Source organism: Ptychodera flava, assembly GCF_041260155.1.
Source record: "Ptychodera flava strain L36383 chromosome 23 unlocalized genomic scaffold, AS_Pfla_20210202 Scaffold_24__1_contigs__length_23054250_pilon, whole genome shotgun sequence".
Classification (NCBI taxonomy): Eukaryota; Metazoa; Hemichordata; class Enteropneusta; family Ptychoderidae; genus Ptychodera; species Ptychodera flava.
In genome coordinates, this window is record NW_027248278.1 from 13513203 (window position 1) to 13657381 (window position 144179).

A 144179-nucleotide genomic window follows, 5' to 3' on the forward strand; every position below is an offset into this window, starting at 1 on the left:
GCCACTTTTTTATAATCTTTTACATATTTCATTTATTTTTTGTGTATTTTGTACGGATATAGGCGAAATAATAATAAGATGGAGATGAGTCGCTATTGTTGACCTTTGACCCCACTTGTTGTATGTTGGACAATATCTTAAAATGTCCAAAATAGCACGTCCATGCGTTTCGTATTACTCTTGCAACATTGCTCATCACTGTTACAGGCGCCAAGTACAGGTCGGTTTTCTTATCATTCATCTTCATAGAAATCCGTCTTTATATACAAATTATAATTGACTGAGTTTTAGCAAATGATAAGATTGTTGTGGTATATGATAATTGCTGGCATGTATCTATCGATAACATAAAGATTCTCTTTATTAAATTACAAGTGTGTATGGAAACAAAGATGTTTAGCTTTTTATATTTCGTTTAATGTGTGGAAGTATATAAGGCCGATATTTATACATACTGATCTATCACAAACATACTATTTATGCCATATATTGATTTGTCAAAATTGTGAAGTGCCGCGCGTAAATGTGTCGGTTTTAACTAAATTATGTATAGGGTTACAATTATAAATAACAATTATAAAAGGTCTATATTGCCAAACGCACTTGTTTTCTCAAACGGGAAATTTATGTGTGATTTATGGGTAACTGGCTGAACACCGTTTATTCTCAATTAGCTGATACATTGCTACTATATTAATCTATTGTTCGATGGCAAAGCATGGACTTTGTCGTCATGTACCATAGGTAGAGGTGACTGTCAAGATATGGGCTGGGCAGTTGATTACAGTTGTGCTAAGGAATTTATCAATACTTTAAGATATACGGTTTGGCCAACCAAATATTTTATCCATTTAACAACGTGTATTTTCATGTTTACTTCCTTTTTGAAAATAAATGATTGAAAACCCATATAATTAGTCCATCCATACATCTGTCTGTCTATATGGAGCCATTTCTTAGACATGTCCGTACCAACTGGTCTCGAACTTGGTATAAGGACAACAATCTATATCAAAGATATGCAGGTCGTCTCACTTTGTCATCATTGACAAATAAAATATTGCTTCAAGGAGGCGACTGTTTTGCACAGACCCCGACTGATTGTATTCAAAGTTGGCAGAAAGAGAGCAACGTGACTTATATAATCATGCATTTCAATTTGTTGTGCGACAACTTTAACTATTGGCGATTGGTTTGGTTTTAATATATGTTGGTCAGAAAACACTAAAATATTAATTTGAATAAAAAGTCGCAAAAGGACAAAGTACCGTGACGTAAAGATGCACATCAATTTTACTGGTGATATAATTAAATATAGCAGCCTGGCGGCCATATTGTTTATGTTTGTGTTTGGTAATCGTCCTTCAAGACCCAGTACTCGCACACGAAAGGAGGGATTGTGGACAAACTCGGAAAAAGTAAGACTACTATGGCATACAGTTGCATGTCATAGTGTTTTGGGTACAATAAAATGTGCATATCTCTTGATTATTTTCCTTAAATTTATTTTTGTCTGAGGCTAGTGCCCTGACATGGCTGGACAGTTCAAATATTTGTTATGCTTGTACCTAAAGAAATGTGAATTGAGGTTTCTGTTTTAATGGTAAAGGGCGATCTTTACTGTTAAGTCATCTTGTGCATAGTTAGTTATTGCCCATAATGTTTCACAGCATGAAGGGCAGCAACAAAAGTTCTCCAGTCTCTTCGGTTTTGGGCAAGGTGATGGACAAGAGTAGCTCTACGTTGGACCTCTGAGGGAAAACAAAAACGAGGAAGACCAAAGAACACATGGAGGAGAACTGTAGAGAATGAACTGAAGATGCTAGGCCACACTTGGGGGATAGTCCAACATCTTGCCCTCATCTTGTGCATATTCAGGGTTTTAGCGCGTTTAGTCTCAAAAACTAGCGGCAAGCCAACATTAGTGAACGCTGTTCAGCCTTGTTTTGAGAAAAGTATCTATGGCTGCTATTTGTCACGAAGATACTATATATTCAATATATTAAGAAATTTCCATAAATTATCATACCTCTTTTTACTGTCATATGCGCCTTCACTGCAGCCTTGTTAGAAGTGATAGAATACGTCACTGTTTCATTCAACAGGATCTCGTTGCTGCAGCTAAGAAAGGCGATGTTCAGACGATCAAATCGCTTATAGCTGACGGATGTGATGTCAATCGGGAAGGAAATTTTCCATGGGTAAGTGTCACCATATCACATATACAATAGCTAACCAAATACTTGTACATTGCTCTGATGTAATTATTCGCACTGAAACTCCCTTTGATAATAATAATAACTCTCCGATAACTGATTGAGAAAAATACAATTTTCTGAAAACTGTTTCTGTGTAAAGTAGAGATGCATTGTTTAATTATTTTATGGAGATCATGATGGACAAAGTTAAATATCACTTTCCGAAATTTAATGTTTGTTAAGTCAAGAATCAAATGCCAATTTATTCAAAATTTTAAGCTACTCAAAATTTAAAACCATGGTGCACAAAATGAACATAAATTCACCAGTGCCGAGCAACAATGACACTCAGATGTCATTATGTAATTGTTATTAATTTCTATGACCTTTTGACCTCACTATTCTTCACTCAAACTCTATTAACAATTTAAAAAGTTAGACATGCTGTACCCTTTGCTTTTCTCAAGGGCATCCAATACACGTTCATGTACATTGCTCGCCAAAACAATTTATTTACTTCAATATTTTTTGAAACTTTATGTTGTTATCTAAAAGTACGATTTAGTTTTTTGCGTCTATTAAGACACATGTTTAGATTTTAAAATACGTTGATCCTTTTTTAAATGAAAGCAATAGAGTCTCCAAAACTGTCTAATGTGTACGGTGTTTTCTATATATGACATTTGCAAAGCCTTCACTGTCAGAATTACTAACATTGTAGGTTATCATATACCTTTCTATAGTATGAAAAAAATCGAAAATGATTTATAATGTTGGCTATTTTCTGTTGGAGGAATGCTAATGTTGAAATATTTCAACCACCTTTATATCAATTAGGCAATGACATTTGGTGTAAAAAATAGTGTCTGTATAAAAATTATAGAACAGTGTGTTTTGTTTGTGTATTTGCATAGAGTGGCACAGACATCGTGGAAAATAAAGTTCATCAATTGAATAATAATCACTTGTACTACAATATTCTTGGTAATGTCAAAGAAATTTGGATGTTCAACTTTTTTTGAAAACAGTTCATAAATCTCGGTTCGGAGATACGTGTCCACATCTCATGAATATCTATAAAGACGTCATTTGTAAACAAATACGTACGGGCAAGCAACTTTAGCACTGAGCGACTTTAAAGCTGGCGAAGGATTATGTCCCGGTGCGCGGGTGCGAATTGATTTACATACCCTCAGTAAAATATTAAAATTGAAGAATCTTTGTTCACACTTTGTCTTCTAGAGCGATACCACAGCATTACATGGTGCTATCTGGGAAGGTCACACAGATATCGCCGAAGAGCTGATTAAAAATGGTGCAGATGTCAATGCTAAGGATTGGGTGAGTTAACAAACTTGATACGTGATTAACATCGAAGGAACACGTTAGTAATATTATCGTATAATATGAGGTTATCCCTCGATATCACCTCTTGGTGGGGTCGTATTGCTGCGAGTGCGGTTGTGGGCCGCATCATTCGACTCGTGTGATGCGGCCCACAACCGCACGAGCAGCAATACGACCCTACCAAGAGGTGATATCGAGGGATAACCTCTTTATCATATACCTATGCCCACGTTATTGAATGAATAAATCTCGTATATTAAAATATGATACGTTTCACTGTGGTTTTTCTTGATGGACTACATTTGTTTGCGTCATCTTGCTGAGGCGGATTGATATACTAGCGTCTGACGTAATCTATCAGCTGGCTCATTGACAATTATTTTACGGTTGAGCAGAGAAATGCTTGAACTCTGTCATCAAACATGTAGGATATCTACCGAATCGGTACGGTACATGCAAGTGTTGTGTTTGGTATTATTTTCCAAAACGCATTTACCATGAATTCATGATGTTTTTGAAAGTTGTGCTTTTGAATTTGCCGGTCCTCCGACATGTCCGATAGCACTTTTGCTTGTCGTCTGCGCGTCTGTGCTTATGCACGGACGGAACAGCTGGTCTGTCATCGATCTGTCAGTGCCCGTACTGTGTGATGCTCTGCTCTTTAAATTGTTCAAATTGGTAGCACTACTAGCAGGTTAATCCGATATCGACACATGTGTTTTATTTAGTTACCCCGCATTTCCCTATGCTTCAAAACCCTGCCACTTTTGGAGATCGAACATGATATCGTAGTCAAAGGCAAAATCAAAGACGGGCATGGGCACCATTGTTTGTTTTGATTAGGGCGCCACCATGTAAGTAGTCCGGTATGCAAATCAACAGGCCGTATCCGGCTTTGTTATGTAAATCAACAGGTCGTATCACTTTTTCATATGCAAATATTCAATTAAATGAAAGAAAGACGCGCTGATCATTCCTTTCATATGCAAATCAACAAGGCGTATCACTTTATTGACATGCAAATCAACATGATAAATCATGTCACTGAACTCTGTAAAGACACGATACAGGGCATAGGTATATGATAAATGCTTCAATGACGTCACATGGTGCTGTCATCGTGTTTAAACGTGACAGAAAAAGCTATGATCATCATGGAGGTTGAACGCGGGAACAAATTACGATAGATTTCTCGTTGACTTATTAATTTAAGTCTTCGTGAGCTCCTTCCAACTTTCGCTCGCTGCTGGTATCGTACGCACACCTTATAATTAACTAAAGATTATCTTCATGTCCTCAATATATTTAATACTGAATTGTCAGGAGTTTATAACCTTTGCTGAACTGCAACTACCTCTTAATTAAAGAATATCAAATGGGAAAAGGAAATATTTGACGATATCTTCATATTTTAAACCTTTGAATTTTTGAACCAGGACCTGAACGAATGGTTAATTTCAGTTTCAAAACTATGAATCATCAATTTTATCCAAGTTTAGCATGATTGCCTGTGCTCAATGATGAGTAAAAAGAGGTGACAAATTCCAAGACTAATCAATGCGGTGCATTTTCGATCGCGTTCGAACTCACTACGTACGGCATCCGGTCACCTAGACAAAATCGCTCGGCCAAATTCTCTCTCTCAAGAAGGAGTGATTTAATAACCGAGCTAAGTTGTTACAAATTTTATGACCGCAACCTCTACACACATTAAGCCCTGTACATGCAGGCGGTGGAGGGACTATCGATCGATTAATACGAAACCTAAGCTAAATATGTTTAATATACAAGTACCCAAGACATACGCAATCAATGAGGATCTAAAAGGATCAGTTTGATTTAGTCACAACTACTAAAAAAATATCGATAGTAGTGTTGACATTTGAAGATTATTGACGCCCTCACATGCCAAAACTTACAATATACGAAATGATCTTGGTTCTAATCTACGTCTCCGATCGAGGGAACAAGATTTCATATAGCTTACATCAAGTAACAGCAATACTCATAATGTCTTGACAGTCAAATCTCCTTAAGACCGCCACGGCATCAGAAGGAAAACGTCTCCCATGATTCATCAGAAACCTGGTACTGCATTAAACTAACGCCTGTCGCTTGGCATTCCAAACTGATTTTCCAAATTTTAGTAGGATGTCGACATGTCCCAATGATTTGTTAAGACAGTTATCATAGATCTTCATGGTTAAAAAGATGCTGGACGATTGTGTCGAGCAAAATAAAGTTGCGTTGTAAGAAGAGGATTTCCGTCAAAGTAATAATATACATGAAAAATAAACCGTCGTATATTTTCATACCTATTTTAAAACCCAAGTGAGCAGTGAAAATTTTACTTCTAAGAACTGTTTACAGAGTGTTTGGGTATGCCCTTTCCTAACGTCTCAGTCTTCCGTACTTCCATTCGAGAGGTCAAGGATCTCCATTACGTGATGTGTAAAGTTATAACTATCTGTTATCTTAATATTGTTTAGAATGGTGCTACACCACTACACTTTGCAGCGAGAAAGGGAGACGAGAACCTGGTGAAATTCCTACTTAAATACAAAGCGTCGCTGGACATAGAGGACAAGGCAAGTAAAAGAGATGTGAAGTTTGTGAAATCTCAAAACGGTCTTCTGATGAGGCAAGACGTTTGTGCTTTTATTGCAATATATGTTTGTCACGTCACGGATTGCATATGTTTGATTTTCTTTTGTATACTCAAGATAAGTCCATGTGACACCAAAACTTTGAACTTCCACTTGGCAACATGACTCTTTCAGTGAACCATATTTTGCCTTTCTTGATTACCGCAACTTTTTAAGCCTGTGAGACAATCGCTAGTTTAAATATTCTTCAATCATATGCACGGTTTCGAAATTACTTTTATAACACACATGGAAACACTGGGAGATTCGTCGAACACGAGTGACATTATTTAAGCAAACACCATAAAAATTCAGTTTGGGTATTCGGTTACAGTTTGTAGACCATTTGTGGATTAATTGGTAAATTAATAACACTTACTAGGTTTAATTAGCATGTATCTGCGCGTAATGAACTTACTTCTACTATCATGTGAAAAGTTATGACTTTGAAGACTACTCACTCCTTCACAGTGTGCCATAACAATATAGAGTTAATATCTTTGTTCAATGAAACAGCAGCAATCGATAAACAAGATTGCATAGCTTACAACTTTTTAAGACATATAATTCGAACATGGCTTGACAGTCATATCTGTCAACGATCGCTGCAGAGTCAGAAAAAACGAACTTCTCCCATGATTTATCAAAAGACTGGGAACGAATGCTACATTAAAGTTACGTCTGTCGTCGCTTGGCATTCCAGCTGATGTCACAAATTTCGGTAGGATGGCAACAAGTCCCAATTATTTGCAATGTCAGTTATCATAGACCATCCTTGTCGCAAATATGTTTGCCATATGGGTAAATAAAAGTCAACGGATGCCTAAAAAGTTCTTGTGGTCGAAACTGCTGTATATATTCATACCGATAAGTACCTTTCCACAAACAGGGAAGAAGTGGAAATTGCAAGAACCACTTGACGACCATTCAATTAATCTGCTCCGTTGAAAACGTCTTGATTATTGTACTTTTAGTCGAAAGACAAATGATAGCAGAAAAAGTTCTTGTATCTTCTTTTTCAGAATGTTTCTACACCACTTCACATTGCAGGCAGAAATGGTTGTAATAATTTGGTAACATTACTAGTTAAGTACAAAGCGTCGCTAGGCATAGAAGACGGGGTAAGTAATACAGATGTAAAGTTAGTGATATCTTAGAAAGGTACAGGGTGATTGCGTTTTAGTTGCAAAATCTTTTCAGAACATCGGGAACTCTAACTTACGGTGCAAATGTATCCGAAAAGCTGCAAATAATCAATAATGTGATAAAACATGAACACAGGTGGCTTCAGGCCTAGAGCTCTACGCTTGGCCCATCTCGCGGTGGATGAGGTATCTGCGTGCCACTAAGGGATATCGAGCAGTGTCTATCCATTGTTCGTACATCTAGACTTGTGTAATTATTTTGACATTCCACTTGAAAGAGTCTACTACGAAATCAAGTCCAGTTTTGTAATGTCAAATCCTTGTTTCAAGTGTCTTTGGAACATTGTCAAGAGTCTACTTGCGGCGCCTTGAAGTTAACATTGTATACGATGCTCCTCCAACTTCCCATCATCATGATGTTCAAGTTAGATAGGGGACTGGACACAAATTACAGGGGGGGGGTGGGCCGGTGTTTTTTGGGGGTGGGTCGCCATTTTTCGCGCAAGCATTTTTGAAGGGTCATAAAATTTTGTGCAAGCCTATGGGGGAGGGACACCTTTTTTCATGCATCAAAGCTGAAATTGCATGTGCACGTTATGGAATACTGAAAAAAGAAAAATACTCCTGGCACTTTCGTTTTCTGCCATTACCATTTTCGGCGCGCCCTTCGGGCGCAAATTTCAGGTATAATAAACAATGTATTGATGATCCAAGCAGCCACATTGATTTAAGTTGTCATGATTTCTACTTATTCAACACTATTGTGCATAACTGTCCCCTATAATGACTCTTTCAATAACAATTTGGGAGATTACTTATTTGACATCATTCTCCCATTGACAATACATTGGGTATAGGTCGGTGTCAAACGTTCATGTCGCTGTATGTACATTTTTTAATTTTTTGAGGACATTGACAGAATACAAACTGTTCAGAATAGTGCATAGTGTCATCAATAACAACTGGAAGCTTCAGGTCGAACAACTTTTGAATAACAATTTAGGATCAGATAACCTATGAGTTATTTGTAGTTTCCTCATAGCCTACAATGTATAGTGAATCAACATTTTGGTGAAATTCCAAAATCAAATTTCTTGCACAACCATGGACTTGAAACCACTCTAGTCTAATCATGAATATTAATACTAATAATTAGGTGTACATAAATGCATAGGTTTACCAAGTTTTGTGTTGGAAAAAAATTATTCATAGTTTCATCATAGACTGCCATGTATAGTGAATGGACATTTCAGTGAAATTCCAAAATCAAATTTCTTGCACACCCATTGACTTGAAACTACTCTAGTCTAATCATGAACATTAATACCAATAATCAAGTGTACATAAATGCACAGATTTTCCTATTTTTGTATTGGAAAAAAATTATTCATAGTTTCATCATAGACTGCCATGTATAGTAAATCGACATTTAAGTGATATGCCAAAATCAAATTTCTTGCACAACCATTGACTTGAAACCACTCTAGTCTAATCATGAACATTAGTACCAATAATCAAGTGTACATAAATGCACAGATTTACCTATTTTTGTATTGGAAAAAAATTATTCATAGGGTTTCATCATAGACTGCCATGTATAGTGAATCAACATTTCGGTGAAATTCCAAAATCTTGTAACCACTCTAGTCTAATCAAGAACATAAATATCAATAATCAAGCATACATAAATACACAGATTTGCCAAGTTTTGTATTTGAAAAAAATTATTCATAGTTTCTTCATAGACTACAATGTATAACGGATCCACATTCATGCGAAATTCCAAAAACAAAGTTATTGTACACAGATGCACGTGTTACCACCCTCTTCTAATCAAGCACAATTATGTCAATTATTCAGGGTCATATATACACAAATAGTGCATATTTTTAACTCTGAAAATTTTTTTTTACAGTTTTGTCATAGACTCCCATGTATAGTGGATCAACATTTTATGCGAAATTCCAAAAACAAAGTTATTGTACACAGATGCACATTTTACCACCCTTTCTAATCAAGCACAATTATGTCAATTATTCAGGTCCATATATGCTCAAATAGTGCAAATTTTAATTCTGAAAATTTTTTGACAGTTTTGTCATAGACTCCCATGTATAGTTTTGTCATAGACTCCCATGTATAGTGGATCAACATTTTGACAGAAATTCCAAAATCAAATATCTTGTTCACATGTGCACTTGTAAACAACCCATGCTAATCAAGTATATCTATATCAGTTATTAAACATCTGTATATGAACAGATATAGCTAGTTTTATACTGGAAAATACACGTAGTTTTCTTATAGTCGACTACATGTATAGTGAATCAACATTATCGATAAAATCTAAAAATTACATTTTTTGTACAGGCATGCACTTTTTACCTGCCACTTCAAGCAAAGTACATTTACATGAATAACACACATATGATTTGATATTTTTTGGACAACGCGTTATATCGGCCACATTTTGCCTTCCTTTCGGGAGGGCGACTTAAAAAGTATAGCAAGTCAGAAGGGGGTCTTTAACACATTGCGGGTTTTTTTTGGGGGTATTGAGTAACAGGGGAGGGTCACTTATTTTCATGCACGGATAAGGGGGAGGGTCACTAATTTTTGCGCATGAACTTTTGAAGGGTCACTATTTTTTACGCAACGGTTTTTCGAAAAACACCGGCCCACCCCCCCTGTAATTTATGTCCAGTCCCTAGGCAGGCTCCAGCAGCAGTCCAGTCATGGCAGCGCCACTAGGAACGCTGTGAGTGGCGTACAGTAGCGCACAGCATTCACAGCCTGCAGTACCCGTTCCAACAGCCTGTACACTGATTCGGTCTTCGTAGAGGGAGCCACATAACATCTGCGAAGATGCTGGCTCCCCGGAAAATACAGGGCAGCGATTCTCTATATGGACAGGGACTGCAAACACAGAAATTATGCTTCAGTAACTTTAGCCAAATCACAAGTTGGCCAACTGACAGGTTGTCGGTTTTATGCACCGATGAACATCCTGGTTACCGGATGACACCATCATAATGTATGTCACAACAACTTTGTGTTCCAATGCTTTATAGTCCCCTGGTATGTGAAAATGTTGAACTGTTCTGACAAAAATAATGACTGTAATTTGTGATAAACATAAATTTGCAATGTGAATCGAAATTCTTCAATCCTTTGCCAACAGATTGGGAAAACACCGGCGCAACACGTCAGAGAAAACATGGAGGGAAGGAGTGGCAAGTATATCGCACAACTTTTCCTAGAATACTATTATGATAACGACAAAGTATGTAAGGTTAGTATTTGTAGCTTGTTCTTGTACATGCACAAATAATGCGTCGTTTGAAATCGATATGATTTTATTAAGCAGACCATAGACCCTCGAGAAAAACGGCACAGGCAACTGCTGTTGTTTCTTTGTACGATTTCACTTGGAATATATTAAGTTTATTTACCAAGCGGTCCCAAAACCTATACTTCGTACGTACATTTAATCTCTTTAACGACCAAACTGACTTTGTGCATATGTACACTAAATTTGCTCTTGCATGGCACATTCCGAGTAATGACACAGAGATTTTTGAGGGCTTTTTAGATAAGACAGCTATTGAAATCATGAATTAGAAGGGATATATATCATATTCATTTAATTTATATTTTATCTAAGGATATCCTCGACAGCATTCACGAAAGAGACACCAAGGTTGAGTTGTACAACCACCATAAGGTAATTAAAGTATATTGCTGTATACCAAAACCTTTTGCTTTTACCACACAGTGTTCATATCTTTCAAAGCCAGACCAAGTACAATGCTGCAAAAACGTATAGATGCTGAGTATGCAGCTTTGCTAATAAAAGTTGAATGCGATCTACTTCAAAAATTATTAGGTAAATAGTGGAAAAGACATTTTAGGGATTCTTGAACCAATACATATGCGTATGTGTAAATTCGCAAAAGATAACTACTGTCGGCATCGCTGGTATAAATGACCACGGTCCCTCCACAAGGACTGTGAAATGACACAGTCACAGAAAAATGTTATGATTGTTTTTTGTAAGATATATCGTCAACAACAAGAGTTCAAAGCTCTAATGAAAGAACCAGGTGACAAACGAAATGTCACGAAGATTTGCATGGTTGGATACGGTGGTAAAGGAAAGACGACACTCTCACGTTCTTTGCAAGGGGTATGTAACAAATATCGAGGTAAAGGTAGAGATGCAGACACTCACTTAAAATCTTGATATCATATCATAACAGACATAAATCCCAAATCTTTGCCTGGTTACAACTTAAGCCCAGAAAGGGGATAGGCTATGTTGGTTTTGAATGTAGAACGCTTGGCAAAGTGATTACAAGAAATGTAAGTTGTCAGCTATAAGCATTCTTTGCCAAGAATATTACACAAGCCGAAAAAGTCCGTCGGACGGAAAATAGACTTTGTCGTTCTGTCAGCCTGTTTGTAACGCTAAAACCTTTACTTGCATCTCACATTTCGTACAGGCAGACGATGATTGAAGAAAGAATGACTCATTTTCTATAAATCCACGTTTAAAGGAATTAGACACGTGAACATAGTGGGATGAGATATTGTAGTTCCATAAAATATTTTTCCAATTGACATTATTCATTGACATTGTGTGACATGAAACAAATAAACGATATGTTGTATTACAAGTTATATAATTGGACAAATATGACCTGAATCGTGTATTTTAAACAGGTTTTTACATTCTTGAATGGTACGTCTTTTCTTGATGCAAGCTATTACAACTTTTTCAATTGTTTCCATCGTTTACAGTCGCCGACAGAGAAAGAGCTGTCGAGAGGACCGGGTGCAAACATTGCCAAAATTAACATCCCAAAGGCTGGGGAATACACGCTGTGGGACTTGGCAGGGCATCCGGAGAATTATGTGACTCATAATATGTTTCTCAGGACAGATGATACAGTCTTCATCCTGGTTATTAAAATTACAGATAAAGAGCAAGAGCAAGAAGAGCAGGTTAGTGTAAGAACACATGCCAGTGACAACGTTTACAAATTTGACATGAAAAAATGTTGCACCTATTAATTTGTGGATTCAAGACTTTGATATATGAATAAGATAAACATAAATGACCCTGCTCTTTATACCATTAGTGTTTTTATGCATTGATAAAGGTGTATACACTTTTTTTCTTCTACAGCTCAACGTATGCCTCGCTGCCATAAAATCTCTCATCTTGAAATCTATCGAAGAAAGTAAAAGCAAGCCAACTGTGATATTTGTCGCTAGTGGGGCTGATTTAGTTGAAAATCAGCGTCGACCGCTGGGTATGTAACAATAGGAGTATCTTTTAAGTAGGAATTAACAAAATAGTTATAAAAAACATTATGATAAACATATGTACTTAGATTCATACATTAATTACACATTCCCATAAATTGAGACATTCAAAGATACATATGTAGATGAGATAGATAGATAGATAGATAGATAGATAGATAGATACATAGATACATAGATACATACATACATACATACATACATACATACATACATACATACATACATACATACATACATACATACATACATACATATACATGCATACAAGTTTTTTCTCAGACTGTATATAAGGTTTTCATCGATCACAGTTTATGTACAATTATTATTATGTTGTTGTTGTTAATAAGCCCACAAACTTTTAGCAGCATGCGACATATGAACCGTCATATATAGAAATGGCCAATTCGGGATGTTTCCAGTTCGTTTTGCTAATAAATGAACTATCACTCTCAAACATAGAAAATAAGTGTATGATCTTTTTGTGTTATTCTAGTATTCTTCTTTACCTTCCGGCTATTTGTCTTCATCGTTTATCATCTATCGATGGTACTATCAAAAACTATAAAATTGTTCGACTTGTCAAAACTTGAATGTTGCAAGATATCTCAAAAGAATTATATATTATAACCATGAAGCCTTATCTTTTCTTCACATTTAGTGGAGGTTGCTTATGCAGCAATTTGTAAACGGGCCCTCGAAAGGTTTGGAAAATATCTTAACATCCTTGATGAGAACTTTATCCTCGATTTCCGCAAGCCACAGCATAAAGACATGGATAAATTAAGGGAATGCCTAAAGCTTGGAAAGGTAGGTTGACATTTATAGAATTCCTGTTCGTTAAATGAGGGATCTTTCTGATCAAGATTTAATCCTGTGCTGAGTGTGGACCTACACAGAAAACGTTTAACTTACAGCGAAAAGTATGCAAACTGTTAATACTCATTCCTCAACAAGATATTTGGAATGACATCGCGTATGGTGACTTTGATGAAAAGTATCCATGTTCGTGAACCTGCATTCAGGGTCAGCGATTTGAAACTATGTCGACATTGTTTGAATGTTTGCAATGTGCGACCTTTTGATAATTTACTTTGGTTCGCCGTACCCAAGACACAATGATGTAATGCAGTGTCAAAAAGTTGCGTATGCTGTACTCATGTTTGAATTCTCTTCGCTACCTCTTTAGCGAACTTATTGGCCTTGAAAAATAGCACTGCAAATAGTAAGTGCAGAGAGCGCATCATCAAAAAGTATCATTCAAATTTGTAGGGATCACAAAAGGCTTCTTCACTCGGAGTATGTGAACTCTGTACTACGTTTTGATTTGCTTTGATCATATCCCCCCATAGATTTGATTATCATTTATATTTTGCTCCTTAAATCAAAATTTCTGCATACGAAAACGTGTAAACACCTTGTTTCCCCTCTAACATTATATTTTACTTTTTTTCGTAAAAAATACGTGACATCAACTGCCGTATTTTAGTCACTCATTTTACACATGAAAATGGATGTTGTAATATAATCTTGCATAACATTCCTACAGATTTACCTCATAGGAAAGGCAATAGTATCGAACCCAAGAATCTTCACCTGTGTTTAGCACCATTCGATTAAAAATGTTCCTTCATCTTTTAGAATGAAAAACATATACCCAATCTCTGCAAGAAAATACTGGATGCAAAAGAGAGATGGCTAAATAGCGGCTTTCCAATAATGAAATGGGATGCATATGCGGATAAAGTTAAAGAGGTCGTTGACTTACCAGACGAGGAGACTCGCAAGAAATCTACAAGAGCCCTACACAATTTAGGCGAGGTACAGTTTTGCCATTAAATTTGTCAAAACGTCGAATTTTAACTTACGTTTTTGATCGGTTTACAAAATAATCTACTTTAGAGAGACTTTAATATAAATTGACGATACGACATTCCAGATATGAAAGTTGCTTACGATAAGAGGCCATACTTCATAATCGATTTCCTTTGGATTTACTTAAATTGTTCAAAGTATTATTATTTAAATTGCACAAATAAATCAAATATCCGTTTACATCGCTCAGAGAAAGGTCAATTGAGATGTGTGATGTTGAAGGTTACAGTCTATTTTTTCCGCAGAGAATATGGCAATGATGGTATGATTTTAAGATTGTTATGTGTATTCTTAACAATCAGATTGTGCAAATCGAGAGTACCCGACCAGACGGCAATGCTATCATCGTACTTGACCTCCAGTGGTGTTCACGGATAATTGGTTCGATGTTAGCGGCAGAAGTAGTTGTTCCGTATTCAAAGCAACTACCAAAGAAGAAAATGTACAGCAGTAGTGATCTCAAAGATGTTTTAAGAGGTTTCACTGACATCAACTTGTTGATTGATCTCTTCAAAGAGTTAGAACTTCTTTTCGAGACCAATGAAGGCACAGAAATTCGCTATATAATTCCTGGCTTGCTAGATACCAATATGCCGATAACCCAATGGAAGCCGAACGCAACGAAGACAATCTGCTATGGTAGAAGATTCCAATGTCGAGATGAGACAGATAGCTTCTCACCTGGATTATTCCCACGACTTCAAGTCCGTCTTCAGAGGCATTTCAGAGAAATGAATCGGTCTACAGCAGACATCTGGAAAAATGGTATAAAGATCTGTCACAAAGTTGAGGCTTTGGTCTACATGACAAAGGGATGGCGAGCAATTCATGTCTGCGTTAGAGCTGAGAAAGAAGGCGACATTCAAAAATGCTACAAGATGCTAGAAACGGTGACACATGATGTGTACAGTGTGATAAATGTCACATGTCCTGGTACCAATATTGAAACCCATATTCTGAGTGCGCATTCCCTGCGAAATCAAAGAGATCCTGAAAATTTCGGCTACTACCCACTGCAGAGTATCATTGAAGCAGAACAGAAGAATGGAAAAGTGTTCCATGAAAAAGAAAACAAGGCAGAGGAAATAGGTAACTTACTTTGCATCGGGTACGATTCCACTGTTATTCGGAACCTTAAGTATCACAGTGACGTCAAATGGATGCTGAGCGATACCCTGGAGAAATTTTCTGCTCAGATGGATATCAAAAGTCGGGATGGCCAAATCAGGGATGACGAAATCAACAGTGACTATGAGGCAATGGCAGATCTAATGGGCATAAACAAAGATGAGATCATAGCATGGAAAAAGAAATGTTCTTCTCTAACAAAATGTCTTTTGTCCGAGTGGTCCAGGAGATGGACAAAGCGAAAGCCAAGCGGAGCTTCGCCGACTGAAGACCAAACAATGTATGAGAGCACTTTCACCAATCTCCTTAAAATTCTGCAGGAGAAATTTTGTCCCACAGATCATACTGTAGTAATTATAAAGAAGATGTTCAGAAACCTTGGCATCTAAGGTATAGCGCTTTATCCGCCACACCAAGGACATGTATTTCATCACAATATATATTGATCAAATCATTAAAATGCAATTATTGACTGTGTTTGCAATATTAAACATATCATTCATATTGAGGCGCATATCAACATACCAAATGTAAACTTGTCTAAGGTTTTGTTGTCACATTATTGATTAATTTAAGGGGGCGCTGCACCAAACAGCGTATTTTGCTCAAAATCACCTTTTTGCAAATATTCATTCAATTACAATTAACCCAGGATTAAGATATGGTTGGGTTCATCTTTTAGCGTGTCGAGCAGTTGTAAGTTGTTTGATAACAAGTGTTAATTTATGCAAATGTATGCAAATCACCCGATTTCCTGGCTTTTCTCCTCTCCCTTCTCTGTTCTCCCAATTTCAAGATTTCCAAAGAATTTAACTTCAATCTGGCTGGGTCCAATTTTCTGAAATTTTCACATTATTTTTTTTTAAATGCTATATAAAAAACAAATATTTTGTTTGTTTGGCAATACAGTTTTTACATTTTGAATTAGACACATTTTAATTTTACTAGTAGTGTCAGTCTTTCAACTCCTGCCATTTTAGAATGAGGATAGATAATGCAAAATAAAATAGACGATTGTTTTTCTACATAAACTCTTCAAGTGAAATTTCAGAAAATAGTAAGTTCTTGACTTAATTTTTATTATTACTACCAAAAATGAGGTTTTTTACCCAAAATATACACCCCCTTCATAACTCGAGTAAATTATTGCTACCATACTAAAATTTAGATTCTTAGTTTTTTAAAAATATATAGTATGAGGGAGTTTCTTTGTCATCTTATTTGAGAAATACATCTTTGAAAAATACTGTGTTGGCAACATGTAGCACGACCTTCACTAAGTTAATGGCACGAAACAACACATTTTATTGTAATGTCTTAGAAAATGTCCCAGCATCGGCTAATTAAAAACATGGAATGTATAAAACAATTCAAGCATTTGCGATTGAATTGTTAAAGAATAAGAACTTTCATGATTTTGTTTTTCGTTATTAAACCTATGAATCCTCTTTGTTTTCCTCTTTGATTTTGTTTGTTGTCCAGTTCTTTGGTTTTACTGTATTTTCTTCTCATAACATTTACCCTATGTAGTATTTGTATCTTTCTAGCGTCTTTCATCTTCTTAAAACTCCTTTTGCATAAAACCAGTATATCAAAGGATTCGCAGACAACAAACTAGTAAGGATTATATATATTCATAGACGTAACTTACTTTATCATACAAACGACAATTATCATTATTACTCAACAAAATCGAATTTAGCATTCAAAATAGCTTTATCGTTCATCAGAATTAATAAGTTTAGATGTCTCAAAACATTACACGCGTCATTTACCTAAAACAGGTCAAACACAATAGCTATAAATATTACATGATTTGCTATCCACCCATGCAAATAAAAGTACACATTTTTTACGTTGTCAACTTTGCCCATATTTGGTGACTACATGGCTCAAATGATTTGGATGCAGTTGCCTTACACGTTAATGTGTTTTACGTGGACGCGCATACTGTGATGGAATTTCTCCATTCTTATGTACTACCTTATTCTGTTTGTCATCTTACTTTGGATACACGAGTTGCTGGCTGTACTAATTTATGTTTGGCTGTGTGCATACTCAGTTATTTGTCAGTGAGTAGTTTGATAGAGTCGTTCAAATATATGTTCAATGTTTCATTTGAAGTAATGTAATTCTTAGGCCATACCTATGGTCACTTTTTTCAGGAATACGGGTCGAGATTTTGTGTCATTCAAGCTATGCTTCGTTTTTGCATATGCCCGGGAAAGAGTGGACATTATGTGCTGTAAGTCGACGATGTTGGACGATTTATCGACCTCTGTTAAGAAATACAATGACTTTCATAAAGCGCTACTTGTGTCCTGTGTTTAATTTTTTAATTTCGTCATGGAATCAAATACACCACGGTTGGGATGGATTTCCCCGTGGCTTTGCGCTATCAATATAATCCAAATCGACATGAAGTCTCTGCTAGCCTTATCTGTGTAGACATTGATGACATTGATGTCGACTGGTTACGGCGCCTATGGCAGTATTCTCAACGCGATCTCCTGGCACTATTTGTTTTAGCTTTGATAAAGTGAGATTACCCCAACGAACCGTCATCAATCAAATGAGAACTTGAGATTGTCCTGAGTTGGTGCTTCTTGAGTTTCATCTCTCTCTCTCTCTCTGGCTTTTCGAAGTTTTAGCTGCTTACTTGTAATTATTTTATTGATACAAATGAGGCAAACATATTGCATAAAAGGTTTTTGTGCAAGGGTGTTCAGGATCTCAGCACATGTTGTTTCAATTGCAGTCCAGTTTTAATATTTACAGACAATTGTGATTAATTCAATTTAAAATGACAGAATTTTATTTTGCATAAATGGCACATTCTACACACATAACAACACTTCAAGTTTTTCTTGACATAGTTTTACATGCATGGGTAAGTTGGAGCCAAAGAAACGGTCAGGATCTTCCAATAGCCAGTAAGTAGACTATTCCCACACTTTGCTGGGAGAGGACGGACTGGTCTACCATATGGATATGGTTAAAAAAATCGGATGCAAATCTCTGTCAATAGCACTCAAAAGCATCAACTCAAGGGTACATTTTAACGTCTTGAATACCATGGCCTATGTTATCCTGTATATTCCATATGGCAAAAATGATGTGAACACATACACCGGTATGATTCCATGGAAATTCTAGCACTCAGGGTATTCAAGGAGTTAATAATTGTTGTATGATAACAAAAGCTGATATCAAAATGAAACAAACGTAACAATTTAGAACTCATCTGACTATAAATACATTAATATTTACAATTTTTTACAAAAATACCAATGGTGCGGATCAAGTAGTCTCTCACAATAATTCAGATGTGCTTCCATAAGCAGATGAGCAAAAAGACATTTTGGTGTACTATTCCTTCCAAGCTGAGATGTGAAGTGACAAATATAAATACGGTACTGGCACACTCAATCTTCCCTTGGAAAACTCATTCATTTCAGTTTATCGCAACATTTTGCTGGGACTTACTGACAAGATACCTGCTATTAAGTACGTTGGGAATTAAATTGGTTTTCACTGACTGGTATCTGTAGTTAGCCATTACGCAAGAACTATAATTAACACTGGCATGGGAGGGTATGTGGACGTTCTGATATCTAAACCTAGTCATATGTTATCTATCGTAGCGAGAGAAAGTACTTCGCTATCAGGGAACAATATCTGCCTTTAATCAGGTATTTTGTATGCATTATCAAGTGTCATACACTTTACTTCAGAAACTACCGTAAAAACCCTATCAATTCGACCAGACAAAACAAGAACAATTTTAAATTGTTGAGTTCTAAGAAAATTAACAGCATCAAAATAATTTTAGTGGTCGACTTATTAGGGATTTCAACTTTTTTGACAGTTCATAAGTGTTATGCTTACCATCTTGGATGATTGAAACATACTGGTATAGGGGCAACGTTCCTGAAGTCCCAACTTAGTCATTATGTGCTGTACATTGTATTGTTCTGTGCATTTTATGGAAAATAAAATGTTTCAAACAGCTTGTCATCATTGGTTGGTCAAATTATTAGAAATTAAGAAAGTCCCAATTTCCATTGGTGGTCAAACTGATAAGGGTAAAATAAAATTATGTTTTGAGAAAAAAATTAGGGTGGTTGCATTAATAAGGTTTTTACGGTAAGCACTTGTCAATAGGTTTAAGACCTTTTCCAATGGGTATCAGGTTCTTTGACTTCAGGTACTACAGTTCTTGCATGTGGGTAACTTAGCCACTGAGTGTCAGGTATGAACAAGCTGTATCAGTCATGTATCAGATAGTAGCCAGTTTCTAGGGTCACGAATCATGATGCTGCATTCTGTTGTCTGAATTGCCTTAGTCCCTGTAAGAAAACCTGCTTAGTTTGGTCCATCATATCATGGTAGAGTCTGAGATCGTCCTCCTTGGCTTTCATGGTACTCTGCAGAGCAGCTTTCAATGCGTCATTTTCATCAATTTGTATGGCCAACCTACAGTGGAAAAGCAGATAATATCAACATTTAATACAAACAGTTACAGCAACAATAATCAATGATGTCAAGTCTTTGCTGGCTATACCGGTACAGCTAATGACAACATGATCACTTAAATTTGTAAACTTCAGTGATTGCATTAACAAGAAAATAATCTGATGAGGTTATTATGAAAGTACCGCAAAGGATTCAAGAGGACACTGGCACAACATATCATGGAGGGCAATACGTGGTGCGAATGTCTGAGTGCATCCTTTGCAGTATTTTTGCAATAACATCATTATAATACATCCCACATTCATGACTGCAGCATTAAATTGGCAAATTGAGTATTGACCGTTTTTCATAAAATGTCAACAATATTTCTTCTGATTTATAGCGCAAGTTGGAATGCTATCTTGAATGCATTTCATAACAGCCTGCACACTTTACGTACAGAGTGCGAGACATATTCTGGCACTCGTCAGATGGATCACTCCAAACCGTTCAACAGTGATTGCACAGAGACAGCTTGCTTAATACACTGCACTGGTGGCAGGGGATGCATGGAAATGGTAAATGCTATGGAGCAAGCATCAATGTGGCTTTTTTAACTCATGCAGAATTCTATTTTTCTCAATGGGAGATGTATGATAAAATAATATATTCATAAACATAACACCAATCACACTTTTCAAAACACCATTAAGTATCAAAAATACCGTAATTTTTGCTATTTCTATCAGATTATCAGTTGATTGTTTCACAAAAGTCAAAACCTTTGAAATATTTTATCCTATATACGTTTTACTATCATGATATTTTTGAGATGTTGGTTCATTGCATGTCTAAGATATGACTCCTCATAATTTTGTTATATTTTCCTACTGTCACTCGTACACCTATATGTTTATTCATTGTAACAGCACAATCCACATCTTACCGTGTTTGTAGTTCCTCTATGTTATCCTGTGTCTGTGGAATATCACTCCTCATCAGATCTTCATCACTGAGTAAACTCTGCGACAGATCTGAACCACTCCGTACAGGTTTCATCTTCTTTCCCGGAGCTCTTGATAGATTAGCAACATCCATTCTGGCTTTTCCCAGTTGTTTTTCCAGCTGTACATTCCGCTGTTTCAGCTGGACAAGACGGCTTTGAGTCTCTGTAATATTCTGCTGAGATTCATCATTCCTGGTAAGAGAATTGAAATTTTCAGAGTCACATTGCAAAGTTCAAAGTTCACATTGCAAAGTTTAAAGGTCATATTGCATTTACGTTGCCAATACTCCATCAAAAAAATAAATAAATATCACTGAAACTTGAAAGGAATCTATTTTGTGCAAAAAACTTTGTATAGTACAGTATTATGATAGGAAGTGCAATTTGATCATAAATATCAGATATATATATATATTTTTCCTGTAAAAAGCATATCTGTGTTCATTATGGGCACTAAACACAACGCAACAGAAAGCAGTCCATCACAGAAACCTGTAAAATAAATTTCAAAGCTGCAGGACACATTTTTTTAAAGAATGATATGATTTTTGACCAAATATTGAATGTGCAAATTTTATGATAATTTTCTTATGTCCACATTAAATCAACCTCTAGAATAAAAAAAAATTATTAGCAGTTCTGAGCAAAACTGTTTGACAACAATTGACACAATATCCAATTTTCATCACCATTTTGACATATGATCATAATGTCAACCAAAAGAACCTCAAAAACACTTTGACTTGTGATAAGTAAACAACCTGTGATGTAGTCCGTTCCAAAATAATCCAACTTTCAGCGTGACAGATTCTCACCTTTGCTGTAGCACTGCCACCAATTCCATCAGTTTATCTCTCTCCACTTCAGCTACTTGACCAAATGATTTGTATTCTTGACATTGAAGTTTCAGCTCTTCCATGGCTGAGTTGTTTACGGATACATTGCTATGAATATCAAATTAGAATATCAAAACTTACAATTATAGCACATTGTAAAATGATTGTCGGACATTACTTTCTGGTTGTTTATGAACATACACACATAATATTGAAAACAATTCATAATTGGAGGTAAGACTTCCTTGATTTACATTGTAACAAATGAAACAGTATTAAAACTTTTGAAATCAAGTTCTAGATGTGGTGGTCTCTTGGACCTAAAGCTCCATAAGCTGTATGTTTTGGCTATTTTTTCAGAACTTTTGTTTTGTGATTTCCCTACACTTTCTGCATTGAATCCCTAAAGTGTAATTCAATGCTAAGTATTGAGCATGTCAACACAACCTACCGGTATATGAGTATTATCTACACTGTTATTGTTGAAAACTGTATTCAATTCCGGACTAGAATTCATTTGTTAACAATAAACAATGATCACTACACATATACAAGCTGTGTTGACAAAAAGAATACTCGAAATTTCAGCATGACAAACAGATTAGGGTCAGACACGGTAGTTGATATACAGAAGCAGAAAACTGAAAAACTTGCCACAAGTTACAGCTTATATAATGAATAGCAAAATACACCTGCCCTAACAACACACTATTTGATGCTTTAGGTCTGAAAATATAGTTTTAAGTAGCTTTCTTGCTTGAACTTTCTTAAATGCCTGAAAAATTCCGTCTGCAATCTTCCCTCAGATATACTACTTCAGCACAGTATATGTATGTACTGAAACTTACCCTGTACTTGCTGATCTGATGACTCTAGAGGGCACCCTTGGCGGCAAATCTCTATTTCCACTGCCTGGTCTGTTTGAGTTTCTTGAACTTTGTCTGAAAAACAACACAACAAAACATGCAATGAGTGAAGTGTGTAATTTACATAATTTGCTCATAAAGAAATAAAATTTGCTGGTTGTCTGCCATTAGCATTAGTTGATAAATGGTACACACAAAAAAAGTCATCCGATTATCCAAATACTAAACATGACCTGTGAAGAAATTGAAGAAACAACTTGAGAAATACCAGCAAGTAACTTCTGTTTATTAGCTAGGACAAGAGGAAAACTAAAACTGGTGGGTAAGTCACAGCCGAAAGTCAAAAATATTAAAGCAAGATGGGCCACAAAGCAGCCATATTAGATCATGTTATAGTCATATAAGAATCAAACATTGATGTGCATATGTCTATAAAATTGTACTTTTGGTACGATTGAACGAAAACACAAAATCTGCCGAGTTATGTTTGAGAAATAACTGTCTGAACTGCAATACATACCAGTATTTACACACAAATTAGCACCACATCAACATACTTGAGAATATACTGAAAGCGCCAAACACAACTTGTCCACGGAATGAAAATCTTGCACAGAAAATGCAGCACTTGATATATTTCATTATGAGAGACACAATCAGTCTGATTACCTTGACTGTGGTGGTTGCGGTGAGTGCAATGTACTATCTGATGAAGAAGGTCTTGAACTTCCAACAATGTCACCACCAGAAGATATTTCGTTGTGCGATATTGTAACTGTTGCAGGTCGATGACCCCTGGATGGAGGCCTTTCTAAAACATTTCCTACGTGAGTACGTTGATGCTGCAAAAATCAAGTGTGAACAATCTGTCAATAAAGAGTTTCTATAACACAAGCAGTCGATGTGTTTCAGTGTATTAAGCTTTTAATTTCTATAACACAAGCAGTCGATGTGTTTCAGTGTATTAAGCTTTTAATTTATCATGGATGATTTTCATTAAAATGACAAAAAGAATTGAAATATTTGTTGTTGACCACTAGATGGTGCCGCGACCAGTGATTGTAAATATGGGGTATTTCAAGTCACTCCCCTTCAAACGCTCTGTTTATTTGCAGATTATGATATCAAACGCGAATGGCTCCTGATCTTCTGTGGCAAGTCATACTGGATCAGTGATGGTGTTGGAATTACAGTCGCTATCACAATTGAATTGCTGTGTGTGTTGGGATAATATTGATAAAGTTGTCTTAAATCTTGATTTCTGATGCTCATCTATTCTTGTTCAAGGTTGTGGACCCTACACTGTACCTGGTTTATTGCACATGATGATTTGGTGCAATATACCATTGGCCATGTACATGTAAGGGACTGTGACCAAAATTACATTGATGAGACACGTAGTGGTGTCTTGACCCCTTCTCAAAGAGGTCTTTGGCTAATAGTTAGATGTAAAATGTTTAGAGTTGAATCATGCAGCTACAGGTTATTTCAAACTTTTAATTTCAAATCTAATAACACAGTACTGATAACATACATTATAAATCTGCGGCCTCTACTGAAATATCCATAAAGTATTTGACACTGTTTGCCCCATGCCACAGTACTTACATTAATCCTCATTTGATTAATTTCCTCTTCCAGCACTCTAACTTTCTGTTCTTTTTCACTGACAAGTCTCTTCAGTTGTTCCACCACACCCATGTCTTGTACATTCTTAGTTTGCAGTAGTTGTACTTCTTTCTGTTGTTTTTCCTTCACTTCTTTCTGTAATCTGGCGTTGTCTTCAATAATTTGTTTCATTTGACTTTGTTGACTCTGTAAGATCAACACAGTGATGTACACTTAGTGTCCTATGATGGATTAAGGTAGAACCCCCCTCAGGAACATATTCAGGCTCTCAAATTTAAAACTACTTTTCTAATCTAGCACTTATGGGGGCTCAGTTTAAAGCTTTTGGAGAGAGACAAACTTTTACGATCTCATTTTTTTGAAAATCCAAAATTTAATTTTTCCCCATAGAGTTAACAGAGCAATGGCATTCATTTTTGAATTACAAATATAGCAAAATGTTTGATAATTTGTCTCGCTAGTTCCAAATTTTGCACGGTGACCCCCAATTTTTATTGCTGATTTAGTAATAAAATGGTTGAAAATATCATTAAGGAAAGATTAAGCAAAAGTTTTAAGTCTTTTACTTTCGAGGTGCATACTACCTTAACCTATTGTAGAATGGTTCTTGTTAACATATAATGGAAATTCAAAATGGCCGCCATCCACATGTGTCATGTCTATGGGGGAAAATATAATTCTTGATTTTTGCAAACTAAGCTGGTGAAAATATTATTCACTCTATAACTACTCAAAAGTAGTTAAAAATGAAGACACAAACAACTGTCAAAAGGGTAGTGGCATAACGTTCATAAAAACAGCAAACTTTCCAGATGTTAACATTTATAGAAAAACAATGATAAAGAAATAAATACTTCAGAACTTACCATAAGAGCAGTAATCAATTCATTATCATGTGTACTCTTGTCTATCAATGTTGACACTTGCTGTTTCAAAGTTTTCACTTCATTGGTAAGTACTTTATTTCTGGCTTTGGACGCGTCAAACTTTTCCTTCAGTTTGCTGTAATCTTCCTCCAGTGCTTTCAGTTCATCAGCTGCTTTCTGTATTGACAACAGTTGTCATGATATGATTCACTTAGTTTGGTATAGTCATAGAGAAACAGGCTACAAATGTATGCTTGTAAATATGAATGTTTGACTTAGGTCAGTATACATGTCAGTATGCATGAAAACATACATACATACATATATACCTACATACATAAATACATACATATATACATACTAGCCCCTCGTACAGGTCTGTGTGTTCCCGGCGTTATACGGCCTCCACCACAGCCCTGCAACGGTCCATAGAGATAACTGGCGACTGCAGCTAGATTCAAAATGGCGATCTCCATTGGTAAACAACTTGTCACATACGTTGTGGTTTCAGAAAACAAGCGGTTTTGGATATTAGGAGAAGTTAATCGCATCTTTTCTGGGGTCGGTTAGGAGGTAAAGGTAGGCAGGGAAAGGATTCTGCCCCAATAGAGCAGAATTTTCGTTGCGGTCCGGATCCGGACTGCAGAGTCCCCAGTTATCTCCATGGACCATTGCAGGGCTGTGGTGGAGGCCTAGACTGAAAGATTCAGTCGTGTGCGGGCGCTCCGGCGCACTGCGACCTACGACCCTTTACCACGACTGAAGGCACACTGTTGAAATCCTGTTCTCCAACAAAATTTTGTTGGAACCAATCGTATTACAGAAACGAGTTAATTGACAGTATGTAGCGTAACAAGACCGCCCACATCGCTCACTCAGTGCGTGATCGTGATTAGCATATTCAAAACTGTCGCCAGGCTTTTGTCCCGCCTATTAGCTTATATCATGTCTCGTTTGTCAACAAACACAACGTGTTTTCTCAAACTCGAAGTACTCACGTTGACGTCTGTGGCTAGCGTTCCGATTTGATAATTATGGCCGATCCGAACAATCGCCGACTCGCATTGCCGAGGCAGTCAGTAAATGTTCTGATGTAGGCCTATATAATATTATGTTGAAAAGAGAGCAAAGAGACGCACTCAAAGAGTTTTTGCGGCGGCAGAGATGTATCCGCTATTTTACCAACAGGGCCCCACGGTATGGGAAATCTATGATTTACACGCTGGCACCCAAAGTTATGGACACACTTAAGAACCGTTCAGGATCGATGGTTCTGGGGATTTCGCCCCTGATTTCACTCATGAAAGATCAAGTGCAGAAGTGCAGCGAAATGGGTGTGAAGGCGGCTTTGATCGGTTCAGATCTCCGAAACGACGTACGTACCAAGGAACAAATTGTGCGTGGTAAATTCCAGGTTGTGTTCAGTTCACTAGAGGGGCTATCATGACGAGAGAGAGTGGCGGAGATATACTCAGTTGCGATGTCTATCAAGAGAATCTTGTTGGAATTGCCATCGACGAAGCACACTGTGTTTATTTTTTACAAAGGCAGGCTCCGCTGTGATGTCCAGACGTCAGTTCCACTGTAGAGTTGCTTCAGTTTCTCGGCGATATCGGTCATTTTCGAAAAGATCGACCTTTTCTTCGAGAGTCTACAGTCTCTCCGCAGACTGCACATTCTGCTGCGCTCAGCGCGAAAGTAAAAATGTGAAAGAGGCTCCCCACCTAACTATCCAAAATGTTTTGTGTCGAGTTTGTGTTTGATTCGTTTCAAAAATGTGTTCCTACATTCTTATCCGATTGTTTGTGTTAATGAAAATGTTTGTGTCGCCTCGGATTTTTGTAGGGAAGTTTGGATTAGTGTGTACGGTAATGTTTTGTTTGTGTAGAGTTGCTTCAGTTTCTCGATATCGGTCGTTTTCGAAAAGATCGACCTTTTTTCCGAGCTCCCCGCACAGACTGCACATTCTGCTGCGCTCAGCGCGAAAGACGCTATGGAGTATTTTTTATAGGCGTCAATTGAGCCATACAGACAATATTGTATCTACATGTAAGTTTTTTCTCCGACAAGCGGCTAGCCTATAAAGCGTTCACACACGTGTCGTTGTTTTCATCTGCCGAGTAGAGCGATTATGCAATGTCGGCGCTGCCGATGCAGTTGATCGACATTGTTGTCTGGACTACCGCGTGTTCATTATGCCCGTAAACAACCCACGTGAGCAATATTCAAATTACACTACCATGATTTACATATTTGAAAAGTCTGTGAAGTCAGTTGTGGGCGGTACTTTTTTTCTTTGAGTTTGCCGCGGCCAAGTACAGTGTGCCTTCAGTCGTGGTAAAGGGTCGTAGGTCGCAGTGCGCCGGAGCGCCCGCACACGACTGAATCTTTCAGTCTAGTGGAGGCCATATAACGCCGGGAACACACAGACCTGTACGAGGGCTAACATACATACATACATACATACATACATACATACATACATACATTTATGCATGCATGCATACATACATGCATACATACAAACATACAGTACATACATACCATACATACATACATACATACATACATACATACATACATACATACATACATACATACATACATTTATGCATGCATGCATGCATACATACATGCATACATACAAACATACAGTACATACATACCATACATACCATACATACATACATACATACATACATACATACATACATGCATACATACATACAAACATACAGTACATACATACCATACATACCATACATACATACATACATACATACATACATACATTTATGCATGCATGCATACATACATACATACATTTATGCATGCATGCATACATACATGCATACATACAAACATACAGTACATACATACCATACATACCATACATACATACATACATACATACATACATACATACATAGATACATACATAGATACATACATACATACATACATACATACATAGATACATACATAGATACATACATAGATACATACATACGTACATACATACATACATACATACATACATACATACATACATACATACATACATACATACATACATACATACATACATACATACATACATACATACATACATACATACATACATACATACATACATACATACATACATACATACATACATACATACATACATACATACAAACAAACCATATATACATACTGACAGACAAATAGACTTACATGCTGATATACAAACACAAACATACAAACACTGGACAGCCACCACCCAAATAGCTTCTTTTGCCACATGTATACATCATGCCAAATGATAGCTAAATGATGATTCTCACCTGGCTGGCCTCCCTTCTCTCCCGTTCCATGTTTCTCAGCTTACTTCTGTTTTTGTCATTGTACACAGATGATGTGGCTGATCTGGGTGAAAAGTTCTGTGTGGTTTCCATGGTCATAAACTGTTCTTCTAGACTCATTTCTGTTGTAGGTCTGGTCTGAATATGACTCAGCTGGGATTTCAAGTCGGACACCTACCATCATCATAAACCAATCAGCAGTCAGAAAAAAATACAGTAGTGTTAATGTTCTGTGCACAGATTTCTAGAATTTATGAAATCGCAAGAAGTGTTTGATTTTGTTGGCTAGCTAGGGTTTTTTTGTCTACCTCTAACAGAGTGTTTAACAGCCAGTACCTAAGGATTGGCTTGTTGGCACATATGGATATCATAATAGTTCTATTAGTTTTGACAAGGTCGGTAAATGTCACCAGAGTTCCCGGTCAGTTTATCCGTACTCCCTTTGGTGTAACATTGCAATCAGATTAGAGGATGGCAGAAATATAACCAGGGTTAACAAATCTTTTGCAAACATTCTCCAGCTTTAGTAAAAACACTGAGAGTTCATGTACGGGTGTCTATATTTCTATCAATAGATTAAATTGATATATTGCAATTGTCAATAAGTCAAGTACAATTAGAAAGAAATACAATTGTCAAAACTGATAATATTGTACACAAATCTAGATTGTCTTCATGCAGCTTTAAAAATAGATATTGAAGTACCATACTGTAATGGAACTAACATTCTCAAAAAAATATGTAAAGCTAGTCACTGATCTGTTGATTATATGCTCCATGTTCCTGTCTACTCAGTTTTATAATATTAATGCAGGCCAGCGCAGAGAGATCAAATCAGATTTTCACCAATTTGGGGATGTCACCGATATCACATTGGAATTGTCAAAGACTCACCTTATTCTGAAGGCCAATAATCTGCTGAGCCCTTCCTCTCCAATTACTTGTACCATTTAACAATGCCGGAATGTTTACATTCTCTCCTACTTCCTTCTCCAGTACTTTCTGAGCTATTTTCAAATCCTGTTTCAGTTGCTGTACCTGATTTCTGTACTCTGCCATTTTTAGGTTGCTTTGTGTGATTTTCTCTTTCAAAGCCTTCATTTCTGCTGGATCTACTGCCGGCTGATGGATGAAGAGGATGCAAAGACATAATGGGCACAAAGGATAGGAAGCGCTTTAACTGTAATTATTTTTGATGTAATGTTTGATAAATACTATTTATTTATTACACAAAATGAAATGATACTCAATTGATTAAGAAATCAACAAAAAGTTGTATTCTTATTATGAGTTCTGCTTGCTGTGGTGCATAGACAGTTTTGACCGTACAGTTTTGCTGAAAAGAAGCTGCAATTCATTGGTGTGATAAATTTTGAAGTTTGTCTACTCTACTCAGTACAGAGAAACGTTTGATCATCCATGAACATTACCCAAGACAACAAAGATTGCAATAGGCAAGTTGGCATCTAGTTCCATGTGAAAGGATTGTTAGAACCGTTGCTTGGTATTAACACTCACACATCGACTTCTGAAATATAGACGCTATGTTACATGTGCTGCATGCAAGATCTTGTATATATCTAGCCAGAAGCTGAAATGGCTGTTGCAATCTTTGGTCAACATTACTAGAGTTCTCAACAGTAATTCACGGTGGTTGTTTGACAGCCTTTGTAATGTAATGCATGGTCCAACATGCTTTATTGTCTTTGCGTAGAATAGACAAACAGCTTTCAAAATTGATCATACCAATGAACTGCAGTTTCTTTTCAGCAAAATATACTTCTCTAAAATACGGTAGTAAAATCTTGAAGAAACCTCACCTGTTCTTCCAGAGTATCTCCTAATGTGTACATCTTGGCAGCATGGCTTTTCTGTTTCCCACTTCCTTCCAGTGACAACTCTCTCTTGGCTAACATCACCTGTCATTGTCAATAACACATTGTAGTGGCTTTGAATGTGTTCTCTTAGGCATACTTAGTCTGTAGAATACTTCATCATTTTTTTTGCTTTAGAATTTTTAAAGCATATTGCCAGGTGTTTTTTTAAAATGTCCAGTTTTGATTGTAATTGCAGACATATGGCAAAAGCGGTATCATCCAAAGCGACTATTCACTTGTGTAGGTTTTTTGTCCAAGGTGTTGTACAACAGCTTGGCTTTATCAGCATCACATTTTTGCAAGTTTTTCAGAATTTCTTGTAAAAGAATATATCCTGGAAATGTATAGGTAACTGGCTCCCCTGTTAGAATTAACTATGACACTTCAAACTTCAAGTTTTTGCAGTTCTTTTTACCATAGAGTATAAAATAATTTATATATGATAAAAAATCTGCACATATGATATATACTGTACATGTTAATCTTTTTCACCTCACCTCCTTTTCAAGATCATTTACTTTTCTAAGAAGCTGTCTTGATTTATTTTTCTCACTTTCCACTTCAGCGGTCAATTCTCTGTTTTTCTTTGACAAGTCTACTATTTTACTAGCAGCAGTGTCACTGGCAACTCCTCCACCTAAAGAAAGAAAAAAGACCTAGCAGTTGAAATGTTTTCATTTGATTTCATTTGACACATTGCCTGCCTGTACCTTTTCCCACTTTGAAATTCACACAATGTACTGGTTTCAAAGTACCTCTACTCAAAGGATTTATTCAACCCTGTTACAGAATTATATGTATGACCTTTTGAATATTTGTGTTTGTATCAAGTAACAATCAAGGTAGTACTGTATGTAAAGGTAAAAAGATTTAAATTTTTGCGAAACCTTTCCTCAATGAAACTTTAAACCATACCGGTACTCTATCTATTGAGAATACAATTCAGAGGTCATTGTGCAAAGTCTGGTGCTTGAGAAACAAATTACCTAACATTACCAATAAATTCAAAACAGCTGCCATCCCTATGGTAATTCTACAAGGAAAAATAAATTTTTTGATTTTCGAAAAACCAAGACATTAAAACTGCTTCTTACTCCATGAGCTTTAAAATAAGCCCTCACAAGTGGTAGATCAGAAATGTGTTGTAAAAGTTTGAGAGTTTGAATATCTGTCCATGAGGTGCATTCTACCTTTCAAGCATTGATATGTGAGATATTCCCCCAGAAAAAATTTGGAGAGCAGAATCCAATAATATATTGATCAAAAACTGAGTGAGGTAAGAAGTTCACAAATAATTGACCTGACTGTCAACCAAACCGAGGTGGTTTGGTTTAGACCTCGTACTACTAGTAGTACAGCTAGATTACAGTCAACTTCCATGAATGTACGTGTAGGTGAGGCCATGATTTCACCATCAACTACTGTGCGTGATCTTGGTGTGATGAGACTCTTTCGGACTCATGGATGAACATATTCGTCATGTTTGTAAAGTCGCATCTAATTCACTTTGGAGGATAAGTAAGATTCGCAAATTATTAGACCAGTCTTCTACTGAAAAGTTGGTACATGCATTTGTTTCATCAAAGTTAGATTACTGTAATAGCTTATTTTATGGTGTACCTGCATACAAATTAACAAAACTTCAACACATCCAGAATTCTGCTGCTCGGTTGGTAACCAGGCGGAAGTTCAGCAGTCATATTACACCCATACTTAAGGAATTACACTGGCTTCCGATTGAACACCGTGTACGTTTTAAAATCTTGTGTCTTATTTTTAAAGTAATTCATTGTAAATCAGCGCCATCATACCTAGCAGAACTTTTAAGTATTGAATGTCCAGTTCGTAATACAAGAAACAGTGCAGGTGTTAGACTCTGTCCGTTTTCAATCAAAGATCATGGAAAGCAGCCTTCAAAAATATATGGTGACAGGGCTTTTAGCGTTTACGCACCTAAACTTTGGAATAGTCTGCCAATTGAGCTCCGGATCGTCAAGGAATTTGTTTTATTTAAGAAATCTTTGAAAACTTTTATTTTTCGCGACTGCTACTGCTTATACTAGACTGTGTGATTTTTAAAGTGTATGGTTTTAGTCTTTTATGCCAGTTCACATTTTTTCTTATGATCTTAAATTTAATTTTTTTATTTAATTTCTTTCTGAATCGTTTTAATTTGATTGTTACACTTTCATTTTACTATTTTAATTTATATTTTTAATTTTTACTGTACTGTACAGACCGCTGAGACAGTTTTGTGTAGTGGTCTTTAAACAATAAATTATTATTATTATATTATTATTATTAAAATGATGGCGCAGTTACAATTTTTTGTCTTGATTTGACACATTACCTGTCATTGCTAGATTAGCCTCTTCACGTTGTTTTTTCAGTTTTCTTATCTCATAGTCTCTTTCACTCAGTAGTTTGTACAATCTACCATTCTCATCTTTCAGTTCCTTTGAAAGAAACCATGAACACATGATTTGAATCATTACTAAGAAATCACAATGCTTGAATACTTTGTGGATGCCTGTAAATAACTTTGGCAGAGCACTTTCTGTTAAGCTATATGTACATGTATCTACTAGTTACTAGTATACTGTGTGTGCCTTGTCACAATATGGTCGTGTTCTGCCACAATCTGATGCCTAAATGCAGGACTGAACCAGGGACCTTTCTTGCACTGTTCTGTAAAGTGTAAATAATATATGCAGGTATGTAGGAGTATCTCAAACCATACCGATACACTCCGAGTTCCAAAACCGAGTCGGACTTGCAAGTCCGAGTACTCGGACTTGCATACTCCGAGTAAAACTGCTTACTCGGACTTGTATACTCCGAGTACATGGCCTACTCGGACTTGAATACGCCGATACGTGTTCCTATAAATGCATATTTTGCCATACTGGTCAAGAAACGATCTGTCGAAAAAAGGTATTTTATTACTCACAGAGTTTACGGCTAGCGCGGATCGAATGTCGAAAAATCTGCTCTTTTGAAAAAAAAGAATTTCATTTTCACGATGTCTTGTAATCTGTTGCGCAATGTATATTTAACCACGGTCCCTCCACAAGGAGCGACCGTGATTTTACCCTCAGAAGAAAGCTGCTGCCACGGCCAGCAGCGAAGTTTTTGAACGATGACTTAGACGTAACATTTACAGTAAAGCCAATAAACTTCAGGCAAGTCTAGCCAGTTATTCAGTTAGATATCGCACAGTTCCATTAACGAAATAAATGCATGACATCACAGGTCAAGTCAGGTCATTGTTTACGACCAAGTGGTCACTCGCACTGGGTTCATACTATACACGAGCGCACTGTGCTCACTTTATGTTGAACAAGTCATCGTTGATGACACAGTCCCCACTTGTTAATGGGTACTTTGATTGCAGGTCCTCAGAGAGGATAGAGTCTTCTTCATAAGGTCAGTGATAAAAATATTTCTGAATAAATTCGCTTGATACATGTCTGAGCTGTAGTTCAGGACATGAAAAAATCATAATAAAATGGCCACATGGCGGCCTTATTGGATCGTATCACAAAACAAATTAATGTGCATATGTATGACATAGGTCAATGTCCTTGTACCAACTTTCAATATATCGGTTGAGATATGTCTGAGTTATGGCTCTGTACATGAAAAAATCGTAACAAAATGGCCGCACGGTGGCCATATTGGATCGTATCACAAAACAAATTGATGTGCATAGCTATGACATTGGTCAATGTCCTTGTACCAACTTTGAATAAAATCTGTTGAAACATGTCTGAGTTATAGCTCTGTACATGAACAAATCGTAATAAAATGGCTGCCTAGCGGCCATATTGGATCGTATCACAAAACAAATTGACGTGCATATGTAAGACATAGGTCAATGTCCTTGTAACAAGTTTGAATACAATCAGTTGAGATATGCCTGAGTTATGGCTCTGTACATGAAAAAAAATCAAAACAAAATGGCCGCCAGGCGGCCATATTGGATTGTATCACAAAACAAATTGGTGTGCATATCTATGTCATTGGTCAATGTCCTTGTACCAACTTTGAATAAAATCGGTTGAAACATGCCTGAGTAATGGCTATATACATGAAAAAATCGTAATAAAATGGCCACACGGCAGCCATATTGGATCGTATCACAAAACAAATCGACATGCATCTGTATGACATATGAAGTAATCCTTGTAACAAGTTTGAATGAAATTGCTCCAGGCATCCCTGAGATATCTGCGTGAACGGATGGACACACGTATGCACACACGCACGAACGGACCCACGTACGGAAATGACCAAACTTATAAGTCCCCCAGATGGTGTCCGTGGGGACTAAAAACCATCTGCATTATCAGATTTGGTACAGTTGTACCAGAAACAGCGCTCTAATCTCGAATTATGCAAATTAGACCTAATTATGCATGTCACACCAATATAAATGGACCTGCATATGTATGCCACAGTGTAGTATCCTTGTACCAAGTTTAAAAAGAATTGGCACAGGAATATCTCAGATATCTGCATTCATGAGCCCGATGCATGGACACAGCATTAATATTAATTTCATCCTGGAATGCCTGTGGATCATACCTGGGGACCCTGTGGATGGATATCAAATACAGGAAAGAAAACGGCCGTCACACAGCCATTTATGATCAAATCATTACAAAAATTAGCGTGCATATATATGTGATAAGGATTAATATAGGTACCAACTTTCAATGCAATCGCGCCCGGCATCGCTGAGAAATTTACGTGAACGAACGCACAGTCGTAAAATATAGGAAACAAAATGGCCGCCATGCAGCCATTTTAGACCAGATCAAAACAAAAATTGATGTGCACATGTATAACATATAGAGTAATCTATGTACCAAGTTTGAATGGAATTGCTCTTAGCATCACTGAAAAATTTGCATGAACATACGCATCGACATCAAATACAGGAAACAAAATGGCTGCCAGACGGCGAAATTGAATCGGATCGTAAAACAAATCAACGTGCATATGTATGGCATAGGTGATAATCCTTGTACCAAGTTTGAATGAAATCGCTCCAGGCATCTCTGAGATATCTGCGTGAACGGACGGACGCACGCACGCACGCACGGACGCACGCACGCACACACGCACGCACGGACATGACCAAACCTATAAGTCCCCCCGGACGGTGTCCGTGGGGACTAAAAATTATTAGTTTGATTATTTTATCAAGACATAAATATGCCTAAAATGTTTGGGCAAGTCTATCATGGCCTCACAACGCTAGCAAACCAAGGCCATGACGTCACAGGTCGACAGGTCATTCGATAATGGCGTCCGTGTTCTAATACATGTAATTCGCCGCGATGCATCGCGGTGATCATGAAACGTTGTTGTGCCCAATTCAAGTCATGTATCAAATCAGGATCTGATCCGGTAATGAAACGAAAAGACAAGACAAACTAATAATTTGCGTGACGGTAGCTACACTCGACAACGACAATGACTTGAGCGTGTTGTACAAGTGGTATTTTACACAGATCAGAGATCAGAGAGATCGCATTAACAACTCTTTTCTTTGAGCGACTGAAAGTACATGTACTGTATACGCTGTTTGCAAATTTTTCACAAGATCGAATATTTCCTCCGTTTTTCCAGCATTGTTTTTCTATAAGCAAGTGTAACTCGGCATATTCAAGTCCGAGTAGGCCATGTACTCGGAGTATACAAGTCCGAGTAAGCAGTTTTACTCGGAGTATGCAAGTCCGAGTACTCGGACTTGTAAGTCCGACTCGGTTTTTGAACTCGGAGTATGCTGTTGAAGGCACTCTTACATACCTCATATATGTGTAAGTTCCACAATAGTCATGGATAATATGGCATAAATGTGTGCATCACTCAGGACATTCACATTACGAGTACAATGAGTATACTACCGGTACATTAGGGTACACAGTATATTGTACCAGCCTGAGTGATACATTGCAACATGATCTATACTCACTGCATATCGGCAAATCATTATACATACTTCAGCATCTTGCGGTCCACTTACAGTTACATGCAAAAGTAAATATTACTGTATCAAAAGAATGCAGACAGTAGATTTACGTATAAACTAACCCGTATCTGTTGATTCAGATGTGTTGACAGTTCATCATTGAAAAAGGCACTGCTCTGAATAGGTTCAGCTAGCTGTAGTGAAAAACAGAAATATGTTATTAGGGAGTCATTACAATTTGCATCTTCTCTCTTTCTCAATGACAGAATATTTTATGTTAAACTTCATGCCATTAGCAATACCAGCATGTCACCACAGAATGCAACTGATATTGAAGTATCGTCGGCAGTGTTTGTTCATAGTTCCACTGAATATGTTCGAATATACCATGTAAAATCTACACCCAGGCATTTGATGAAACACATATGTTGGCAATCAATTCTGTATCGGGTCTTGCGTACAGATTATTTTCCTTAGATATCATGGTACATACCATTATAGTATGGTACAACATAAATTATTTGCTGTCAGTATATACATGTATCGCTTTGTACGCAATTTCGCAATTTTGTAACAAACACACATACAATATATTTGCAGTAAACAAAATTTTCAGCAGACATGTATCTAGCACCTACAGGAATGTGACAAACTTTTTAAATAAATTCAGACAACTTTATAATTATGTCACTTCAGACATAGTTAAAGATCTCTGCTGGGCACCTAAAACTCTGTATTTTTCAAATCATCTGTTTTCACTGTCATCAGTCACATTCAGATAATATTCACCACGGCATTTGACATTGGCGAATGCAGACTAGTTTTGCACAAGAAATCAAAGCTCATTGAACTGTTATTTTTCTGCAATAAAATTACATTGTTATTTTGTAAGTATCAAAGAGACCTGACAATTTTCCAACATTCCGATGTGTTAAAAGGAATGTATCAATACAGTCCCTCGGAGGGACAGTTGTATCACACACATAACATACACCAGAGAAAGAAATTCCCAAATTCTTGTGAGACTAATAGAATCTCACACCCCCAAGGACCTGGGATCAGATTTCTCACACGAGTTGGGGATATTTTGTCTCACACTCGCCTGCGGCTCGTGTGAGACAAAATATCCCCAACTCGTGTGAGAAATCTGATCCCAGGTCCTTGGTGTGTGAGATTCTTTTTCTCACATGACCACAAAATGCATTACATTCACATTGGACATATACATCATTATCCAAAATCGTGACAAGTCTGTCGTCTGCCACTGTACCTTGACCTGCTTACTTTGTAGTTCTGGTTTGTGTGTTACTCGTCGTACCATTGGAAACATTTTGCACGTGGAACAAAACAGACTATTCATCATCCAATCAGAGCTCGTGTAATAATGGTATACTGCAGAGTGTGGGACGGTTTCTGAGTGTGTGGATCGATTTTCCCCACACTGTCGATCCCGCACTCCCAGCGGCCAGGAATGTGAGAAATTCCATTTCAGGCCATTTCAGTTGTGTGATTCACATAATTTAAAAGCTTTAAAAGTACAAGCGGCCAAACTGTAATAATTCATGTTGTTACAACAATGGCTTCTGGAAAGAAATACAGTAGACTACACTTACACTGAGTCCTAAATCATCATCCACTTGTAACCCATTTTGCTGTTCTTTCTCCTTTTCTTTCGTCTTTTCAATTTTTTCTTTTCCTTTCTTTTCTTTTTCTTGTTTCCTCTGTTGCAGCCTCAGTAATTTCTTCTGCTGTTGTTCCTGAAGTACTTGGAACTGTTGCTTTAAAGTTTCATTGTCAGTTTCCATCTTAAGTACCTCGACATCTAGTTACATCTATCAGTCAATGAAACATCAAAATAAGAGATACATGTGTTTACAACTAAGTAATGTCATGTAAAGTAATAGTTGGTCAAAATACCTGCAGTACATGCATGAACTAAGAATGAATCTATTTTTACCTGTTCACCCCTAATTCCCGGTAAATATGCCCACAATCACCATTTAATAACAATGGATTTGGGCCAAACCACCATGGTGAAAGGTTAATCTTTGTAAAGCCAGTCTAACAAGTGTTACTAATGTAAACATGTGTTAACTTATCTACAGCTCATACCCTGGGATTTAAACATTTACAGCCCTGTAAACTTTCATTTTGATGTTTTGACAGGCATTGAAACAATAGTAGTGTTCGTTGGTACAGTAATCTTCTCAAATGCTTTCAGGCCCTGACTCAATCAGGTTACTACACTGTAACTAGCAATTGCTGGTGATACAATTACCTAGGGCACAGTGGCTATCCATCTACTTACTCTACCCCAATAAACATGCATGTATCAACACATTACACTCTGTCTATGATTTGAATAACATATTCTTCAGAGTGGACAGATGAGCACAAAAGAGAGAGCTCATACCCTGGGATTTAAACATTTACAGCTCTGTAAACTTTCATTTTGATGCTTTGTTACACTAGCTATGAGGGATTTTGAGAGGATTTTGAATATTTTTATCTCCAAGATACTCCAGAGGCTTGCATGAATTTATACATGTCTCTGACATATGACAGTCACCTAACAGTAACTGGTCAATTCAGCCCAAGTTGTTTCAGCCTCTATATTTCTGGCCCCAAGTCGTTTTGACACTGCAACCAAAGATGTTTCTGCATCCCTGTTTTGATTTTTTTTCAAACTAATTAGAAATTGACCGAGCAGTCATATTCCAAAGTGTGACCTTTGCATCCTGACCAGTACTTGTATGTGCATTTTGTGTGACTTTTGCCGCGCCGTTTCGGCACCGCTTTCAAACGTTTGCCGTGTTAGCGGCTATGGCTATCGATAAACTTGTGTCAAAGATTTGAAAATGATATGAAGATTTTTTTCTTATGATTTCTTACCATGTTCTCACAAAGATTAAAGCGTGTGAATGTTGACACTACACTTTTTAAAGGCCTGTGCCGGCGTTAGATTGTCTGGCAGGGAAATCTACTTATTTAGATTACAATGGAAAACAAAAGGCTACGGACACTCCTTGCTGCAGATCCATAGCCCTACCACTCCCTTTGCCAACAACATAACTAGCAAGGGGAGTGGCAGGGCTACGGAACCGCAGCAACGACACTCAATAATCCTCTAATAGACTAAAACATACGTGATCCCGGGGATCAAGTCCCTTGCCTTTGGGTGCTTTGAATTGTAAGATTACACTCTTGCTCTAGTTCCCCCAGGTAGACTCTGGTAAGAAGAGGGGTGCCGAAACAACTTGGGACTGGAAATTGGGAGGCCGAAATGACTTGGTGCCAAAACATCAAGAAAACCCACATAACCACATTACTTCTACACTCTGGCTTCTTTAGTTATGTTTCATTTAAAGTCGTTGAATAAGATTAAAATGATAGCCAAGAATCTGCAATGCTAGTTACATTTTATTGCCACCTGACACAAGTGGAAGACAATGGAAAACTTCCCATTGAGTTCTTTAAAAAAGGAACAGCTCACATTGTCACACCATACATATACTTATCATGACTACAACAAGCCCTGCTCTTGTTCTGAACACCGTTCCTAGGGAAAAATGAGTAGGGTACGCGTACTGACGAAGTTCATTGACAACCACCCATGGACATGTAAACAATATCAGCGCTAAGTGAGTATCTCTAGACTTTAGTGTCATTGAAACTGTGTAAAACAGTGCAAAAATGTTCATTTAAACGCAATTCACTTCATTCTCCTTAGCCAAAGTACTTCTGAGAACGTTGAAACGCCACTTACCGATTAACACATTCCAAATTTAACAGAACTACGAAATAACCTGCGAGTTTACGGGGACATCCTACCGGAGGCTGCCATTTTGAATAAGGAATCTTGAAGTTCTCGTTGTTTCTCGCGAGATAATATGGTTACGCGAACTCAAATTAGGGAGTGAAGTTGTCAACTTCAAACAACTTGTGACATGTGCACTTACTTGTGTGAACAAAACACAAATTCAGAAATGCCTCAGTCCAGCTTTGATAAAAATTGTATTCACTCGCAGACAGAGAAGAAAGTATTTCGTAAAAATTATCACGTAATGAATACAGTTAGTGAGTCAGAAATTACATACTATCCCACCGAGGAAATAAAACCTTCCAATCCTCGCGCATGCGTCAACCCGGGATATTTGTGTGGGACTTCAAAATACTTCGCCGGGTCGTCTGCCTAGCACCTGGTTTTATAAAACTTTGAGTGTTTTAGCACAATTCCTCGATACTTCCCGCGTTAGGATACGATACCCCGGACCCCACGGTTCCACTTTCAAAGTTCAAACGCACTCGCCCCTTTCTTTCGTCCTGCATCCAGCATAAGCTGTCGCGATTCATTCAAGTTCCAGGCCTTCGATAAATTTCGATAATATTTGTTGCTAGCCTCTGGCGTCCTGCGTGACCATGGCAGCTGCTGACTCGTTGACGCTGGTAAGCTACAAACTGTAAATGTTATAATCTACTATAACGGTAATTTTTGAATCTATAGTTACACTGTTTTCAGCATATGAGGTCGTCAAAGGACAACCCATACACAGTCTATTGCCAAACTTATCCTTCTATCACGACCGTTTGTCCAGTAATGTTGGAGGTAGCACACGATGTGTACCTCCATGCCTTAGTCCGAGTTGACATCCTATGTTCAAATTTATCCGCTACAGTCCAGAGGGTTCGTGGCACAAACGCTCATCATCTTCTAATGTATGACCTTGTACTTGCTATATTGCAGTTGTCAAGTTGTCCAGGACCAGTTGTCGTGACTGATTATATTGTGTCGATTGTTTCAATTGATGACACTGATACAATGTACATGTGGAGTGCATAATTTCAAATGAAATGTTCACATGCACAGTATCTGAAATCTTTGACAAAATATTTGAGCTGTCCATCAACCCCCCCCCCCCCCCCCCCCCCCCCCTGTTGACCCATCACTGGTGCATGGAAGGGACGGTGAGCTGTCACAACTCACTCTTTTTCTCAAGATCAAAAATTATGTTTAACTTTAAGTTCAAAGCTGCGTGGAGGTCGCTTGTACCTTCATGTACAAAGTTAGCAGAAGCAAAACAATTGCCATATTATTATTAGGAGCATAAAGTCTGAGTCAATTAACCCTTGTGTTTGGTATAAGAAGTAGTGGGCTTTTAAGTATGAGTTGGTGCTAATTATCTGTCTGTCACAGGCTGGTCTCAACTACTACTGCCGTGAGAAGTACTATCGTCACATGCAGAATGTAGCCTCGGAAAGTCTGAAGAAATATGGCAGTGATCCAGTATTGCTCTTCTTCAAAGCATACAGTCTGATACTGGAAGGCAAGTTTGATTTGTCTATGATGTAGAATTACAAACAGGACTAACAAAATTTTCAAGAGTGGCCATTTCATCTCCAAAACCTGTGAAATAATATTTCAATGTATGCCAAATTTTACTTCTACAGTTCTTTCTGCCATAGAGCCGTTGTCTGCAACGTTTACCATAATGGGACAATATTGCAGCTGTAAATTTAGTTACAATAATTTTCTTTCTTGTAGAGAACAACAACACAGTCTAATTTTGCTTTCCCCACAAAGAGATTCGAGGGTATAGCCACCACTGTCTTTTTGGAGCATCCTATTCATATGGTACATGTAGTAATCATACAAAAGAAATACATTTTCACAACAAAATAATTTGCATATCATATATAGATCTGAGCCATGTTTGCATTTGAAAAAGTTACTAATAAATGTCAACTACCGGTATACTGTTTGATACACAGATCGTATTCCTGAAGGTATGCGAGAGTTAGAGGCAATAAAAGACAAGCCAGAAGTGATGCTGTGTTCTATCATGGCTCTCATGTATGCACACAAACGATGTAAAACAGTAGGTAAGTAGTCAGGAACAAGCTTTCCATCACTTTTGGCAAGTCAGAGACTGAAGCTGTCTTCATTTTTGTAAAAATAACTATCAATAACTGATTAAGAGCTATTTTTGAATTAATGTAGAGGATAACATACAATTTATACTGGACATCCACATGACAAATTGCACGATCTCATTGAGTGTTACATTCAAACTGGCATTTTAATCCCACAGTTTTTCAAATCAAGTTCTTGTATTTTTTTTTCCTTTTCTGTTTTTGCATATTGTTTCTCAGTAACTTTCGATATCTAACCTTGTACAGACAACCCTTACTCAAGAGAATAATTACCATTTCTGTCACTCTAACTTCTCTTGCTGCAACACGGCAAAAAGTTTCAACACAGAATGTATCTAGTAGGAGACATAATATCTTGATTTTACAGCAACTTAAAACTTTCATGATTAAAATACAAATAAGCAGCACCATGTCTTTGATTTACAACTTGCAGACAAAGAAGCTGTCCAAGAGTTGGATGCTAAACTGAAAGAAGAGAGAAAACATGCAAGGGAAAAGGTAAACACTGAATTCATATCTGTTTGAAGGAAAAAAAGACTTTGACTACATGCATGTTTTCATATCATGACATTTTGTGTGAGTACCATATTTGATGGCTGCACGTGCGCGATATCGGACAACGCCTAAAATTCGGACAAATTTTGTGGTTGCATGTTTTAGTCTGAGCCATAAATTCATACAAATTAGTATGACTTTTAGCAGCCACTGTAAAACTAGCAGGTTTTATTTTCGTCATTTACTTGGAAAATGCAGACAAATATGTAATTAGAGAAAGAATGACGTCATTTGTGATCTATGCTGTTACTCTCAGTTATTTTCCTGATTTGCAGGCTCTGTACTTTGCTGGTTTGTTTCTATGGCACACTGGTCGACATGACAAAGCCAGGGAGTATGTTGATAGGATGTTGAAGATGTCCCCACAGGCAGCAGATGTAAGTAATCTCATTCCGTGTATCCATGGTTATGAACAAGACTGTAGTATGGTGGGCCCCAAATTTTTTTGTGTATCAGTGACCGTAGCCTGTTTTACTTTTAGTACATGTACAAATTACATTCATGACAATGTTTGTTGTGTTTCTGTACCGTGATACACTGAGATGCAGCAATTCAGTTTCATAAAGTCACCAAATAGAAAATAATGTGTATCATTTTCACAATGCTGCTAGCCATACTATTATTATAAAATTTCAGAAGCAATATTTATTTTTTCTCACTTTTAATTTGAATATTCGTAGATGATGTAATAACCCAAACAGAACAATTGTCTTATATCTAATTTAAAAACTTTAGCTGATTTCCGGGAAATTGTATGATACTATGAAGTAAAGAGTAAACTATTGAGAGTATAAAACAGTTTATGAACTGGATGACATTACCTGTTGATTATTAATATGTATAGACTACATGCTGTCAGAATTTACAAAGTTTTGTCAGCATGTGTATCATTCTAGCTTTCCTTAGGCATACAAAGGACATTAATAATTCAGTGCAAGTTACTGATTTACAGAGAGTATTCTCATCGAAATCTGTTTTTCATTTGCTAACATGTATGGGTATACCGGTACAGGTGCAAGTGTTGAAGTGAAACTTTTTTTTTCACTGCAGGGGTTGATACTGAGAGGTTGGATTGACCTGACTTGTGGAAGAGATGCCTACACAAAGAAAGCACAGAAATATTTCGATGATGCTTTGCAGTGAGTTTCAATACATTATTACTCATGCTTACTTGCAAGCAATTATGTTGAGTAACTGAGTGGCATTGTCTTTTTTGTTACGCAGTTTTACATCTTAGCTAGATGCCAATGTTTGACCGGGAAATTATTCCTCTTTCGTTGAATCTGCTTGTATGAAAAGTTTCTGAAGTCAGTGTCCAACTAAATCAAATTTAAACACTTGAAGCATTTCATCAAGTGATAGATCATGCATCAGTAAATACCGGTACATATGTTTTGAAATCAACCAACTGCACACTTGCAGAAAAGAGATAAGTCGTCTGTGCCGGTTGTCAGGAATCTTTCATGAACAGTGAATGAAAACATGCTTCCCTGAGGTTATGCTTCATTGTGGAATCATTATTCCGGCATTGTAAAATCTTATTATCCGATACATACTAGGATATCCGGGAAAGAAGTTGAGGCGTTGTTTGGGAAAGCTAGATACTTTGTGATACGGCACAACTACAGCGGCTCCTTGGAACTGATCAACCAGGCTGTCGTGGCTTATCCGGGATTCATGCCGGCACTCATTGAAAAGATGAGATTACAGCTAGCACTGCAGGATTGGGAACAAACCATGGAAACGTCACAGAGGTAAGACAACTATAATATCTCATCAAACGTGCATTTTGAGATCTAGAAAATTGGTTGAAACTTTGAGTGACATGCGCTGAAACTTTCTATATAATTATTGCTGAGAACCCTAAAGCTTACAAAGTCTGGATTCATTTTCAACCTTACAAGAAAGTTCAGTTTGAATTATCTTGACTCCGTAAAATCAGAAACTTTGAGTGGCATGCGCTGAAACTTTCTATATAATTACTGCTGAGAACCCTAAAGCTTACAAAGTCTGGATTCATTTTCAATCTTACAAGAAAGTTCAGTTTGAATTATCTTGACTCCGTAAAATCAGAAACTTTGAGTGGCATGCGCTGAAACGTTCTATATAATTATTGCTGAGAACCTTAAAGCTGACTAAGTCTGGATTCATTTTCAACCTTACAAGAAAGTTCAGTTTGAATTATCTTGACTCCGTAAAATCAAAACTCTTAACCTTTTCAAATGATGAAACACACATACTTTTTAATGCCCACTTTGAATCTCTGATTCAAAAAGTGTAAAGTCATCACAGGTTTTCTTTCACAAGTTCAAAGGAGTTGGATCCAAGTTTGTTTGTTAGCAAATTACTAACCTGTGTGTAGAAGGAAGGTAGAAGGCATGTCAGGGACAGATTAGGATCCACAATGTGTTTCAATTATTTGCAAGTGAACATCACCGCTCTGTTTGAGATCTCATGATCTCGTGTGTGTGTGTGTGTGTGTGAAAACAGAAAATATGATGTTGCCCAATACAGGTAACAAAAAGACGTTCAGCTATAGTTACCTTCCAATATCTGTAAATTTTAGAAATTTCATTTGTCACAAATCAGTCAAAATTTGCACAGTGACACCTTGATCGTTCATGTTCGTTACTTTCCTCAAAGGGCAAAAATTTTCTTGAGTATTAATTTCCATGCACTAATTCACATATTTTATATAAATTTATGACATAAAGTAATTAAAAGTACCATTTGTAAAACATAATATCATTTCATCTGTGATGTTTCAGAGCTTTGGCCCAAGACTCCCACTGTGCTGAGGCAATACGTCTGCAGATATTACATATGCTGTGTAGAGAAGGCAGCTATGATGAGGTTTGTAGCTCTACTATTGTAGTTTCCCGTTCAGAAATGTAATATGACACTCATAACAATAGGGTTAGTCCATTTGCTACATACACATGGGGGTAGAAATATTGTATTTGAATAACTGGCATACAAACATGCTAAGCCAAATGATGTAAATTAGCATAAGACCAATGTCAAGTTGGTCTACTTGGTTATGTTCAACCATTTCTTTGCATTTGTCATCACAAGAAACAACTTTTTTCATCATTGTCTGTTCATAACAACCTATACCTTAGCATTAATTACAGCTGATGAAACAAATGTCTTTGTGTATCACAGGCGGCAAATAAACTTGGTGAGTTAATTCAGCTGCTGGATAGATTTGAACCCAAGAATCCATGGTTGTATTTCAATATGTCTCAGGCGTTCTGCCGTGTGGTAAGTCAACAATTTTGTTACATTTTCTGCTGTATGTATTTTGTGGAGGGACTGTGATTATACTCAACATCTGCCTTTGAGAACTTGTACACAACATTATCTATTGACACATCTTGATCATAAACGTTCATATTACCAAAACTTGAAAAAATGTCCATGTCTTTGTGCCTTGCCACATTATTCAATTCTTTATTGAATACTCAAAATACAGATATTTTGTTTGAGAGAGTTTTACCAAGACACTTGGTCCAGGTCTGTCTACAGGACATGTATCAAGTGGCTAGGGGAGTACAAGGGCGCCATCTTGTGGTGAAGTAACCCAGCATCTTTTGTCTTTGGTGTTGTTGCTAAGCAAGTTCATACAATGTAACGATATAAAGTGATACAGTCAGCATTACTCATGTTGATCATTCCAAGTTCACCCCCCCCCCCCCCCCAATGTTTGCTGTCTGGTATTTACAGGTACACTAATAACAATAACCATCACAGTATTGACAGTGTATAGATTTTGCCTACAAGTGCAAAGACGGTCATCTCTATGATACATAATCCATTGCAGACCAGCTTGTGTGTTTTTGCTTCATGAAAAATCTGTGCACACAGTACATGCAAACTCAGAATATCAACGACTACCGGGGTATAAACTAACAAGCATTTGTACTTGTTACTGTCTTTGATTGGTATGAACCATCAAAGTTGTAACTCAAAAGTGCAGAATCTATCCTATGCTCTGACATCTGCATACACTAATACAATATACTGTCAGTGATGTGTGCGATTGTGAAGCAAATGTGAAATTTTTATCTGAATGACAAACATTTAAGTTTGTTCTGAATGAGAAATATTTAAATAATATACCACAGTCAGTAACGGTATAGTACCATGAGTGTGTATATGTCATGAACTTGTCAATATCAAGTGGTATGCCCAATGCTTAGGTGGTTTATTGCTAAAATACATCATTTAATATATTAAATCAAAATTCCAGCATGAAACATCAAAAGGGGAATTTTTCTCTAGGTGAGAGCTTGTGTCTGTTCCAACCATACTATATAGCGCATAAAAACCCTTTGAGTGCTTCAATTTTTCCCACTAAAATTTCACTGTAACATTTTACCAGGTGTTATGAATTTTTCTGTAATTTTTTGATAATTTTGGACCGAATCAACACAACCTTTCAATAGCTGAAATGTTTGACCAAAATTTTGGGAAAAATTTGAAAAAAATTTTCTAGATCTGAAAAAAGTTGCTGGCTTTGTTACATTCTATAAAGACAACAAAAGTTGACTTTGGCACTCAAAGGGTTAGTGCCACGACCGATCAGATTGCGGTATTTGTGTCATTAATATTCTTTGTTGACCCTACTACAGTGTGGAAGGAACACCCTGGTGTTGCAGCAGACATTCACGCTGATGGAGAGAGCCCTGGGATTGGATAATCTGAACTCAGAGTTTGCCACAGAGGCTGGCTATGAAATGCTACTGCAAGGCAAAGCTAGAGACGCCATGAAATGCTACAGAAATGCCATGAAACTGGATGAAACCAGTGTACCCGCTTTAACAGGTAAGATATGGCTCAGAATCGGATATAGGTGTTATTGTTTCTGGAAGATGCCTACCTACAAAATTATGGAACAGTCCTAAATAATGTCTGTTGTAACTGTGGGCATATTACACAGGGTTAACTTCACCTTCAAAACTCTGGCAACTTTGATGTTTGTAGAAATCACAAAAAAAAGGATTTAATATCGAGCAACTATTACAATATTGCGGTGCATATTTTTCAGTGTGATTAGACATGGATTTCTCTCTGTGATGTTTTGTCTCTTACTGGATAACCTAATCCTTTCACCCCCATCCCTATTTATGTGTCCAGCCATTCCATTGAAAACAATAGGAATATACCAATGTCTGATGAGGAGAAGGTAAAGGTGTTCTATTTTCATGTTTATAGGAATCATCAAATGTCAGTTGATAGAGGGACAGTTAGATGACGCAGAGCAACAGTTGGAGTTTCTCAATGAGATTCAACAATCCATCGGAAAATCATCTGTAAGTATCCATTGCTTACACTATAATACTATAAAAATTCCATTGTTTCAACATGTCCTCCTCTTCCAATAATGGTTCTACTCTGGAATCAAAAAAAGATATTGTGTATTCTACTGACTCGGTACTCCCAAGAGATCACATGATGGCGGTAGAAACAAACTCAAGTGTACAAACGCATATGGAAATACAAGTATTTCTGTGCATGATTGTGCACATGGATTTTTTGTAAAATGGTTCATTTGAACCTATCCGACCGCCTCTTTTGCAGATTTTTGTGTTCTTTAGGATCATTTATTCATACACCCATAAAGTCAGAGATTTATATTACTGCTATAAGTTGAATCAAGTTCACATGAAAAGTGTATAGTACGTTCAGTTTTACTTAAGGAAAACATGTTTGGTTTCTTCTTTCAACTTTCTCAATTAATAGGAGAAGATGAAAGAAATTTATTTTGTTGTGTTTCTATAAAAAAAAACGTAATAGAATCAAAACATTTTTAGCTATTCTCCCTTTAAACCAACTTATTTTGAAATAACCTGTACTGAGATTGGATGACCACCAGAGGGCGCCCTGTGAATGATCAAGTCTGTAGTTGCCTACCTTTTAAAATTTCTTTTCACAATTCGAATTGTTCTGACCAGGAACTGCTGTACCTGAGTGCAGTGTTGGCAAGAAAGCGAGGAAAAGCCGGTGAGGAAGTGACGCAGATGTTGAATGAAGCCATAGAGACACACTTTGGATCATTGAAGGGACTACCACTCAGTGTGCAATACTACCAACAGCTAAATCCAGATTTCCTCATTGAGATTGTCAACGAGTACCTGCTATTTGCACCGTCAACGGTAAGTGTTCACTCTCCAAAAATATCATAACCTAAATTTAAATAGTCATTTTTAAGCTATGCAAACCCATACAACAAGACAAGGGCTCACGGTCTTGGCTCTGAAATTAGAAAGCGGAAATTTGCCAGAGAAGTCCACATATTGTGATGCTATGGTGATACTTGTGGATGTGTATCACGCCGACATCTCTTATACCCATAAGCTTATAATATGAAAGGAAAAAAGCTTTTAGAAAACTCGGAATAGTTCAATTTAATGCTGATATTCTGAGAAATATATTGTAACCTTAATGAAAATTTATTTTCATTTTCTTGTTTCAAAGGAATCTTTGGTAAGTTATGACAGTCAGTGATCACAAAATAATAATTCTTCTTTTCATCTGACTAAACTTTATTTAAATTCTTATTCAGAGATTTGTATTTGTCTTGATTTAACAATTACAATCGATTATCTGTTCTGTCAATAGTGTGTAATGATAAAATGTATTGTTCTTCAGATATTTCTGTTTGGAAATTCTTTTAATCTTTCATTCTGTATATTTTCCTCATTTGTTTTTCGTGGCAACATACCATAGCTTGTAGAATTGTCATATGCAAATCTGTACATGTTACTGAGTAGAAATCATGACAGTCCGGTATCTTTTACCATTCTGAAACCATGACAACCAGTCGCCGTGACAAACATAGTTTTCTGTTGCCAGGGTGACTTTACCAAAGTTGTCATGGTGACTGTCGCTTTAGTTTCCATGGTGAATCTGCTGATAAGGTGTTGCCATGGTGAATCAGGGAGAATCATCCTAGAAACTTCACTTGTGTTGTCACGGTGACTCCATTTGGTAACCATAGTCAATCTTACAGTTGCTGTATGATAAGGTCATTTCACCACTGAGGGTTGCCAATGCAAATCTTCTGGTATTAACATCTGAATATCACTTGAGTATTTGTAAGTCTTGCTAATATTTACAAACAACTGACAATTTTAGAATGAATATCTTTCTAAATCCTTGTTTATATACAGAACTTTCCATAATTTAACGTTACAGTTGATAACATGAACATATTTTTTTATGCATTCAATGTTAAAAATCATCTGTAAAATATCTAACATATTATGATTATTTTATAAAAATGCAAAACAAAATGTAAAAAGCATACAAAGATTTAATGGATTTAAACTGAAGAGTGGTTTTTAAAAGTTATTGTATAGAATAGAAATATGGAACAATGTTGGTTTTTGAACAAATGCATAACATATTATGAAGTGAGTTTGCTATTCAAACTCAAAGGGACATACCGGTATGGATAGAAAAATACCTATTTTGAAAATACCTATTGCCAACAGTTGGATCTAAAGCCAAAACAAGCAACTCATCACAATTTTCTGTGAATTCATTCTAAAGATTTCATCAGCAATGTTTCTCTGTACCTGTATGATTAAAATAGTCGGGACTTAAATCTTTGCAGATTGGTGTATTGAGTTGAATGGAGTCTGGAATTACTTTTAACTTGCATCTGTCATCAGCAGACCTTTGAATATATACTTTGGACATGTGCGGTACAATGGTACTGGACAAATACTCTGGCCCAACAGTCATTAATTTTTAGGAATTTAAAATCAGAGTATTGAGAATACTCTGAGATCACATGGGATATTCAGTTTGAGCGTTCAAAAAATGCAGAGTTCAAAGGTCAATTTCACCTGTTGAAGGATTACTCCAGTCTGTGAATGGTCAGGCTTATGTTCATTGATTTTCAACGTTACTGCCTGCCTATAATTTTACCAATCTCTTATCACACTTGCCATCGGAGAACGATACAGTTACACTGTCACTCTTGAGAGGAATGTAAACGTCTTAGCCATCCCGTTTGACTTTTGTCCACTTGAACATAACTTGCCCTCTCACAGTATCAATAACAAAATTAGACAGAGATCACAAATAACTGTACATTACCAGGATACTGCCACCAGTCACATCATTATCTTATATTACAATTATCTATAGTCATTAGAATCATTCTATACCAACATTAAAATGTATGTGCATGTTCTTGTAAATATTATTTGCATGTTTCTATGTGATTTAGTTCATTATCAGTTATCAGTGTGGTTATCTGTGTCTCACATTAATCTAGCCTCTTATAGCATCTAATGTCTGTTGTTGGAACACTTCACTTATAGGTTAAAGGTTACAAGAAGCAATCCATACTTAGCTTTGTCAAATACATTTTGATCTAGGAAATGAAAGTAAATAGCTATGATAATGTATGGATTGATATCTCCTGTGACCTCTAACCCATAACCTTTAACACCATATGGATACCTCTACTCTGTGTCATAGTAAGGATGTGATGACCTGTTAACTTTAACCTTTAACCCAATGTGACATCCAACTCAAGGTAATCAAAGGTCATTTTCTACGAGCAGTCACATCATATCTCATACCCAAAAGTGCAAATGTAGAAAAAACTGAAAAATCTAATAATTTGAACTTTCAGCGAATAATTGAACACATGATTTCAAAATGTCATGCTTCTTTTAGCCCTTTCACCCTATCTTCATCTATAGCGGTCTAATTTCACCATTTAGTACAATAGAATTGGACCAAACCATTGTTGTGAAAGGGTTGAATTTGAACCTTGAGATGGGTGTCACATATCCAGAGTACTTTGTAATAACTGTCTGTGTTTGTTACATTTCATGTTTCACCGTGCACCACATAACAAATGACTTGGTTTGTTTTTACCATGGTAAATTTATCCCTATCTGCATGTTTACCAGCTGATACAGGTGAGAAATCAGTTACCCAACAAATATACTGTCACTTTTCACAAGCACAACTTTAATCATCATGTGGGGTTTTTTTGCCAACACTCCATATCACAAGCATTAATCTCAATATCATGCATTTTAGCACTCTTGCATGAAATGTGTGTTGTGTTGATCTAAAAATAACCAATATTGTTGCACTTTTCTGCTAATTAGTAATTATATTAATCACCATGCCTGTGTTAGTATCATAGGATGCAGCAGCTGTTAACTGAGCAGCTGTTAACAGCAGCTGTTAAGGGGAGGGGTTGTCATGTCTAAGACTGTGCGTATGGGACCCATACAACAAATCAGTTGACATGTACAGCATATACCAATATGCCTTGTGCATATAAACATTAAAATGGACACTCTGTACTGAAACTAGCAACTTCATATAGACAAAGGGATGCAAGCAAAATTTTTGGCAAAAGTCTTGCAGATCCAAGCTACAAAACTGCTGAACTTTGAACATGTATCAAAATGCTGAATTTGCTTTACATTTGCTGGACATTCGCAGATTTTTTGGAATAGGTAATGTTTATCAGCAAGGAATTCACGCAGCCCCCGACAAGACGACCCCTTCCCCCGTAATTGCTTATAGAATGTTGCCTTGAAATGCCTGCAGCTATTCAGTGACTGAATATTGCATTGCTGCACATTGCAAGAACAGTCACCTCTAAAAGAACTTGCTGACAAGATGATCCCGTTTGTGAAATAGGCTCATTTAGTCATCAGCTTCAACATGTGCTACCTGGAACAAATTCTACACAGGCAGCATATTTTTACTGGTTTTTGCTCCCAAACTCTTACAGTCACTGTAAAACTTTTATGAAAAATATGAAAAATTAATGTTGAACGTGCAAATCAACATTTCTTCCACAAGTTACATTTGAATTGACATATCATATCTTCAGTGCCCATCAATTGTTTGAAATGAATTTGCTAGCTGTTCAGGAACTTGAAGTTGAATTTGCAATACTTTATGGAATTATGGGCACAAGTGAGGTTTTAAGTAAATATAGCTTGGTTTGAAGAGAATTATGAAGCTGGCATGAAACTCATGTTAATTCTATGCTGCATGTGTTTATCACATTTTATATAAGCTGTGTCATCAAGCCAGAGTTGCTCTTCCATATAAATATATTCCATATATGGTAAAAAGATTCCATATATGGTAAATATATTCCATATATGCTAAAAAGATTCCATATATGCTAAAAGCGTTCATTGCTGCAATATCTGGTTGTAACTGATCATTCCTGATCAGCAAAATCAAGACCAGGCTTGTTGTTTTCACCGCTGTGGGCTGATCCATTTGTAGAAAGGGAAGAAGGCAATGTTGACATTTGAAAAAAATATCAATTATGAACTACCTATGATTTCACTCAGATATAATTCAGGCAAACTGACTGTCTTTATTCTAGAATCTTTCAACTTAATTTCACAGACACTACTTGACACATTTCAACCATCAGCCACTTGATATAGTATTTGAAAGTGGCAAGGAGCTCTAACCCAGGAGAATGTCAATAGGGGTCTCCCCATGACATACATCTAACCAATCACAATATCTGTTTCTAATGAATGTGACTTGCTTTACCAATCACAGAATGTGTCAGACTCTAATGCACCTGACAAAGCAATCACAAAATTTGTCCCCAGGGAACATTACTGATCTAACCTATGATACCTTAGAATCTACACCACTGCAACAGATTGGAGTGCACAAATTCTAATTACACCGTAACTAATATCAACATAGTGTATTCTTTCAATGGATTAGGAAAAAAGCAAAAAAAGCAAAAAAACCAAACATGTTCATTGTAGGAAAACTAATTCTACAGGACTACCAATTAAACATTTGTAGTTTGGGATTAGCCTCCGAGTGTGCTTGTCAGTCAGACAAGAGAACATATACCATAGGATAGACAATTAATGCTCTGCAACTTGTAAAAGAAATGCATTTAGGATTTACAATTTACACTATTGAGGAGCAACTTTTGATTATATTTTGTAACATTTAGTCATAGAAAGCCAGTAAAGTTTCAGTGTTTTTGCTAAGGTTTTGAAATGCTGGTAAATGATTGTGGAACCCTGGTAACATTGCTGCTGTCCCTGTATCTGATTGCCTTGATATACCAAGGGGAACCCTACCGGGGTACCGGCCTTAACAAAAACAATGAGTCGTCTGAGTTTGTTCATCTACTGTGTGGAGAAAGTTGAAATGCTCAATAATTTTGTCAGCAGAATCCATTGTGTATGGTACTACAATATGCAATGTTGTTGTTGACAAGTGAATTCTAGTCCGGAGTAAAATTGAGTTGTCAACAAAAACAATTGACAAAACTCACCTACAGATTTTGTTGGCAAGTCACGCACTAGGAAATTTGATGTCATATTCTTCAGAACAAGATGAAAATGACAGGAAATACTTCAAAAGTTACTTTAGCTTTCAATATAAGAAGAGTACATGCACGATTTTCAAACATGACACTATTCCTAAGAGAAAATATCTTTCGTTTTTCACAGCCCAATGTACAAGGTCAACCGGCAGCACCAATTCTGAAACGCTGTGCTATGGTGTTAGATCCACTGACAAAGTCCGTACCTGGATTGATGGATGGTTTGTACTTGCTTGGTAAAGTGAAATTTCTATCAGGGGACATTGATGCAGCTCAGGGTACACTTCAACACTGTCTGGACGTCAACCCAACTTTCTCCGACGCACATCTGTTGATGGCACAGGTAACTCTGAGTATTCTCGTTTTTTTCAACAAAATTTACACAAAGTTTGTTGTGAATCTGAGTTTTTCTTCTCATTTTTTTAAGAGTTTGGTTTTACTCCAAGTGACATATTTTGCATAACACTGGAACAATATCTCATTGTAATCTTCAAACCAAATAGTAAATTTGTGAGTTTCTGAAGAATAATCAGAGCCCAGGACTCAGTTATAATTACTAAGTCTTTTGATAATAAACTACTAAATAATATTAATTTATGAGACGTCAATATTGAATTATTGTCGCTAGTAGCTAAATGATCCAACAAAGATAAGTGAGCAATATTCTGCTATGTTTCACACTGCAACAAACAATGAGCAAAATATTAATAATAGGAAATATTGTTGTGTTAGTAAAAATTCCTACACAAATGCATTTCGTATATGGTGTTAAAAAAGCTTGTGGCGTGACATGCTGAATTCATTTCTGAAATGTTTTGTTTATTTATTTGATAATGTTTTCCCGAACAGATTCACTGCCACCTTGGTAATTTCAAACAAGCGTCACAGTCACTGGAACAAGGCCTGAGTTACAATTTTGAGGTGAGTCATGTGACCAGCCACCCACCATTCCATGTCTATGTATCTGTACAAACAGTGTCAGTTGAAATACTTCCATACTGACAGGTATTCATTCAAATAGTGTGTGGATTTCTATTTACTAATAGTAAATTTTTTGCATTTTACTCCAATTAAAGAAAACATTGTTAAACTTTTGTCATGTTGCTAAATGTTCTTGAATCAATATTCAATCAATATTCAATGTGTTTAACAGGAGTTAAGGATTCTTAAAAAATATACAGGACAATTTTTTTTAAGGGAGGGAGGTCATTACTATACTGGTACCAAAGTACAAATAAATAAATACCACTTTCGTTTCCCCTACATTCAGGTTCGTGAGGCACCTTTGTATCACCTGATCAAAGCCAGAATACAGAAAAGGAAAGGTGATATTGAAGACTCTGTGAAAACATTACAGACAGCCATGACACTACCAGGGATTAAAAGACCCAGTGAGTTACAATGTAATCACTCAATGTGCAAATCAAGTTGTACATTCCAGCTGTTAGTATTCTGTATGCGAAACCCAAATTCCATGACATCACCGATTTCAACAGAAACACTATGACAAGTGATTTCTTTCATTCATGACCAGCTAACAATCAATGACAATGTTTAGCTCCCATTTGCCTCATGTATGGTACATGGCAATAGTGTGTACAGTATGTATTCTGTATGTCTGTATGTCCGTCCATTGCAACAACTTGAAAACTGCAGATATATTCTTTACCTTTCAGCTCATCCTGGTTCAGCTAAGAAGGCCAAGAGTCAAATCAGTACCAATGACAGAGTGTCAGTGTTTTTAGAACTGGCTGATGCTTTCAGACAACTTGATAGACAGGTATGTCGTAAAACAAATTCAAAATTACTGATAAGAAAAGCAATTAATCATCACTTGTGATTCTGTTTTGTCTGTACGTGGTTAACTACATGCTAACTTCAAGGAATCTTTGTCACAAAATTTATATCCTGGACTCATTTAGATAAGGTTTGTTACAGTACTCTTTGCCCACATTTTCGAAAACTTTGTCATCTGTTTGGGACTAAACATACATGAATATAAATGTGAACATCGCAATCAGCCTTGCCATAATTTGAAAGAGTTATCTACTCAACAATTTGATTATGTATCAATGGCCATTTTACATGTACTTAGCCTGAAGCAGCCAAGGTGATGCAAGATGCCATCAATGAATTTACGGGAACAGCTGAGGAAGTACGCATCACCATTGCCAATGCCGACCTGGCACTACAACGTGGTGATGTGGAACTGGCCCTGGGAATGTTACGGAACATCACTCCGGACCAAGCCTACTACGTGGAAGCCAAGGAAAAAATGGCAGACATCTACTTGAACTACCGGAAAGATAAACGTCTCTATGCCAGCTGTTATAGGTAGGTTTAACCCTTTGAGCGCCAAAGTCAATTTTTGTCACCTTTAGAAAATATACCCGGGTCAATTTTTTTCAGATTTTTGTCAAAATTTTGATAACAAACTGTACCCAATGAAATGTGATGTCTGTTTGGTCCAAAATTATCAAAAAATTACTGAAAAATTCATAAAAATTGGTAAAAATGTTGTACTAAAATTTTGTTGGGAACAATTACAGCACTCAAAGGGTGAAGAGTACTCCTTCAAAATCAAATATGCATAACATACTTCAGTGATTCTCTGGAACACCACATAGGTCCCATTGGACAGTATTTAGGGAACCAGACTCACTGTCAGAGTATGAACAAATGAATCGACACAAGCAGCAGATCAGAGAAGTATTAGGAAAATTTGATTGTTTGTACATATATGTCCTAGTGGTACATTCTACCTTAACCCTTAGAGTGCTGTAATTTTTCCCACCAAAATTTTTGTGCTACATTTTACCAATTTTTCTGATATTTTCATTAATTTTTTTGACAATTTTGGTTCAAATGGACATAGTATTTTATTGGCTACAGTATTTGATCAAAATTTTTATAAAAATCTGAAATATTTATATAGACGACAAAATTTTGACTTAGGCACTCAAAGGTTTAAAACATGTTCATGCTCAATTTCCTGTTAATTGTCCACACTCATCATTGACAACAACTGCTTTAGACCAAACCATGTAGCCAAAGGGTTAAACTCAGTATTTGTGGTGTGTTTTCAGAGAGTTGGTGGATAAGCATCAAAGCCCACACACGTCACTGTTACTTGGCGATGCATACATGAGTATCCAGGAACCAGAGAAAGCTATTGAAGTGTATGAGACGGCCCTGAAGAGAAATCCACGTGACTCAGCCCTGGCCAGCAAGATTGGCAAAGCATTGGTGAAGACACACAACTATGGCAAGGTGAGAATTCAAAAATATCATATGCCTATTCAGGTGACCCCACTATTCTTCTGTCTTATTGATGAGTTTTACTCAAATTGTCAGTTTCTTTCATATGTCGTAAGTAAAAACCTATATGTGTACAGAGGTTACGACAAGATTTGTTTTTTTAGATCAAGATATCATGTTTATGATAAAGAAGTACGGATTTTATATGGTAGTAGTCATTTTAGAGATTGTACACAAAGACATGGTACCCACATCACTTGCCATTCATCAAATACGTATCGTTTATTATCAGCAATTATTATTACATCATTGACTCTACATTCCTGAGCACAAAGTAGCGATTGCAGTACTGGCACATTGTTTACACAAAGTACATGACTTTGTACACTCAACAAAATCAAAATAACATTATTTACGGTACACTAGCTTAGGGAAACTTCAAGTGAACAACATCGGTACTTCCTCTGTTCATTGATACTGCATTTGTATATACAATGTATCATTGACATTACCAGTACATTACTGATGATACCACTATATTATTGAACATACCGTACGTTATTGACCTTACTTTCATACTAGTACAATATTTACACTGATGAAACTTCATCACAACACCATCGATACTGTCGCTGTTCATTGCCACCACTTTACTGACAATGCATTGTCAACACTACACTATTGACCACACCAGTACATCATTTACACTGGTGTAACTTCATCATAACACCATTGATATTGTCTCTGGTCATTGACACAACATTACTGACAATGCATTGTCAACACTACATTATTGGTCACACCAGTGCATCATTGACAGTACAATAAATGATTGCTGTATTCATTGACAGGCCATAAATTACTATGAAGCAGCTTTGAAGACTGGCAGTCAGAATTTCCTACGCTATGATCTAGCTGAGTTGTTACTTAAACTCAGACAGTATGACAAAGCAGAGAGAACTCTGAAAGCAGTCTTGGACAGAGAGCAAGGTAAGTACATTAAACTCTATGACAGCCAAAATAAATTTTTGTCGCATTTATAAAATGTAACAGACACACACTTTTTTCAGATTTTCCCCAAAATTTTGATCTAAACCTGTAGCCAATGGAAAGTGATGTCCATTTGGTCCAAAATTATTAAAAAATTTCCGAAAAATTCATAAAAAATTGGAAAACTGATGCGCAGAAAGTTTGGTTGGACATATTATAGCACTCTAACACTTGTTAGAGATGACATTTGGAAACAGAAACAGCGTAAATGTACTAATTTGACAACAATTCATTTCAATGTATATTTTTGACATGGGTTGAATGTACAAAGGTATACAAAAGTTGTATGGTTCTGTACGCAGTAGAAATACATGAATTTGTTATTGTCAGGAATAAGTTTCTACAGTAATCATACAAGCATGTTGTTTGATAAAACAAACATACTTCCTGTAATATACCCTTTGTTTCTGAACTTTCTAACTTAAACTCAATCTGAACAGACAGATAGAATGTATATAATACATGTATTACATGTACATTCAATTAAAAAACAAATTAAAATATAAATTTGTGTAAATTACTCTTTTATCATCGTAGGGAAAGTGAAAATGTCTGTGCCATTGAGTGTACCGTACAAGGATCTACAGAAATACATCCATAGTTATTTGAATGCAAAGAAAATTATAGTCATTGTGTAGTATTGAATTTTGAGGACAGGTACAGTGAATGTAAAATTGACATTCATCAATTTTATTGTTTCTGCAGCCAAAGACTTGGCATCTATGATGGAAGAGACGAGATGTCTGGTGTTACTATCTAAGGTATATCATAAATGTGGTAAACTCAATGATTGTATGCTGTCTCTGAACAATGCAAGGGATGTACAGGCCAGGTAGGTATCTCTGTGATTTCTGGTCCAGGACAGTCACCCCCTGAACAATGCAAGGGATGTCCAACCTATAAGTAGGTAACTCTGTGATTTCTGGTCTAGGACGGTCACCCCCTGAACAGTGACCTATAGGACACTTAACCCCAATCTTATCTGTAACCCCAGCCTCAATGATGGATTGAAAATATCCATGTGGTTAATATCCAGTTGGTAACATACACTGTACCCTGAGTAGGTTAAAGGTTCACTTATGTTATTCTAGGACACTGAGCCTGATGGACAGTTGCCCACCGGACACTTATCATACCCTACCTATAACCCCAACCATCAGCTGGTATTGTTCAGGTGATAAATGTTCCAGGCAGCTGCCCCGATACATAAAGTGTCATACTTTGGACATCTGTACACCATTTCGCTACATACTGTCACAGAGTATCAAATTTTGATTTAATTTGCAAACAAAAAAAATTAAATTTAGGCACTTATTTGACTGCATTTCGAAATATACCCCCGGTGTATATACTAGGATTAATATTCTAGTATGTCACACTTGTAGTGTAATAACATATGTGATAAACAGTAAAAGTTTTTATTGTTTATAAAATGACCGTTGTTCCAGTCGATGTTAATATTTTGGTTTTGCTTGTTGAACTGTAGAAGTTACAGCGCAGGATTTCTGAAGATTGCATGCCATATTACAATGGTTTACATACCATTTCTTCATGAATGTGCCCCCAGAGTCATGGTGATGCATAAAACACTTATTTTTCATGTGTCTAGACTTTTCGCTCACAAAAAAAAAATCAGCCAACTGTGTTGTCAAGAAAAGCGCCCTCTATGTCATGTTTTGTATTTCCTTTCTGTTGATGCTCATTGATACTGGCAAATATGTGTATGAGGGTAATTGGAAAGTGTGTGTTGGTCAGTTTGCATCATTTAAACATTTGTTGGTTTGTTGACAGGGTTTTGAAAAGAGTTCAGATGGAACAACCTGATGCGGTACCAGCTCAGAAAGCACTGGCCACTAGGTAAGCATATAGGTTTATCTGACCTTCACCTCAGTGAAAGGTATTTTTGTTTTCATTATGTTGGTGTGCAAAAAGAGAACAGTTCCCAAAACGTGTAATTTTGACATCACAGAACTTGTCATAGTAAAATTTCAACAACCAAATACACATCTGTGGCTAAAGTATTGCAGATCCTCCAAATATGTTACTTGCAAAATATCTGCCCTGCCAATATCTGCAAATATCGCCCTCAGCAATATTCAATAACTGCACTGGGCGATATGATTCTTTATTGCCTTCCTTTGTATGCAGCATATGTGTGGAAATGGCCAAACATTCAACTGAGCAGAGGGACTACGAGAGAGCCATCAAACTGTACAAAGAAGCCTTGGTGTACAGCGATACAGACGGCAAAGCCATGCTGGAACTGGCCAGATTGTATCTGCAGCAAGATGATCTCGATTCTTGTCAACATCAACTGATGCAATTGTTGCAGTCAGAGAAAGAGAATGATGCAGCTACTGTGGTAAGTCAATATTGGAAAATAAAATCCTTTGTGAAAATGAAATCGTAGACTTATCACAATATACCGCAGCCAAGAACTCCTATGCTACAGGACACAGCCATAGGAATCTAATGGACGTTTGCAGGTTATCATGGGTAATTTTGAGCTCAGTCCAATATGCATCCTATTGACCTGTAGAAATCCTGTTGCAGTCCTGTGGTATAGTTTCTAGTCCGATAATTATTCTATAAGATTCCTATATAGATATGAACATACTGCAGTCATAATTGTCATACATTGTATTGAATTATTTGATGTTTAAAACATACAAAAAGAGCCCAGATTCCAACAGAATTCAAAGCTTAAGGTTTTTAGAGAAAAGAGGGGACCGGTTGATTTGTGTCATGTCTGTACCTTTATGTTCATATCGTATAGTTTTTACCCAAGAACAGCTGTTACAAACGCTTGTCTTTTCTCTTCTAACGCAGATGTTGGCAGATTTGATGTTCCGGAAAGGTGACTATGACCAGGCAATATTTCACTTCCAACAGCTGTTGGAGAGGTCACCAGGTAAGTCAATAAATTAAATATTGACCTCTTATAGTACACAGTGCATAGTATATTAGTCCTTTGGGCCTTTGGCCCAAAGTACTAATGTGATGACGCGGCCTCTGTTGTTGCATACAGTGGGCCGTATGCTGTGGACGCAGGTATCTCAGAAACGCTTCAGTAACTTTTTCTGAAATTTGGTCTAGTGGTCACTTTGGCATGTATCTCAAACGGTCTTTTTTCTTTTTTTGATTGAATCATTTTAAAGTCACTTTTTTAGCTTTTTTGTGAAAACCACTATTTTCAATTTTTCCTCAAAACCACTGATTTGATTATTGTGATATTTGGCATGGGTGTTCGTATAGTTGAAATGCCGTCAGAAATGTTCAAAATTTGGTGATACATGCCTTGTATTATTTTTAAACAATATTTTTATCCATTTTTATTTTATATTTACTTGATTTTGACTCGCTTTCGTTAAAGCTACCGTCTGCGCATGCGCACAACTCTATGACAAAATCTGAGTTGAAGAATCGAATCGGACGCCATCTTGTTTCTCGGTCTGGGAACAGTTTTTACTTTGTGAACGTTTCACTGTGTATTTTAACATGTTCTATAGTTATGAAGTTGACAGTGATGCACTTTTACGGCTGTCGTGTATTTTTTGGTACGAAAGGTGCCTTTGATCGACTGAAGAATGATGGTACCGGCAGGCATATCAGAGGAAGTAATCCACTGGCCCGCATAGGTCAGGGACTCACTTAGGGGAGAACCACTTGATTTCTCGGGGGGGAGGTATGGAGGATTTTGAGAAAAAAAATTGTCACCAGGTGAAATAAAGAAAAAAATAAGCCTGTAATGGCTTGAGAAAAAAAAATTCTCATAACAGACAGAAATAAAAAGGAATTGTCACAATGCAGTTGAAATGAGCAAAATTTTGGAAACTTCATTCTCATGTGTTCTTTGCTAGCATGCTGCCATAGGCAGCGCAAATGTTTTTACCAAAAGCAATTCTCATGTGTTTTTTTTCCAGCACTTATGATATAAGCATTCACTACTTTACACCTCAGTGCACTTGTGTTTTCCTTCCCTTTTCTGACCCAAGAAATCATATTTCAGGATTTCTGTTGCAATATCTCAATGGTACAGGCAATATCTAGATGGGACTATTTGACTTCTGTACATTGTGAAATTTAAAACACAAGACATGAGTCAATGAACTAGTGTAAAAACCAATATATTATTCTCTCAACATAAATATATTAGAAAGATTACAAGTTGTCAAAGAAAAATTGAGGAACAACAAATATAATGAAATACAATGTGTGAGCCTTGTTTCTCTGACCACAAAAGATAACATCTCCCCTGAGAACTTAAAAGGAATTGACTGTTATAAAGAAAAGCAGGTATAGTACTGATCACTGTTGATTTGCCAAAAAAGTTCTATAATTTAAAGTTGTATATATACTAGACTTTCCATTTGTTTTCATTCGTTGGAATGTAAAATGAATATATAAAACCATCCTGTGATATGTGAAACACTGGCTTAAATTTGAAAAATTGCACTGCTACTCCATTTGATAAAAAAAGTTTATGCAGGTGTGACAGTTGAAATTAAAAAATGCTGTCTCTCTGACAAAAAAAGTTCCCATACCCACTTCCTGCATACCCCCCCCCGAAATCAAATGGGTCTCCCCTTAATATGCGCATGCGCATATAACAAGTTAGCGTTGTTTTGCAAGGACCCTCGCTCCTGGCAAGGACTTTGAAAAATCAAACCGACGGGCGACGCCGTCTTGTTTCTCGGTCTTTTGCGAATTTTGACGTTTTGAAGCTTTTAGCGTTTATTTGATGATGTTTTGTAAATATGAAGTTCACAGTGATTGTATTTTTGTTGCTCTCATGTACTATTTTTTGGCACGAAACGCTCCTTCGTTACCGGCGAATCCATTGCTTTAGCGAGGCAATCCCACCGGCGGCCCGTTAGTAATAGCTGGGTGAGAGCGAGGGAATTCGCTCTGTCCTTCTACCTCCATGTCATAACAAACTAGCGTCGTTTTATGTTGATGAACTGTCCTTTCGACACAGCGATAACTTTAAGTTTTCTGTTGCTTATTTTGGGTAATTTCGACCGTTGTGCATTGATTTTGACATCATTGTTGAAGACAGTGTGTGCTTTAGACTGTCGGGTCGACAGTCCTCGTGCCTTCTTTTGACCGGATCCGGAGTCACTTGCGGTAGTAATCCAACGTAGCCGATCGAGCGCCGAAGGCGCAAGGTCGAGTGCACGACCTTGTATAAGGCACGAGCTTGTATAAATACCGAAAGCTACGCGAGACCAAGCAGTACAAGCGACTGGCGAGAGTCTGTGTGCTTATGTTGACCGATTTACGCGCACTTCAGAATCACGGCATAATCCGACATGGTAATTTGGCATGATCATCAGATCATACATGATCCGAGATTGCACTTTAGCAAGGTCACGATAACTAATGTTGTTTGTTTCACTGTCGTTTAATACCTATATTTCCACTAAAAGACCATTAGAATTTCCTCCTGGCTACTTTGAAATCGTGCACTGGCATGCATGTAGTTGTCAACATCACTATGCTTGAATGTAGTAGACTCTTACTATGAATATATCGACTGTCACTGCATATTGCATATGTGTGCAAGTCACTCCATATCATATCAAAAAATGTAGTATTGCGACGTTTGAGCTGCCACAAGCCAGAATTTACAGTTTATGAGAAGTTATCTTACATGTAAAACTCAGATCTACTGTGAACAAAATGCAAGCTATGTTGCATAACTATGGTGAATAACATAATATTTTGTACCTATCACAGTGTCAGAAAATCAGAAGGAAAACCAGTCAGACAAACTCTGGTCAGGATGATACTGTCCAATTTTAATATTTGTCTCTCGGCACACACTAGATACTCATGACTGTAAAACATCATTTCCATAACTGTATATTCAGTTTTTATATTTAGTTTGCTTTTCACCATATTCTATGTCCTTCCCTGCACTACATAATTCAAAATTAAATATTGTTTTGGCCTATACATACTTGAGGGGTAAGCTTATTTAGTCTCATACATTAAAGATGCACTGTTGACCTTCAGAGTCCAAACTTTTTATCATTGTGGTATTGTAGATAGGTGTACACTCCAAATACTAAGTACAAGTGTGGTGAGTGTAACAAGCAAATGTTTTTTAGTCAATGGCCCAAATTTATTTTCTATTTGATGGACAATAAATACATGTGTAATCAATGCCAACAATCCAGTTTAAGTAATTTGGTTTAGATTAGCCATTGTCCATTATATTACAATAGTTTGTGGCTAAATTTTCTCCCCTTCTGTATCATATAAGTTCACCGTTTCCTGTTTTAGATATTGTTGATCCTATTGAGTTCCATCTCTTATTCTTGATTCACTTTCATATTATGTCCAAACAATTTGACTTTTTGCCAAATTTCACATTTATGGCAAATAATAAACAGTAAGGAGGCACAAAGGACGTCGGTGCCCCCGGGCCCCATGTTGAATTATCTGATCTTGGGAACATTACAAATTTGTTCTCTTTCATCTGACATGGGACTTTATTGAACATAATGTCTCATGCAGAAGTCATTATAAATCTTGTAAGTACAGTCAATATCTTGAGACATCAAAAATTATAGGGCAATATCCTTCAAACTAAACTAATCTGATATTATCCATCAGTACAATGTAACATTCACCTGACATTGCACTATATTGACTTGTGATAGATCATTATGATGCTTTGTCAAGACTGGTTGATTTGATGCGAAGAGCTGGCAAGCTAGAAGATGTTGCTCAATTCCTTGATCAGGCAGAGAATTCCTCTGCCAGGGCACCAACTGACCCAGGATTCAACTATTGTAAAGGACTGTATGTATGGTGAGTTTCCAAGTCAATAACATTTTATATTGTACCTATGCATGGTGTGTTACAAAGGTAATAATATTTCATATTTTACCTCAGTCTACATTGTGACTCACCAAAGTCAATAAAATTTTGTATTGTAGGCATGGTGACTTACCAAAGTCAATAAGACTTCATACTGTCTGCTTGTCAGATAAATATCAGACCAGCTTTCTGTTACAGTAATTGGCATTACCTGAGTTGTACTTCAGTTGCCAGAAACTTCCAGTAAACATGACTTGTGCCTGTGACATAGCAGCTGAACATTGGTGCAAACATGCTAAAACACAAACATGACAGTGTGGTCCAAGAAAGCAAAAGAAAGGATTTAATAGGTGGAATATGACAAGGAAGATGATCAGGAATATACTATTATTATACATCCACCATTGAAAATAATAGAAGTTTGTGTGCATCATACAGAACTCCCTTTCCATAACATTTATGGTTTCAAAGTATCCCTCGACACCATGCGCTGTGCATTCTGCTACTGCCTCTGCACACTCACTGTTGAACAGTTTCAAGGGACTCATTGGATCATGATTGCCAGGATATGTCTCATACTCTGTACATGTAGTTTACTGGCTATTTAGAAACATGTCCAAGGTAGCATTCCATCTTTACTATAAATCAGATGAAATATTGTTGATATTGCACAAAAATTACCAAATTCAGCCCAGTAGCCCTCAATAAAAATGTAAGATGTCTGATAATAAGGACAGTCTGACATTGGCGCTGTGCATAGCTTGATGTGGCATGCTTTGTGGTGTTTTCATAAAAATCTCATAAACTACAACACCATCACTCTAACACAGACAAAGTGTATGTTGATGCCAAACATGACATGTATTATACCGTAAAACTACCAGTCTACAGAAAGGGCAAAATAAAGGGTAAAAATTGGTTTCAGGGTGCAACCCACGAGGTTGGTGCCCAGAAACCAACTTGTATTTAGATTCAGATTCATGTTCAGATCATTGATTCACAGGTACATTGGAGATGCCAACGCAGCCCTCAAACACTTCAACATGGCACGCAAGGACTCCGACTGGGGACAGAGGGCACTGGAAAATATGATTGAAATCTGTCTGAATCCAGACAACGAAACTGTCGGCGGTGAAGCCTTTGAAAATATGGACAGTGAATTTGGGTGAGTACACCCACTTCGGATTCATAATCTGTGAAGCAGAACAAATGGTCAGGAGAATAATCAACAGATTTTTTTTTTGCACTGTTATTCTTCATATCAATTTACACTTTGCACTGTAGATGGCGTATTTTAAAAAGCTATATCACAGCAACAAACACATTACTATTTGTGAAGAAATATGTACCCACCTAATTTGAACGGTGATAAATTGTTTATATGATTTGATTTGATTTAATTTGCTTTGATTTAATCACCTCTGTGTTTCTGTGATAGTCTGAAAAATGAATTAAACCTTGTTGACATTGATTTTAATGATAACTTATTTACTGCCAAATATCAATACCCCCTCCCCCCCTCAAAATCTATTGACTGTAATCTATGTCTTGCTCTTTTGTCAGATTTCAAAGCTGACACCTCTATGAATGTTGTCCGACAGTATTCGTACAAATCAAACGTTGCTTTGCAACCATAATGACGAGCAGTTTCCTTTTGATCTGACAAATAAAGGTGAACAAAAGCCAGTTGCAAGTACCAAAAGTTTGTATTCATTGTATTCAAGTATGAAATGGCCACTTTGAACAGCGCCACCACTGGCCAAACAAGAACATCTGACAAGTCAACCCCTTACCTCATAGTGCTGGACCAGTTGCTTAGTTTATATTACTTCAATTCCTAGTAATAAAAGTCCAATTCTACGTTTTTATTTTGCAGGAATTCCACAGAAAAGCAAGATTCTGAGGCCCTGGCTGTCAGAACAGCCGAAAAGTTGTTAAAGGTGAGCTAGAAATACTGAAAGCAAAGCAGGTTACTCATAGCAGTGAAAGTACCAAGGAAAAAAGTGCCCGCCATTGGATCATAATGTGTGGCTCACTAACAGCCCTACCAGTATTTAATCTGATGACCTAGTTGTGTTATTTTATTTATAGCGCCAGGTAGATGTCAGACTTTGATTATGATGACTTTTAACAAATTTTAAAAATGCAGAAATATTCTAACCGTTCTGGGATAAAATTTCCCATTTCACATGTGTATAGATGACTGGCAGTTATTTCTACCACTTGGTTAAAGAGCGTTGCTGTGTAGAGATTATATGAAAGGTTAATGAATTACTACAGCTTATTTTGAGGAAAGCTTTACTGCAGATACACTGTATGGAAAATTGAATACTTTTGGAAATATAGCGTAGGTGGTTGAAAGTAGCTGCAAGGTAATTGTAGCCCTTGGTTGGTGGGGATTGGGCTTCTGTCGTGCGGCTCGCGCCTTGCCCCAACCAGGGCTACAATTTCTCCCAATACCTGCTCGTGTAAAAGCTGCAGTGCGGATCTACACTGCATGGTCCAGGCACACACGGGGCCGCATTATCAGAGAATCTCCCCTTACCGTGTGCAAATTTCGCCATAATCCTGCTCCCAGATAATGTTAGAGCCCTTGTAACTCCTATCGATGGTCAACTTTACTCCTTGCGGCTGAAAAATGACAGTTTAATGACTCAGGCGCGAAGTCAATTCGAACCTGACCGCCGTCGTTGAACTCTGTACCCAGCCGACTTGTACCATTACATTTTAGGGGTGGCCGACAGGTGTGAGGGAGCTGAATGAGCATGCTTACGGGTAGCCCTACGAGCCCTACACTGCCTCCGGAGCCAAAGCCGGACACTCTTGCCATACTCGTAGGACTAGCTTATTTTATTTATTTATTTATTTATTTATTTATTAAACTTCATCACTGGCATACAAAGACAAAGAAGACACAATGACAAACAACTAGCTCACCAGTGAAAGGTTGAGACAAACAGGTGACGAGCACCTCTATAACTGCCCCACCACAATGGGAGTGAAAGGATGGGTAATTTTCATGACAATATGTAACTCTTAGTGAATACAGAGAGATACTTTTGCCGAAGTTCAACTACGCATTTTAATTAGTTCAATAAATCCTCTGCTGTATCTTCCCAACTTTCTCAAATATTAAAGTTACGTACTAGTTCAATAAATCCTACACGAGAGCTTAGTGCCCATGCACATTGTTCAGAGCGTGCCTAAGTTAAACTCCATAACTAGTTCAACTTTCACAACTAAGTTCAACCATCCACCTTCATGGTACAACTACATGAACAAGATGCCGCTGTTGTTCAATGTGGAAAGAGTGGTTCCAAGCAAAATCTGTTCGACTAAAAAGGTCACAATGTGTGAAGTGGGGTGCCAAAACGGCATTCTTGTCCATGACGGCGTGACTTTGCACAATTTTTTTAATCGGATATTTACCATCTAGTATCAAAGTTTGACATATCGACGATTTCGGGATTACTGTGAAATCGCCGATCGACACTGGACGAGAATGACTTGCCTTATGCCTCGGCACGCTGCGTCTGTGAAATCGCCTATACTTACCGAATATTTATCGGCGATTTCCGGACTCTAGATGATAATACTACAATGACTAGCCTTGTGCCACGGCACGCCGGGTCTGTGAAATTGCCGATATTTATTTATAGTTTAACTATACTTATACTTTGCCAAATACTTTGCTATTTGTATACTACACGTAGGTATTTTACTGTTTTTGTACGGTCGTAACATTTTTTATCTTAATAAACTCATTACACAAACGCGGATTACATTCCAGGTTAATTTTCTCACAGGACATTTATGTAGTCTCGCTTCGAACCATAGTGAACTTTACAGTGTGCATGATGAATTCAGTATGGAAATAGGGTCAACATAGGAACGACTTCCTCCAATCTGATTAAAATCAGATGTAGAGTACAGCGACGTCTTCTTATGCGTACGCGGTATTCTCTCGCTGTCGCGTAGTGAGAGGCGACAGCGAGAGAGTACCGCGTACGCATAAGAAGACGTCGCCGTACTCTACCTTTGATTTTAATCAGATGGAATTCCTCCATCCGTTTGTTCATGACTACTTCAATAATGCAGTGTTTATCAGTTTAAAATTTCGGCATTTTTTGTCTGTCAACATACATCTTTATGACGTAGTAGGCCGGGTTGTATGAGGATTTCTTTACATCATTTTCACGTCTGTGCTTTTTCATGGATACATCTTTCTCTTTGTAACAAATTCCTTGTAATCAGCATGTTTTACATACCTGCTTTGATATTGAGCTCAACAGTTTTTGAATAAATCTAATAAGATTTGAAGCACCGCAACGAAGACTTGTCCCTTTATTATTATTATTATTATTATTAGTAGTAGTAGTAGTAGTAGTAGTAGTAGTAGTAGTAGTAGTCACAGTAGTAGTAGTATCTAAGCTTCCCATTTTTACACAAAGTTGAGAATGTTCCAGACTAATTAAACTCATGTCATGATGAGTGTGGGGTAAAATGACATACATAACATGATCAAAAACAGAAGTGGACCAAAATGGACTCCTGAGATACACCACACCAATCGACAAAACATGAGCGTGTACACCTAAAACTAACATTGACTTCTTCCTGTAAGGTATGATCGAAACCACTTCAGTGACAAGTCAGAAAACCTGTACACAGAAAGTTCGCTCAGCAAAATGTTATGATCAACGATGAAAAAATCTTCACGTAAATCTTCATCCATATTCTGTAAAAGTATAGACCCTGGTCAGTTAACTTAACTAAAGCAATGTGACAAGAGTGATGTTAACGTTGTCTGATGATTGTGAGTTGTGACAAAAGATTAAATGCATAAAACTGTAAAAACTAATATAAACATGTTTTTCTAGTATTTTAGGTAGAAGAACTGGTAGGAGGGAGATAGGCCTATAGTTGTTGACATCACTCTTAGAGCCTCCCTTATGAATCGGAACTATTTCAGCACATTTGAAACAGTCGGAAATGTACCACTATAAGCTTCAAGATTAAAAAGAGTCGCGAATATATGTCAGACATTTCACCACTTTACAGCTCTGGCCAAGCGCTAGTCTGGTTCGAACTTCGCTACTAGATGATACTAGAGTTTGTTAATTAGGCGGGTAAATATCCGATATATATCGAAGATTTTATAGCCTTAGAGATCTATATCGTATAGTATAGTAGCCGTAAATATCGATTGGATATCTTATAATATATTGCGGTGTCCTTTTGTTGTCAGAGCATCTGTATAAAATGACAAAGACCAGACGACAGACTTTGCATGGCGTGAATATCTCTTTCACTTCTTCAGAAATAAAGATGGCGAGTTCTTCAATGGTCACTGGTCTCTCTTTGCTTTCAGCGATAGTTGTATTCTTGCAGTAATTGAAAAGGAGCAAACGGTCCTATGACCTTTTACAATCCTTCGAAAAGATAACGTTAAAATAACAACTACTGCCACTAGCGCGCTACTGCTAGTGCCACCGTTTTCATTAGTCCCTCACACCTGTCGGCCACCCCTAAAATGTAATGGTACAAGTCGGCTGGGTACAGAGTTCAACGACGGCGGTCAGGTTCGAATTGACTTCGCGCCTGAGTCATTAAACTGTCATTTTTCAGCCGCAAGGAGTAAAGTTGACCATCGATAGGAGTTACAAGGGCTCTAACATTATCTGGGAGCAGGATTATGGTGAAATTTGCACACGGTAAGGGGAGATTCTCTGATAATGCGGCCCCGTGTGTGCCTGGACCATGCAGTGTAGATCCGCACTGCAGCTTTTACACGAGCAGGTATTGGGAGAAATTGTAGCCCTGGTTGGGGCAAGGCGCGAGCCGCACGACAGAAGCCCAATCCCCACCAACCAAGGGCTACAATTATTGCAGCTAGGTTGAAAGTAGATATGTAAGGTAAATCCTGTATATTATTGTCACAATATGTATAAAAGTAAAGAAATTAACCATGACGATCTGTATGGATTCCTATTGATGTAAATCTTATCACGAATAAATTAAATCTTTCATGACGAGACCAGCCCAGCATTCTACACTCTTGACCCCTGTATAGAGAAATAGCACGGTCTGTGCTGAAAAAAAATCAGCCCAGCTTTATGTCCATTTTAGCATTCTTAAAGCGAACACTGTTTTCACCCTTGACAAAAGGAACATGCTGTTATGATAACAGTGTGCCAATGTGGACCACAGTTGAATTGCGAAGTTTGTTTTGTAACTCCAACCATCTCAAGGTTGCAACTGTACAACCAGTTGCAATTTCATAATGTTCATACCATTTGTGAGCCATAAGAATAACATGCCTGCTGCTTTCATCAGTAAAATGTGCTATTGGAGGAGTTACCAGCGTAAGACTTGGCCATCTGAGGTAAAGATACTCAGTGTGTAGCTAACAGTGTACAGGACTTTAACAGCGATGTCATGTCGTATATGCAGGAGTTGAAACCACAACCAGGTTCTGTCAAACACTTGATTCTGGAGAATTCAGCGTTGATGGCAACCAAGTCCAAATCAAACATGGACAAGGCATTGGCTGCCTTTATGGAAATTGCAACCAATGAGGTTAGTGAGAACTACACAATGCGCAAAATTACGTTACTCCTTTGGTGTCTATCTCATCTATGGCTGCAATGTCAAGTTAGTTAACACCAGTATAGCTTGACACGTACCATACAGCAGTGTCAACAGACTTACCGTACTATTTGTAGACTGAAAAAACACACAAACCTGCTTTGCAGTGACCTTCCTCGCTGATAAGTAAGTCAACATGATGATTTCCGCTAAAACTTGATATAAAAATGCATAACAGTATAGACAGTGTCAACCATAACTGTAACCGTAACCCTTTAAGGATTATACTTGACTGCCTGCTAACAGAGGATAATTTTGGCCCGTGGGGAAGTCTGGTCTGATGGGCTTGGAACAGTGTCAAAGTAACATACAAAGCTGTTTAACCCTTACTGCTAAAGTAAACTTTTGCAGCCTACATAAAACAAAGTCCCAGATTATTTCTTTCAGATTTTTTCTTAGATTTTGATCAAAAAACTGAAGACAATGATAAGTGATATACATGGTCAAAAATTGTCAAAAAAATCACAGAAAATTCACACAAATTGGTAAATTTTGTGCGAACATTTTTACAGGAAAATTTACAGCTCTCAAAGGGTTAATTCCTCAATTGCTTTCATCTCAGTTCAATACCAGTCAAAGTCTTATGCTCAATTTGCATCTATTAAGAAATAACTCTTGTAAACTGATTCATATTTTGTATATGAGATTGGTTAAGTTCTAATTATTGAGATTGCCGTTACAGAGGGACCATGTGGGTGCATTGCTAGGAATGGCTACAGCATATATGATGTTAAAGCAGACACCAAGAGCCAGGAACCAACTGAAAAGGATTGCTAAGATGAACTGGAACTCCCTAGTAAGTCATATCACCTTGCCATTCTGCACGATTTAAAATCATATAGATGAAAAATGTGCATTTTGTCAGTAACAAGAGCTTTTTGAAAACAATATATGTTGCTATGATATATTGCATGTTATCTGATAACATGTACAATGGTCCCTCTGTGAGATAGAGGGACCGTGCATGTATCAAAACTGTTACACACCTTGAGAACTGATAATTGAACTCTCAAATTTCTACAACTCTTTTCTGATCTACCACTTGTGGGAGTTCATTTAAAAGCTCTTGGAGAGAGAAAAATTTTCAGCATCTTCGTTTTTCGAAAATCCAAAATTAATCTTCTTATAGAGTAGGGCGGCCATTTTGAATTTAAAATATTGTACAATTTGGGGTAATTTATTTCTCTCAATGCAAACTTTACAAAGTGACACCCTATTTTTATAGTTGATTATATAAGAGAGTGGTTAAAACTTTCATCGAGGAAATTTGAGAAAAGGTTTAGTCTTTAACTTTCATGGCGCATTCTACCTTAAGAGTGTTCTCATTATGTGGCTTGTTCCTTAATTTGTTATAAATTAGCCCACTTAAAGTATATTGTGTTCTCTGTGACATTTTGTCATTGTTTCTTTCTCTCTCAGGATGCTGAAGAGTTTGAGAAAAGCTGGTTGCTTTTGGCAGACATCTATATTCAATCTGGCAAATATGACATGGCCACTGAACTACTGAAAAAATGTCTGCAGCATAACCAGGTAAAATTTGCATTCCTACATCAGGTATCAATATTCTTTTTATTAAATTTTAAGCAAATTAACACTGTGAGAGGATGACAAGCAGCTTTATTTTGGCCATTGTGGACATGTCCTTATGTTTCTGGATCCCAATCATGGCCAGATTTCTTGCATTGAACTGATTACCGTACAAGCACTACAGCATCAGTAACAATAGACCAGTGCCTCAAAGTTTCAATTTATTTCACAGAGCAGTTGTGGATGGTATATTTTCCTACAAAACTACAAGTATTCATATTAACACTCTAAGTGCTGTAATTTTTTCCAATCAAAATTTTTGAGCAACATTTTGCCAAATTTCATGAATTTTTTTGCAATTATTTTGATAATTTTGGACCACATGGGCACAACTTTTCATTGGCTCCTGTTTTCAATCAAAATTTTTGGGAAATCTGAAAAAAATTGTCAGGAACTGAAAAAAAAAAGGTCTTTGCTACTTTTTATAAGGCAACAAAAATTGACTTTGGCACTCAGTGGCAGTGCCAGATTTATCATTCAAAGGATATCTTCAGGATCCCTCCTGCTTTGTCAAATGTATTTGATTTTGATGTCACAAAATGATAATATACGGTAATAGAGGATGTAAATGCTTGTAGTTGAACCAATGTTGAAAATACCATATCAATACACCAGCTATCAGGTCACTGTTCGCTTGGGAATTTTCAATGGTGTAGAAAATGTTTGTATATGATTCACAAGACAGCTCACTTTACCTGATGTTTTTATTGACAGTCATGCTGTAAAGCGTACGAGTACATGGGATTTATCATGGAGAAGGAACAGTCTTACAAGGACGCCGCCATGAACTACGAAAAAGCCTGGAAATATGGAAACCAGAACAGCCCTACCATTGGTAGGTACCCTCCTCATACAATTAACCCGTCAGAGTAATGTTTACTACCAAAGGGTGATCTAACTGCTAGTCAAAACAACACATATCCCGCCAAGTGTGCAGAATGCATCATTCTTGTGTCGTTTGTGTGGATTTGGTGGTGTTTTGACTACATCTGACTTCGTTCTAGGCAGTATTTCAACTTTCCCAGAGTTGATTTCTTTGTGATCAACTAATGTTACCGCTAGACGATGGTTACACATGACAATGTTGGTATTTCTCAATAAGACAGTATGGCTAGTTTCCATATTGCCAACTGTCTACGCAAACCACTGTAAAAGGGTTTTCACCAACATCATAGAAGCAAATACATTTAAAGTCAAAAACATGCCATAGTTATAAAGGATGATTTCACTCAACATTTCTTACATATTTACTCATCTCTTTAACCTGTTCACCCCAATGCACTGTATACAGGTCCACACTCCTCATTGATAACAATGGGTTTGGGTCAAACCATTGTGGTGGAAGGGTTAAACCATTATGTTTCCAATGAAAAGCGCGCACACACACACACATAATCTTTTCTGACTCATGTCAGGACTCATCAAAAGAGGATACATATTAAAAATTATTTGCTTTTTTATCTTCTACACTATTTTGATTGTATTTTCAGGATACAAGCTAGCTTTCAACTACCTGAAAGCCAAGCGATACGTAGATGCCATTGATGTGTGTCACCGTGTACTGGCGACGCATTCCAACTATCCAAAGATGAGAAAAGACATCCTGGACAAAGCTAGGGGACTTATCAGAGTCTAGCAATGGACTTACATCATTCCTGTGTGATAATATTTACCAATACACCATAGGGAGAAATATCTATGTACATTGTCATCTGCTGTAGCATTAGATTTTCCATACCTAGAGTTGGTGCTGGATTTTTCCTGACAAGATATGAATAGAGTCTCCATGAAAATGTTCATATACCAGAAAGCAAAATTTTACATGAAAGTATTTCACACCAATCAACACCTTGATCAGGATTTCATCCAACCCGGCTTTTTTGTTACCCCCTTGCCCCGGAAAATCTCCCGACAGACATGTAATGTAATGATAATATTTTGTTCCTCTTGCACAGAACGGACAACATCTAGTTGTAAAGTTTTCTCAGCTGGCTTTAAAATATGTATCTGAGTTGACACATAATACTGGGAGCAATTCTCCCTGTGGAAGAAATCTACTTACCTAAATATGGCAGTGCTGTTTTGTAGTGTTTTTAAACATCAAATTTTAGTGCCAGTCATAAACATTTGACCATGTGATTAATTACAGAAATAGAAAATTTGAGGATAGAATGTTCACAAAATTGAAGGCTCTTCACCCAAATTCCTTTCAAACCCAGCCAAACAATACACAGCAACAGTAATGCACCAACGTTTGGCCCTCATAGGAGTATACCAGCTATGATTTTTCCTTATTTACAAGTTGTATCTGTGATGTTTCTTAATTATCTGGTACACGATTCAGTTCGCATAGCAGTGCGCCCTCTATTGTCAACATGATCCTATCAATCCATCATGGCAAGGATACTTCATGAAACCATTTGAAGACCATAAAAGTCACTTTCAATAGGTTTGAATTATTTCAGGTACTTAGAACAGGTTTATATCAGATACTCAAGAAGTGTAATACTTATTTGCTGTGATTCATAGAAGTTTTGTACCCAAGAATGTTTTCTACCATGGGGCATAGACCTTAAAAACGGAAGGTCTATGCATGGGGGCAGTGTGAAGCAACAAGGGAAATTGATCTGAATCTTATCCCAGGACTCGGGAATTGATCGCCACGATACACACAGTATCTAGAATTTTGACTGGTATCAAATCCTCAATTATCTACATGTAAACTATTTTCCAGCATTCTTGAGTGTTTGACATATTGTAGCCAGTAGGTCGGGAATTTTACGTGGCTTTGAAGAAAATTACCCCTGTTGGGCCCGCACTCCTGTCAGAAACATTGATTGGTGTATTTCTGACGGTTACAGTAGCTTCCACGAGCACTGTATACAGATCCTTGCATAAACCACTGTGTATCTTCGTATCTGTTGAGATTTGGTCGTCAGAGGGTTGATAACTGTACACTTGTATACCATCCAGCTGAGGTGAATCAACCGTGCAGAGTATAAGTCACAAAGTGTGTCAAGATTTTCTTATCCTTGCATTGCAATTGACTTGAATGATATTTAGTGTTCAAATCAGTCTACTTATATCATTTTGTTGCCATTTTTTCTTTCAAATGTTTTTTTGTGTAAAAACGTAATAGACATTTGTAAAAACTTAAGCAAAGTGGAATGTCCTTTTGGTAAGCTGGAGGTTGTATATATTGAAAAAAAAAACTCTGTTGACTAAAGCTTGTGTGCATATTTTGCTGTAAATTTAAACTTGCATCCACATAATGTAGTTATCTTTCTGGACGATTGAAAAACCAATACATATTATCCTCTTCATTGATTTTCGTGTTGCAAACTTTATTCAAGTTTGATGTAAAGGGAGTGGGGTCACCAGAACTTTGCTCAAAGTTAGTATAGGACCAATATAAGCGATGCAAACTCTGTACCCAAGCTGGTATGTTGGCGACTGATGGAAGTTAAAGGTGTTTGGTCACTTGTTTTTTAATAGCCAATCACATATTTTACGCGGGTGGCTGCTTTTTTGAAACTTGAAGTGCGCCCCCACATGACCAATCATGGCCTACTTAGCAGCGTGCGTCTGCATGATCTTTGACGAATCAAATATGGAGGACCGACAGCTACAGGTGTTACAGGGTCATACGCTAAGTCCCTCTCCCTTTACCATATATGGAATATGTAAATTTACGGTGACCGTGTACCTTTAATACATGTTTATGAGTTGCCACCAGCTCTACAACTTACTGAAGGTGCTGTGTAGGTTATCATGGTAAACTCAAAGAAATAGAGTATTGCTCACAATTGACAGCAAGCTTCTAAAACAAGCGGAATGAAGTTTCAGCTATAATTGTCCGACTGGTCACATAATAACAAGGAGTGTTATCACATACTCCAGGAGCCATGTAGGGCAGTCTTCTGACCCCAACATGCTGTCAACAGACTAAACCATACAATTCATAGTTGACTGTTGAGGGCGCTGTTGTCAGTGATCATACACTGTACACTAATGCCCGACTGCAGGTCAAAATAAATGTGCACATGTGATATGAGTGAAATACAGCGATGAGTCTCCAGCCAAATGTATACAATGAAATCCACAAGTACACTTACCAACTAGGGAATCAATAAATCATGTTTCTATTCGGTGAAAATACGATAAATCTTTGGACTTAAATTTCTCTACACTACACACGAAAATCTGGAAGCATTTGTGCATGCACCTTCATTGGGACATGTGTTGAAACTATGATGGCCAGGATGTACGAGTGTGCACGAGTCAGTGGTTTTGATGTACCATGGATTTAAAATACAGACAAACAGTGTCATCGTTAACCGCTTTTTTTAGCTCCCAGGCTAAAATTAAGTTTTCAATAACACTCGTCGTGATGACAAACATAAACTGACAATTCATTAATCATCTACTGGCCTACAACTTGTTCAGACTCATCCTGGAAACCTTGATGAAATACTCGTTCCATTGTCTTGTTTTTGATGCTAACTGAAACATTAATTTTCTCAGCAGGATAAACAATGGAAAGGCAGCCAGTTTGCGGTAAAAATAACATCAGTCATTATAATCTGCACTGGAATCAATTTCTCAACAGAGAAACAGCAGACAAAGCATTCTGTTGGTCATTCTTTTATTGGGTTTCAGCATACTGCTGGGTGAATTAAGAAATAAATTGAGTATTTTTAGCTTTAACACAATAAAGATTTTCAGTAACCCCTTTCCCAGCTAACAGTATGCCTTAACTCTTCACCATTCACGTATCGTCTGTAATTCTCCACAAACATGTCAACAGTCTGCAAGGAATAAATAAAGTGATATTTATTTTCAACGTCATTAGAAGAGAAACTAGCAATTTATCTTCAAAACACTGAATGAGTGAGGAAAATGACACCACAGGCCAGGCCAAGGAACAGTTGCAGCAATTCAGGCAAAAAGGTTTATCTTGTCTTTGCCGTGTGGTGGCACTGACTTACTTTCGGTCTGAGCTGAGTTTCGTTCATCAACAATACCATATGTCACATATATTGTACATAAAGCCACTGATTTCAATTCTCATACTTTATCCGTCAACAATTTGTTCTAGCAGATGATAGAAAACATATGTATTTATTTTCTAGAAGACAATGAAAATTGCATTCAAAGTTAACGCTGGTATTCCTACAACCTGTTCATTTCTCTTCAAGGCAGTCCATCGTAATAGCCATAACAATCAAGTGTTTTAGACAATTTCATGATCAAAGAATTTTAATTTAACATCGAATGGTATTTCCTGAACTATAAGAAGTTAATTACACAGCAGAACAACTGCAAACACTAACCTCATTTCCAAAACTGAGTGCAGCGACATGTGGCGTGATTGTCACCTGTATGGGGTCAAAGGTTACAGCTGGTGTCAACGTAAGCAATGGTACGCATGATAAGTTAAATAACACATCAAAAATCGCAGCTATGATAAATTATTCCTAAAGTCTGTTAAAAATTAATCGCCATCACTTGTACAATGGCAAAAACAAGGTTTAGAAAATCTACAAGCCCGAGCTAACCAGCGAATAGCTTTTATGGCTCGGCTTGTAGTAAGTTTATCTGGCTGTGCAAGAGGTTTTTATAACCTAGCTACAAGTTGCTTCTAAAAGCCCACTTGGATTAATGAATTTTAAAGGTGGTAACTACTGTAGAAACTGATAATGAATTGATGATCACTCTTAGATTAACCCTTTCAACCCCATTTCCATCTCTAGAGGTCCAACTTTGCCACAGAAAACAATGGGACTGGTTCAAACCACGGCGGTGAAAGGGTTAAAACTGCAGTAAGTCTGACTTCTGACAGTTTTTATTTTATTTTTGTTCCATGTATGGACTACAGTTTCTTAGTCTGCTTACTACTACAGCATGTCGAAATACCCAGTATTTGGTTGTCGGTGAATGACATGCACTGTTGTTTATCTATTCAACACATAGTAATGCAAGATACATGCGTACAGTCAATGTTGATAAGCTAAGTACTTGGTATTTCAATACACTGAGGGAAGTAGACACAGAAACTGTTGCTGACACAATGCAAGAGAATCCTGGAAAAATAAATTGCCAAATTGCCTTTAATCCCTTGAAATTTTTGTACAATTACCTGTGGATGTTTCCAGAGTGGACTGTCTTCAGATAATGGTTCCTTTTCAAAGACATCTAAGATGGCAGCTGATAACCAGCCTTGACTGCAAAATAGAAAACAGCATTTTTTTTAAAGAGAGAAAAATCACTTGAGTTTTTCACTTTAACAGTCAATAATGTCTAAACACCAAAAGCTGCATGTAAAATAGTAAAAAAATATCATTTTAGATTGTACATGATGGGCATTCAAAGAATTGTCACCAAAATTCCCAAGACAGGAGGATCAAATTTCCCTTTCCATGCTCATGGCCTAGGAATACAGTTCCCATCCCTGTGAATTGGAAAACCTAAAATCACAGCCGAGCAAAGATGTCTACTTACACATAGAAAGTACACTATTCTTATCGCCAATCTTAGTGTCTCACCTTTCTCTCTGTACTAGCATCCATTTTTGAATTCTTTGCATAGCACTTGGATAAGTTTATACGAAAATACAAAGAAATTTCACAAATTTTTAAAGTGAGGGGAAGAAGATTATATAAGATCGAGGACTTATAATACATACTTTTTTACCCTACCGGTACATTTGCTTGGATATAAAACTGACTTGTGTTTTCTCTACTGGAAGTTTACAGGAGACTGTTCATAAAATTGCATTCTTTTTTTTGAATTTCCAAATCAACTCATGCAGAGACACAAAGAGATGTTCCATACCTCAGTGCATTCAGAATGCTTTCTTCAGAAATCACGTCTCCTCTGCCAACATTTATGAAAACAGATTTCTGAAATTAAGATAAAAAGTGTTATCAAACAGAAGAAAGTTCACTCAGATAAATCATCTGTTGTTCAAGATATTTCCATTTGTTGAAACTTCTAAATGTTATAATGCTCTGAAGTAACACTGTCAATACTTGAACCCTTATCCTGTCAAGTTCATATGCCACCATAAGGTCACGTTGGTTTAAACTAGCAACACATAAAAAGTCCCATATTTTACACTTTAACAATGACTTGAAGATTTGAGCGTCCCTGTAAACAGAGATACTGTAAACACGATTTTTACAGACTTAAACTGCTATAACATACCAAGCCAAGTGGGTGAAAATACATATGGTTTTGGCTGAATACCGCTTTTTACTGACTTGGCAGATGGGGAAGTGATACTGTCTGGCAGGAAAAGGGTTAAACCCATTATTGACAGACAATGGTATATTCCAATTGATTGAATGGACTGATCCATATACTGGGACATGGGAGTGAATGGGGTTCACTTCAGGCCGTAGAAATTGTTTAGAAATCTTCAGAAGAACTTCCTATTTAACAGTAAACACCCTGGACATTGAGTTTCAAAGTTCCATTACTTGTAAATTTTGAATTTTTCATTATTTTTGGTTCTCTCTATAAAAAACATTAATTTTTTTTGTTGTTTTTACTCCGTAAATCAAATGCATGTTGAAACGTTCGGGGTTCATCTTGTCAACACATGCACTGCATGAGTGTGTGAAAAGTCAAACATCCCTGTGGCAAGTTTTGACTTGAATTCATTTGTCACACAGTTATATCGCACAGTAAGTGAGGCTACCCACAATTCTCCATGATCTGTACACACGGAGATCACTCACTGAACTGAAGCAAATTTCTTCTGTACACAGAACAACTCGGTCCATATTTCAAAATTCTGGCAACATAGTTCTGATAATCATAATTTTCTGATTTCTCACTTTGAATAATGAGAAGATCAACCCCTTTTCCGCGGAGGAGATAGCAATTTTGTAATTTTGTCGACATAGATTTTTGACAGCCATACACAATATTTTCAAGGAAACTAAGGGAATAAGTTGCATCTGTGTTGGCAAAAGAAAGGGTATTGATTTTTTTAATGTTCGTAACAAAGGAAATTTGCATGTCTGACAGGTGGTATGATGAGACCATCTTAGTTGCTGATAACTTTATCTGACAGGTGTGCAATTTTTAGCACCTCAAAACACCGACTTCTCATTCAATTTGCTCTGAATTTAAAAATAATCAATGATTTTGGAACATAGTTTTAACAAATAATCCTGAACCTAAATTGTAAGTTAAAAATTTTTAAGAAACTAATAAAATTGAAAAAGGCTTTAGCAAAAAATGTCTGAGTGAACAAATTGAGGGGCATTGTGGGTAGCCTCACTTACCGGTACTGTGTATCATATATTGTATACAGTAGCTTTTGTCAGCAAGGCTATCATTTCATATTTAAACATTCAGTGCGTGGAAAAATAGGCAAATTTCATATTTTCTAGGACAAAAGGCATAGAATATCATCAAAAGGTAATATGCTACTGTTCTGTTGAACAAAATCTTCACAGCTTCTATTGTCTTAAACTCTTCAACAGATTTCATGGTTGATCTGTTCAACTGTCTGTCTATATCCCCACCCTTGTCTACCTATCTCTGTCTATATCCCCACCCTTGTTTGTCTTGTCTGTCTATATCCCCACCATTGTCTAACTGTCTCTATATCCCCTCCCTTGTTTACCTGTCTCTATATCCCCACCCTTGTCTACCTGTGTCTCTATCACTGCCCTTGTCTACCTATCTGTCTCTATATCCCGTCTACCTGTCTGTCTCTCTATCCCAACCCTTGTCTAGCCATGTATCTGTCTCTATATCCCACCTTTTTCTACCTACATGTGGCTGTCAATCACCCTTTATCTATCTGTCCCGCTATCGAGCTATCCATCCCTATTGTCTGTCTATAGTATTTTCCACCAACAATTGTCAGCCCCTTCATCTGCAGGTATCTGTGCATGCTGCCATCTATTCCACCATTATACATTCAAAGAGCTCTCCATCTATCCATCCGGATGATCCCTCTCTCAAGTCTCCATTTCATTTCACCACGTTTTGGGTTTTCATGTCTCTGATTAAGTCAATTGATTTCGTGTATACACATCATCGCCCATTGCTCTGATACGTATGCATGTCAGTCTTGGGTATCAGGTTTGATATTTACCAATACTGTTTTAAAACTTACCTTAGCTTGACAAGGTCGCAACACATCCCCGCTCAACAAGCCAACAGTTTCTTTTGTACTCGGCAAAACACTACAGATATAGTCACAATTTTCAAGGAGTTCTTGGAGTTGATCCATCTTCCTGTAGTGGTCAACACACTCGTGTCTCTTCTCCACCGGTATGTCTTGTCTAACAAGTCCCCAGACAGTCATACCAAGGGCTTTACATGCTATTGCAACTGAAAAATTCAAGGAAAAATGTTTGTTTTGAACTCCTGACGACAACAATGTAGAAGGCGTGTTGTATCTAAACATACTGTGAACATACATGGAATCTTGACGGAATTTTCCATCTCTTTAGGTCCATAGTGATTCATTGTGGAACCACAAATATCTAGCAATCAAATTGGTCAAGGAATTAAATGCACATAGTTTAATGAAAATTTTACTTTTTTGGTTTTTGTTTGATTTTGATGTTATTTTTTTTGTTTGTTTGTTTGTTGACTGATTTGTCTGTCAGTTTATTTATTTATTTATTTATTTATTTTTACTTAAAAAATATGGTTTTTCAATTCTTTTTAAATTATTTGGTAGGTCAACAATCTAAGTTCTTTTCAATCAACTCTATCTGTAACTACAGATTCCAGGACTGAAAAACATGTCCTGCAGGACCCATGCCTACAGTGAATTTAAACACTGTCCTAGGGGGTACATTTGTACTTCATCATGAAAGGCACCCTCAGGCAAACACTTATTAATACCGTCAGCGAGAATTAAGGACCAAGTATATTTCAGGTATGCCAAAAAAGTGCCAGCATACTTATCTGACCTGATAGTCACCAAAAGTTCAACAAGTAATTGATAAAAGACTGCAAGCAAATACTACATTCCTATACTACACAGCCATTTACTCAAATGCCACCTATAACAATCGGTTTAAATTAGTTGCGCGTTCTTTTTGACAGTTATACGTATTCCAATTTCTCAGACCTATGGGCATTTACAGCATCATTGATTGAGCGTGCGGTAATAATATTTAATTTCAAATCAACCTACTTTCTCTACCAATTTCTCCAACACCGAGTATACCAATTGATAATTTTGAGAGTAGTGTGTAAAAGGGTACGTCAGTCTGTGATATGTTGAACCTAGATTGAAAAGAAAGGAAGATAAGTGTCTTAATGGTTACTATCATGAGGTGATGCCATAATAAAGTGCAGGGGATATTAACCCTTTGAGTGCTGTAATTTTTCCCACCAAAAGTTTAGTGCAACATTTTACCAATTTTTATAAATTTTTCTGTAAGTTTTTGGATAATTTTGGACCAAAAGGATATCTACTTTCATTGGCTGAAGTTTTTTATCAAAATCTTTTCAAACTCTGGAGAAAAAAATGACTTTGGTATATTTCATAAGGGCGACAAAAATTGACTTTGGCGCTCACAGGGTTGAAGATGCTCATTTTAGGTGGTAGGTGCCTCAAGAGTGAAAGACTCAAACTTTTGCTCCAGCATGAGTTTCATTTTCAATTATCAAATATCCCCAAAATGCTCAATCTCTCTGATCACATTTCTAACATCTAACTGTTACAGGGCATATGAATCAATTAATCTTAGCATACTGTATCAATGCCGGGATACGTGGCATCGATCTTTATATATATATCCATCTCTAAAGAACATCATTATTTGAACATTAACCAACCAGCCATTTTGTTCAACTTTCTGTGATACCCATATTGGTAAAACAAAATGGCTTGTAGGCTCATAAGACTTTACGTATCAGAAAATTTTTTTGATCCAAAACCACTGAGTCTCATTTTTGCGAAATAAAAAACTAGACATACATACCACTTTGCTTTGTTTTGATACTCCCACAACTGTCGAAAGTTCCTTTGATGGGCAATGATGTAACCCAGGACATATTCTTTCATATGCATTCCAAAAACACCACCAAATCTGGTCAGTTTATATGTCGGAAAGGGCCTGGATCTGTCCAGGTGGTTAAATATATCATCAACACCTGACAAGAGAAAGACAAATACTGTGTGGATTATACCGCCGATTTCACGGTGTCTGGTATACACCCATTGTGTGCACGGAACCCGAGATGTGTTTATCTGACACACAGCCATAGTCTGATAAAAGTGATATGGACTCATTACACAATAACAGCATGCATGTGGACAAGCAGTCATTTCTTTGAATTACACTAATTGAAGCTGGTTGACTGGTTGTCATTTCTTTTGACATATCATGTTCTTGTGACATAAGGTGTCCAGCGTTGATCTCAAGTGTACCCACTGTAGTAGTAAAGTACATCAGTGACACCTTCAACCTTTCTCTTACCATCTCTTACCAAATCAACATTAAAACCAGGGGTCACCATGCAAAGTTTGGAACTAGGGAAACAAATTACCAAACATTTTGCGATATTTTAAATTCAAAATGGTTGCCATCCATGTGTTAACTCTATAGGAAAAAATTAAATTTGGGATTTTTGAAAAAGTAGTACAGTGGAAGTTTTCTTTCTCCAAGAGCTTTAAAATTAGCACCAAAAGAGGTAGATTAGAAAAGAATTGTAGAATTTTGAGTCCAAATATCTGTCCCTGGGGCACTTTCTACGATAATGACCCTCTTACCAGCCCATGTGCACTGCATCCACTTCAGCTTTGGTAACTCATACAGCAATGTAGCCACCGTCAGAGGGTCTGTGAGCAGAATCTCAGCTTCTTGAAGAACTTGCATCTCCTTTTCAGAAAGTTTCTTACACAAAGCAATTGGTTCGTCTGCGGAAACAAATAGTCATTTGAAGAAAGTGATGGTCAGCGATCGTGTTTAAACTTGATTAATGTACAATTGGTTATCAGCTATGGTATAATTTTTTCATGCAAAATCTGCTTTTTGGTGATTCAGGACGGTAAAAAAGAGAGCAGAAGTATACAAAAAGTACTGTTTACCTTTTCTTATGTATTGATGTATATTTTACTCTTTTTGATTAGCCTAACTTTAAAGAAAATTGAGCACTTTGTGGTGCTCGTTTGTTGAACTTTGACGATATTTCAGTTAGAGAGGTGCTTTCATGCACTGTCACTGTGTTGCTGGCTGGCTGATTGAGTGGAAATTAATCCTCTTTCTACCACGCTCCACAAACCACAGAAAATAGCACTGCTGAGGAAGATTAACCCTTTGAGCGCCAAAGTCTATTTTTGTCCCCTTCATAAAAAAACCCCGGTCAATTTTTCTCAGATTTTTGCCAAAATTTTGAGAAAAGAGTGTAGCCAATAAAATGTGATGCCCATTTGGTCCAAAATTACCACAAAATTAAAGAAAACTTCATAAAAATTGGTAAAATTTTGCATAAAATTTTGGCGGGAGAAATTACAGCGCGAAAAGGATTAAACTAGATGGGAGATTAATATGTAGCGTATGACATTAATTTGTTTGTCAGATTTTCTGAAATAGTAATTATATAATACTATAGTGTTGTTTGTGGTTTCAGGTTTGTTACTAAATATAGATGCATATGTGCCACATCGTACATTACCGCTTGAAATTCCGATTTTTTTGTTCTGTGCATGGTTGTTATTGTAGCTTGTCATGTGATCTGTAAATCAGTGTGACTTTTATTATTTACTGTAACACTAGTAGTGTTCACTTTCGTCATATTTGTGGAAAATGGGGACAAATATTTATTTTTGCATATTAATCATATGATAGAAAAATGATGTCATGTGCAAACAGCGGCATGCATTATTTAAGCAATAAAGCACACCCAGCGATGGTATACCACGAGATTTTGACCAGTTCACGACATATATGCACGAGCGATAGCGAGTGCATATATGAAGTGAACTGGTCAAAATCGAGTGGTATACCGTCGCTGGGTGTGATTTATTGCTATTATATCATAACAGTATATTGAAATTCTGGCATGGAATGTCATAAATGGATTTTTGCTCAAGCTGAGAGCTCGCGCGTATGCCAGCTGTGGTATATCGCCAATATACCACTGTTCTTTTCGCATCTCTACCAATCAGATCGCTGTATTTGCACCATCAATATACTGGTATGATATAATTAAGCAATAAAGCACACCAGCGACGGTACGGTATACCACGAGATTTTGTCCGGTTCACAACACGAATGCACAAGCAAGAGCAAGTGAATATGTCGTGAACTGGTCAAAACTAAGTGGTACATAAATACCATCACAGCGTGTGCTTTATTGCTATTATTTCATAACAGTATATTGAAATTCTGGCATGGAACGTCAAAAAAAGGATGTTTACTCTTGCTGAAAGTTCTCGTGTGTGCAAACTGTATACACCTTGGTTCTTTTACGTCAATCAGATCACTGCATTTGTGCCATCAATATACTGGTATGATATAGCAATAAAGCAAACCCAGCAATGGTTACTAACAGCATGAGTAACTCCGAGTTGAACCAGTTTACGACAAATATACGTGAGAGATGGTGAGTGCACATACCGGGGTACAGTTAGTGTTTTATCTAGGATGCTACACTGGGAGGGGAGACCTGGTCCCCCTCTACGGGAATTTTTTTGGGAGATTTTACAGTTTTTTCGGGGGGGGGGTTAAATTGTCAAAACATATAACTACGTCTTTACATGTTAGTTTTAATGTTGCAGTGATGACTTTTGATATACATGTACAAGCTAAAAAATCACTTGCTTACTCAATCCACGCTGCTTGCTGCAAAAACCATCCTCTAAGATTTTTCAAAAAAGTCAACAAAAATTGAGTGTCACTGTCATGAATGTACAGGGCTTCCAAGAGTGGCAGACGGCTCATTAATATTCATGAAAAATTGTAGCATATTCTATGCTACAATATTCTCCATGTTTGTTTATACATAATCTCTATGTTTGTTTTCTTAGGGCTTGTAAAACATAATAACAACAGCTAGCTGGCCATTTCTACTGTACCTTCAAGGGATTTTTTTTTTCAATTTTTTACTGAACTCTGTGCACTTACACAAAGCAAGAAAAATATCTTTAGTATAAAGGAATGTTTTGTAGCTTCCGAAAAAAATAATGTATTTGTTTGTCTTGTTTTTACTCCGCTTATATCATACCTAACCACTGTAAAGTTTGGATCAACATTGCCCTATACACCAGTTGGCAGTATTTTTCTAATGACCTGGCTGGTTTTGTGATCTTGTGCGCAGGCTCAGTAGAGTTAAAACCAAAAAGTATTAGGTTGTCTGTCTATCGTGTGTTTTCTAAGCTGAGTTTCTCAAAGTCAGATTCGTTCTTATTGCATTTTGTCAGCCATTTTAGAATGGGAAAATCACAAACAGAGAGGTTGGTTGCCACCAGCAGTTAACTTTAGGGCTTGTTTGCCCGAAAAATAAGTCAGTGTCTGTTCTCTGAATTCAAAAACCAGATTCATTGACACCATGCACCACAGCTTGGTTGTCACTTTCATTGTATGGTGTCTCGTCAAAATTTCCTGCAATTCATGAACTGATCTCATTTCAGTATAAGTCCCATTTTCAATTTTGTCTGCTAATTTTAGCGTCCAGAATTATTTTAGTAATGTTATGGACATTCATACTAAGAACAAAAACTTCTGTTTGCCTTTTCTCAATTGTACCTGTAGAGATAATGTGACACAGAAACCTCATCTACAGTGTTTAACTTTTGAGAACATATATCTCAACTGGCTGACCGGCTTTCATATGCAAAATTAGAGTACTGTATAGTATTGTCAGCTTTTATAGAAGTTGTTCAATGCCTGTTGCCACGGGTCAAATGTATTGAAGTGTGACACGAATGATATTTGATATGCCAGCCAGCTCAGTGCAGTGCGCAAAAATTGATTCCTCCTTCTACGTACAATTGGCGGCACGTAGCCCACCAAAGATGGCGAATCACGCAATCGCCCAGCCTAGATGAAACATTTAGGGTATAGGGAGTGCGCGGGTCATAACCAAGTGGTATGCCCGTTCCTAAGGTGGGTAATGTTACTATTACATCATAACGGAATTTTTCTCTTGCTGCATGAAAGCGTTTTCCAACAGTGTTATATCGCAAATATAGCATGTCTTGACCTATCAAATCGCTTTACTTGCACTATCAATATACTGGTTTGACAAAACTTTAACATATATACTGCTTGAGTATAAGTGGACCAGATGTCTTCTTGGGCCGTAATACCTGCATGCTACTAATTTTTGGAAAATTGGTAACTTTCTCGGGTCGCCAAGTTATAGGTTAATTTCGAGCCCTGAATGTTTTGCCTTTTCAGCCTTTACCAACATATGCATCACGCTCGGCGAGGTCACCTGACATGCAAAACTTGCTGACCCGACAAGACCTTTTGTACGACCAATAAAGGTCAAGAGTTCAACTGGTCATAAAGCCAGCGTTCAGACAGACATCACGCCATGATCGCTCTGGCAAACAGTCCCATATCCCTCCCGGGGATCCAATTATACTCGGGAATAGAATGCGCCATGTATTAACGTTTCATCGATCCCAACTCCAGTACTTGTATGACTATTATTTTTCATAAAATACAAGATAACGTAAAACACTCGGCGATTTTAATAGCTGCAGTGCTGTGTAACTCGAGGTTTCGCCTGGGTATGTGGGTCAGACGGCAAAACCAGACATTCGATCTACATCATACCTAGGCAAAAACTCGTGCTACAGCACAGTTAGCACTGTACCTATCGGTGATTCTGCCAAAAAAAATCATAGGTGTTTGTTTACCCTGGACGTCTTGTTTTTTTAGTCCAATGTCTAAAGCCTATACTGAATCGGAAGCCACTAACCATCTCAATGCAAAAGTACTCCAGTACTATTTATTACTGCCTTCTTGCTACACTGTACACACTCCAGCAAGCCTGAAGACTAGAGCGGAGTCGAGCATCGGAACTAAATGAGAAACATTTTTACTCACCTTTCCGAACAAATGCTTCGACATACTTCACAGGAACATCAGGGTGACATTTCTCAAACAACGCTTGAAGTCCGTGCACTTTGCTAAACACGGTCACCAAGGGTCGAACTCGAGCAGCGGCCGCCATTTTTTTTTAACTATTATTCTTGTCAACAAAGTTGAGCACGTGGGCAGTCAGCGGCGACCTGTATACTTCGCTAAGCTTGAGTACAGGACGGAACTTCAGGGCGACCCCTACTGAAAGTAGGCCATAAGTGTACTATGCTCCGGGCTCTCTACCCGGGCCGCTGCGCTGCTTAGTAACCCCCTGCTCGGTCGAGTTTCAATATATGATAAAGCCATAGGGAAAAGCGCCCTCACACTCGTGCAATTTTCATACATATGTGGGTGGAGGGACGGTGATATCACGGACCCAGCTTCGTGCCCAAATTTGGATGAGCGTATCGATTTCCGGACCTACTTTTGTATTAAGGGTAATCGAGCCACTAAAGTTTTAACCAACAATTTTCGTTATTTTTTCTCTTACAGTAAGACTTATATGTGAGGATGAGATTACGACAAAAAATCAATAAGTCACCAGATTAATTTGGCAGCTAGAAGGATTTGAAATACACCAACTTTATCCCATTCGAATGACAGAAATAATGAATCTCCCGTAAGCTTTGCCCAACCCGATATATTTACTTTCAGTTCCTTTCTTGAAATGCTGTACTCGTTTTATTTACATGTGAACCACATTGAATAATAAATGAAAGTTTTAGCTATTTTTCCGTTGAAAATGTGCATAAGAATTTAAATAATCACTTCTCAGGCCTTCCAAAACAACAGTTAAAGCTGTTGCAAACTTAAAAGTAATGACCGCGCCTTATCCATACTTTGTAGAATTATTTAGATATCGATTTCCAATCCAACAAGTTTGTTTATTTTCACATAAATTTTTTCACATAAATTATTGTTCAGCCTATTTACAATTGTTACGACTCACTTTTCGTAACTTGTAGTTATCGACAAGACTTCACTCATTCAAAGTCACGCAACTGAGAGGTACTACGGGAATCGTAATACTTTTAGTAACTGGAGCGCACTCCAAGTAGTCAGTTTAACCACAGACAAACATAGACAGACTTGTAACGGGTATTGTTTAAGGCGTGAAGCGGTTACGTAACCCATCCATGTTCGCCTCGCCTCAGGTTGCTCTCGCCTCTCTTTTCCTGAGCCATGAGCCTAAGAGTGCCGACCATGCATCCTTCGGTAATTTTCGGATTTTCGCCAATTGTTAAGCGAAAGTATGTTCGGCAAAGTTTATGTTGTTGTTGTCGTGTGGTGCTGAGCGGAATTGACGTCCTGGCGAAAAGGGGAGTGTTTTGAGCTTCAGGAAAGTGAGTTTTACCGTTTTAAAAAATCCTCTCATATTTTTATGAATATATAATGAGTGTGTTTGAACCAAATTTGAAAGTCTTTTATCGATACTGTCTGGTTTTACTCAATGGTTTACGGTCAGTCATACCGTCTTTTACACGTGCGTCAAGGAAGGACATGTCTATGAAACTGCTGGCGTGTTATGTTTTGATTGGCGTGAAGCAGTGTTTCTGGCCTGAGAGCTCACAAAGTAACTATGGTTGCTACGAGACTGGCAGCACGATGCAATCTCGTCGTATTTTTCGCATAATCTCGTGCAATTATCAACCACAAACAAAGCCTCCAAAAAGTTTAACACCTTTGAAGCTCATTTTAATATGAAAAGCCAATAGTCTACCGAGACGACCATGGAACAAAAGGCATGCCGCGTTATTTGTCTGTGGTTTAACTCGTCACTTCAGATCTTTATTACTAAGGCAGAGTGGCACCAAGTCCGTACTCAGGATACAATAGTTGATCAGCAAAACCTATCGTATCGTCTCGTCAAATCGTCAAAATCACCCCGAATTATCAAAATCATCAGCTTTTTATACATTTCATTAAATTATATTACGTTTTGACTCCATGTAATTTACGTTCATTTCACGTGAGGTCACTCGTGTACTTTCAACGTGAGAAGTTATAAAATCATACATGTCGGTGAAAGGTCAGAGTAATAAAATCCTAAATATCGGTAAAAGGTCAAAATGTCATCATTTTAAGGCGTTACACAATACTACCTGGCTTAATGCGAAATAGGAAAATCACAATTTGATGAGAAATATGTCCTTTTCAAATTATTTTGTTGGGATTTTATTCTTTGTAAATATATCGACACTCAAACATTTAAAACTTACTAACTCGAAGATAATATAATGATCATTCAATCATCACTAACAACGTCCGCTTTCATGCTAAAAGCTCTGACAAAAAGTTGTATAAAGATAGGTTCCCATTAAAACCACGGTATAATTTTTACAGTGAGCACGGTCCCGTACAGTGGAAGCGCGCTTCGTAGAGTGTGCGTTCTATTGTTTGCTGCTATGATGACGTGGCAAGTGACTCGATCACCTATAATTATGAACCTTTGACTTTTCAAACCTTGTAGTCTGGGATGGTACACTGCGTCAAAACATGGGCAATCGAAGCATTTCTAGAATTACTAAAAAAATTGACAGTGAATGAATCATCTTTCGTTGCAATTTCCAAGATAACATTCTCTTGAATCAACGTGATTGGAAAATTACAACTTTTCAGCAAAAGCGATTCTACATCACTCCAAAATTGAAGAATATATTTGCACTCAAAGAAATGATGGACTATGCCTTCCACCCATTCATTACAGAAAGTACATACATTTATATTTCTTATTTTTAAAAATTATTGATAGCTATTGTACGAGTAAGAATCTTGTATTGAAAACTTTGTAGGGCAGTATCGATTGTAATTTTGAAGGTCAATGAAAAAAATCAGGTCACTAACATGAAACCTTTCTCTCCATTTGGTCGTACTGACTTGTGTTTTGACTTTGTTCATTACAGTACTTTGAAAAAGACTTAAATATACTTTCCTGCATTTTTTTCTGAAAATCGCTGATTTATAAATCGATTGTGCGTTTTATTTTTTATGTTTGCTTTCAATTGCCTAGGAATAGCATCAATAATACTTATGAATTCTCAACATTTCTGACTGTGGTATATTGTATTTATGACTAAATTGATTAAATGTCATGAAAAATCGATTTCGTCCAGTAAATCTTCCTAATTACAGATACTATGTTTGTGCCACTTTACATAATGCACTTATTTACGATTTATTGTATCGATTTGAATGTTTGGATATGACCAAATGCACTGTGGAATAGGATCACTATCTCGGTCATCTTGATTCAACTTTCAATTGGTCAGACAATGTCATCAAAGAGTCTTTCCAGAACTTATTTGACTAAAATATATTGATGCTACGTTTTTTGCAATTGACGGGGTAAAATAGTGGAGACACTGACCACTGAATCCACTGACAGCCTTAAACCATAACTTCCATTGACTTTCTTAATCACGTCACATTAATCGATGAATCCAGGTAATATAAAGAACTAATTAATGTACACAAGTCTAACATGTCCAGACCACCATTTTGCACATCACATAATAATCTTAGTCTGTTTATTTTTGGTTGTCTGTTGTTCCATCGATCCTTTTAAAAATATACACATTATCCACAAGTTTCACAAGCAAAGAAAATGCAAAAAACTTGAACATTTAAAACTGATGAAAGACAAGAGACAAAAACATATGAGACAGGTGGCAAATTGTATATCAATTATCAAACGTCTATAAATACACAGATTTAGCTTGTTTTGTATTGGAAAAATGTTCCTAGCTCTCTCGTAGACTCCCGTGTATAGGGTATCAACATGTTTGGTGAATTTCCAAAATCAAATTTTCTTGTACACAAATGCATTTGAACTCACCCTATTCTAATTAAGTACATTAATATAAATCACCAAACGTCCATAAAGGCACAGATATTGTTAGTTTTATATTAGAAAAAATGTTCATCGTTCTATAATAGAATACCACGTGTAGTGAATAAAAATTTTCAACGAAATCCAAAAATCCAAATTGTCCACACATGCACGTTTTACTGCCCACTTCAAACAAGGTGCATTTACATATAGTTTCAAATATTAATGTACAGATATCCCTTGTTTTGTGGAGGAAAACTGTCAATAGTTTGCCTAATAGACTCCCATGTATTATGATTTGATATTTTAAGGTACGTGAAGCACTATATCAGCTACATCTCGCCTTCTTATAGTCATGCAAAATATGGTAACCCTCCCGCAAATGCAGGAAATATCATGTCCCTACAAAAATGCTTGCGTAATAAATTCCAGCCCCTATCCCGCGTAATTTCTGCCCCTAACTTAAATAACAATTAAACCGATAGCTGACACTGTTTCAGAAATTCCTTGGGAGAATACTGCAGGTGTCGGGAGAGGGTCAAGTTTTAGAATGTTGGATAGGGGGAACGTAATACTTTAGACACGAGGATAGGGGAAGGTCATATTTTACAGTACAGTATTTTACAGGTGCGCACGGAATTCCCCTGGTCCACCCCCTTGTAATTACTGAGGGCTCCCTGAAGCCAATAAATTGGATAGAGAGCCCTTCAATTCCAAGATTCAGACATATTTGATAAGCTATACCAACGGTAAACAACGAGCAAACCAATGTGTCAGTGGTTGCAAGTATTGTTTGCTGCTTAAGTTGAAACATTAATTTTTTATTGCTCTTTCAGCGAATGAAAACCTGGACTATCAATGTTTTCAAAATGGTTTACTGTCGGTATATTCAACAACCACTATCTTCCAGACATCTCTGAGATAATATAACTGTACATTATTGTTATTTGGATAGAAAATATTATTATTCAGTAACAGGTGGCGTGAAATATTCATTCTGCAACGTTTCTTCTGAACACGATTCTGTCAAGACACAAGCTTCTACCTGAATCAACCGTCAAAGTCGAAGTATGCTGAAATTTGACGACGTTTTGAAGTACCTTGGGGACTTCGGGCCCTATCAGAAGAAAATCTACTTTCTAGTTTGTTTCGTTGGATTTTGTACGGCCATGTATGTGTTTTCCCCTGTGTTTTTGGTGGCAGAAACTGATCACTGGTGTTACGTCCCCGAACTGGCAAAGTACGAGACAAATTGTACAGATAAACACTCGTTTGATACTTGTCTAGAAACCGTTAAAAATTTCAGCATTCCACTGGAAGACGTCTCTAATGGATGTGATGATACGCCAGTTTACAGTAAATGTTACCGATATGATATCAGTGACATCGATTTTTCTCCTGGCAAAGACATCACCAAGTATACCAATACAACGAGAAAATGTGATCATGGATGGAGGTATGACCGTTCTCAATATAAGTCAACCGTATTTCAGGAGGTAGGCGGTTTTTTGTTTGGATGTAAATAACTGTTGCCAAACTGTTGGTCATCGAGGCAGCGCGTCAAGAAAGTGTATACAAATATCATCAGTGTACATTTTGTTAAACACGCTCTATAAATGTAATGTGCAATGTTTTTTTAACATCAGATATTATATTTTCATCAGGATTATAATTCACATGAAACTACGACTACATGATAGATCTTGCACATTGTGCGTTAGTTGTGAGGAATTTGCATTTAAACCTTTCAGAAAGGCGGAGAAGGCAAAGAAGATTTTGATTGTTGAATCATAATAATAATCATTACAGAAAAGAAATAGCGTAATTATTGAGAAAATGTATATATAAGGACAAAATCAAAAGGACCATCTGGGCAATATTCACGATCTACGTAAAAGCAATAGATTACTTGCCAGCAAACAATTGAACGACGTACGTTGCTCTAAAGACGATTGAAGGAAATGTGCTTGCTTTAGGACAAAACTAATAACAATAAGATAAGCGACTGTCCCACTGATTAAATAAAGTCCCTTTAATATAACACATTCGATGGGAGTCTACAGTACATGATGGGCATCCTATACAGTCAAAGGAATATACAAGCCTGATTTGTGTCAGAGTTAATGTATATCTTTGTTAATTCCCTTACCAGGCCCAGTCGATAGAATGTAAATCTTGAGTTTTTGTTGTTCTGCATAATCCCGTGAATTGAACGTCACATGTGATATAAAGTTTGACATGTTTACTCAACAAACAGTTGGACCAGTATTTGATCTCAGGTTCAAATTAGCATGTAACATTTTTCGCAGCCACAGCTCCTATCGCTCTTTGTACGATCAACCTACTTGATCAATATCCTGTACTGACGACAGTAATATACCATGATGCCGTAATTACTTTTAATCTGTCCTAGTTTGATGTGCGACCGGTATTATCTAGGAGCTCTCTCTTCTTCTATGTATATGCTAGGCAGACTCCTTGGAGCAGTCACTTTTGGTGCCCTCTCAGACAAGTAAGTACATTTCATATTACCCTAATTATTTGTGACCACAGAACTGGTCACGTTGCAATGTTGAATGACAGTAGGTGTTGACCAACAATTACATATGAGATAAATTGAGTTTTCGCAGAAATATACACGAACACCTTTTTTCAAAAGCTATGTAAGAAATATGACATGTAAACGCCCCTATAAATGTTTTTTGTTTTTGTTTTTTGGTTTTATTTTCCAAAAAGCAGAGAATACTAATTTGGTATGGTGGCAACAGTTCATCCTGGCAACAGTTCATCCGAATGAAGGAAATATATATTAGTGGCAGAATAGCTCATTTTTATATTATATTATTTGTATTATATATTTGTATTAAATCAAGAAAGGATTGCGTTTGATTTTATTTGGATTCAATCAGTCAGAGAATACTTGGCAGTTTTGCAGGATACTGGGGGAACCCGTTTTTCATTCATATTGCTCTCATAGTGCTCTGCATTCATAGTACTCCCATGGATTCTACTGTGTATTGTAAGAATCCATTAAAACGGAGTCGGCTATAGCTTCCTTGATACGTAACGTTTCACATGGTGGATCATGCCCATGTGGTCTGCATAACTGTCATAAAGGTAAACTGACATACTTTCTTATTCTAACCCTGTAAAAGGCACATTCTGTTCCTTGCTTGAGAACTCGCTCGCAACCCTTTAAAATAAGGAACTTGCCATTTCTTACAACTCTGTTGGTCGGTCCTCGCGTGAAAATAAACGTGTAACATTTGCAATATTTCACAATTTGAACAAACTTGAGCTAGCAATAAGAGGAAAACTCCCGTTTTTAATACACTGCCATGACATAAAGCAATAGACCATAGGCCTATATACACTTGTTGTCGTTCAAATTGTTGTTATAAGAGTCACTTTGGGCGACACATTGCTTAATGTATGTACCAAATCGCACACTTTCACTCAGGTAGTTCAGAAATCTCAACATGTCATACATAATAATTTCTATCAAACATTTACAACGTTGTAAAACCTTAAGGTAGCTTTCTGCCTTTGTTTTGGTATTTTGAGATAAAAACACGATTTTCTTTTATCCTGAAAAGTATTCCTATAATATTGATCTTCCTGTGTGTAGAATATCTTGGTCGTGAAGTTCCCGTTTTTGGTGAAATTTCTGGAATAAAAATGTACGAGAGGCACAGGTGTACATTTTGGCATTTGAGACTACCGTTAAGTCTTGATTGACAAGGGATTACGCTAAGCAAGCAGCGTCACAGTATTCACATGCACTTAGACAACATCCGCTGTGAAAATCCCATTAACACTACCGTTCACTGCGTGGGTCAAGACCATAGAGTGTACTGGCGAAAGGTGGGTCTTACCGTTTTTCTCATAGGGGTGGCCACTCCCAAAAGATCATAATTTATCGACACAATCGGACAGGGTCAGACTTATGACATTGTTGACGGTAGAATTTCAGATTACAAAAATGGCCCACACACTAAATGTTTTATCTGGAACATTTTTGTGCTTTTGTAAAAGCACCAGGAGTGGTGGATAAGTTTCGTAATGTTAAACATCTTTGAAGAGGCTGTCCCGTATACATAAATGGTACGTTCCACTGGCGGCCTCAGTGACAGCGGGAACACTTGAATACCGCAACAGACACTTCAAGCAACATTCGGCCTCTTTCGGCCGAAGTTTCGGCTTCTTTTGGCCCCAAGACATTTCGACACCCCCGTTACGATTTATTTTTTCCCTTCAAACTTATAAGTAACTGACAGACCAGTCATATTCATAAGAGTGACCTTTGCGTTCTGACCAGTATGACTTTTACAGTGCCGTTTAGGCGCCGCTTTTCAAACTTTGACAGTGTCGGCGGCTATTGCTATTGAAAATGATATGAAACTCTTTCCTCACGGTTTTTCACCATGTTCTCACAAAATTTAAAGCATGTGAATGCTGACACTATACTTCTCAGTGTTTTGATTTGTAACATTTGGCACGAGTTCCCCCAACCAGGTAGTGCCGAAACGTCTTTGGTCGCGTTGCCTAAACGTCTTGGCGTCGGAAATTGTGCGGCCGAAACGACTTTGCGCCAAAAGGTCTAGAAACCCGACATTGTCCGTTCGATGAGAATACTGAGTGAGTTGAACAATTTATGAATAAAAATGAAATATCAGAAACCGCGGCTCTTGAACTACTTGGGATTAGAAAATACAAGGTGGAAACAAATTGCATGGGCTTCAAGACATCGACAGGAAATTTTCCCAAGGCAAAATACGTAGCAATGCAGAAATCAATAGCTGCTTTGGTTTGCAGACGTTTTGGCACAATGGCAGTGAACTGAAATGTCGAAGTCGTTTCAATCCCGCGGTCCCGTTTTTCCTTGTCCCATTTCGTTACCGACCTTGACAAGGTAAAAACATACGTCGACTAACAAATGTTCATCGTACACCGGACGAATGTGAATCAAATGATTTTATGGGAATGGACACGACAACATTGTTATCAGTTATCATGGCAGTAGCCAAAATGCTGCAGGACCGAAGACAAATTTCAATATGAATTTGACCGTCACAACGTAATAACGTAATCGCCCTGAGTTTTCACCAACATGTCATCATTGGTCGGTAAACCATTGAATGAGACGCTTACGGGCTAACTATTTGAATACAGTGCAAAACACCATCCCAATCCTGAAATTTAAATGTAATCGAAGACGGGTCTGATATCATATTCGCCTGGAATCGATGGTACTCATGTTGGATACGAACGACAGCAGAGAGTTATCTATCTGTGACGTATGACGCTTGACGAGCAGTTTATCGCATGCAACTTGCGCTTGATGAAATGACGTACTTTTCTCTATGTTCATGTTTTCTCAACTTCTCTCCTTTGACTTTTATGCCGCCGACAGGCGATAGGCTCATCTTAGCATAAATGACTCCAGAAACGGTCTTCACCCACAGAAATGCTGTACAGAGTGAGGACGAACTATTGTCTCAGAAATTCTCGTAGTTTGATTAGTGTTAATCGGTTTTCAAGGCGCGTGAAGATCTAAAAAATGGCTGCTTACTAGAATCCTCGGTTACTCTAACCGTAATGGATCACAGCATGGAGCTGTTCTTTTTATCTCCATGATCACAGACACCGCAAATGTACATCCACATACAAACGCAGATATTTTTGTTGTCAGCCAATATTGTTTTCTCTATATCACTCATCAGGCTCGCTTTCATTCCGCAGCCGTGAGTCGTTTCCGAGGTCGAATCGAATGCTGCCATTGCTGCGAATCCGTAGCCTCTGCCACTCGGGTAGGTTGGTCATTGGTCACTCCCAGCAGAACACGTCAAGGAGTGGCAGGGCTTGTTTTCGCAGCAAATGCTGCCATAAACTTACACTACAGTGTACGCTTGTCATGGAGGTAATCAGTCCAAGCGCTCGTGTAGACGGCATCGAGGTGCCGTAGCAGTTCCGACAGTTAGGTCGAACAGTTAATACTCTATTTAAACCTTACAACTAATCAGTCAACAGATTATGCATAATCCCTTCCCTGGCACTCCCCAAGTTTATTTACTCATCAGCTACTGTGTAGATTGCGCTCTAAAAAGAGTACAACGCTCCCAAAATTCACCCATTTTAGCCTCATTTCGACCGTTGACACTGATTTCAATGAGTGAATATACTGTTGAAGTTGAACACTTTGATTTCACTATCTTGTTTTAGTGTTTTGTCGGTTGAGTACATTGTTTATTGCCATTCAAAAGGAAAAACCCGAACCAATTTACTAAATCGCCTTTTTCTCAGTTCGGCATTTTGTCACATTGCAGCACGTTCAAAAGAGTTTAACTCGAGAACGCGTGAACGGAAGTTCACCAGATTTTCACAGACGTTTGTCAAGTAGGTTGTCTCCAAAACCGGTCTCAGTTTTTTTATGAAGATTTTTAAAGTCGAGTTATTGCTGCTTAATTAGGCGGCATTGTAAGACTAATCGGTGGATAAACTTTGACTCAACGATGTGAAAAAACTAAGGCCTTTTTCAAAAATCTGAGACACGGTTTTGTAGCCAGTATTCTGAAGACCAATTGCCCGTTAACACCTAAACAATAGCCCCTCTCCGCTCAGACTTAAACTTTTTTACGTGAGACCACCCATTTTCTTTACACTTTCACTAATATCTTCAAAAAAATTATTGCACACTAATTTTCTCGATAAAACAAAAACATTCATAGAAGTAGCTTTCAGGTGATATATAATACTTGGGTAAAAGTACACATCTTGATGGCAAAATTCACGTTTGAAAATAGGTCGTCGCAAAGGTGGAAAGCTACCTTAAATTATAGACTATTGTAATGTCTAGATAAATTCAGGATGCTGTATAACAATTTTTTATGGTACCAGATGCAATGCTTCATTTATTGAACTAAACACTAACAATTCTACTCTAAATACTCTGTACACGTATGTCTGGTCGGTCGAGACGAGAAATAAACTCCCTATATACTGTCATAACATAAAGGCAATAGACCATACATACACTTGCTGTCGTACATGCCTATATGCCATGAACAGGCCACAAACTGTTGCACAAAGCGTGTTTAGGCGACAAGTAAGGTGTTAAACTATCTGACACATTAAGTACTTAGTCTATTGTGTCGTTCGAGAAGCCTTGTCATGCCTATTATACACAAAAATACATTTCTTTTCACCCAGAATTATATCTATTTACTTAAAATCGTCACACTACGCACTTTACTGCTGATTAAGCCCACTTGGTGCACTCAGAAATACATTCAGAAACAAAGGCAAAACCAGCCCTATCTGGTGTTGTAAATGAGAGTTTACGATTGGCACCCTGTGTTCAAGATCGAGATACAGTGTAACATTACTATGAACTGGTCCATGTAAAAGTCTTGTTCAGACAACTTAGTATGAAAATCAGTGCAGTTGATTTCGCCAGACACACTACCTGATTCAATAGCAGTGATAGCAGTTGTCTCAATAAACTAATTATCGCGTAGAGGCCTTAGTGAGTTGAAGTGGTATCTTGTGTCTCAATTTGTAAGATTAGCTCTCATTTACAACCCTTGGCAGGGCCTGTTTTGTCTTTATACAAACTGAATTCCAGACTGTATCGAGTAGGCTTAATCAACAGCAAAGTGGTCACTTGTATATATTACTGTTTACGGTTATTGCTAAATGTTGGCTACATACCGTAATTACAACATCCAAACAGCCTGGCTAAATTCTTTGGTACTCTGCAGTACGAAATAGCCCCGGTGTCGCTAAGATCGGCCGCGATCTGCAAGCGTTTTCCAAATTATAAGGTATACCGTCCCGCTTCCTCATTCAATGCAGACTGAGCAGAGAGTAAATTATTTATAAGTAACTATTATCCTTCCAAGTCATTCAAATAACATAGTAACAACCACCTCAATCTCTCCTAACACTTGCAGGATTGGTCGTTTACCAACGTTACTTATAACTTTAATTTTGATATTTGGATCCGGTGTTGCCTTTTGCATTTATTGGTCATTCCTTCCGTAGTTTCCATGTCAATCTGTATCGCTTTGCTCTTGACGATGGCATTTTTGTCTTTTTTCGTCAACACTCATCGAAGTTTGAGCTTTCTTCTTCTTTTCTTTCCACCAAACGGTAACACTGCATTACATCAGTGAGTAAATAACCTAGTTGAATCATTCTAATTAGGCGAGAGCTAACGTCGTCTGTGGTAAATAGTGACATATTAGTAAATGTAATGATATCATTCAATGGGTTTGTTAACACAGCGTACACTTTTAGTTTTTTCCAGAGGAAAGTTTCAGTCAGAATCTAAAAATGTTATGATCAAGGCACGTACTTTAATCTCCTTTATGTGACATTAATTTCCAAAACATTGTGTGATATTTTAATTGAGCAGTAATAATTATCCTAAGCAATATCAATCAACTTATTTGCAGTGTTTACTGAGTCGAATTAATCAGTACGAGTTTCAAAAGATATTCGTACTTCTATATACTTGAGCTCATTTCATGCACAGGTCAAGTAAAACTCCGTAATTTACGCGAACAAGCTACATAGAATGAACAGATCAGTTGGAGTGCAAAGCCAACTTTTACTGTCGGAAATATTTCGTGCCTTACTGACACAATATTTACGTAGAGTGCAGCAAAGTTCGGTAAGATCCCATATCGTATTGTTTTTATGTAGATTAAAACTAAGAGGATAGCCAGAGGTTTAACATGGCCATTCTGTTATGAAATTTTGTTTAAGCAAGTTTGTTTAAGCAAGACAGCTGGTTCGAGAAGACTCAAAGTTTTAGTAGTTCTGCATATTTGCAAGCAATCAAACCTTTCAAAAAACTAACGGCCCCGAAGCTTGGTATCAAACGCGTGTAAAATAATCATGAATTGAAGCACAGACCTGGTTTATTGCAACACAATAATAAATTATTCGTGTAATGACAAGCATCATATTTTTAGCTCTTTGTGAGAAGGTGACAAGTTTATCGATGATCGAACCTTAGCGTTTGTGCTTGCCGCAGAGCAAACTGAATCATAAATATTTGACATGTAACGTAAAGATTTTATTATTACTCTGATTTGTCACTTAACTATATCTTTGATATATTATGGCAGTTGAAAACATTATCTTTCAAATCCGTAATCATGGCATTAATTATATCAGCTCATGTTAGGCGACAACAAATTGAAATACGGGAGTCTTCAGTATTTACAGAGGGATGGGCTGGGAGAATCTGGGAAGGGTCACTTTTTAGAAAACTGTCCGAGGGAGGGTCACTTTTTATACCCCTGTCTTGATGGTCGCATTTAACAGATGCTGATTTTACAGCCCAATCTTCGATTAGCCATGTGATATTCTCTGAATTGGTGAAACACATCTTTCTTTTAAATACATACATGTTATCCACAAGCTTCACACGCAAAGAAGATGCAGTGGTATCCTACATTAAACACCTTGAAAATTTAAAACTGATAAAATGCAAGAGGCAAAAACATACGAGACAGGTGGCAAATTGTATATCGATTATCAAACGTCTATAAATACACAGATTTAGCATGTTTTGTATTTGAAAAAAATGTTCCTAGCTCTCTCGTAGAATACATGTATAGTGTATCAACACTTTATGTGGAATTCCAAATCAAATTTTCTTGTACACAAATGCACTTCAAATCTCCCTATTCTAAAAATCATCAAACGTACATAAATGCTTAGATATTGTTAGTTTTATGTTTGAAAAAATTGTTCAGCGTTCTGTAATAGAATACCAGTGAATCAACATTTTAAATAAAACTCCAAAAATCCAAATTTCTTGTGCACACATGCACGTTTTACTTCCCACTTCAAGCAAAGTGCATTTACATATTGTCAGACATATATAAATGCACAGACATAGCTTGTTTTGAGGGGGAAAATTGCCAATAGTTTGTCTCACTGAGCCCCATATGTTATGATTTCACATTTATGGGTGAAGCGCTATATCAGCCACACCTTGCCTTCTTTATATAGTTGCGTAAAATATGGTGACCTTCCGCAAATGCAGGAAATATCATGTCTCTTCAAAAATGTTTGCGTGATAAATTCCGCCCCTCTCCATAATTTCTGTCCCTAACTTAAATAACAATTAAACCGATAGCTGATTCTGTTTTAGTAATTCCTAGGGAGAATACTGCAGTGGTTGGGAAAGGGTGGTTTAGAATGTTAGATAGGGGAACGTTTCACTTTAGACACGAGGGTAGGAGAAGGTCATACTTTACAGTACAGGTGCGCGCGGAATTCCCCTGGCCCATCCCCTTGTAATTACTAAGGACCCCCGCCTAAAGCCAAGACATTTGCCAGGGAGCACTTTTAGTTCACAGACTCAAAGAGATTTGATAAGCTATACCAAGGGTAACGAGTAAACAGCTTGAGCAAACCAATGTGTCAGTGGTTGCAAGTATTGTTTATTGCTTAAGCTGAAACTTATAATTTTTATTGCTCTTTCAGCGAATGAAAAGCTGAACTAGCGTTGCTTTCAAAATTGTTCAGTGTCGACATATTGAACGAGCAATATCTTACAGCCATTTCTGAGATAATAACACTGTACATTGTTACTTTGATAGCAAAATGTATGTTCAGTAAGATAGAGAGAGAGATATTGATTCTGCAACGTTTCGCCTGAACACTATTACGTCAAGAAGAAGTCTTACCTGTTTCAATCGTCAAAGTCGAGGTATGCTGAAATTTGACGACGTTATCAAGTACCTTGGGGACTTTGGGCCTACCAGAAGAAAATCTACTTCTTGATTGTTTCGTCGGATTTGGTGCGGCCATGCATGTTTTTTCACCAGTTTTTTTGGTGGCAGTAACTGATCACTGGTGTTACGTCCCCGAACTGGCAAAGTACGAGACAAATTGCACAGATACAAACTGGTTTGATACTTGTCTAGAAAGCGTTAAAAATTTCAGCATTCCACTGGAAGACTTCTCTAATGGATGTGATGATACGCCAGTTTACAGTAAATGTCACCGATATGATATCAGTGACATCGATTTTTCTCCTGGCAAAGACATCACCAAGTATACCAATACAACGAAGAAATGTGATTATGGATGGAGGTATGACCGTTCTCAATACAAGTCAACCGTATTTCAGGAGGTAGGTGGGATTTTTGTTTGTATGTAAATAAACTGTGGCCCTTCTCTGTAAAGTATATAAAAATATCAAGTGTGCATTTTGTTAAACAGGCTCTATGTAATGTGCAATGTTTCTGTTGACATCAGATATTATATTCTTATCAGGATTATAATTCAAATGCATCCAAAACATGATAGATCTTGCACATCGTGCGTTAGTTGTGATGAAGTTGTACTTCAACAATTTGGAAAGGCGGCATAAGATTTAGATTGATGAATCATAAATTAATCATTACGGAAAAGAAATTGCGTAATTATTGAGAAACAATGACAAAATCGAAACTAACAATTGCGCTAACATCTGGGTAATGTTCACGATCTACTTAAAAACAAGCAAACAATTGAACGACGTAGGTTGCTCTGACGAAGTTTGAATGGAATAAGCTTGCTTTAGGACAAAACTAATAACGATAAGATAAGCGACTGCCCCTTTAGTATACAACATTCGAAGGACGTCGACTGACAATTACGTGATTACAGTACATGATGGGTAGCCTATACAGTCAATGGAAAGTACAAGCCTGATTTGTGTGAGAGTTTACCTTTTTTAATTCTCCTGCCATGCTCAGTCGATAGTTTGTGTTGGTCTACAACATCCCGTGACTTGGACGTCGCATTTGATATAAAGTTTGACATATTTACTCAACCAACAGTGTGACCGGTATTTTATCTCAGGTCAAAATTAGCATGTAGCATTTTGCGCAGCCACAGTTCCTGTCGCTCTTTGTACGATCAACCTACTTGATCAATATCCTGTACTGACGACAGTAACAATATATACCATGATGCCTTATTACTTTTAATCTGTCCTAGTTTGATCTGGTGTGCGACCGCTATTATCTTGGAGCACTCTCTTCGTCTATTTATATGGTAGGCAGACTCCTTGGAGCAGTCATTTTTGGTGCCCTCTCTGACAAGTATGTGCATTTCATATTACCCTACTTATTTATAACATAGAGCTGGTGACGTTGTAATGTTGAATGACTCGACAGTTGGTGTTGGACCAATTTTGATGTCATATAAAGATAAACTGAGTGTTCACAGAAATACATACGAACTCCTTTTATTGCCTAAAGCCATGTAAGATATATGACATGTAAACCCCCTAATACTATATATTTTCAAAACGCCGAGAATCTTAACTTTGGAATGGTAGCAACACTTCACATGAAAGATTAAGGAAATATATATTAGTGGCAGAATAGCTTATTTTTTATATTCATAACAAATTATATTTTAATCAAACATTTGATACTATTTATGAAATTTAAAATACCAGTCTTAACTTGAGTATATGTTGAAAAAAGGACATTTTTTTTGCATCATATATTCTCATTCTAAATGGTAGGAGTCGAAAGACTGACATTCAAAAGAGTGATGCTAAACAAAACCTTAAATACTCTTATTCACAATGTAAGAATCTTATTGCAAAACAAATTGGTCATTTTATTAAATGGCCTTTAATCTGTACTTTGCTCATACAGGTTAAATTATGAATACCATTACACACCAACTATGATTTAAGATTTGATAGCAGCGTCTACCAAATTTAATCACATTTACCCAAAATCCCTAAAACGTATTTGTTCATAATTTCATTTCAACTAACCATCCTAGAAATATCACACCATCATACCGTACCCTGGGGCACTTCCATTACTTGCGAATATGTACACCTGCCGTCAAATAGGGTGGATAATTCAGCAACTTGGTCTAAAATGGGGGTATCAATTCCGCTGTAAACCAGGGTCTAAAATGGGGTCGATTTTTGAGTGCCAATTCGTAACACACAAACAACGAATTTCAACCGTCCGTTCCCGTCTCGCTTGCTAGCCACGGCTGGCTCTGGGCTGCATTCAATAGGCATCGATATCTTTTTTCTTTGGCAGGGGAACCATGAAAGAGACCTCCTAGCTTTAGCCAAAGTAAATATTAACTTGGTTTTAACACAGCATCACTGATAAGTCAAACTCCACATACGGAATGTTTTTGGCCATAGAAAATATCCTAACAAAGTGGCGGCTCTACTACTCCTAGTATTTATTATGACAGCTTGGCCATGGCCACATGAGCAAGTTCTTTATGGACGAACTGCTGGACTTCTTGTGGTTCGGAATTTAAAAAATACCAGTCAGTCTGTAACTAGTGATCTGATAATTTTCAGAAGGTTGATCAACATTTGGTTGGAGTGAAAGATATGTTCTTTTACCAAAATTTGTAATATTTCCAGAAATGTTTTTGACCAATCTTAGCTTTGACAACAGCACCGTCAAGCAGGTGCGTAGGCTTTGCCGGCCATCCGTTTATGCCAATACTTATTTTTCACCCTATAACATCTCATCGCTATGACTTTGACCTGGTCAAAGGTCATAGAGGATCTAAAATGAGGTCCTAAAATTACGAGACTTTAGGTCTAAAAATGGGCTTTTGGTTTTTTACGTGGCGGCCGCACACCCCTACCACATCTCTGAACAAGTGCCCCCGGGTGAAATGCATATTTTTGTATGTACCCTGCGCGCTATGGCCACCTTCTCGAAACATCGATTCGTGTTCCACATTTTGGAAGTATCGGACCAAGAAGTTCCATTATGACATGGCTTACGCTAAAAACAAGCAAAACCATATGAATTAAATTACTACCAGTCGTGAACCCTATCCTCAAGATCTGCACCCTGACTACGTTTTCAGGTCAATAGGGGTCAATCTGACCTTAGTGCGAGCAAGGCTTGTGGCTATACTTTATTCTATAGTACCACTGCGTAGTAAGTCTGGAAATAGGAGTCGCGTCAATCAATTTTTTCATAGCGGTAGAAACCAGTTGTTTTGTAGGTGCAAAATTAATTTGCATATTTCGAGGTATTTTCCTAGTGGCCAAACGGACATTATTTTACAGTGCTATTAAAATAAACAATGATGTTTTACTTGATGACACAATGTATGCACGAATTGGTGGCGTCCAACTGCCAGCTGCCAATTTTTGTCTCGCAAATCTTGTTTTATGAACACAAAAACTTGTTTTATTGTAGTTTAAGTGGGTTTGGGATCTGGGTCATCAGTGGAAAGTCCATTGAGCGACACTAAACACCTCGTGGTTAGCGGGTTCAAACTTCGAGCAAACTTTGACTTCATAGGTGGTCAACGTTTGACAATTGGTTCGCCTGACATAACCATGCAACCCGACAAATGCATGTCAATCTGTAATATTATAGAGCTCTGTAAAGTATGTATTAAAATCTCAGCTCCCGTGTATGTAGGCCGGCTTTATCGCTAACATATTGATACAGCGAACATGTTTCTATTCGCATCACACATAGACAAGTTATTTATCCGACAAGTCCTGGGCCTTAGTCAGGCGTTTGACAAAATTGACATGTTGTGGGTCAATTGTTTATATTCACGAGCCATCAACTTGTTTCTGACTATCTCATGAAATATTGCCCATTATCACCTGAACTGGCCCGCATTACCACCTGTGTCACGTAGAATAGGACGGATTAAAAATTAACCCTGTTCTACGTCATCAACTTTTTTCCTGCACTAGTACCGTTCATACATGCACGCCGCGACGCGACATTTGCGTGCACCGACCGATAATGCACGATTGATGCCATGCTCTCCTTATGAAATGGTCACCATTTATCGCATCACCGTGATGCGATAAATTGAGACATTGACACATGGCAGGAATGTCAAAACGAAATTCCGAGTCGCTAAAGCTTTAGCTGTTTCCAAGAATACAAAAGGGGCACCGTCGATCGATTTAGTAGCTCAGTAACATCGCAGCTCCAGTTGTGCGGCTCAATAGTGCTGGCGTTGTACCTACTTGATGACAAACTCCAAAGCTACATCTCAACTTAAGTTCAACTGAATAAATGAGTACCGTATTGTCTTCGGGACAGCTACATAGACGTCACCAAATCATTAGACGAACAACGACAAACGTGCTTCATCACATAAAAACTCCATAAATTCCTAATCGGAATCGAACTGCAACATTGGGCTGTAGTGAAGGCACCAGCTATCGAGCTGTAGCCTGAACTCTGCTGTGCACAGCGCTGTGGATAATCGAAAGTTTACTCGGACAACAGAAGAGAGGTTTGGTCAAGTGACAAAAACTTTGAGGTTTTTAAAGGCGAGATATGTGTCAATGCAAAGATCAAAGTCCGTAAGACGTAAACATTACGACCGCGATTGACTAATAGACCCCAGCGCGGCGGAGACAGGTAACGTCATGGTCGACGGGTTTGCCACGATCGTTAGACCGAAATAGCCGACACTCGGGAGGAGGGGAACGTAGAGAGCGTGCTCGAGCGACGGAACTTGCAGTCTACAAGATCGTAAGCTGGTGATATTTTGAGTAACACGACACCTTCTAGAATAAAAACTTCTGTCAGTGTCTATTTTGTTGCCTTCCCCTTTATAAATATATTTGAAAATATTCTAAATAAGTGTAGTAATAATACTATGGCTGTCCAGAGCTAGCGCGGTACCAATCCAGCCGATAGCTGACTTCCTTTGGCGTCTGGACCGCGCATGACAATGATTGACAAGTTCACGTGACAGAATTCGTATATCTGATAGGTAAAGACGGCATTCAGTGTATCACAATTTCAACTTGATCGGATTTCTGAATGATATGATGGGCCGTTTTACTCATTAAATGAAAGTAGATCGCGACAACATATTTGCAATGCTCGACAATAATGTTGATCCATCCACATGTCATTAAACGAAAAGTAGTTGTTTATGTGAGATATTATATATATATATATATATATATATATATATATATATATATATATATATATATATATATATATATATATATATTATATATATACGTGTGTGTAATCCCATAATTTTTTCCCCGTTTCACATCGTGTACTCGTATGTTTCGCGGAGCCCCACAGCTTCTCGCCTTCGGCTCGAAGTTGCACGGCTCCGCGAAATGCACTCGTATACGATGACGTCAAACAGAGAATTAGGATTATACATCATGATTACAATATAAAAATTATTGACTGTCGTATAATTTTGCTTTATAGTCCTGGATTGGGACGGATGATCATTCGATCACTCTTTGGTGTATTGTATAAGAATGACTGCGAATTGAAGTAATTTTGAAATCTCAAAAGTAATCACTTGGTAACGATATGCCATTGACCAATCATTAACTATACCTGTTGATTTTGTCGTTATTTGGTGATAATTTCTACGACGTTTTGAAATACAGACATCAACTTGTCTAATTGCCACCTACTTGACCTCGTAGGGTTTTAGTGTGTGTACAAAAGCAAACAGGTCTTACTATGTCATCTTCGCCATGAGCAAGAAGCTTCCATCACTGTGCCAAAAGAGCTAAATAAACAAAGGATTATGCTTGATTTTATTTTGGATTCTGTCTCAATTTTAACACAGGGTGTCCATCATTAGCTCTCATTTACAACCCTTCGCAGGGCCTGTTTTGTCTTTATACAAGCAGAATTTCAGACTATCAAGTAGGCTTAATCAACAGTAAAGTGGTCACGTGTATATGTTACTGTTTACGGTTATTGCAAATGTTGGCTACATACGTAAATTACAACATCCAAACAGCCAGGCTAAATTCTTTGGCACTTTGCAGTACGAAATAGCGCCGGTGCCACTAAGATCGGTCGTGATCTGCAAGCACTTTCCAAAATACAGGTATACCGTCCGGCTTCCTCATTCAATGCAGACTGAACAGAGAGTAAATTATTAATAATAAGCCACTATTATCCTTCCAAGTCATTCAAGTAACATAGTTACAACCACCTCAATTCTCTCCTAACACTTGCAGGATTGGTCGCTTGCCAACGTTACTTATAACTTTAATTTTAATATGTGGATCCGGTGTTGCCTGTGCATTCTCACCTAATATCATCGTCTTCTCTGCCTTCCGTTTGATAATTGGCGCCGCAACGACCGGTTCCTTTCTCGTAGCCTTTGTTTTGGTAAGTAAGGGTTTCATTCAGCTTATGTAAGGAATTGAAGACATAATACAACAGAGAGTGAAAACAACATTTTTGTATATCCCTACATCGTACTGCCACTTTAAAGTGATAACTGCACCCTCATGACACGGTGAACGGGTGCACAACTTGAAAGTTATCCAAAATGGCTGTGATTTTTAGTTGACAACGACCAGCTTCATTTACTACTTTCTTTATATTACTTAAAATAAATATTCGGGCAGCTAAAAGGTATACAAAATGTATATATGAATGTGTGGATGGATGGATGGATGGATGGATGGATGGATGGATGGATGGATGGATGGATGGATGATGGATGGATGGATGGATGGATGGATGTATGTATGTATGTATGTATGTATGTATGTATGTTGTGTGTGTGTGTGTGTGTGTGTGTGTGTGTGTGGTGTGTGTGTGTGTGTGTGTGTGGTGTGTGTGTGTGTGGTGTATGTATGTATGTATGTATGTATGTATGTATGTATGTATGCATGCATGCATGCATGCATGCATGCATGCATGCATGCATGCATGTATGTATGTATGTGATTTATGTAATGTATTTAACATACTGCAATGTAACGAGCAAAACAAACATTTTATGCTTGTATTTGCGGGTATTAATGTAAAAGTAAACGTGTGTAAGTGGTATATGAGATTCCTACAATCGTACTTTGTGTTCTCCTCTTCTACTCCAATATTTCCTGCTACAGTTACAGAACTTGTAGGTCCCTCAAAGCGTGTCTTTGCCGGATTTGTTATACAATTGTACTTCAGTGCTGGCTATATGTTCTTCGCCGGATTGGCATACTTCATTCGAGACTGGTGGATACTTCAGTTAGTTATTAGTGCTCCGCTTGTCGTATTTGTCTTGATCTATTGGTTGTAAGTATTTTGTTATAAATTGTGTTCAGCTCCCAAATCCCCCAATTTAAAAAGTCACGTGAAGGGATACATTATAAAATCTTGGACCTGTGATGTGACAATGGAAACATTAAAAATGGTATTCTCACATTAATACGAAGTAAATTGATGAAGGAACAGTAATTCAAAGTGGTGAACATTTTCACTGTATAGACATCTCACTGCTGACAATGATTCTGCTGTGCTGCTTCTTCGTTTTTACCATTAATTACCATCCAAATCAACAACAGCGCCAGCGAACATTGTATTGGCTGCAAATTAAAATATTAATACATAAAAAAGGTAATGATGACAAGAAGAAAATCATGTAATTACCGTAACCTAATACATGTACTCGCTGTCTTTAGTCTGAGCAACCCGACCCCCCCTCGTGTGATGCTCTTCATCTAGACTCCTACTTGACAAATGGTATTCCATTGAACGATATAACATACTGTAAGTTGATTTCTAATTACATGACAAGCTTCTTAAAAGCCAATATTCCTTGCAATGATATCTTTTAAGGATCCTCCCTGAATCACCAAGATGGCTGCTATCGACAGGCAGAATGGACAGGGCTCTGAAGGTCATCAGGAAGTTCGAGAAAGGAAACCATGTAATGATACCGGAAAGTGTGTATGACGAAATGAAGGCAAATGCAAAAGAGGATGGGAAGGTATCTTTGGACATACACGAAAGTGACTTAGATTTTTAAACAACTCCCATACCCTTTTTCATCCGCCATAAGAGTCAGTATGAATGTAGTCCATTCTCCCAAACTTTAAACCAAAAATTGTATTTTGTGTTATCTTAACTTTCACCTTCTATTGAAGCTAGCCTATCGAAGAACGGAATATAGTTGTCACCACCAGGTGTTTACATAATTAAAAATAATGAGCATTAGACCACGTACAAACCACGAAGTCATAGACACAATATCAAGAACGACGGACATCTGGACTGTTGCCACAGAACCGAAAGGTGAAGGCGTTTCTGAAGGAGAAATAATGCCACAAACTCGGTACCCGACACGTATCAATCTGTAAAGCCTATAGTAGGTGATCGTCATTTTTCAAAGGTAAATCAACAAGTATATCATACCTGTTTACCTGCTCATAATCATACGGAGTGTTTATACAATCAGTGATTAAATTCAGTTGTAAGCTGTTCTTTAAGTAACTTACGTCATATCTATTTAATTACCTACGTTAGGAAGCGGAAAATCAAGGAAGGAAGGATGGTTTCCTAGATATTATTAAATCTTCAACATTGAGGAAGAGAAGTCTCAATTTGTTTTTCAATTGGTGAGACATTGTTATTTATATAATAAGCTAAAAAGAGACCATCAAATAAGAAGAAGTGACATACGAATATCATCGCGTTTAATCTAAATCCCTCTTTTGGTAAAAGTGTAAGAACGAAAATATCTGACAAAATCATGGTGTGACCTTTTCTTAGCACGGTACGTTCCTCTAAAAAAGGCTGGCGAAGTTCAAAATACTGACAACATTCTAACAACAAACTTCACAAGACAAAACCTGAATGGTAACTAATTATCACACATACATGATGTTTCCATGATGTTTCCATCGCCTAAAGGTTTTGTAAATATGCCACCGGCAATCTGAATAGACCCTAAAGAAACAATGAATTCAATTTTGATAAGGCGGTTTGCATTATCCAAAGTCCCAATATAGTTTATATGTGCCGAAGCTGGTATCGATACCAATGTATCGATGTAATTTCCCTCAACTGTTTTACGTCAATGCTTTGATACACACAAGGAATACGTATTACTGTTTTCTATATTGTCAACATAATATTGGTGCATGTCTGTACGTATGTCCGTGTTTTTGTGTTGTTGTGTACGTGTTTTTTAAAGTTCAGACGTTAAAAGGTTCGGTTGCTAGTTACGGGAACGCATACGTCATCAGTTTCTCTGGTGATGTAATCAAATTGTACATTCATTTCTGGCGAACATGACGAAGTTTGTTCAGGATTTTACGCGGGGGATAGTTGTTGTCTCATACGTTATGAACATACGTATTCATTGTCATTTTCGGCAACTAAACAAGACCGATATGCTAATATAGTTTTTAAACTTTTGTGTCTCTTTGAATCATCGATTTGTACAGTTGTCTTGATGCATTGCATGCGTAAAACGGTGCTCTTAACTTGGCTACCTCACCTTTGTGACGTCTCTGGTTACTTGCAAAATCGCTTTGTGCATTCTTATAATTTTCTTTCTTATTTATCAAAACAGGTTTACAAACAGCTTAGTATATTTAGGGGTGTCGCTGAACACCTCCAACCTTGGGGGTGATGACTATCTCAACGCGTTTATATCTGCCGCAGTTGAAATTCCAGCTGCCGCCATGGGTTTGTACATAGTTGATACCAAACTTGGAAGACGCTGGTCGCTTTGCGGAACGATGGTCCTCGGTGGATTGGCTTGTATTTTGACTCTTTTCGCCCCGTCTTGTGAGTCAATCAAGTAGTTACTTTATCAAAATTAAACTATTGGGTGGATGTTCACATTATCAGGCAGATATTTAAACTTTACAATAGATGATCCACAACATCTGTAAAGTGGAAATCTGGAAACCTGAAATTTCCAACACAATTTCGTTTCTTTTACACTAAGTTTATGTATGTTCACAAGGTGTGAATTTTGTGTAAATACAGTAACCATATCTGGTAGGTTATGAAAAATCGAGGGGGGGGGGGGATTACTACTTTTACTTGTATAATTTAATTTTGTCGAGTGCAGAAAATATGGGTTCAGTGGACATTGGATAAAGAGAATCATTTCCTCAATGGAAAAATATGCAATTATAATGACTAGTGTATTATGTGTTCCATCAAGGTGAAATGGAATGGATAGGAATTACTCTGGCAATGATAGGAAAGTTTTGCATCACGTGTTCATTCGGAGTCATTTACATCTTTTCTGCTGAGATGTATCCAACGCCTGCGAGGTAATGTTGATGATGATGATAATAATGGTTATGATGTTTGTGATTATGCTCATTATTATTATTATGTGATGGTCATGTTGATAATGATAATGATGATGTTTATGATTATGTTCATTATTATTATTATTATATTATTATTATGGTGATGGTTATGCTTATAATGATATATGACGGTGACGACGACGACGAATAATAATAATTAATAATTATGATTTTTTATTATCATCATGGTCGATGCTGTTCTAATATCCCCATCGTTATTGTTTTCAATATCTGTTCTTTGAATTATTTAATGCATTGGAAAAGAAAGGAAGTGCATAGATGGAATAATTGCAAGATGTTCATGTTTTTTAGGCGCTTCAAATTTAATGATCACTACAGAATGTCGAAAGACTAAGTAATATAATATATGGTCGTCCAGATCAAGCCTCACCTCATCAAAGGGAATTACAATACTAGTCTTGTTGTTAGATAGAATTAGAGGTTATAAACGGCAAGCGAGGGAATTTTGTTGCAGATATAAGACCTCTGGGGTGAAAATCAGCGTATTTAGCGGGTAATAATCACCGAGCGAAGCAAGGTGATTATTTCACCCAATACGCTAATTTTCACCGCAGAGGTCTTATATCCGCAACCAAATACCAGAGCGCACCGTTTATAACGTCATTATAACAACGCTAAAGATAAAAAAGTGGACAATGTCGTTATTTAGGGCCGAAATTGGAACGAGAGTTCAGGAGCGCCCAGCTTCATACAAACTCTAAAAAGAACGTTTCAGAACGCGCGTGTGTGCACAGTTAAATTCATAAAATACGGTTACGCAATGCATGGATATCGCGATTAGACATCGAACTTGAATAATTTTACTTCAAAAAACAAACGCTCAAAAAACAAAAAATCAAAAACAAAAAACAAAAAATCAATCTCAATCAATAGACTTGTTTGACATTATGGCGCGTTGAGCTCTCAAGTTGGCGTTCGAAATTTGCGCGAGCTCAAAAATGTTACGCGGCGCGCAGGCCTTCTTGTTGAGAATATAAACCCCGGCTCCAGCCAATCAGATTGCCGGATTCCAGCTGAGCATATTATAATAGAAAGTAACGCTTTGGTATAGCTATTGGATAACACCAACATAAAAGTAAAGTTATAAAGGTAGCGGTTTCTGTGGTAAAGTTTGTAATGTCACTTCAGTTTTACGCGCTTACAAAACAATTTCTATCTAAAACTATGAACCTCTCACCGACCAAAAAGTTTGGATGGTTTTAAGTCAGTTTTGTGCCTCATAAAAACAAACGCTGAGAAAAGCATAAAAACGTGACGTTTTAACAATTATCCCTAGCGAAGGCAGGTGTACACTAGATATTGGCACAACGCGCGACATATAGTACGAACTGCCCGGTGAGTGTTATATGAGCTTCACGCTCTGATAAGGAAGTTCGTAGAGCAACTGTCCAAACATTTAATAATATAAATAGCACTTAATATAATTCTAATGCCGAATATCTGTGTTATTTAGACGTTTCTTATCGCAACTTCTATATCAGTTTAAGGGCCTATTTTAGCACAGCCGGCGCGAGCTCTTGTCCAATCAGAACGACGCGCGCAAGGCCGTATTAGACACGCGGATATAATAAAATGTGAGTTACTATCAAATCTAGTTAAAATCAGTTACAAATGCATGTACCGTGCGCGTATAAGAGTGACGACTGAAATTATTAGTTCGGAGATGTTAAAGTAGTTTGTTTGTAGGGTTTTTAATAATTTCTCACTGTCACTCAGACAAATGCGGAAATGAAAGTGACTGATTCATGATATCAAAAAACTGCTTCCCTTAACGAGAATTATGTCTGTTACTCAGTTCAAGACAGGATCGTAGACGGTGTAAATACAGCTACTTAATTAAGATATGCACTTCGTGTTTGGTAGGGAACAACTATATGATACTTTAGCATATGAACTTTAGGCCTATAGAACTAAATTTACAGATGGGAATCAAAATGACTGTAAGGCCTTTATACGCAAATATTACATTCGATGTTTGACATGTACCACCTGTAGACTGAGGTCTTTGGGCGTTCACTATGGTATCTGACTGAAAACAACAAGCGTCGACGCCGCAAGTCCATCAAATTCTAACGCTAACATTGTGATGTGTTGCTATTATTCGGTTCATCAATTGTTTCCTTTCTCTTGTATGCCTTCGTCAAAACAGAAACAGTGGTGTTGGAGTGTGCTCTATGTGTGCACGAGTTGGTGGAATACTGGCACCACAGATCTTACTGTTGAGCACATTATGGGAGCCATTAGCTGTAGTGGTGTTTGGAGCTTGTTCAATCAGTGCCGGTCTGTTGGTTTTGCTCCTACCGGAAACCAGGAATCTAAAGTTACCAGAGACAATAAAAGAGGCTGAGCTGGTCGAAAGGTTAGTACTGAATTTTTACAATGTTTTAATCGGTAGGGTGTTTTGTTTTACTGCTTGTCATCGCTGCTAAATTGAGATTTATTTGGATAAATTGTGTGTTGAAATAACATAATTTTAGATATGTGATTAAATAATGTAGACATGGAAGTGGTAGGAACATGATGTTGCCCAGCATGGTATTCGCATGGCATTATATGGATCGCGGTAAAGATGTGACTCAATTCGTTTCATTTCGTTCAATTGTATTCCATTCAATGATCATTGTGGTGCATGGTTTTGACAAATGGCCAAGCGTTTCCTCTAATTTCCCCCATGTTCATCAGCGTATAAGGTTTCGCTTCAATAGGTTAGCCATTCGACATATATCAATCACAGAGTGGGAAATACACACTGACAGTCATCAATATAACGTATATGTGTAAGTAGAATCAGAGTATTTTGATGATAATGTACATTTAAGCATCAATATACATCATATGCTTCATAGTCTTGTATCAGGAAACAATAAGGTAACTCACCGATTTCAAATAGGTAAAACGACATTAAAATGTTTCAAATAATGTCTAGACCTACAGCCAGGAAAATGACTGAAACGGGCAAGACGACGGGCAGTGAGAAAGTGGTTGGTTCAAGCAAAGAGAGGTATTTGGTGGAGGAGACGCCCGAAGGAAAAGATTTTCACAATGGCTTAGAAAACCCGATTATTAATGTAACAGACGAACGAGCTGTCGACGCTGCAACTCAGACCAGCGGTTTGTAACAGTACTATTCTCTACAGATATTGTACCAAAGACACTGATATATAGCTAGCCTTTTATTTGACAAGACAAATGGGGCTTATGAAGAATATTTATCTGTAACACGATTGGCACTAACTTGGGATAGTTGAATGGTGAAATAAGGTGGTTTAGACCTTCAAATGTAAGCTCATCTGCTTTTCTTTTTAAGTTACGCCCTTGTTTTCATTTGTAATTTGTAATATTGCAACATTCAGCTATATGACACCTAACATTTGGAGAAATTTGAAAAATATGAAGATCCAATTATCCCAAATTACAGTGGAATTTGATCGAGTGTCCGTTTTGGCTTGCAGAGCTCGACAAGTCTACATGTTGCTTATCATTAGAAAAGTAAACATTTGCAACAAATTGAGTATTTGGTGTTAGATTACAGCGCACGCGGCGAACGTTTCCCAGACACTGTCTCGTCTACAATAATGACAGTCGTTTCAGCATGCCACTCATGCACAACAAGCTTGACACCGCACTACAGCTATAGCAGTAGCACATCATCAAAGTTTTCTTTCAGCTACAGCTTTGTGTACTTTTATTTGGGAAATATAACTCAGACAAAACTCACTGGCATATTTTTCGAGTGTCGGATCTATATCTCGAGGAAAGTCCTCAACATCAACCGGACTGACTCTCGGCGTTTTATTACAGTGAAACATTGTATTTTTTCAGCAAGGTAAAGAATATTTTGAAGGCAGAGAGATATCATCGTCCCCTCCATGCTAACCCGTTGCCGTGTATGATGCCGTCCGGGAAATTAAGTGCCAAATACGGTGAATTATTTCAGAAACACTTGGTGTGTTATTCAATGGCACAAAATGTACCGTGTTGATTGAATTGCACTTGCCTGTGCAAAATCAACACTTTTCTTCAAGTCTATTTTGTAGCTCAGAGAAGTGTCAATTCAGAGAGAAGTGTCAATTGAGAAAGATTCATTTAGCTGAGACAAAAGGAAAGCGGGATTAAAGTTTCATTTAGGAGTGTTTAGCATTTTCTGGTTGACAATATTCAGTGTTGTATCGTGTCAAACTTGTTGATAGAGTAGACTGCACTCGCAATGCTACAGACTGCATGCTGAAGGAACTGTTGTCGTGATTGCTGACATCGAGAGGAGAAGAAAGTTTTTTTTTAAAGAATTTACTTGTTTCTTCATAAAGTTCCCAATTTAAAGTAAACACCTAAAAGAAAACTGATGGTGTGCATGTAGTGCAGTGTTATGCTTGTTGTCAGTGACATGCTGAAACGACTGCAGTGATCGTGACGAGACAGTGTATGGGAAACGTTTGCCGCGCGCTGTAATCTAACACCAACCAAAGACGAAGACTCAATTTGTTGCAAATGTTTACTTTTCTAATGATAAGCAACATGTAGACTCGTCGAGCTCTGCAAGGCAAACCGGACACTCAATCAAATTCCACTGTAGTTGCAAACGTGTTCTGTATGAATAATCTCTTGGCGGATATCCACTATCCAGTGTTTTTTTGTTGGTGAGTCAATAAGCAATAATGTTTTATATATCCATATCATTTCTGAAACTAGGAAAGGGGGAGAATTTAAAATATTAGCCATATGTCTGTTACGTTGTTATGGGCATGCCTATGGTAAACATTTCAATAATAATAGGCTATGTGATCTGCTCATCATTGTGATGTGTTCAGGTCAAAATATAATTATATACTGTTTCATCTATTGGGCAAATCAGTATCTTTGTACAACATTACTTTTGTGGTAGACGTGATGTTTTCCATTGTATATCCTAAATACTGTTCATGTATGTATGCTAAATAATGGTAACTTGAGGCACGGGTAATGTAATTGAAAAGACGGCTAACATATGCGGTGGGGCATTTTGTTGTGAAGTTGAACATTTCTCCAAATGTTCGATTACGGATGATTGGGCATGGTTCACTTTCTGTAGAAGTCAAATGAATGACGAAATAAAAATAATTATTCATATAATGTTATTGATTGCTTAATGGCATTCTTTTCTAAAGATGCATGGCATTCTTTTATCATTCATAATTTATGTCAAGGGTATACAATTAAGCAAAACAACAAACAACTACTGTCTTTCGCTACAGCTTATACTCCGCAAATTTCTTTGTGTATGCGTAGACAGTATAGTAAAGCTTGGAGTTAATGATTTGAAAGAAAAAATCCTTAAGTGTTAATAGAACGCCATCACGACGCACTTTATCTATCAATCATCTCCTTTTCGAGGTCAACAAAGCCATTATCGGCCATTCGTTCCTTACTTTCCATGTATCTGCATCCTGTATCCCTTTGCTCTTGACGATGACATCCATGTCTTTTTCGTCAATACTCATCAAAGTTTGAGCTTTCTTTGTCTTTTTCCTATCATCAAACAGTAACACTGCATTACATCAGTGAGTCAGTAACCTAAATGAACCCGAATAAACACTATGGCAAGCATTTCTTCGAACTTTGTCAGAGGTATTAATTGAACTTTCAACAAGACGTATATATCGTTAGATTAACTTACGGCATTTTTTTCTTTTCCTTGATAGAAGAATTTACTTATACTTCTTGACTAAAAATTGTTCAACATACGAATACCATCATATGATTGCGAACATTTCAAACACAACTATACAGTAATGTGCCGTAATCGGCTTATGAGCGATTAAGTAATAAATCTTATAGTCCTATGAAGAAATAATCCTATTCTTTGATTCGTACTACATTGCATGGAAGATGTAAAATACAAAACTTCATCTTTCTTGGCAAAAACATTATATTAATTAACTTTGGCTACTTGGCATGTGTGCAATGAAGACAAAAAATGTTATTGCCTATATGGTAGTTGCCCCATACTCTGTGTTTTATGCTATTGACATGTGGACATTGTGATAGCAAGTACTATAGTTTATATAGAGTTGACTTTAAACTTGAAAATAAACAAACCTCGTTTGCTTTAGTCCTTGCTGCATAGGGCGGTGTAAGTGTAACCTGTTGAGGATATAAGTTATAAACAATTAATGTCAGAATAACCTCTACATGAAGATACAAACTTGTTCATCCGTCTCTCGGGGAGATCATAACAGCGCTCAGTCGATAGACTTCAATTGCAACTCAGGTGATGAATTAACAAGGACAATACTGTTACAGATTGAAGTCATTCACTCCCCGATTCTCCACCAAGAAGAACCCCTCACCCTCTCCCTTTGGAAAATAGCTAGCGAGAGGACGTCGAGATACAGAACCAGAGTAGTGGCGTAACATCCTTAAAGATAGCACCGTTTATTTCTCATACATGGATGTTACATATTACCAGGTGTTGTCCCTCCCCTTCTTGTCGTTCGTAAAGACACTCCTATGTCTGTACTGTGGTTCTTTACTTATAATTGAAATGCAAACAATATATATATATATATATATTATATATTATATATATATATATATATATATAATATATATATATATATATATATATATATATATTCGCGTTTACGCAAAAATCGTGTGTATTTACGCATTGAAATTGACTCTCTACGCATTTTTTTCATTGTTATGCGTTTTCTATACGCAAAGGATAACACGGAAAGCACTCCCCACTTAGGCGACAACCAGACGAAATTTGTTGCAACACAATTCTGTCAATCACTCATTTTGTGTGGAAAGTTTCGGATTCTCTGGGCGTTGTCTGAAAAATCGGCAACATAGTTCACATGCTATCACGTTAGGCACGTTATCATATCAGCTGTGCCTATGAATTACGTCGCTAATTTTCAGGCGAGCGATAGTTTCTGAAACTTATGACGACAAATTATATAAATGCCAACCGTGCACGATCATCCCGTCTCGCTGTTCCCAAATTTTGATCAAGCACACATGCAGCATGGCGTCGAAGAAGACAAATCTGTTTTCTTTCAACTTTGCTCTATGATTCATCGGTAGAGCTCGTCGGAATCCCGATAAATTTTGAACTCTGCAGAAGTGTCTGGATAAGCTGCCATAACTCTAACTTTTGGGTCGCCCGATGTGTTTTGACGGTCGCATGTATACCCTTCGCTGTTACGTTTCAACATTGTTCAAGTTGTTCGTTAAACTGTTTTCATTAAAATAATGTTACATCGTACAATCCGAATATGTAGTGTAGGTTTATTCAACGGCACATTGTATTTTGCAGTCAGTTTTTCATCAATCGAGTGCGGAAGTGAAATTACGCACTCAAATCCAGCCATTACGCAATTTTAGCAGACTAATGCGTATGCCGTACGCGAGGAGAAAAAAGTCACCGCGAACACTGCATATATATATATATATATATATATAAATATATATATATATATATATATATATATATATATATATATATATATATATATATATATATATATTATATATATATATATATATATCTGCACCTGCATCCATCTGCACCTGCTTATGGTGTGTTCGTGTCTCAACTTCTCAGGTATTGTAGGGCTTGTGATTCCTACACTGATTTTCAACTGAGACACAGCTCATTGGCATCAAAATTACTGAGACAAGGATACACAACAAAAAGACTCGTTAGGACTTTCAAAAAGTTCTACAGTCGATATGACGACATTGTGGCCAAATATGACACCTCGGTCACTCAAATGATTAACGACAGCATTCCCGGCTTTGACTTATTACAATGATTCATATCCTGTATCTTTTCATACAATATTTAGACAATTTTTGGACCATCCTGACGGGTGTAGCATGCTAGCAGGGTACGCTTACCCATTCCGGACACCTGGTACCACCACTAATTATCAGTGGTTCAGGATGGTCCTACTTAAATTTGTAAATCACAATTGTCCCATGGAATGATTATTGGACCAGTTTAATGTCATATATATATATATATATATATATATATATATATATATATATATATATATATATATATATATATATATTATATATATATATATATATATTATATATATATATATATTCAGTCGTTGTGTGTCTTTATGAAATTGTTGACATGTCAGCTGTAAGATAGGAATTTCAAAGTGCCAATTTTAAAGTTTGAATACAGTATTTTGAAAGCGCTGCAAATGAATTTCATACATTCTATGCATAACCAGATATCCTGAACTCTGTCTATTTAAATAAACTGATGTCAATCATTAATATCAAAGAGAGAACAGCAGTATATTAAAACCTTGACGGGTATTTAGTCTTGCCAGCCAGCCACTTACATGTACTAAGAAACCATACAGAGCTATTTTTATAAGTTGTAGCCAAATCTGATAGCACTGTGTCTGAGAGCACCTCTTCTTTTAACATTGAAATCAAGAAAGCATACCTGATAATGGTAAATACTGTGCCTTTCATAAACTATTATTTCAGTCATGAAAAATGCACCTTTTTACAGAATACGTGTGACACAAAGGAAAATAGTTGCATCAACGAGTATGAACAATATATTGTCATTTTCTCTATCTAAAAATGTCACGGTATAAAGTATATAGTGAAATATGAATGCATTTTTTGTCATGCTTTTCATATAAACTGCAGATTTCAAATGATTAGTACACTTTGCAAAACAGACTTTGAATTTACAAACATCAAGATATCTCTGACGTATATCTCCGATATATTTAAGTGCCGAGCCTAAAGGGCGCGCCGATACATTGTCACTACTTGACGAAATTAGTGACATTGTAACTTGAGATACTTTTCCTACAGTTTCAAAAGAGTTTTGTTTACATAATATCTATATATATATATATATATATATATATATATATATATATTATATATATATATATATATATATATATATATATATATATAACTTGTCCGATAGCATTACTGGGGTGACTCCACTCTGGAGGCAAGCTAATAAGAATAACTATGCCACGTATTGTTGAGCATGAATTATCTCAGTATATAAGCAAGACCGCTGGTTGGAGAAGACCCAAAGTTTTAATAGTTCTGCATATTGCAAGCAATTGAACCTTTCAAAAACTGCTGGCCTCGAGGCTTGTTATGAAACACGTGTAAAATACCATAAATTGAAGCACAGGCCTGGTTATTGCAACATCAATAATAAATTATTCGTGAAATGACAAGCATCATATTTTTAGCTCTTTGTGAGAAGGTGACAAGTTTATCGATGATCGAACCTTAGCGTTTGTGCTTGCCGCAGAGCAAACTGAATCATAAATATTTGACATGTAACGTTCCAACATTGTTGTTACTCTGATTTGTGACTTAACTACATCTTTGACATATTATGGCAGGTGCAAAAAGTACCTTTCAAATCCATAATCATGACATTAATTATGTCAGCTCATATTTGGCGACAAATTTGAAATACGGGAGCCCTCAGTATTTACAGAGGGATGGGCTAGGGGGAATTTGAGGGGAGGGTCACTTTTATTAAACTGTCCGAGGGGAGGGTCACTTTTATACACCTGCCTTGGGGTCGCTTTTAACAGAAGCTGATTTTACAGCCTAATCTTCAATCGTCTATGTGATATTTCCTGAATAGGAATAACCGACGAACTACACCGATTCTTTGATATACACATTATCCACAAGCTTCACACGCAAATAAGATGCATGCAGTGGTATCCTACATTAAACACCTTGAACAGTTAAAACTGATGAAATACATGAGACAAAAACACATGGGATAGGTAGCAAAGTGTATATCCATTATCAAACGCCTATAACTCACAGATTTAACTTGTTTTGTTTTGAAAAAAATGTTCATAGCTGTCTCGTAGACTACCATGTATATTGTATCAACACTTTTGGTGAATTCCAAATCAAATTTTCTTGTTTACAAATGCACTTCAAATCCCCAATTCTAAAAATCATCAAACGTACATAGATGCACAGATATTTTTAGTTTTATATTTGAAAAAAATGTTCAGTGTTTTGTAATAGACTACCAGTGAATCAACATTTTAAATAAATATCCAAAAATCCAAATGTGCACACATGCACGTTTTACATCCCACTTTAAGCATAGTGCATTTACATTTATTATCAAACTTATATAAATTTACAGACATAGCTTGTTTTGAGGGTTTGATTTGATATTTTTGCGGAAGCATTACATCAGCTACATCTCGCCTTCTTAGAGTTGCGCAAAATATGATGAACACCCGCAAATATCTCTTCAAAAATGTTTGCGTGATAAATTCCGCCCCCCCCTAATTTCTGTCCCTAACTTACCGTACATAACAATTAAATCAATAGCTGATACTGTTTTAGAAATTTTTTGGGAGAATACTGCAGTGGTTGGGAAAGGGTCGGTTTAGATTGTTAGATAGGGGAACGTTACACTTTAGACACGAGGGTAGGAGAAGGTCATATTTTACAGTACAAGTGCGCGCGGAATTCCCCTGGCCTACCCCCTTGTAATTACTAATGCCCCCTAAAGCCAAGACATTTGCTAGGGAGCACTTTTAGTTCACAGACTCAGAGAGATTTGATAAGCTATACCAACGGTAAACAGCCTCAGCAAACAAATATGTCAGTTGTTGCAAGTATTATTTATTGCTTAAGCTGACACATATGAACTTTTTTATTGCTCTTTCAGCGAATGAAAACCTAGACTAGCGTTGTTTTCAAATTTGTTTAGGGTTGACATATTGAACAAGCACTATCTTACAGCCATCTCTGAGATAATAACACTGTACATTGTTATTTTGATAGAAAAATGTATGTTCAGTAAAATAGCTGCAACGCTTCTCCTGAACACTACTCCGTCAAGAGACAGGCTCTTAACTGTATCAACCGTCAAAGTCAAAGTATGCTGAACTTTGACGACGTTTTGAAGTACCTTGGGGACTTCGGACCCTACCAGAAGAAAATCTACTTCTTTGTTTGTTTCGTCGGATTTGGTGCGGCCATGCATGTTTTTTCTCCAGTGTTTTTGGTGGCAGAAACTGATCACTGGTGTTACGTCCCCGAACTGGCAAAGTATGAGACAAATTGTACAGATAAACACTCGTTTGATACTTGTCTAGAAACTGTTAAAAACTTCAGCATTCCACTGGAAGACGTCTCTAATGGATGTGATGATACGCCAGTTTACAGTAAATGTCACCGATATGATATCAGTGACATCGATTTTTCTCCTGGCAAAGACATCACCAAGTATACCAATACAACGAAAAAATGTGATCATGGATGGAGGTATGACCGTTCTCAATACAAGTCAACCGTATTTCAGGAGGTAGGTGTTTTTTGTTTGTATGTGAATAAACTGTGATCCATCTTACTAAAGTATATAAAAAATATCAAGTGTGCATTTTGTTAAACAGGCTCTATGTAATGTGCAATGTTTTTGTTGACATCAGATATTATATTCTTATCAGGATTATAATTCAAATGCATCCACAACATGATAGATCTTGCACATTGTGCGTTAGTTGTGATGAAGTTGTACTTCAACAATTTAGAAAGGCGGCATAAGATTTTAATTGTTGAATCATAAAATAATCATTACAGAAAAGAAATTGCGTAATTATTGAGAAACAATGACAAAATCGAAACTAACAATTGCGCTAACATCTGGGTAATGTTCACGATCTACTTAAAAACAAGCAAACAATTGAACGACGTAGGTTGCTCTGACGAAGTTTGAATGGAATAATCTTGCTTTAGGACAAGACTAATAACGATAAGATAAGCGACTACCCCTTTAGTATACAATATTCGATGGACGTCGACTGACAATTACGTGATTACAGTACATGATGGGCAGCCTATACAGTCAATGGAAAGCACACGCCTGATTTGTGTGAGAGTTTACCTTTGTTAATTCTCCTACCATGCTCAGTCGATAGTGTTGTGTTGGTCACAACATCCCGTGACTTGGACGTCGCATATAATATAAAGTTTGACATGTTTACTGATCAAACAGTTGGACCGGTATTTTATCTCAGGTCAAAATTAGCACCTTGAATTTTTCGCAGCCACAGCTCCTATCGCTCTTTGTACGACCAACCTACTTGATCAACTCACAGTAACAATACCATGATGCCTTATTACTTTTAATCTGTCCTAGTTTGATCTGGTGTGCGACCGGTATTATCTAGGAGCTCTCTCTTCTTTTATGTATATGGTAGGCAGACTCCTTGGAGCAGTCACTTTTGGTGCCCTCTCAGACAAGTAAGTACATTGCATATTGCCCTACTTATTTGTGACATAGAACTTGTGACGTTGTAATGTTGAATGACTCGACAGTTGGTGTTGGACCAATATTGATGTCATATAAAGATAAATTGAGTGTTCGCAGAAATATATACGAACTCCCTTTTTCCTAAAAAGCCTTGTAAGAAATATGACATGTAAACCCCCTAATACTGTATATTTTCAAATCGCAGAGAATCTTCACTTTTGTATGGTAGCAACAGTTCACTCTAAAGATTAAGGAAATATATATTAGTGGCAGAATAGCTTATTTTTATATTCATTACAAATTATATTTTAATCAAACATTTGATACTATTTATGAAATTTAATATACCAGTTTAAACTTGAGTATATGTGGGAAAAAGGACAATTTTTTTTGGATTACATATTCTCATTCTGAAATGGTCGGAGTCGAAAGACTGACATTCAAAAATGGTGATGATAAACAAAAACTTAAATACCTCTTATTCATAATGTAAGAATTTTATTGCAAAACAAATCTGTCATTTTATTAAATTGCCTTTAATCTGTACTTTGCTCATACAGGTTAAATTATGAATAACATTACACACCAACTATGATTTAAGATTTAATAGCAGCGTCTACCAAATTTAATCACATTTACTCAATTCCCTAAAACGTATTGTTCAGAATTTCATTTCAACTAACCATCCTAGAAATATCATACCGTGAAATACCCTGGGGGCACTTCCATTACTTGCGAATATGTACACCTGCCGTCAAATGGGGCGGGTATTTCAGGAACTTGGTCTAAAATGGGGGTGTCAGTCAATTTCACTGTAAACCAGGATCTAAAATGGGATCGATTTTTGAGTGCCAATTCGTGACACACAAACAATGAATTTAAACTGTCCGTCCCGTCTCGCTTGCTAGCCATGACTGGTTCTGGGCTGCACTCAATAGGCATCGATATCTTTTTTCTTTGGCAGGGGAACCATGAAAGAGCCCTCCTAGCTTAAGCAGATGTAAATCTTAACTTTGTTTTAACACAGAATCACTGATATGTCAAACTCCACATACGGAATGTTTTTGCCTATAGAAAATATCCTAACAAAGTGGCGGCTCTAATACTCCTAGTATTTATTATGACAGCTTGACCACGGCCACATGAGCAAGTTCTTTACGGACGAACGCTTCTTGTGGTTTGGAATTAAAAATACACCAGTTAGTCTGTAACTGGTGATAACTGATAATTTTTAGACGCTGAACCAAAGTTTGGTTGGAGTGAAAGATATGTTTTTTCACCAAAATTTTCAGTATTACCAGAAATGTTTTTGACCAATCTTAGCTTTGACAACAGCACCGTCAAGCAGGTGCGTAGGCTTTGCCGGCCATCCTTCATGCCAATACTTGTTTTTCATCCTGTAACATCTCATTGCTATGACTTTGACCTGGCCAAAGGTCATAGAGGATCTAAAATGAGGTCCTAAAATTACGAGACTTTAAGTCTAAAATGGGCTTTTGGTTTTTTACGTGCGGCCGCACACCCCTACCACATCTCTGAACAAGTGCCCCCGGGTGAAATACATCTTTTTGTATGTATCCTGCGCGCTATGGCCACCTTCTCAAAACATCGATTCGTGAATCATATTTTTAAGTATCGGACCAAGAAGTTCCATTATGACATGGCTTATGCTAAAAACAAGCAAAACCATATGAATTTCATTACTATCAGTCGTGAACCCTATCCTAAAGATCTGCACTCTGACTACGTTTTCAGGTCAATAGGGGTCAATCTGACCTTAGTGCGAGCAAGGCTTGCTGCTATACTTTATTCTGTACTACCACTGCGTAGTAAGTCTGGAAATAGGAGTCGCGTCAATCAATTTTTTCATAGCGGCAGAAACCAGTTGTTTTGTAGGTGCAAAATTAATTTGCATATTTCGAGTGTATTTTCCTAGTGGCCACACGGACACTATTATTTTACAGTGCTATTAAAATAAACAATGATGTTTTACTTGATGACACAATGTATGCACGAATTGGTGGCGTCCAGCTGCCAGCTACCAATTTTTGTCTCGCAAGTCTTGTTTTATGAACACAAATACTTGTTTTATTGTAGTTTAAGTGGGTTTGGGATCTGAATCATCAGTGGAAAGTCCATTGAGCGACACTAATCACCTCGTAATCACCTCGTTTGACGATTGGTTGGCCTTGACATCATGCAACCCGAAAAATGCATGTCAATATGTAATATTATAGAGCTCTGTAAGTATGTATTTAAATCTCAGCTCCCGTGTATGTAGGCCGGCTTTATCGCTAGCATATTGTTACAGCGAACATAGTTTTTCCATTCGCATCGCACATAGACAAGTTATTTATCTGACATGTCCTGGGCCTCAGTCAGGCGTTTGACAAAATTGACATGTTGGGTCAATTGTTTATATTCACGAGCCATCATCTTGTTTCTGACTATCTCATAAGATATTGCCCATTATCACCTGAACTGGCCCGAATTACCACCTGTGTGACGTAGAATAGGACGGATAAAAAATTACCCCTGTTCTACGCCATCAACTTTTTTCCTGCACTAGTACCGTTCATACATGCACGCCGCGACGCGACGTTTGCGTGCACCGACCGATAATGCACGATTGATGCCATGCTCTCCTTATGAAATGGTCACCATTTATCGCATCACCGTGATGCGATAAATGAGACACGGAAACATAGAAGGAATGTCAAACGAAAATTCCGAGTCGCTAAAGCTTTAGCTGTTTCCAAGAATACAATAGGGGCACCGTCGATCGATTTAGTAGCTCAGTAACATCGCAGCTCCAGACGATAAACCTCAAAGCTACATCTCAACTTAAGTTCAACTGAATAAATGAGTACCGTATGATCTTCGGTAAAGCTACATAGACGTCACCAAACATTATATCATTAGACGAACAACGACAAACTTGCTTCATCATATAAAACTCCATAAATTCCTAATCGGAATCGAACCTGCAGCTTAGGGCTGTAGTGAAGACACCAGCTGTCGAGCTGTAGCCTCAACTCTACTGTGTACAGCGCTGTGGATGTATTATCGTAAGGTGACTCGGACAACAGAAGAGATTTCGGTCAAGTGACAAAAACTTTGAGGTTTTTAAAGGCGACATATGTGTCACTGCAAAGATCAAAGTCCGTAAGACGTAAACATTACGACCCCGATTGACTAATTGACCCAAGCGCGGCGGGAGAAAGGTAATGTCACGGTCGACGGCAGCGTTGTGACCGGTTAGTCTGGGAACTTTTCGGGCTCGCCAAGATCGTTAGACCGAAATATCCGTCACTCGGGAGGAGGGGAACGTAGAGAGCGTGCTCGAGCGACGGAACTTGCAGTCTACAAGATCGTAAGCTGGTGATATTTTCAATACCACGCCACCTTCTAGAATAAGAACTACTGTCAGTGTCCCTTTTGTTGCCTTCCCCTTTATAAATATATTTGAAAATATTCTAAATAAGTGTAGTTATAATACTATGGCTGTCCAGAGTTAGCGTGGTACCAATCCAGCCGATAGCTGACTTCCTTTGGCGTCGGAACAGCGCAAGACAATAATTGACAAGTTCACGTGAAAGAATTCGTATATCTGATAGGTAAAGACGGCATTCAGTGTATCAAAATTTCAACTTGATCGGATTTCTGAATGATATGATGGGCCGTTTTACTCATTAAATGAAAGTAGTCCCGAAAAATAAACCGAGATCGCGACAACATTTTTGCAATCCTCGACAATAATGTTGATCTATCAACATGTCATAAACGAAAAGTAGTTGTTTATATGATATATATATATATATATATATATATATATATATATATATATATATATATATAAATATATATATATATATATATATATATATATATATATATATTTATTATGGTGTGTGTGTGTGTGTGTGTGGTGTGTGTGTGTGTTGTGTGTGGGTATGTGTACGGTATAGAGTGACGACTTACACTCGTTGCAATAATACAAAGTGACGACCTGCCGGTAAAGTGACTACCACTCACTTTGTTTTTTTAATCGGAATCGATTCCTGGACGGTTATTTTACCATCCTGTGAAGTTTTAGGTCATGTTTCACTTTGACCGGTAAACCCACCGTGTGCGTGTGTATACTTTGGCCCGTGTGTGTACTATGTTGTCTATCGCCACCTTCTGCTAAATATGAGAAATATACACAGGTGTTACACACACGGCACATAGGGTTATCTTGCCACCAATAGTCCATTTGATAAGTTTGCAACATTGTGTCAAGCCGCTGTAAAACGCGCGCGCCATTTTCAGCACATTTACGTGAAACATCAGTGTAAGGCGTCACTTTGGTGGATGGAAACCGGTCAACAACTGATACATTGTATTTTAAAATTAGATAAACTATACGACGCGCACGTCCACTGTACTGTATGATACGTGGCACAATTTCACCACAGTGGAATATATTCGTAAAATTTCTACCTTTTCTAAACGTAAACTCTCCCAAAATGTGGATATTTGTTGAGTAACTCCTTGAGAACATGATGGGGTATCTGCACCAGTAATATTTTGAGTAGCCCATTACGATATGGCTCTTAAATTGTTCTCACATCCTGCTCTGCAATGTCAGAGATTCTGACTAAAGTAGGCTGTAGCGCTTAGGTTTGGCGCAGGGTTTGTCAAGAACATACTGTTTTAAAGATAATATTTGATCATTGAACTGAAGTGTCCTAACATTGAAGATTTAGTCTAAACATGTTTACCCTTTTGTCGGAAACAAAGTACATTCAGCAATGTAACCTACAAACCTATGGCTAAGCATGGACCCTCGAGAAACTCTAGGGTATATGGGCTAAGTGAAGAAGTAAGCAAAGTTAGCTTTATGAATGCAAAAATGGGTTGACAAGCATGTTGGAAAGATAAATCACAAAATAAAGATACCATGCAGACAATATCCTTTTTACCTTACAGCTCAGTCCCGATATCACTGTACTCACAGTTGTCGAATCTACCCAACGTATGTATTAAAACACGAAGTGATTACACAAACAGTACAAAGCGGGATACATGTATGTTTTTCTCTTTCACAATTCATATTTATTATTTATTGCAAAGCATATATTGCAATGTCAACCTGTAAATGCTACAAAGCGATGGCATTGCTATTTATTTTGTCATATACGGGCTCTTTTCACCGGAGCATGCCAACTGGTCGAAAGACGCATCGCTCTGACTGATTACATGAACTAAGAACCCACATCCATTTGGAAATTCTACTATTCAGAGTGTGTAGGTTCTTGTGATGCGACCGGAGGTAAGACGGGATGCTTCCGTCCTTCTGAATACGAACCATTGTGCGTTAAGATAGATAACGTGAACGCCACCATAATTCAGAATTTTAATGCAGCCAAGTGTCGGTGTACTTCGTACAGTGGATTGAAGGCGTGAATTAGATGTTGTTTTCAATTGAATTAATCAGTTGATTCGACATTAACATAATTTAATGTACGAATTAGACGACAACTAACTGTTGGATGAATCTGTTCGCTCAAAACTTAGATGCACTGTTATAGATTTATTGTATTAATCAGATAACGATTTACTAGTGTTGGTTTTTCAATTTAAAATCAGTTAAAAGAACGTATAACCTGTGATAGTCATATTTTGCTGATGAATGTTTGCAATCAAGGAAGTGTACCTCTCTAGCGTGAAAGAGTTGAGTTTTCTCGCAATCATTCAACGACACTTCCACATGTGCACGTATTCATCAATTATGTGCAGTAAATGTTAGATTTTCTTGATGATTTCCGCTAAATAAGATAAGAAAACTTGTAACGTATCATTGCAAATTGCGGCTTTATTTATACTGATAAAAATAATCAACGATTGCGTCCTAATATCTGTCCCTCGGGCGCATTCTACCTCAACACTGTTAAGCAGTTTTTCGTAAAACGACCAAAAGGGGACGACCGTTCGGTACTTTCGGTCAAATTGTTCGGCAGACAAGGCCCAAAATTCTCTTGGTAAAGCTCCGACTGGCCATTGGCCCAGACAGCGAACTCTGACAAGTAGTTGATAGAAGACAGTATATTCAAACTGATTTCCGACCCAGATACAGTAAATATTGTTAATGAACTTCGGTAAATTTCTTTTATTTTGTTTCCAGAGGGAAAACATTATTTGGCAATTTGATCTGAGGTGCTTGTAATAATAACGGAATGATAATTTTCTTTTTCATCCATGATGAGGACTTTAGTACGATTGACTTTAGTGCTATACAGCAAGAATCGCAAACTGTTATCAGAATTTCAGGGAATTTCGATGCGATCGGAGATTTATACAGCAAATATACAGTTCGGAAACACGTTTTACGTGAACACGTCACGTCACGAATTTCTGCGATGATGCATGTACGCGGAGCCGGCGTCACTTATTTACGTAGAGACAGCTGTCCTTACGTAATTCGTAAACGTTTATATTTATTCTCACCTTTAGGGACTGGGGGGGGGGCGTGTGTTTTTGGGGGTGGGTCGCCATTTTTCGCGCAAGCATTTTTGAAGGGTCATAAAATTTTGTGCAAGCCTATGGGGAGGGTAACCTATTTTTATGCATCAATGCCGAAATTGCATGTGCACGTATTAAAGAATATGGAATACTGAAAAAAGAAAAAATGCCTCCTGGCACTTTCATTTTCTGTCGTTTCCATTTTCGGCGCGCCCTTCGGGCGCAAGATTAAGGGTATAATAAACAATGTATTGATGATCCAAGCAGCCACATTGATTTAAGTTGTCATGATTTCTACTTATCCAACTCCTCTATTGTACATATAATCTGTCCCCTATAATGACGCTTTCAGTAACAATTTGGGAGATCACTATTTATTTGATATCATTCTCCCATTGACAATCCATTGGGTATAGGTCGGTGTCAGATGTTCATGAAGCTGTATGAACATTTTTCATTTTTGAGGACATTGACAGAATACAAACTATTCAGAATAGTGCAAAATGGCATCAATAACAATTGGAAGCTTCAGGTCGAACAACTTTTGAATAACAATTTAGCATAAGATAACCTACGAGTTATTTGTAGTTGCCTCATAGCCTACAATGCATAGTGAATGGACATTTCAGTGAAATTCCAATATCAAATTTCTTGCACAACCATTGACTTGAAACCACTCTAGTCTAATCATGAACATTAAAACTAATAATTAGGTGTACATAAATGCACAGATTTACCTAGTTTTGTATTGGAAAAAAATATTCATAGTTTCATCATAGGCTGCCATGCATAGTGAATGGACATTTCAGTGAAATTCCAATATCAAATTTCTTGCACAACCATTGACTTGAAACCACTCTAGTCTAATCATGAACATTAATACTAATAATTAGGTGTACATAAATGCACAGATTTACCTAGTTTTGTATTGGAAAAAAAATATTCATAGTTTCATCATAGGCTGCCATGCATAGTGAATGGACATTTCAGTGAAATTACAAAATCAAATTTCTTGCACAACCATTGACTTGAAACCACTCTAGTCTAATCATGAACATTAATACTAATAATTAGGTGTACATAAATGCACAGATTTACCTAGTTTTGTATTGGTAAAATAATTTTCATAGTTTCATCATAGGCTGCCATGCATAGTGAAAGTACATTTCAGTGAAATTCCAAAATCAAATTTCTTGCACAACCATTGACTTGAAACCACTCTTGTCAAATTATGAACATTAAAACTAATAATTAGGCTGCCATGCATAGTGAATGGACATTTCAGTGAAATTCCAAAATCAAATTTCTTGCACAACCATTGACTTGAAACCACTCTAGTCTAATCATGAACATTAAAACTAATAATTAGGTGTACATAAATGCACAGATTAACCCAGTTTTGTATTGGAAAAAAATATTCATAGTTTCATCATAGGCTGCCATGCATAGTGAATGGACATTTCAGTGAAATTCCAAAATCAAATTTCTTGCACAACCATGGACTTGAAACCACTCTAGTCTAATCATGAACATTAAAACTAATAACTAGGTGTACATAAATGCACAGATTTACCTAGTTTTGTATTGGAAAAAATATTCATAGTTTCATCATAGGCTGCCATGCATAGTGAATGGACATTTCAGTGAAATTCCAAAATCAAATTTCTTGCACAACCATTGACTTGAAACCACTCTAGTCTAATCATGAACATTAAAACTAATAATTAGGTGTACATAAATGCACAGATTAACCTAGTTTTGTATTGGAAAAAAATATTCATAGTTTCATCATAGGCTGCCATGCATAGTGAATGGACATTTCAGTGAAATTCCAAAATCAAATTTCTTGCACAAGCATGCACTTGAAACCACTCTAGTCTAATCATGAACATTAAAACTAATAACTAGGTGTACATAAATGCACAGATTTACCTAGTTTTGTATTGGAAAAAAATTCATAGTTTCATCATAGGCTGCCATGCATAGTGAATGGACATTTCAGTGAAATTCCAAAATCAAATTTCTTGCACAACCATTGACTTGAAACCACTCTTGTCAAATTATGAACATTAAAACTAATAATTAGGCTGCCATGCATAGTGAATGGACATTCAGTGAAATTCCAAAATCAAATTTCTTGCACAACCATTGACTTGAAACCACTGTAGTCTAATCATGAACATTAATACTAATAATTAGGTGTACATAAATGCACAGATTTACCTAGTTTTGTATTGGTAAAAATATTCATAGTTTCATCATAGGCTGCCATGCATAGTGAATGGACATTTCAGTGAAATTCCAAAATCAAATTTCTTGCACAACCATTGACTTGAAACCACTCTAGTCTAATCATGAACATTAATACTAATAATTAGGTGTACATAAATGCACAGATTTACCTAGTTTTGTATTGGGGAAAAAAATATTCATAGTTCATCATAGGCTGCCAAGCATAGTGAATGGACATCATTGATAAAATTACATTTTTGTACATGCATGCACTTTTTACCTGCCACTTCAAGCAATGTACATTTACATGAATTATCACACACTTATGATCTGATATTTTTTGGACAAAGCATTATATCGGCCGCGTTTTGCCTTCCTTTTGGGAGAGGACTTCATAAGTATAGCAAGTCAGAAGGAGGTCTTGAACACATTGTCGGTTTTTAGGGGGGGGTATTGAGTAACAGGGGAGGGTCACTTATTTTCATGCACGGATAAGGGGAGGGTCACTAATTTTTGTGCATGAACTTTTGAAGGGTCACTATTTTTGATGCAGCAGTTTTTCGAAAAACACCGGCCCAACACCCCCTGTAATTTATGTCCAGTCCCTTAGGTATCAAAACATGATATAAACTATCGATCATTCATGCACGTTGTTAGTTGGATAAACGATATAGTGACATCTTCAAAGATATTCATGTATTTTCGTTATTTTTAATGTGCAATTTCTTCATCGATTTGCGGCATACCGGATAACTATTGAGCTAGCCCTGTGATTCGGAAACAGACTACGGAGACCCTAGCCAAGCCGAATCATTTCTTGCGCGTGCCATATGAACGGGTGAGTAACGTGTAGCCAAACTGGGTTTCTCACGTGAACGTGTACGCCAACGCCAACGTGGATTCTACGAGTTCACGTTCACGTAAAACGTATAGCCAAATCTGTCTAATACTTCTGATTTACCATGGATAGTAATGGTACCCATCAAAGTCAGTAAATTGAAGTAAAGTGAAAGTACTGTGATAAATTGCCAACTTTGACAACTAAAAATCGGAAGTTTTATTAGCTTTTACCCCACAAGGTGAATTTAAGGTACCTGCATGCATATTAGAAAGTATAGAAGTATGCATGGTATGTAACTAAATGACAAAAAGTGAGATGATACGCGTCGGAAAGAGAAATCAGGAATCAATAATACAGGACGAGCTGTTTTTGACTTTTTAGTTCACATATATATATATATATATATATCATATGGATGTATCAGTGTGAAGACACGAAATGATTACACGCACAGTACAAAGTGAAAGACATGTAGGTTGTCTATCTTTACAATACGACTAGTTTTCAATCGGATTCGAACCCACAACAAATTAGTGGTCTTGCAAAAAGCAATCCTTACAATGTGAATTTGTGTATAGTACAAAGCAATGGCATTGACAATGAATTGAAATGTGCTGAAGTTTGGTGAAGCCGTTGTTTTTTAGCTTAGATACGCAAAAAGGGTATAGTTAAATACAATTGATAGACAATCATGTTAAGATCTTAACAACTATCGCATTTTCATTGTTTTTCCATGTCCTATGACGATTAGAGCATCCAAGCTTACATATTGAATACTGAGAACATTGACCCTGTATCTCATTTACCAAAGTTACAATCGTATAGAGTTGCTCAGCGATAAAGATGGTGAATTATTTACCAAAACAACAAAACAAACGAGCTTGTTTTTTTTTACTTATTAGGTCACTGATATATCCCCGTATGTATCAAAGTGAAGAAACGAAAGTGATTACATGCACAGTACAAAGTGAAAGATATGTAGCTTGTCTACCTTTACAAATTAGTGGTTCTTGCGAAAACACAATCCTTACAATGTAAACTTGCATATAGTACAAAGTGATGGCATTGACATTATATTGCCATGTGCTGAAGTTTTATGGCGCCATTTTTCAGAATAAAATAAGCAACACGGGTGTAGTTAGAATAAAATTGATAGATTATCATGTTAAGCTCTTAACAGCCATCGCATTTTCCGGTGTGTTTCCGTGTACTATGACGCTGAGAGTCTTTAAGAGTACGGATGGAATAATCAAAACATTGACCCTCTATCTCATTTACCTAAGTTACAATCGTATAGAGTTGTTCAGCGGACCCGCTATCTCATTTACCAAAACAACAAAACAAAATCAAATTGACAAACAAAACAGCAACTTAGTGCGTTTTCCGCCACTGACGTGAGTTTATTCAGTCTTTTTATTCAGTTACGTGGAGGCACATGACGAAATTCCAACTTTCACAACTCAAAAATGGACGTTTTAAAAGCTTTTGCGTCACATGGTGGATCTTACAAGGTATCTGCCCGCATATTAGAAAGTAAAGAAGTATGCATTGTAAGTAACAAAGAAGAAAAAATAAGATGACGCGCATCGAAAAGCAAATCAATAATAAGGACGAGCTGTTTTTGACTTTTTTAGGTCACTGATATATCCAACGTATGTATCAAAGTGAAGAAACGAAAGTGATTACATGCACAGTACAAAGTGAAAGATATGTAGCTTGTCTACCTTTACAAATTAGTGGTTCTTGCGAAAACACAATCCTTACAATGTAAACTTGCATATAGTACAAAGTGATGGCATTGACATTATATTGCCATGTGCTGAAGTTTTATGGCGCCATTTTTCAGAATAAAATAAGCAACAACGATGTAGTTAGAATAAAATTGATAGATTATCATGTTAAGCTCTTAACAGCCATCGCATTTTCCGGTGTGTTTCCGTGTCCTATGACGCTGAGAGTCTTTAAGATGGAATAATCAAAACATTGACCCTCTATCTCATTTACCTAAGTTACAATCGTATAGAGTTGGTCAGCGGACCCGCTATCTCATTTACCTAAGTTACAATCGTATAGAGTTGTTCAGCGGTAAAGATTGTGAATAACAAAATCAAATAGAAAAAAAAAAGCAAGTTAGTGCGTTTTCTGCCGCTACAGTAGTAAACCGTTTATTTAGTTGAGTGAAGGTACCGTGACGAATTGCCAACTTTCACAACTCAAAAACGGATGTTTTAATAGCTTATAATTATACGTCCCATGATGGATCTTACAAGGTATCTGCCCGGATATTAGAAAGTATAGAAGTATGCATGGTAAGTAACAAAGAAGTAAAAATAGGATGGCATGCATCGGAGACACAAATCAAAAATCAATAATCAGGAAGAGCTGTTTTTGACTTTTTTAGTTCTCTGATATATCCAACGTATGTATCAAAGTAAAGACAAGAAAGTGATTACGTGCACAGTACATAGTGAAAGACATGTAGGTTAATATTACTTGCGAAAACACAATCCTGACAATGTAAACTTGCATATAGTACAAAGTGATGGCATTGACATTATATTGCCATGTGATGAAGTTTGATGCAGCGATTTTTCAGCATAAAAACTCAACAAAGTTAGAATACCGTTGATTGATTATCATGTTAAGCTCTTAACAACCCTCGCATTTTTCAGTGTGTTTCCGTGTCTAATGACGATGAGAGTATTCAAGTGTACAGATGGAATTATAAGAACATTGACCCTTTATCTCATTTACCTAAGTTACAATCGTATAGAGCTGTTCAATTATAAAGATTGTGTGGTATCTACCAAAACAAGAGACAACTAAATAAAGTCGACAAACAAAACCACTACTCCGAGCGTTTTTGCCGCTGACATTAGTTGTGTGAGTCTGTATATTGAGTAGAGTGAAGGTACTGGGACAAATGCCAACTTTGACAACTCGAAAACGGAAGTTTTATTAGCTTTTACTCCACAGGGTGAATCTTACAAGGTATCTGTACGCATATTTAAAAGTAGAGATTAATATTCATAGTACGTAACTAAATAAAAATAATGAGACATGACACGTGCTGGAAAGAGAAATCAGAAATCAATAATACAGGACGAGCTGTTTTTGACTTTTTAGTTCACTGATATATCATATGTATGTATCAAAGTGAAGGCACGAAAGTGATTAGACGCACAGTACAAAGTGAAAGACATGTAGGTTGTCCACCTCTGCCAATTAGTGGTTCTTGCAAAAACACAATCCTTACAATGTAAACTTGTATAGTGTACAAAGCAATGGCATTGACATTGTATTACCATGAGCTGAAGTTTTGTGCAGCGGTTTACCTAAGTTACAATCGTATAGAGTTATTCAGCAATAAAGATTGTGTATTATTTACCAAAACAAAGGAAAGCAAAATCAAATCGACAAGCAAAAAAGCAACTTAGTGCGTTTTTGCCGCTGAATGAGTTTAGGTAGTTCAGTAAGTTAAAGTAAAGTGAAGGCACCGTGACATATCGCTAAAGTTGACAATTTGATGAAACTTTTTATTCTAAATATTGAATCTTACAAAGTACATACAGGCATATAGCAAAATAAATAAATATGCATGTTAAGTAATAAACAAGGACACAAATGAGACGAAACATGTCAAAAATCAAAAGTCAATGATACAGGACGAGCTGTCTTTGACTTTTTCGTTCATTGATATATTCAACATATATATCAGGGTGAAGGCATGAAAGTGATTACATGCACGGTACAAAGTGAAAAACATTTATGCTTTCTAGCTTTACAAACTAGGGGTTCTTGCAAAAACACAATCCTTTGAATGTAAACTTGTATATATTACAAAGTGATGGCATTGACATTTTGGTTTCACTGCTCACGGTTCAGTGATTGCGATATGACTAACACAAGAAGTATTATTTCGAAATGTAAAAGCCATGGCCCAGTTTTTGCGACAGAATACTTCCAATAAGGATTTATAGAAAAAAGTTTGTGTTTTTTTCTGCTTGAACACCTTAGAATCCCACACGCTTGAACGCCAAATAAATAATTTACTAAATGTCTACCTTAGTGCTTGGTGATTCTTGCAAAACACATCTCACAATGTCAACCTGTACATACTACAAAGCGATGATGTTGATATTTGTATCGTCATGTACTGAGACCTAGAAAAAGTGGTTTTCGCTTAACCCAACCTACCCTTACTGACACCCCGAACAAGAAACTTTCTTCGCCCCTCGAAAGCAATTTATGTGATTTTACGGATTAAACTTATAGCATTCACGTTGAAAATTATTACATAATACTTAAGTTAGCCAAATAAACTTTTCAGAGGAATGAGTTTTTTCCTGTAACAGCCAATGCAAGTCAGCATATTTCATGGGTTAGGTGTATTGCTTTCACTAATGTGATGACAATGTAGCAAAGTAACTGATAGCATTCAAGTTGAAAATTATTACATAATATTTAAGTTAGCCAAATAAGCTTTACAGAGGAATGATGCAAGTCAGCATATTTCATGTGTTAGGCGTGTTGCTTTCACTAATGTGATGACCATGTAGCAAATGGAATAAAAGTAGATTATGTGTTCAAAAAGTGGGCTTTATTTGTCATAGCTTTATGTCTGTCAGATTATCTTCCTCAAGAAGGGAGTTTTCGTTGCAAACGCAATAGACAAATGCCATCAGGCACATCGGGACTTTGTAGAAGCCACTGAGACCTCATAAGTACCACAGGCGACCCAGACACTATTAATAATGCTTATTATTGAGTTTTTGGCTGTTTTCTCTATCAGTCCTCTACTTTTCTACGTACAGTCCCTCTATGGATATAGGGACTGTGTCTTCATGGTCTGACTGATAGGAGTAATTAAATAAATTGTTATATAACCTAACCAAGCCTCTTGACTCTTTATTCATTCAACAGAATATTGCAAGGACGCTTATCTCTCATATACACATCTTGTAATTAATAAATCAACACAACTAATTATGCTAATCCGTGGACTTATCAAGGGGAACTTCTTACCTTCCGTTTTAGTAACTTTTCCTATCTTTCGCGATGTTGACCAACCAATAAAATCCCTGATAAATCCACGGATTAGCATAATTAGTTGTGTTGACTAATTAATTACAAGATGTGTGTACATGAGATAAACGTCCTTGTAATGGGGTGTAAAATAAATAAAGTGTCAAGAGGATAGGTTAGGTTATATAGTCATTTATTTTATTTATTACAATCAATAAGAGCATGAAGAAAGGGAGAGGAGCTGATAGAGAAAACTGAAAAAACTCTATAATAAGCTTATTAATAGTGTGTGGGCCGCCTGTGTATGTACTAAATTGCAATTTGAAAAAAACTTTTGCATTGTTCAGTACACAAACAAAGCAAAGGTCAAACATGCTTCATTTTACAGGGTCGATTTCTTTCATGTAACCAGGCAACACAAGCCAACTTTCTATAATAATGAAAACAGTATTCAACCATAAATTGAATAACTCAACAGTCTCTGAATACAGTGTCAGGAAGTATTTCAATGATATTTACAGTCATGTAGGCCAAACCTTTGTTTAACTCATGCGATTGTAGAGCTCTCTGATTTGCTTCCATATGGGAACTTGGTAGTTGACAGTATGCATAAATGGTATAACCCTACTTTCAAGATGACAGAAGTGCAGTGCATTAAAGGTAATACTTGTAGAATCCAAGCATGCATCAGCTAGATGAAACAACACATGCAAACATCAATTTTACATTGTATTTGTGTGGGAATATGGCTTGTCTAACTAGAGAGGCTTGGTACAATTATTACTATGCATGTTGATAGAATGTTTTGCTTCAAGAGACTTGGTATTCAACACCTTGGAATTGATTTTGTACCTGTCCCTCCCTTTGCTTGATATATGCTGTGTGATGACCTGATGTTAATTATAAGCACCAATCTGAATGTGTGCTTTAATTTTGCCAGATATACATGTTATTATGTAACTGGGTTTCACTTTGTGATAACAACAGGATTGTGAGTAAGCTCCATAACTTTGCCAGGTAAACACATCCTGTTGTATAACCTGATTCTAATTTGTATCATCAATCAGAGTGTGTATGGTCCCTCACTTTGCCAGGTAAACACATCAAGGTTGTGACTTGATGTCACTTTGTATCGTCAATCAGAATGTGTATGGTCCCTCACTTTGCCAGGTAAACACATCGTGGTTGTGACTTGATGTCACTTTGTATCATCAGTCAGAGTGTGTATGGTCCCTCACTTTGCCAGGTAAACACATCATGGTGTGTGACCTGATTTCACTTTGTATCATCAATCAGAGTGTGTATGGTCCCTCACTTTGCCAGGTAAACACATCATGGTGTGTGATTTGATGTCACTTTGTATCATCAATCAGAATGTGTATGGTCCCTCATTTTTGCCAGGTAAATACATCATGGTGTATAACCTGATTTCACTTTGTATCATCAATCAGAGTGTGTATGGTCCCTCACTTTGCTCTGCTTTACGGACGTCCTCATGCCATGAACTGCACGCAAGGCAATGGCAGGGTTTGCACTGGTTGCGACCATTTAAACGTTTGGAATTAGAGTAGCTGGATCTCCTCGGCCATCAAAATACATCGGGTGCAGTAAATTTTGGATAAATGGTCACAAATGGCTGCAATCTGGTAATGTCTGGACATATTTCAGGAGAACTTTTTACCTTCCCGTTTTAGTAACCTTTCCTATTTCGCGATGTTGACCAAGCATTAAAATCTCTGATAAATCCACGGATTAGCATAATTAGTTGTGTTGACTAATTAATTACAAGATGTGTGTATATGAGATTAACGTCCTTGTAATGGGGTGTAAAATAAATAAAGAGTCAAGAGGCTAGGTTAGGCTATATAGTCATTTATTTTATTGACTACGATCAGTCAGAGCATGAAGAAAGGGAGAGGAACTGATAGAGAAAACTGAGAAAAACTCAATAATAAGCTTATTAGTAGTGTGTGGGCTGCCTGTGTATGTACTAAATTACAGTTTGAAAAAACCTTTGCATTGTTCAGTACACAAACAAAGCAAAGATCAAACATGCTTCATTTTACAGGGTCGATTTCTTTTATGTAACTAGGCAACACAAGCCAACTTTCTATAATAATGAAAACAGTATTCAACCATAAATTGAATAACTCAACAGTCTCTGAATACAGTGTCAGGAAGTATTTCAATGATATTTACAGTCATGTAGGCCAAACTTTTGTTAACGCATGCGATTGTAGAGCTCTCTGATTTGCTTCCATATGGGAACTTGGTAGTTGACAGTATGCATAAATGGTATAACCCTACTTTCGAGATGACAGAAGTGCAGTGCATTAAAGGTAATGCTTGTAGAATCCAAGCATGCATCAGCTAGATGAAACAACACATGCAAACATCAATTTTACATTGTATTTGTGTGGGAATATGGCTTGTCTAACTAGAGAGGCTTGGTACAATTACTACTATGCATGTTAATAGAATGTTTTGCTTCAAG

General features: G+C 37.2%; 6 protein-coding genes across 6 annotated transcripts; 4 read left to right on the plus strand and 2 right to left on the minus strand.

The window, feature by feature from the left end:
• The first annotated feature begins 1280 nt into the window (after positions 1-1280).
• Positions 1281-7256, plus strand: LOC139124672 (uncharacterized). Its single transcript, XM_070690795.1, has 5 exons — positions 1281-1418; positions 2106-2201; positions 3441-3539; positions 6035-6186; positions 7241-7256. The coding sequence occupies exons 1-5, from the start codon at positions 1281-1283 to the stop codon at positions 7254-7256; spliced, it is 501 nt and encodes a 166-aa protein (XP_070546896.1).
• Positions 7257-10552: 3296 nt separating this feature from the next.
• Positions 10553-16055, plus strand: LOC139124673 (death-associated protein kinase 1-like). Its single transcript, XM_070690796.1, has 7 exons — positions 10553-10618; positions 11000-11059; positions 12136-12339; positions 12524-12650; positions 13325-13473; positions 14305-14484; positions 14841-16055. The coding sequence occupies exons 1-7, from the start codon at positions 10553-10555 to the stop codon at positions 16053-16055; spliced, it is 2001 nt and encodes a 666-aa protein (XP_070546897.1).
• Positions 16056-18458: 2403 nt separating this feature from the next.
• Positions 18459-40386, minus strand: LOC139124851 (coiled-coil domain-containing protein 13-like). Its single transcript, XM_070690959.1, has 15 exons — positions 40295-40386; positions 38142-38360; positions 36651-36722; positions 32899-33004; positions 31046-31185; positions 30492-30590; positions 29566-29793; positions 28654-28845; positions 25325-25501; positions 24438-24644; positions 23499-23671; positions 22812-22904; positions 21943-22071; positions 21068-21319; positions 18459-20142 (listed from the first exon to the last, which is right to left on the minus strand). The coding sequence occupies exons 2-15, from the start codon at positions 38331-38333 to the stop codon at positions 19977-19979; spliced, it is 2226 nt and encodes a 741-aa protein (XP_070547060.1). The 5' UTR covers positions 38334-38360; positions 40295-40386; the 3' UTR covers positions 18459-19976.
• A 302-nt stretch (positions 40387-40688) lies between these two features.
• On the plus strand, positions 40689-76979 carry LOC139124522 (tetratricopeptide repeat protein 21B-like). The gene is made up of 31 exons (XM_070690662.1): positions 40689-40974; positions 41723-41852; positions 42298-42408; positions 42893-42957; positions 43290-43391; positions 44065-44153; positions 44574-44768; positions 45783-45867; positions 46180-46278; positions 47649-47841; positions 48232-48329; positions 48972-49172; positions 54510-54725; positions 55232-55303; positions 55653-55773; positions 56059-56162; positions 56478-56716; positions 57469-57652; positions 58492-58630; positions 59396-59522; positions 60482-60547; positions 60839-61052; positions 61520-61601; positions 65359-65509; positions 66522-66683; positions 67395-67458; positions 71972-72097; positions 72849-72962; positions 73586-73696; positions 74468-74588; positions 75244-76979. The coding sequence occupies exons 1-31, from the start codon at positions 40948-40950 to the stop codon at positions 75387-75389; spliced, it is 3954 nt and encodes a 1317-aa protein (XP_070546763.1). The 5' UTR covers positions 40689-40947; the 3' UTR covers positions 75390-76979.
• Positions 76980-77872: 893 nt separating this feature from the next.
• On the minus strand, positions 77873-90155 carry LOC139124523 (glyoxylate/hydroxypyruvate reductase A-like). Its single transcript, XM_070690663.1, has 9 exons — positions 89797-90155; positions 85509-85655; positions 84718-84889; positions 83925-84016; positions 82890-83107; positions 80588-80655; positions 79893-79977; positions 79087-79131; positions 77873-78561 (listed from the first exon to the last, which is right to left on the minus strand). The coding sequence occupies exons 1-9, from the start codon at positions 89921-89923 to the stop codon at positions 78475-78477; spliced, it is 1041 nt and encodes a 346-aa protein (XP_070546764.1). The 5' UTR covers positions 89924-90155; the 3' UTR covers positions 77873-78474.
• A 22347-nt stretch (positions 90156-112502) lies between these two features.
• On the plus strand, positions 112503-117996 carry LOC139124674 (organic cation transporter protein-like). Its single transcript, XM_070690797.1, has 6 exons — positions 112503-112508; positions 112960-113051; positions 114011-114228; positions 114614-114725; positions 116938-117147; positions 117715-117996. Exons 1-6 carry the CDS (start codon positions 112503-112505, stop codon positions 117905-117907), a joined length of 831 nt encoding a protein of 276 aa, XP_070546898.1. The 3' UTR covers positions 117908-117996.
• Positions 117997-144179: the final 26183 nt, after the last annotated feature.

Bases quoted from the DNA above. Each gene is read 5' to 3' on its own strand.
- LOC139124672 (XM_070690795.1), top strand. From the start codon at position 1,281: ATGCACATCAATTTTACTGGTGATATAATTAAATATAGCAGCCTGGCG. The intron at 1,419-2,105 runs GTAAGACTACTA...TTCATTCAACAG, and splicing joins TGTGGACAAACTCGGAAAAA to GATCTCGTTGCTGCAGCTAA. The intron at 2,202-3,440 runs GTAAGTGTCACC...TTTGTCTTCTAG, and splicing joins GGGAAGGAAATTTTCCATGG to AGCGATACCACAGCATTACA.
- LOC139124673 (XM_070690796.1), top strand. From the start codon at position 10,553: ATGGAGGGAAGGAGTGGCAAGTATATCGCACAACTTTTCCTAGAATAC. The intron at 11,060-12,135 runs GTAATTAAAGTA...CATCGTTTACAG, and splicing joins AGTTGTACAACCACCATAAG to TCGCCGACAGAGAAAGAGCT. The intron at 13,474-14,304 runs GTAGGTTGACAT...TTCATCTTTTAG, and splicing joins AATGCCTAAAGCTTGGAAAG to AATGAAAAACATATACCCAA.
- LOC139124851 (XM_070690959.1), bottom strand. From the start codon at position 38,333: ATGGAAACTGACAATGAAACTTTAAAGCAACAGTTCCAAGTACTTCAG. The intron at 31,186-32,898 runs GTAATGTGTCAA...TTCTTTCTTTAG, and splicing joins GGCTAATCTAGCAATGACAG to GTGGAGGAGTTGCCAGTGAC. The intron at 25,502-28,653 runs GTGAGAATCATC...TTGTCAATACAG, and splicing joins AGAGAAGGGAGGCCAGCCAG to AAAGCAGCTGATGAACTGAA.
- LOC139124522 (XM_070690662.1), top strand. From the start codon at position 40,948: ATGGCAGCTGCTGACTCGTTGACGCTG. The intron at 42,958-43,289 runs GTAAACACTGAA...CCTGATTTGCAG, and splicing joins GAAAACATGCAAGGGAAAAG to GCTCTGTACTTTGCTGGTTT. The intron at 47,842-48,231 runs GTAAGATATGGC...TCATGTTTATAG, and splicing joins CAGTGTACCCGCTTTAACAG to GAATCATCAAATGTCAGTTG.
- LOC139124523 (XM_070690663.1), bottom strand. From the start codon at position 89,923: ATGGCGGCCGCTGCTCGAGTTCGACCCTTGGTGACCGTGTTTAGCAAA. The intron at 85,656-89,796 runs GTGAGTAAAAAT...TTGTTTCCGCAG, and splicing joins CGAAGCATTTGTTCGGAAAG to ACGAACCAATTGCTTTGTGT. The intron at 79,132-79,892 runs GTAATTGTACAA...GACCCCATACAG, and splicing joins CACTCTGGAAACATCCACAG to GTGACAATCACGCCACATGT.
- LOC139124674 (XM_070690797.1), top strand. The intron at 113,052-114,010 runs GTGAGACATTGT...TTATCAAAACAG, and splicing joins CTCAATTTGTTTTTCAATTG to GTTTACAAACAGCTTAGTAT. The intron at 117,148-117,714 runs GTTAGTACTGAA...AATAATGTCTAG, and splicing joins GAGGCTGAGCTGGTCGAAAG to ACCTACAGCCAGGAAAATGA.